This window comes from Mercenaria mercenaria, chromosome 5 (assembly GCF_021730395.1).
Source record: "Mercenaria mercenaria strain notata chromosome 5, MADL_Memer_1, whole genome shotgun sequence".
Lineage (NCBI taxonomy): Eukaryota > Metazoa > Mollusca > Bivalvia > Venerida > Veneridae > Mercenaria > Mercenaria mercenaria.
The window spans coordinates 16152444-16296622 of record NC_069365.1 but is presented as its reverse complement, the minus strand read 5'-3'; the positions used below and the strand labels follow the sequence as shown (position 1 = coordinate 16296622).

The following is a 144179-nucleotide window of genomic DNA, read 5'->3' as shown; positions in this document are numbered from 1 at the left end:
ATATCTAGGTCAAGTTCGAAACTGGGTCACGTGCCTTCAAAAACTAGGTCAGTAGGTCTAAAAATAGAAAAACCTTGTGACCTCTCTAGAGGCCATATATTCCATAAGATCTTCATGAAAATTGGTCAGAACGTTCACCTTGATGATATCAAGATCAGATTTGAAACTGGGTCATATGCGGTCAAAAACTAGGTCAGTAGGTCTAAAAATAGAAAAACCTTGTGACCTCTCTAGAGGCCAAATATTTCATGAGATTTTCATGAAAATTGGTCAGAATGTTCACCTTGATGATATCAAGGTCAAGTTCGAAAGTGGGTCACATGCCATCAAAAACTAGGTCAGTAGGTCAAATAATAGAAAAACCTTGTGACCCCTCTTGAGGCCATATTTTTCATGGGATCTGTATGAAAGTTGGTCTGAATGTTCATCTTGATGATATCTAGGTCAAGTTTGAAAGTGGGTCATGTTTCATCAAAAACTAGGTCAGTAGGTCAAATAATAGAAAAACCTTGTGACCTCTCTAAAGGCCATATTTTTCATGGGATCTGTATGAAAGTTTGTCTGAATGTTCATCTTGATGATTGATATCTAGGTCAAGTTCGAAACTGGGTCATGTGCAGTCAAAAACTAGGTCAGGTCTAAAAATAGAAAAACTTTGTGACCTCTCTAGAGGCCATACTTGTGAATGGATCTCCATAAAAAGTGGTCAGAATGTTCATTTTGATGATATCTAGGTCAAGTTTGAAACTGGGTCACGTGCCTTAAAAAACTAGGTCAGTAGGGCAAATAATAAAAAAACCTTGTGACCTTTCTAGAGGCCATACTTTTCATGGGATCTGTATGAAAGTTGGTCTGAATGTTCATCTTGATGATATCTAGGTCAAGTTTGAAACTGGGTCAACTGCGGTCAAAAACTATGTCAGTAGGTCTAAAATTATTAAAATCTTTTGACCTCTCTAGAGGCCATATTTTTCAATGGATCTTCATGAAAATTGATCTGAATGTTCACCTTGATGATATCTAGGTCACTTTCGAAACTGGGTCACGTGCGGTCAAAAACTAGGCCAGTAGGTATAAAAATAGAAAAACCTTGTGACCTCTCTAGAGGCCATATTTTTCATGAGATCTTCATGGAAATTAGTTAGAATGTTCACCTTGATGATATCTAGATAAAATTCAAAACAGGATCACGTACCTTCGACAACTAGGTCAATAGGTCAAATAATAGAAAAACCTTGTGACCTCTCTAGAGACCATATTTTTCAATGGATTTTCATGAAAATTGGTCCGAATTTTTACCTTGATAATATCTAGGTCAAGTTCAAAACTGGGTCACATGAGCTCAAAAACTAGGTCACTATGTCAAATAATAGAAAAAACGACGTCATACTCAAAACTGGGTCATGTGGGAAGAGGTGAGCGATTCAGGACCATCATGGTCCTCTTGTTATAATCACTACATGATAAGACTAAATATATAATATCTTATTCTTCCATCTCAAGCAGAGAAAATGTTTCTTGACTGTTTTACATAGTGTAATTTTACTTCCATATTCATTCACTTAAGTGTTTGTTATTTTCTGTCATCAGAGGCTGGTTGTAATAACAACATATATCTTCACGAATACCATTTTTATTGTTTTGAAATTGTTCTTTAAAATCATTAAATGCAGCAAAAACTGTTTTTGCCTCTTATTCTTATCAAGTTAAATCAAGGAATTTATCCCATTTCAGCTTTATAACAGAAACAAATCTTGAATTTCAATTATATTTGAAAAGCTAGTAAATCTATACATGTTGGGAAAGCTATTTTAAGTTGGTAAATATAAACAAGAGGGCCATGATGGCCCTGTATCGCTCACCTGGTAAAATGGTTGCTATGAAGATTTGCATTTAAGCTTGACCCCGGGGTCATGATTTGAACAAACTTGGTAGAGATCCACTAGGCAATGCTACACACCAAATATCTAAGCTCTAGGCCTTCTAGTTTATTTCTAGACATTTTTTGGAAGATTTTCCTATGTACAATCAAGTAACCCCAGGGGCGGGGCCAATTTGAAGCCTGGGGGTCATGATTTGAACAAATTTTGTAGAAGTCCTCTAGGCAATGCTACATGTCAAATATCTAAGCTCTAGGCCTTCTGGTTTATTTTAAGAAATTTTTTGAAGATTTTCCGATGTACAATTAAGTTACCGCTGGGGCGAGGTCAATTTTACCCCTGGGGTCATGATTTGAACAAAGTTTGTAGAAGTCTACTAGGCAATGTTACAAATCAAATATCTAAGATCTAGACCTTCTGGTTTATTTTCAGCAAATTTATTAAGGTTTCCCTATGTACAATCAAGTAACCCCTGGGGCTGGGTCAATTTGACCCTGGGAGTCATGATTTGAACAAATTTTGTAGAGGTCCACTAGGCAATGCTACATGTTAAATATCTAAGCTCTATGCCTTCTGGTTTATTTTTAGAAAAATTTTAAAGATTTTTCTATGTAAATTCAAGTGACCCCTGGGGCGGGGTCCTGACTTGAACAAATTTTGTAGAGGTCCACTAGGCAATGCTACATGTCAAATATCTAAGCTCTAGGCCTTCTGGTTTATTTTTTTTTTTAATTTGAAGATTTTCCTATAGAAATCTATGTAAAATCAAGCGACACCTTGGACGGGGTCAATTTTTACCCCGGAGTCATGATTTAAACTTTAGTAGAGGTCAACTAGGCAATGCTACATGTCTAAGCTCTAGGGCTTCTGGTTTCTGAGAACATGTTTGAAGATTTTTCTATGTAAAATCATATGAACCCTGGGGCGGGGTCAATTTTGACCCCGGGGCCATGATTTGAAAAAACTTGGTAGAGGTCCACTAGGGAATGCTTCACACCAAATATCTAAGCTCCAGGGCTTCTGGTTTTTGAGAAGAAGATTTTTAAAGTTTTTCCTTTTTGTTGCCATGGCAACCAGTTCTGCATGGAATTCAACAATTGAACAATTTTTGTAGAGCTTCACCGAAGGAACATTCCTGTGAAGTTTGGATGAAATTGGCCTAGCGGTTTATGAGGAGATGTCGTTTAAAGTAAAAGTTTACGGACGGACAACAGACGATGGATGACATAATTCTATACCTGCCGGACTCAGAGATACTGCAAAACCAAGTGTTCAAACCCTATCAGATTATGTCACCTCTGGTAAGACTGCAGTCCAAATTATTCTCATAAGTTGTTCCAGGAACACATGGAACAAAATGAAAAAAGGAAGAAAGAACAAGAGGGCCATGATGGCCCTATATTGCTCACCTGTTATCATTGCACTTGAGGACAAGAAGGTCCTCAGTAAAATATCAAAGTCCAAAGGACAGGAACAACAAAAGGAAGAAATTTAACCAAAAAGTAAAAAAAATTCTTACAAGGTATAGATATGTCAAAATACACCTAACAAGAGGGCCATGATGGCCCTATATCGCTCACCAGTTATCATTGCACTTGAGAACAAGAAGGTCCTCAGAAAAAATATCTAAGTCCAAAGGACAGGAACAACCAAGGGAAGAAATTTAACCAAAAAGAAAAAAAAATTCTTACAAGGTAAAGATATGTCAAAATACACCTAAAAATTGGAGGTACCATCCATGTTGTACCACAGAAAAGTGGTTCGGTTTTTCCCTATGGCCAATAATTAAATGGTTACTAAAAATAAGCTATTTATAGTAACGTAAAAAGGAAGTAATTAAAAAAAATATATTATTGTAAGCAAACAAAAGAAGGATCTGCCAAATAAATCTGTTGACATAAATGAAATTTCGGATCAGTATCTTCATTAGTTACGGAGATATAACCATTCTAATTTGAAATAAAGGGAGGTCCAACTAATGACAATAATGAAATTTCAAATAAGTCCTATAAGTACTTACTGATATAAATCCATTTTGATTACTATCAGGGGAGGTAATCAGATATAAAATAACTCTGGAACCTACGAATGGATCTGATTTGTCATGGAATCCAACATTTATTGTTGTTGAAGATATTTTGGAAGTTTGCATCAAATATAACCATAATGAAGTCTCTATATGGCTGAAAAAGCAAAAATAGCCAATTTTGGACCTTTAAGGGGCCATAACCCATGATAGAATCTGGCCAGTTCAAGAAAGGAACCATGATCTTGTGGTGATACAAGTTGTGTGCAAGTTTGATTAAAATCAAATCATAAATGAAGCTGCTATTGTGCAGACAAGGTCAAAATAGCTCATTCTGGCCCTATCAGGGGCCATAACTCTTGAACCCATAATGGAATCTGGCCAGTTCAAGAAAGGAACCAAGATCTTGTGGTGATACAAGTTGTGTGCAAGTTTGATTATATTCAAATCATAAAGGAAGCTGCTATTGTGCAGACAAGGTCAAAATAACTAAATTTGGCCCTTTCAGGGGCCATAACTTTGGAACCCATAATGAGATCTGGCCAGTTTCAAGAAAGGAACCAAGATCTTACAGTGATACAAGTTGTGTGCAAGTTTGGTAAAAATCAAATCATAAATAAAGCTGCTATTGTGCAGACAAGGTCAAAATCGCTAATTTTTGCCCTTTCAGGGGCCATAACTCTGGAACCGATAATGGGATCTGGCCAGTTCAAGAAAGGAACCAAGATCTTATGGTGATACAAGTTGTGTGCAAGTTTTGTTAAAATAAAATCATAAATGAAACCACTATCGTGCAGACAAGAAATTGTGGACGGACGACGGACGATCACAAAAGCTCATCCTGTCACTATGTGACAGGTGAGCTAAAAATTGGAGGTACCATCCATGTTGTACCACAGAAAAGTGGTCTCGGTTTTTCCCTACAGCCAATAATAAAAAAGTTACTAAAAACAAGAGGGCCATGATGGCCCTATATCGCTCACCTGTTATCATTGCACTTGAGGACAAGAAGGTCCTCAGAAAAAATATCTAAATCCAAAGGACAGGAACAACTTAGGGAAGAAATTTAACCAAAAAGAAAAAACAATTCTAACAAGGTATAGATATGTCAAAATACACCTAAAAATTGGAGGTACCATCCATGTTGTACCTCAGAAAAGTTTTTCCCTATGGCCAATAATAAAAAAGTTACTAAAATAAGCTATTTATAGTAACGTAAAAGGGAAGTAATTAAAAAAAATAAATATGGTAAGTGAACAAAAGAAGGATCTGCCAAATAAATCTGTTGGCATAAATGAAATTTCAGATCAGTATCTTCATTAGTTACGGAGATATACCCATTTTAATTTGAAATAAAGGGAGGTAATTTGACATAAAATCAGTCCATAGTTATCTACCCTGATTGTCTCAGTCCAACTAATAACAATAATGAAATTTCAAATAAGTCCTATAAGTACTTACTGATATAAATCCATTTTGATTACAATCAGGGGAGGTAATCAGATATAAAATAACTCTGGAACCTACGACTGGATCTGATTTGTCATGGAATCCAAGATCTATTGTTGTTGAAGATATTTTGGAAGTTTGTATCAAATAAAACCATAAATGAAGTCTCTATATAACTGCAAAAGCCAAAATAGCAGATTTTGGACCTTAAAGGGGCCATAACTCTGGAACCCATGATGGAATCTGGCCAGTTCAAGAAAGGAACCAAGATCTTGTGGTGGTACAAGTTGTGTGCAAGTTTGGTTAAAATCAAATCATAAATGAAGCTGCTATTGTACAGACAAGGTCAAAATAGCTAATTTTGGCCCTTTCAGGGGCCATAACTCTGGACCCCATTATGGGATCTGGCCGGTTCAAGAAAGGAACCGAGATCTTATGGTGACACAAGTTTGTGCAAGTTTGATTAGATTCAAATCATAAATAAAGCTACTATTGTGCAGACAAGGTCTAAATAGCTAATTTTGACCCTTTCAGGGGCCATCACTCTGGAACCCATAATGGAATCTGGCAGGTTCAAGAAAGGAACCAAGATCATATGGTGATACAAGTTGTGTGCAAGTCTGGTTAAAATAAAATCATAAATGAAGCTGCTATTGTGCAGACAAGGTCAAAATAGCTAATTCTGGCCCTTTCAGGGGACATAACTCTGGAACCCATAAAGGAATCTGACCAGTTCAAGAAAGGAACCAAGATCTTATGGTGATACAAGTTGTGTGCCAGTTTGGTAAAAATCAAATTATAAATAAATAAAGTTGCTATTGTGCAGACAAGGTCAAAATAGCTAATTTTGGCCCTTTCAGGGGCCATAACTCTGGAACCTGTAACGGGATCTGGCCAGTTCAAGAAAGGAACCGAGCTCTTATGGTGATACAAGTTGTGTGCAAGTTTGGTTAAAATAAAATCATAAATGAAACCACTATCGTGCAGACAAGAAATTGTTGACGGACGGACGGACGGACTGACGACGGACAATGGGTGATCACAAAAGCTCACCTTGTCACTATGTGACAGGTGAGCTAATAAGCTATTTATAGTAACGTAAAAGGGAAGTAATTAAAAAAATAAATATTGTAAGTGAACAAAAGAAGGATCTGCCAAATAAATCTGTTGATATAAATGAAATTTCAGATCAGTATCTTCATTAGTTATGGAGATATATCCATTTTAATTTGAAATAAAGGGAGGTAATTTGATATGTCAAAATACACCTAAAAATTGGAGGTACCATCCATGTTGTACCACAGAAAAGTGGTCTCGGTTTTTCCCTATGGCCAATAATAAAAAAGTTACTAAAAATAAGCTATTTATAGTAACGTAAAAAGGAAGTAATTAAAAAAAAAATATTATTGTAAGCAAACAAAAGAAGGATCTGCCAAATAAATCTGTTGACATAAATGAAATTTCGGATCAGTATCTTCATTAGTTACGGAGATACAACCATTCTAATTTGAAATAAAGGGAGGTAATTTGATATAAAATCAGTCCATAGTTATCTACCCTGATTGGCTCAGTCCAACTAATGACAATAATGAAATTTCAAATAAGTCCTGTAAGTACTTACTGATATAAATCCATTTTGATTACAATCAGGGGAGGTAATCAGATATAAAATAACTCTGGAACCTACGATTGGATCTGATTTGTCATGGAATCTAAGATTTATTGTTGCTGAAGATATTTTGGAAGTTTGTATCAAATAAAACCATAAATGAAGTCTCTATATGGCTGCAAAAGCCAAAATAAACAATTTTGGACCTTTAAGGGGCCATAACTCTGGAACCCATGATGGAATCTGGCCAGTTGAAGAAAGGAAGCAAGATCTTGTGGTGATACAAGTTGTGTGAAAGTTTGGTTAAAATCAAATCATAAATGAAGCAGCTATTGTGCAGACAAGGTCAAAATAGCTAATTTTGGCCCTTTCAGGGGCCATAACTCTGGAACCCATTGTGGGATCTGGCCGGATCAAGAAAGGAACCAAGATCTTATGGTGACACAAGTTTTGTGCAAGTTTGATTAAATTCAAATCATAAATGAAGCTGCTATTGTGCAGACAAGGTCAAAATAGCTAATTTTGGCCCTTTCAGGGGCCATCACTCCGGAACCCATAATAGAATCTCACCAGTTCAAGTAAGGAACCAAGATTTTATGGTGATACAAGTTGTGTGCAAGTTTGGTTAAATTCAAATCATAAATGAAGCTGCTATTGTGCAGACAAGGTCAAAATAGCTCATTCTGGCCCTTTAAGGGGCCATAACTCTGGAACCCATAATGGAATCTGGCCAGTTCAAGAAAGGAACCAAGATCTCGTGGTGATACAAGTTGTGTGCCAGTTTGGTAAAAATCAAATCATAAATAAAGCTGCTATTGTGCAGACAAGGTCAAAATAGCTAATTTTGGCCCTTTCAGGGGCCATAACTCTGGAACCCATAATGGGATCTGGCCAGTTCAAGAAAGGAACCGTGACCTTATGGTGATACAAGTTGTGTGCAAGTTTGGTTAAAATAAAATTATAAATGAAACAACTATCGTGCAGACAAGGAATTGTTGACGCACGGACGGACTGACGACGGACGAAGGGTGATCACAAAAGCTCACCTTGTCACTATGTGACAGGTGAGCTAAAAACAACAGCCAGACATGTGTAAAAAAAGCTTTATTTTTTTTAAGAAATATGTAGAGTATAAATATAATATGGTACCAATGAGATTCAAATATACAAAACAAAAAAAATCATGTCATATGTATATGAAATAAATTTTTATACAAATCAAATATAAAATGTCATGAAGGCATTTCATCTACCCTACAGCACCAGACATTAGGCATAGTTAACATAATAATAGCACATTTCACATAAAAAGCATATTAAATTTATCAGCATAACCAGGAAAATAAAGTTTGCTTTACAGAAATGAAATTCATTGTGCCTGAAAGATACTGGCATGAGTCAAAATGACCCCCCAAAAAATTGTTTATGCATACTGAAGAGCAGGCAGAATATGCAGTTTGAAGTCTATGTATAATATCTGATTAAAAGTCAAATAAAGAAATATTCAAAAATGTATATTGACCACCTCCGTAAGCCCTGGCATCTACCATCTATTGTCGACAATATAATAACTGGCTCTGAATTCCAAAACTACTGTAAGTGTACTTATATTAGCGCAAACGCCTTAAATTGAGTAGTTTCGACTTATTAGCGCGTACCTGTATTAGCGCAGTATCATCAGCGCTAAAATAGCCAATTGGTAGCTGAATAGTATTCGTAATAAAATCGACCAGGCAAATAAACATGCATAGGTCTACAGTAAGACATAAAATCTACATCCGTTTAGACCTGTTAATCTGTAAATTTGTACATGTATACAGTGCAGAAGGGTGATAATTGTTTGTTTTCAAATTTTCACTTGGTTTTCAAAGCAGTAAAATGTAATAGTGACACTCGTAATTAGCATGACCGGACAAACTGGCGATCTTCTCCGAAGGTGTTATATACCATGTTTACGGACAATGGCGAAGATAAAAAAACTGCATCTTAATTGACTTTTGTACTAATATTCAAACAGGTTAAATTATTCTATTCAAAACTTTCTGCAGAATAATAGTTAGGAATGCAGTTATTGTCACATTTACACAATAAATATATATTTCTCCGTGTTACGTTGCATTGTAATTACGGTATTTTCGATACTATAGATATCACTTTTTTAAAATTGCGCGAAACTTAGTACTCCGCTAATATTAATACACTTACAGTATATAATGGTAAGGTGTGTAGTAACCTATTAACATCAGTCTGCTCCATTGTTTCAATTTTGCTTTTTCGTCACTCCATCAATTCATTCATGATTTCTGCTTGAAGCTGACATGTGTTTTAAAACACATCAACACAGTGATTGATGATTTATCACAATTTAGGTAAACAACACTAAAGAGATTAAATTTCTGAAGTTTGAATGCTACAACAATCTGACAAGGTACATGATCTTAATAAAGTTAAAGAAACATGTAGCGTTTTTTTGGAGGTGATTAAATTTAGATTGCATTTTGGAATTTTGAACAGCAGGAAATTTTTTTTATATTTTTAAAAGAAGGAACATCCCCAACAGGATAGCACTAACTGCATTAATTCTATTATTATGCACAATGTTGCCTTTTCAAATGGCAGTAGTAACATTTTATATTTGTAAACATCAAACTACTAATATTTTCATTTTGTCAATGTAAAAACAGTCTTGGGTTAGCCTTCCTTGTTTTGAAAAGATCATAAAACAAGTATTTCGAAAATGACAAGAAAATACAACGAAAAATATAATGAAGACAAGAGGACCATGATGGTCCTGAATCGCTCACCTCTTCCAACATGACCCAGTTTTGAGTATGACGTCATTATTTGACATAGTGACCTAGTTTTTGAGCTCATGTGACCCAGTTTTGAACCTGACCTAGATATTATCAAGATAAAAATTCTGACCAATTTTCATGAAGATCCATTGAAAAATATGGTCTCTACAGAGGTCACAAGGTTTTTCTATCATTTGACCTACTGACCTAGTTTTCGAAGGTACATGACCCTGTTTTGAATTTTATCTAGATATCATCAAGGTGAACATTCTCACTAATTTTCATGAAGATCTCGTGAAAAATATGGCCTCTAGAGAGGTCACAAGGTTTTTCTATTTTTATACCTACTGGCCTAGTTTTTGACCGCACGTGACCCAGTTTCGAAAGTGACCTAGATATCATCAAGGTGAACATTCAGATCAATTTTCATGAAGATCCATTGAAAAATATGGCCTCTAGAGAGGTCAAAAGATTTTAATAATTTTAGACCTACTGACCTAGTTTTTGACCGCAGTTGACCCAGTTTCAAACTTGACCTAGATATCATCAAGATGAACATTCAGACCAACTTTCATACAGATCCCATGAAAAGTATGGCCTCTAGGGAGGTCACAAGATTTTTTTCTATTTGACCTACTGACCTAGTTTTTTAAGGCACGTGACCCAGTTTCAAACTTGACCTAGATATCATCAAGGTGAACATTCTGACCAATTTTAATGGAGATCCATTCACAAGTATGGCCTCTAGAGAGGTCACAAGGCTTTTCTATTTTTAGACCTGCTGACCTAGTTTTTGTCCGCACATGACCCTGTTTCGAACTTGACCTAGATAACATCAAGATGAACATTCAGACCAATTTTCATACAGATCCCATGAAAAATATGGCCTTTAGAGAGGTCACAAGGTTTTTCTATTATTTGACCTACTGACCTAGTTTTTGATGGCACGTGATCCACTTTCGAACTTGACCTAGATATCATCAAGAAGAACATTCAGACCAACTTTCATACAGATCCCATGAAAAATATGGCCTCTAGAGAGGTCACAAGGTTTTTCTATTATTTGAGCTACTGACCTAGTTTTTGAAGGCACGTGACCCACTTTCGAATTTGACCTAGATATCATCAAGGTGAACATTCTGACCAATTTTCATGAAGATCTCATGAAATATATGGCCTCTAGAGAGGTCACAAGGTTTTTCTATTTTTAGACCTACTGACCTAGTTTTTGACCGCACGTGACCCAGTTTCGAACTTGACCTAGATATCATCAAGATGAACATTCAGACCAACTTTCATACAGATCCCATGAAAAATGTGGCCTTTAGAGAGGTCACAAGGTTTTTCTATTATTTGACCTACTGACCTAGTTTTTGACGGCATGTGACCCAGTTTCGAACTTGACCTAGATATCATCAAGGTGAATGTTCTGACCAATTTTCATGAAGATCTTGTGAAATATATGGCCTCTAGAGAGGTCACAAGGTTTTTCTATTTTTAGACCTACTGACCTAGTTTTTGACGGCACGTGACCCAGTTTCGAACTTGACCTAGATATCATCAAGGTGAACATTCTGACCAATTTTCAGGAAGATCTTGTGAAATATATGGCCTCTAGAGAGGTCACAAGGCTTTTCTATTATTTGACCTACTGACCTAGTTTTTGAAAGCACGTGACCCAGTTTCGAACTTGACCTAGATATCATCAAGATGAACATTCTGACCAACTTTCATAAAGATCCGATGAAAAATGTGACCTCTAGAGTGGTCACAAGCAAAAGTTTACGGACGCACGCACGGACGGACGACTGACACCGCGCGATCACAAAAGCTCACCTTGTCACTTTGTGACAGGTGAGCTAAAAAACATCTGACTTTCAGGACAAAAATTCAGAAAATATTTAAGACAGAAATAACCCATTATACTGTATACAAATTCAGACAGGCCTCCTATAAGACTGGAATCAAACTCAACACTTAACAATATGATGCAAAAACAAAGTCTTCAAATCAACTAACGCTGTATACATTTTTATACACTGTAAAATAGATAATATTCATGGGGTGCTAATTTTAGTGGATTCTGTGGTTGCATTAACCCTACCCATGCTAAATTTCTATAACGTAACTTGTCCGTCTTTCAATTTGGATAGCACCATTGACCATTAAAAGAGGTGCTTACCAAAAGATACTAACTGAATGGTGAACAGTGCAGATCACGATCAGACTGCATGGATGTGCAGGCTGATCATGTTCTACACTAGTCACAAAGGTAGAATCAGTCATGTCCAGCATGATATGGGTTAACTTCCCGTTCCTTTTATCTTGGCGGAAATCCGTGAATTCATATCCCATCAACTTATCTTTATTAGGGAAAAGCAATGAATGATTTACAGTACATATGTTAAAACACTAGTTCATTTTTGCTTTGATTTAACTTTTGGTAAAAGAATTCAATTTGCTGACAATAATTCAAGAAAAAAGTAAAATCTTAAAATCATATGAGCATAGCATATAGAAAACATATGGCAAAGCAATGCATATAAAAGTTTACTGGCCATAGATAATATTGCAGATTGTTTACAGTATCTGAAGGTTTTCATCAATAACTTAAACAAGAGGACCATGATGGTCCTGAATCGCTCACCTCTTCCCACATGATCCAGTTTTGAGTATGACATCGTTTTTTCTATTATCTGACATAGTGACCTAGTTTTTGAGCTCATGTGACCCAGTTTTGAACTTGACCTAGATATTATCAAGATAAAATTCTGACCAATTTTCATGAAGATCATTGAAAAATATGTCTCTACAGAGTCACAAGGTTTTTCTATTATTGACCTATTGACCTAGTTTTTTAGGCACGTGACCAAGTTTCAAACTTGACCTAGATATCATCAAGGTGAACATTCTGACCAATTTTCATGAAGATCCATTCAAGGGTATGGCCTCTAGAGAGGTCACAAGGTTTTTCTATTTCAAGACCTACTGACCTAGTTTTTGATCGCAGTTGACCCAGTTTCAGATTTGTCCTAGATATCATCAAGATAAACATTCAGACAAATTTCATACAGATCCCATGAAAAATATGGCCTCTAGAGAGGTCACAACGTTTTTTCATTATTTGACCTACTGACCTACTTTTTGATGGCACTTGACCCACTTTCGAACTAGACCTAGATATCATCAAGATGAACATTCTGACCAATTTTTATGGAGATCCATTCATAAGTATGGCCTCTAGAGAGGTCACAAGGTTTTTCTATTTTTAGACCTACTGACCTAGTTTTTGACCGCACATGACCCTGTTTCGAACTTGACCTAGAAATCATCAAGATGAACATTCAGACCAACTTTCATGAAGATCCATTGAAAAATATGGCCTTTAGAGAGGTCACAAGGTTTTTCTATTATTTGACCTACTGACCTAGTTTTTGAAGGCACATGACCCACTTTCGAACTTGACCTAGATATCATCAAGATGAACATTCAGACCAACTTTCATACAGATCCATTGAAAAATATGGCCTTTAGAGAGGTCACAAGGTTTTTCTATTATTTGACCTACTGACCTAGTTTTTGAAGGCACGTGACCCAGTTTCGAACTTGACCTAGATATCATCAAGGTGAATATTCTGACCAATTTTCATGAAGATTTTATGAAATATATGGCCTCTAGAGAGGTCACAAGGTTTTTCTATTTTTAGACCTCCTGACCTAGTTTTTGAAGGCACATGACCCAGTTTCGAACTTGACCTAGATATCAAGGTGAATATTCTGACCAATTTTCATGAAGATTTTGTGAAATATATGGCCTCTAGAGAGGTCGCAAGGTTTTTCTATTTTTAGACCTACTGACCTAGTTTTTGACCGCACGTGACCCAGTTTCGAACTTGACCTAGATATCATCAAGGTGAACGTTCTGACCAATTTTCATGAAGATCCTCTGAAATATATGGCCTCTAGAAAGGTCACAAGGTTTTTCTATTATTTGACCTACTGACCTAGTTTTTGATGGCATGTGACCCAGTTTCGAACTTGACCTAGATATCATCAAGGTGAACATTCTGACCAATTTTCATGAAGATCTTGAGAAATATATGGCCTCTAGAGAGGTCACAAGGTTTTTCTATTTTTATACCTACTGACCTAGTTTTTGACGGCACGTGACCCAGTTTCGAACTTGACCTAGATATCATCAAGGTGAACATTCTGACCAACTTTCATAAAGATCCCATGAAAAATATGGCCTCTAGAGAGGTCACAAGGTTTTTCTATTATTTGACCTACTGACCTAGTTTTTGAAGGCACGTGACCCAGTTTCGAACTTGACCTAGATATCATCAAGGTGAACATTCTGACCAATTTTCATGAATATCTTTTGAAATATATGGCCTCTAGAGAGGTCACAAGGTTTTTCTATTTTTAGACCTACTGACCTAGATTTTGACCGCACTTGACCTAGATATCATCAAAGTGAACATTCTGACCAATTTTCATAAAGATCCCATGAAAAATGTGACCTCTAGAGTGGTCACAAGCAAAAGTTTACGCACGCACTGACGGACGGACGACGGACGCTGCGCGATCACAAAAGCTCACCTTGTCACTTTGTGACAGGTGAGCTAAAAAACGAGCACCCCTAATGGGCCAAAATATGTCCCTATGCAAATGAAGAGGTTTTTCTGGGTCAGGGCAGTAAAAACATATACCATATGCCATATCTGTCTATCAGAAGCCGTTTGTAAACAAGAAAATTACTTAAATGGCAGTTTCAATACAGGTATAAAAGAAACAAACAGGCTATGCTGAAGATGGAGATGAACTCATTTTAGTAGATGTGTTTCATTAACACTTTAGATTTTGAAAAATGAAATTTCTTCTACTTGATACAAACCACTATATAAAATTTGAACAAAACTTGTTTTTGATCTGTTGGGGTTTAATATCTGTTACACATCGCAAAAAGTTTTGATACATGTACACACAAGATGTAAGAATGAGAAAAAAAGACACCCTGTTTTTCAATAACTACTACTTTCATATTTTTTACATTTATAAAATCTGTATGCAACTTCAATATCACATTAACTTTTAATAAAAAATTTTAAAACTTTTTGAAAATGTTTTATATTCAAGAGCTTTATAGTGAAACTTCTAGACAGGAAGGTAAAAATGAGGTCACATTATACAGAGGTGTGGCTATGCAGATGAGTAATTTACAAAGTATTCTGTCTGACAGGAATGCAAATATCTGCCATGGATGAGAAGTTTTTGCTTTTTGGAGGTATCTTTAAGTACCCCCAAAAGACAATATATTACAAAACATTATCAAATATTATCATTTTAACAGTGGCACCTTTAACTCCTTTTCTTAACTGAAGTTCATGAAAAAATACAACTTCATTCTAAAGGATTTTACTCTGCAAACTCCATATTCATTATTCAACTACAAGAAAATTTACGAGACATTTATTAAACATATTTCTATAAAAAAATGCAAATAAATAAATGAAAGACATATATTGCGCATAAACAGCACTATAGATACAGCACTCTCTCAAATGACTGACATCTGTAACAAAAGAAATTGCTCAACGTGAAAATACAAAAAAAAAGAAATGAGTCTGTGACCTTGTCTTTTCTAAAAGCAATAAAACCCATATATAAAGACCATACTTTTGAGAACCATACAGTGGTCCTTACTAACAGGCGGTCTTGTAGTAAACAGTTTGGCATAAATAATGGTCTTACAGCAAATACAGTCTAACCTGTACTAAGCGGCCAGCAGAGGGAGTGACACAGGTGGCTGCATACGTACTGCAGGTGGCTGCATACATAAGACAGGTGGCTGCATACATCAGGTGGAAATAAGAACAAAATGTCAATTCTAAAATCAAGCAGACTTGCTGCTTCTAAGAAGTGGTTGCTTGATACAGTTGGCTGGAAAGACAGGTTCAACGGTATTTAATTAGGAAATTAAACAGTTGGTCTCTACTACCAAATAGTCTTTATCAAAGATTTGACTATATTAGTAAACTAACTTGTGACAGTTACTGGTACATGTATAAGTAAAACAAAAATTAAAGTCGGACTGATACTGATCTCATATTGATTTCACACTCAGATTTAAAATTTTGGAAATTTCATGAAGGTTTTGCAGCTAAGTTATTTTTAAAACAAGAGGACCATGATGGTCCTGAATCGCTCACCTGTCTCCACATGACCCAATTTTCATGAAGATCCATTGAAAAATATGGCTTCTAGAGAGGTCACAAGGTTTTTCTATTATCTGACCTAATGACCTAGTTTTTGAAGGCACATGACCCAGTTCTGATCTTGACCTAGATATTATCAAGGTGAACATTCTCACCAATTTTCATAAAGATCTCATGAAGAGTATGGCCTCTAGAGAGGTCACAAGGTTTTTCTATTTTTATACCTACTGACCTAATTTTGGCAACATGTGACCCACTTTCAAATTTTATCTAGATATCATCAAGGTGAACATTCAGACAAATTTTCATGAAGATCCATTGAAAAATATGGCCTCTAGAGTGGTCAAAAGGTTTTTCTATATTTAGACCTACTGACCTAGTTTTTGACCACAGTTGACCCAGTTTCGAACTTGACCTAGATAACATCAAGATGAATATTCAGACCAATTTCCATACAGATCCCATGAAAAATATGGCCTCTAGAGAGGTCACAAGGTTTTTTTATTATTTGACCTACTGACCTAGTTTTTGATGGCATGTGACCCAGTTTCGAACTTGACCTAGATGTCATCAAGGTGAACTTGACCTAGATGTCATCAAGGTGAACATTCTGACTAATTTTATTGAAGATCCATTGAAAAGTATGGTCTCTAGAGAGGTCACAAGATTTTTCTATTTTTAGACCTACTGACCTCGTTTTTGACTGCAGTTGACCCAGTTTCAAACCTGACCTAGATATCATCAAGATGAACATTCAGACCAACTTTCATACAGATCCCATGAAAAATATGGCCTCTAGAGAGGTCACAAGGTTTTTTTATTATTTGACCTACTGACCTACTTTTTGAAAACACGTGACCCACTTTCGAACTTGACCTAGATATAATCAAGGTGAACATTCTGACCAATTTTTATGAAGATCTATTCATAAGGATGGCCTCTACAGAGGTCATAAGGTTTTTCTATTTTTAGACCTACTGACCTAGTTTTTGACCGCACGTGACCCAGTTTCGAACTTGACCTAGATATCATCAAGATGAACATTCAGACTAACTTTCATACAGATCCCATGAAAAATATGGCCTTTAGAGAGGTCACAAGGTTTTTCTATTATTTGACCTACTGACCTAGTTTTTGAAGTCACGTGACCCAGTTTCGAACTTGACCTAGATATCATCAAGGTGAACATTTTGACCAATTTTCATGAAGATCTTGTGAAATATATGGCCTCTAGAGAGGTCACAAGGTTTTTCTATTTTTAGACCTACTGACCTAGTTTTTGACTGCACGTGACCCAGTTTCGAACTTGACCTAGATATCATCAAGCTGAACATTCTGACCAATTTTCATAAAGATCCCATGAAAAATGTGACCTCTAGAGTGGTCACAAGCAAAAGTTTACGCACGCACGGACGGACAAACGCACGGACGGACGACGGACGCTGCGTGATCACAAAAGCTCACCTTGTCACTTTGTGACAGGTGAGCTAAAAAACAAACTGATAAAAGCAAGATTTTGGAAGAAACTTTCTGGAAAATTTCCCATAGCTTACAGTAATTCAAACCTATAAGGTAAACTAGATTTATTAGAGCATTACTTAACATAACATATATAATAGAATATCAAATAAATGAACAAAGGCAGACAAGTTGCACAGAATTCAACAATTGCACAGAAGAAAAAACCTCACATAAAACATTTTTACATTAACAATAAAAGACATTATCAATGTATGAGTACTATTATATCTGATGGTAATTGTAAAATATTGTAGATATCAGCTCAACAAAAAACATAGTAAAACTCTTTTAAAGAACAATTGAGTGATTCTTTCATATTACTGAAATATAAATGTTTGAATATTGATGAAATTTCACACTGGTGGTAATCCTCCTAACTCAAGGCAACAAACAGAAACAAAGATAATCTGTAATCCTTGATTTTAGATCCAAAGCCAATGTGTTCAAGCTTCACTTTGAGTATAAAACAGCATACTGTATAAAGAACATTGATGAACATTTACAATGGTAAGTCCTTTGAAAACTAACAGCAGCAGGCACCACTTCAATTAACCCTGATCAAGACCTGATGGGTTCAAGCCTCACTCTGAGCGCTCAGAGGGCTGGGTTTGAAGTGATCAGCTGGATAAAGACCAGTTGTACCATCGGCTAACATTCCAACAAACCAGCCTGGTCGGTCACACTGAAAAATTGGTTTATATAAATTTGTTTAATGCTTAAACTAGTTCAAACTGTTCCTAAATATTTGTGGGAGACGAAGTTTTGTGGATTCCTTGATAGTGTCAAATCACAAAATTCTATTTTATATCTTTGAAATTTAAAGCTGTGTCAAGTCACAAAACTCTATTTTATGTCTGATATTTAAAGTTGTGTTAAGTCACAAAATTTTATTTCATATCTTTCACATTTAAAGTACTCAAATTCATGTCCCCATAAAACTGCAAGTATTACCTATGAAATTAAACAATTTTGCAGTCACTGTATCTGATAAGTAGATTCAGTCACTGCTTAGGCTAGGTTTAAACTCCTGATCTCCAACATAAACAGCCCTTGATACAATCTCTTTCAAACCACTAAAGAATGGCACATCTTAAACATGTATTAACTTTGCAATAATCTTTTCTAAAACACAGTAAATAAATACAATAATCTCTTTCAGGTAAGGAAACAAACCAATCAGAACTAGTCTCAGTTCAGACTTAAGTGAAGAAATGCGAAAACATATATGACCTATACAGTGAGTAAATGTTCCAAGAAGTTTACTAACTACTGGTAACACAAACACAAGCAAATGAACACTTCAACAATTTAAATAAAATATATGCCTACATCACTGAGTTCCTTGACAAATGTTCCCTCAGAGAACGTCAGCTCCCCGTCTATCTCCGCTGTATATCCTCTTACAGCTTGGTACAATGTCCTCTTAATTTCCTCTCTGAAATTTAATCACATCAAATTTTGGTAGAAATATCAGGTATGATATAATGAACCTGATAACTGGTCAAATTTAAACAGCTGTCTGTTACATTTAACATTGTTTTTCAACAATATTTCAGTTACTGTGCAATTATTTATATTCATGGGGGAATATTTTTGTGGATTTCACATTTGCATAAATTCACAAAATTTAATTCAAATGGACAAATTAAACTTCCAATTATTGTACAATGTATCTTTAAAATCTGAAATCCAAAGTCAGCCCCAAAAACTAAATATCCATTTTTGCAGAAACCACAAAACTTTAGGACCATGAAATTATATTTCACAATATGCTCAAATCAAATTCATTGCATATTGTCAGGTATCTATAAGCAACTTTGTGTAAAACTCTGACAGTCACTGGGGCCTCCATGGCCAAGTGATAAAGATTGCTGACTTCAAATCACTTGCCCCCCATCAATGTGGGTTCGAACCTCATGCTGAGCATTGAGTTCTTCAAGTGAGGAAACCATCCAGGTGGCTTACTGAAGGTTATGGTTCTACCCAGGTGTCTGCCCATGATGAAATAACCCACGGAGAGGAACCTGGGATTTTCCTCCACCATCAAAGCTGGAAAGTCACCATATCACCTATAACTGTGTCGATGAAACTTCAAACCCAACAAGGCAGTCTGAAGACAGCTAAATGGATGGTGAAAGGGTAAACCTTTGACCCTGAGCTGTGACCTTGACCTTGAACTAACATGGCTGACCCATGAAATATGCACATTGTCTTGAAGAGGTGATTATTTGACCCAAGTTTCATGAAAATCCTTCAAGGGGTTTAGAAGATACAGAGCTCAAACCTTTGACCTTGAGTTGTGACCTTGACCTTGAGCTGACATGGCTGACTCATGAGTTCTTGATGAGGAGATCACGAGACCAAAGTTTGATGAAAATCCTTGAAGGGTTTTAGGAGATACAGAGTGGACACAAAATTAAAGGCTCAAACCTTAGACACTAAGGTGTGACCTTGACCTTAAGCCTGCATGGCTGACTCATGAATTCTGCACATCATCTTGATGAGGTGATCACTTGACCCAGGTTTCATATGAATCCTTCAAGGGGATTAAGAGATACAGAGCGGACACAAAATGGAAGGCTCAAACCTTTGACCCTGAGTTGTGACCTTGACCTTGACCCAACATGGCTGACTCATACGTTCTGCACATCCTCCTGATGAGGTGATCATTTGACCCAAGTTTCATGAAAATCCTTCAAGGGGTTTAGGAGATACAAAGCAGCACAAAATGGAAGGCTCAAAATTTTGACCCTAAGTTGTGACCTTGACACTGATCGGGCATGGCTGACTCATGAGTTCTGCACATCATCTTGATGTGGTGATCACTTGACCCAAGTTTTATAAAATTCTTTCAATGGGTTTAGGAGATACAGAGCGGAGACAAAATTAAAGGCTCAAACCTTTGATCCTGAGTTGTGACCTTGACCTTAAGCCAACATGGCTGATTCATGAGTTCTGCACATCATCTTGATGAGGCGATCATTTGACCTAAGTTTCATGTAAATCCTTCAAGGGATTTAGGAGATACAGAGCGGACACAAAATGGAAGGCTCAAACCTTTGACCCTAAGTTGTGACCTTGACCTTGAGTCAGTATGGCTGACTCATGAGTTCTGCACATTGTCTTGATAAGATGATCATTTGACCAAAGTTTTATAAAATTCCTTCAAGGGGTTTAGGAATAACAGAGAGGACACAAAATGGAAGGCTCAAACCTTTGACCTTGAGCCGACATGGGTGACTCATGAGTTCTGCACATCGTCTTGATGAGGTGATCATTTGACCCAAGTTTCATGAAAATCCTTCAAGGGGTTTAGACGATATGGAGCAACATGAAAGTGTTACAGACAGACAGATGGAAGGACGGAGACCATTCCTATAACCCCAACCACTCATGGCGGGGGGATTAACAAAACTGACATTCATAGAATAAGAGCTTTCATTAAAAAGATTTCAAAGTCACTTGTATATATCAGACACTCAGCAAGTTAACCACTTTACCAAATGCACCTATTACCATTGTCCAATTTGTTTCAACAACTTGAAATAGGTACCATTCAGTGTATTCTACAAAGAACCTATTTAAAAACCTAATTTACTACCAAACCTGCAGGTGTCAAACTTTTTCACCCATTATTAAATGACCTTACAATATAATGCCTAAAACATTAAAAGAGTTCTGTCATGCCAAACACAAGTTTCTCTCAAAATAATACGGAATAGGAAAAATGCATTACATAATGGTAAAAACTGGTTTGCATACAATATACGGTAATATATATATGAAAAGATATATATACCCTTGATCAGCAGGTGGTGTCTTTGGTCCTGCTGGTCTGGCTGGTTTTGCCACTGGAATTCCCCTTTTTGGTTTGGTCCCTGGAGTAGTCTGGGAAACCCCATTAGGAGAGCCACTACCTGTTTCCATTGCTTTATGGATAACAGGAAGAAGACTTTTCCCATGCTTGGGTAGTTTACTATCCTGGCTTTTCTGTTTCTGGACCCTTGGTGGTTTAGACGGTCTGTCTGGTTTTGGACTGGTGCTATCAGATTCTGGATCATTCCCATCATCCATTACAGAATTTAAACCTGGCGATTCTGGCTGTTTGCTGGAACCAAGATTTTTATTATCTACAGGAGAGTCTTGGCCATTAAGAATCTTTTTTGGAGGTACCAGCCCTCTCTGTTTATTTTTTGGTGTTGATTTTGATGCAGGACTGTTGGTCACAGCAACTGGAATTCCAGCCGGTTTTGGCGCAGGGCTATTTGAACGATTTCTCATTTTAGTTGGAATGCCTGATTGTCCAGCTGGACTGTTAGAACGATTTCTTAGACTCTGCTTTTCTACAGAACCTAACTGCTTTGAAGGTGCTTTCCTCGTAGACCCTGGACTCTCTGGTTTTTGTCTGAGATTCACACTTGGTGACATTGGTCCATCATTGTCACTTTCAGATAACTTGCGATCACTAACAGTTTTATCACTTCTATCTAAACTTTTGTTTCTTATTCCTGGGCTGGGTATGTTAGACTTTCTCCCTCTCATTTTTGGTGATTGATTGGTTTTAGCACTACCTAGAGGTAATTTACTACCAGTAACAGATTTAGTTTTATCATCAACAATTTTGTTATCAGTATCACTTTCAGATTCACTAAGCCTTGTTCTAGTCTCGGGTGTGATTGGTGATGCTGTAGGTTTAATTTCAACATCATTTTTTCTGGATTTTCCAACCTGTGCTGGGGAATTTCCATCATTAGGTGGAGATTTTCCACTACTTACTACAGATTTGTCCTCCCCAGTTGGAGATTTTCCATGCACTGTGTCTTCAGCTGGCTCTTCCTTGCTTTTAATAATTGTTTTAGGTTTTGCCAGTTTTGGTAACCCTGACTTTGGCTTTGGGGCAACTGGAGGTTTTCCGAAACTGTCTGTTCTGGCTCTGTTTTCCAAGCTATCTGTCCTATGCCTATTTTCAACACTATCTGTCTTTGGTGTATTTTCAACACTTTCATTGTGTGGTCTTTTCTCCAGACTTTCAGTTCTCTGCCTGTTCTCAAAACCATCCATGTTTTGTTGGTTTTCCGTAACTTCACTCTGTGGCTTTTTCTCCACACTTTCAGTTCTTTGCCTCTGCTCTGCATTTTCACTTTTTGGTTTATTTCTTTGAACATGTTCATCATTACTATTAGTATTTTTTGTTGAATTACCAGTACAATAAGAACTGTCTGGATACTGGAATATATCAGAGTCTTCAACCTTTTTCTTTGGGCTTTCGTTTGGAGACAAAGGAATCTTTGAACTAGGGACAAGTTTTGAAGGTTTCTGTAGCTTTGAGGGCTTTTCAGGTGAACTGGCAGTTTTATCTGAATCTGCTTCAATACGAGTATCACTTGTTTTAGCAGAAACTGGTTTAGGAGGAGCTAAACGTGAGGCTTTCATTTTTGGCGTTACAGGTATCCCTGCTTTGGCTTTTGGTTGATTTTCTGCAGTATTATTTACTGACAAATCTTTTTGTTCATTAGTTGTTTCATTTGGTACATCATTAACTTTAGCTTCAATGCTTTTTATTTCTGTTTTTCTGTCATCATTAGGCATTGCTTCTTCATTAATTCCAAATTTACTTACTTTTTCATTGTTAACCTGAACATTTAGTGGTTTAGATTTATCATAATTGATCTGATCTTCTTTCTGCTGATGATTATTCGGTTTTCCACCCTGATGTAAAGTTTTATTCTCTTTCGGCTTTCCAAATGATGACACACCAAAGGATCCAAAACTTGACAGACTCTGGTATGGTGCCTCCTCCTCTGCCACCTGTTCATTTAAATCCTGACAAACAAAAGCGTCAAACTTCCTTTGAGGAGTCACATTGAAAAATGTATCTTCCTCCTCACTTGGAATCTGGTCCTCTAAAGGTTTAGGTTCAGTGAGTTTTGCCCTTATTGGTCCAAGTTTAGGGGCCATCGGCCGAGGTGGTGGCGGGGACCTTAATCTCATCACATCACCATTGACTAATCCCTTAGTAAGAGTATCTTTATTTGGCATTTGAACTTCAGTTTTTGGAACAGTCACTAATTTTGGTTTTATATATCTTTTTGGCACAGGTGGTTTGATTTTGTCTCTTTTTGGAGTAGAAACATCATTAGAATTATTGTCTGGTTGTCTAATCAACTCATATAATCCATCTGATGTTGGTCCATTCTGTTTAGTTTGATCACTATTGATATCATTTGGCACATGTTTTTCTGATATGTTTTTATTCACATCATTAATATGATCATTTTTGTCAATAATGTCATAAAGAGGATCATGATGATCAGGAGTATGTTTGGTGGGTGGTAATGGTGGGGCAACTTTTGGACGTGACAATTTAGGAAGTCTTGATCCTCCTGGAGTTGGTAACCTAGATTCAGGTTTTTTCTCTACATTAGGTTCATGACCATCTGTTACTTGAGATTCTGGTGATTTAGGAGTCTTTGGTGTTGGTGGAGCTGGCGCTTTTCTAACAGGTTTCAGTTTCGATTGGGATGCTGGTTTTACATCAGATTGTTGTTGGTTATTGGAAATGTTGTCAGGCAGAAGCTGAGTATCTTCACTTGGGACGGGACTCTGGGAAGGTGACCGGTTTGAACTGGCTGGTGAGGGTGAAGGACTTGCTGAAGGCTGGTCTATCATCTATAAAAAATTATTTAAAGGGTGTAACAAAAACAACATCTTTACTTAAACTGAGCATCATCCGACACTGCATACCTAAGAATAGATTTTAAAATATTTCACAGGTGTTTCATTAGATTTGAAATTTAAGATAAGAAAGAATTTTTCTGTCCTATGGTAAAATTGGTAGGTAGAAAATTGTGTATTTAAGAATAACTTTACAATACATTTTATATGTCCACCTAAATAAACCTTTTTAACAGTAGTCAAAATATATGTGTACTAGATAACTGTCAGTGAATATGATGTAAAACTAGTGTTTATTTTACCTCAACAAATGTTCCTGGGAACCAGCCAACAGTCTTATCTTTACAACCTAACCACCAACCATTCTCAAGCACCTGAAATATGTTAAATGTAAGATCAGTTAAGTACATGATTCTGAAAACCAACATCCTGAGCTAAAGAAAACTGCTAAACAAACAGGAAAAAAGGAATTTAAGGAAAAAGTTATCAATCATTCAATACTCAGCAAATCAGGCCCAATATTCATCTTAAACAACATGACATGAAGGTCATACACACATTGATTATAAACGTTCAAATGTAAATTACTCAATTGTCTTATATTCGACTTAGAACAGTGATAAATCACTATAAACAAGTGAATGAAGTATTGCCATGCAATACAAAGTCCCCTACTGGAAGGCACCTAATTTTCTCTACTGCAGTTTAACATAATGAACTGTATCTTCAATGATGATAAACAATATTGTACTTTATACAATATGTTTAAAAACAACACACTTGGATTAAAATGTGCATTAAAAAAAACCCCCAGTTGTTTTCATTTTTGAAAGGGTTTTTGCCGATTAAAAAACTAGGCTATCACAAAAGGTGATGTTGTACCCCCCGATGCACTGACACAGTACATTGAAATTTTGGGACGCACACAAGATGAAAAATTTGTGGCTGATGTTAAGCGTATGTATACGTATAGTAACAAAAAACAAAGCCCCTAACTATGCAGAATTTTTATCAAAAAGAATGAACATGCCCATGCACAACTGGGTTTGGTATGTCATTTGTGGAAGTTTCATTAAATTGTGTGAAGGGTTTGGAATCAGGCACGCCAAGTTGATATGCGACTGTTAAACTAGTATGTTAAAAAAAAACAAAGCCCTAACTTCAATTATTGTGTGAAAAAACCCTAACATCCCCCTTTGCACATACTTTTGTTATGTCACTTGGTGAATTTTCTTTAAATTGTGTAGTGGATGGGAGAGTGGTGCGTCAAGATTGTGTCATGTACGTATAGAAACAAAAAAAAAAAAGTCCCATAACTCTGCAATTTTTTTCTAAAAAAACCTACATGCCCATGCCCAACTACTGTTGTTACTGATCATTTGTGTGAAGTTTCATTCAATTGTGTAAAGGGGATGAGGAGAGATGGTGCGCAAAGATTGGGTCTTGTATTTAGTATAGTAAAAAAAAAACAAAGCCCAATAACTCTGCCAATTTTTTTTTCTAAAAAAACCCCTAACACCCCCATGCACAACTAGTTGGTATGATCACTTTTTGAATTTTCTTTTAAATTGGTAAGGGGATGAGGAGAGATGGTAGAAAAGATTGTGTCTATGTATTAGTATAGTAACAAAAAAAAAAGTCCCTAATACCCAAAATTTTTTTTCTAAAAACCAAACTGCCCCATCCCAAAAAACTATTTGGTATGATCCTTTGTGTGAAGTTTTCTTTAAATTGTGTCAAGGGGTGGGAGAGAGGTGCGCAATTGTGTTTTGTATATAGTATAGAACAAAAAAAAAAAGCCCCATAACTCTGAAATTTTTTTTTTCTAAAAAAAATAACTTTGCCCCTGCACAACTATGTTGGTTGCATTTGTGTAAAGTTTCATTAAATTCGTCAAGGGAAAAGGAGGATGGTGCGCACAAGTTTGGTCTACGGACGCGGAAGACGCCCGAGGCAGACGAAGGGGAAAAGGACAGACAAAACCCCCTGAAACCTTTAAAAGTTATTTTAGTCCCAAAAAAGGGAAATTAATCTTGAGAAAAAAAAAAAAAAAAAAAAAAAAAAAAACATCTATACAAAAAGTCCACGAAACCAAACCCAGGTAGGGAAGGTCAAAATACACCAAAAAATTGGATGTAACTGATGTTGTACACAGAAAGGGTCCCGATTTTTCTTACGGCGAAAAAAAAAAAGTTAAAATAAAACTATTTTTAGTAATAACAAGGGACAAAATTCTAAAAAAGGGTGCCTCATGGGGTGAACTTTTGGTCCAAGTTCATAAAAACCCCCCTCAATGAGAAGAAGAAATGCTCCGGACAAAGTCATTCTTGAATTGACCTTGACTTTTAAATTGCCTTTTGCCCTAGACTAGGGCCGGGTTCTTGCGCATGAAAATCCGTCTTATTTTGGTGAAACATTTGTGCCAAGTTACATCAAAATCCCTCTTGCATAAAGAAAAAATGCCCCAGCAAAGTTTTTCTTGTGTCTGCCCTTTGGGTTTAAGTGTGCCCTTTGACATTGACCGGGGCCCTGGGTTTTGGCTAAATGTTTTCCATCCAGGGGAATATTTGTGCCAATGAATCTAAACCCTTTTTTCGAGGAAAAAGTTTAGACTGGACAGGAAAAAAATCCTTCGCCTTTGATTCAAGTGTGCCCTTTGGGCCCTTTAAGCAGGGTTCGGGGTGTGCGCATGACATCATCTCTCTGGGGAAAATTTATGCAAGAAATTTTGAAACCCCCTTTGATGGATGACAGAGTTCTGGATCGGACGGGAAAAAAAAACCTTTTTGATTGACTCCAATTTGCCCTTTGCCTTTGAGAAAGGGGCCCGGGAGTGGCGACCGTGTCTATCATGGGGAAATTTGTGCCAAGTATATTAAAATCCTTAAGAATGTCAGAGATGGAGGACATAAAAAGGGCCCTTGTTATGTATTTTAACATTTGACTGCAAAGTGTGACCTTGACCTTGAGTGGGGGGTCTAAAAAGTTTTTTGCCGAACATGTTTATTAGAGGACATTTGTGCCAAGAAATATTAAAATCCCTTCAGGTGGCAGAGTTAGGACCGGACAGGAAAAAAAGCCCGGGCCCCCCCTTTGACCTCCAATTGTGCCTTCCCTTTAAGCTAGGGGTTAGGTTTTGCGCATGACACGTCGTTATCAGGGGGAACATTTGTGCCAAGTATATTTAAAACCCTTCAGGGATGGGGGAGTTTGGGACCGGACGGGAAAAAAAAGCCATTTTGACCTTTGCCCTCCAAACTGTGACCTGGCCCTTTTGGTAGGGGTGGGGTTTTGCGCATCCGGGCCCCCATCGGGGGGAAATTTGTGCCAAGTAATATTAAAATCCCTTCATGGATGGGGGAGTTAGGGCCCGGCCCGGAAAAAAGCCTGTTGACCTTTGACCCCCCAAATTGTGACCTTGACCTTTGACTAGGGGTTGGGTTTGCCAGGACACGTCGCTCATCATGGGGAACATTTGTGCCAAGAAAATTTTAAAACCCCTTCAGGATGCAGAGTTAGGGAAAAGGACACAAAATTTGCGGATGGACGGAGGGGAATGAGGGAAAAGCGCATTCCTTAGTCCCCGAAATGGTTTTAACCAGTAGGGGATTAAAACTTTGAATTTACTGTAACATGAAAGGAAAATCTGGAACACTGACATATTCTTAGACACTACAGACGAATAATAAAATTTAACACTAAATTATTCAACTGGAACAATAATGAGATCATCAATACTGAGCAATGTGAAGAAATCCCAAATAATGATACATGTACTGATAAAACTGTGAAGAAACCATTAATACTGATTCTTTACGAATGTCCATTATAGAAATATTTACTTGGAACACTGTGATGAGATCCCATCAAATAATTAACTAGAAAATGCTTTTGTAAAAAAGCGCATTTTCCCCCAAATGCAAGTCCTATAGCAAAAAGTCAATAGGGGTCAGGAGCGAAAGTCGAAGAAGCACTAAAGGGTTGGCTGCAATAGGGTTTCATCACTTGCATGCCCAGTCATCCACTAAATTTCAACACTCTTGGCCTAGTGGTTCTAAGCACTGTTCAGGCTCCTGTAACTTGACCTTTGATCAAGTGACCTCAAATAAATGGGGTCATCTACTCTGCATGTCCATATCCATTAAGTTTCAACATTGTAGGTCAAGGGGTTTCAAGTTTTTCCAATAAATGATTTTACATGAAAAGGCCACTTGACCTTGACCTTAATAGACGAACCCAAAATCAATAGGGATCAACTCTGCAGGGTAATCATCCTATGAAGTTTAACATTCTGGTCATTTGGTTCTCAAGTTAATTGATTGGAACTGGTTATCAATGTCGGCCCTTTGGCCCCTGGCCCTTTAACGGTGGACCCAAAAAATTAAAATCATTTACTCTGCATGAAAAATCATCCTATGAAGTTCAAACTTTTGGGGTCGAGAGGTTCTCAAGTTATGATGGAAATGGTTTTCCATGTTCAGGCCCTGTGCCTTGACCTTTAACAAAATGACCCTAAATCGTAGGGGTCATCACTCTGCATGCAATCATCAACTTTTGGGTCAATGGTTCTCAATTTACTGCCCGGGAAAATGGTTTTCTAGGGTTCAGGCCACTGTGCCCTTAAACCTTATGGAGGACCCAAAATCGATAGTGGGTATTATTTGCATGCAAATATCCTATGAAGTTCAACACCCTGGGGTAGTGGTTCTCTAGTTATTAAATCGGAAATGGTTTCCATGTTCAGGCCCCTATAAACCTTGACCTTTGATGGAGTGACCCCAAAATCAATAGGGTCATTATCTTCTTTGACCATCATCTATAAAGGGTTTCAACTTCTGGGTCAAGTGGTTCTCTAGTTATTGATCGAAATGGTTTTCAATGTTCAGGCCCCTGTGACCTTGACTTTGACGGAGTGCCCCTAAATCAATAGGGGTAAATTACTCTTCATGCAATCATCCTTTTAAAGTTTCAAATTCTGGGTCAGTGGTTCTTAAAATTTGATCGGAAATGGTTTAAAATGTTCGGCCGTGCCCTTTGACTTTGACGGGATGATCCAAAAATTAGGGGTCGTTACTCCAGCAGCCCTAGAACCTATGAAGTTTAAAGGTTCTAGGTCAAATGTTCTCTAGTTATTGTCGGAATGAAGTGTGACTAGGACGACGGAGGAAAAAAACATATGTTCCTGGGGAGAAAAAATACCTGGAACCACTATGAGACCACCTTTCAGAATTACAGAATATTTACCGGAAACTGTGATGGATCACATTACGAAATATTACTTGAACACGTGGTGAGATTCACCAGTCCCAAAATGTTGACTTGAAATGTAATGTAATCAAGATCAAGTTTTTAAACTGAACACTACGGCAAGAATCGTAGTACAAAATTGTACGACCTGACACTTTTGATGTCATCACCATTTCAAAATTATGGATTGCTATCTCATAAAACAAATTTTACTGGAACACTTGGTGACATCACGTACATAATGTTCACAAAAAACTGTTAATGTCATCACCGTATAAAGTATTACCCAGAAACTGTGGTGAGATCATTACAAAAACTGTTTGATGGAAACTGTGGGAGATAAAGTAGTCAGTAAAAACTGTTTGACTAAAACATTGTATCACCAGTACAAAATTATTTTACTGGACACTGTGATGTGATCACCAGTATCAATTCAAGGTCTCAGCTTTTCAGCAGAAAATTTGTTTTTACAGTTGTGTACAATACAACAAGATCCTGTGTTCATCCATGTTTGTGTTACCTCTAGTTGTTTGTGCTTGCGGATCAAGGCCCTAAGAGGCCTCCACTTTCTCAACCTTAAAATCATAACAAGTAATTAAGTATGATACAGCCATGAGCAGGAAACACCCTGTTTATTAAAATAAGGGAATCGTGTAAAATATTTTGTGGGAAAATTAATCAAAACAGAGGGTCATATGACCCTATATTGCTCCGTTAAATTTGACATCTTCAAGAAAAACATTCTGACATGTTTCATTAAAGATAGGGTCATAAATGTGGCTCTACAGTGTTAACAGGCTTTTCCTTTGAATTAAAGGGGTTTGACCTAGTTTTTGACCCACAGACCAAATTTCAAAACTTAGTCTAGGAATCATCAAGAAAACATTCTTACAAAGTTTAATAAAGATAGGGTCATAAATATGGCCAAGAGAGTGTTAACAAGCTTTTCCTCTGATTTGAGCAGATGACCTAGTTTTAAACCCCTACATGACCAGTTTCGAAACTTGGCTTAAAAAAATCATCAAGATAAACTTGCTGACAAGTTTCATGAAGATAGGGTATAATGGGGCCAAAGATTGTAACAAGCTTTCCTTTGATTTGTTTTGGGGTGACCTAGTTTTTGACCCCCTTTACTTAAGTTGGGGTAAGTGTGGTTAAAATCAAATGTAAAATGTCACTTCTATCTTGCTTACAAAGTAAAAATTTAAACTTTGGCTCTTTCAGGGGTCAATCAGGGGCCGTAATTCTGGAACCTATAACTGGATTTGACGGATTCATCATAGAAATCCAAGATCTATTGAATAGTTGTTAAAAATAATTTGCAAGTTTGTATCAAATCAAACTTAAAATGAAGTCTCTATATGGCTGCAAAAGCCAAAATAGCAAATTCTTTTAAAGGGGTCATAACTCTGGAACTCATGATGGGATCTAACGCACGAGATATTATGTCAAGTTTGATTAAAATGGATTGCAAAATGTGGTCTCTATCGTGTTCTCAAGCCAAAATAGCAAATTTTGGCTTTTTAAGGGGCCTTAACTCTGGAACCCATGACAGGATCTTGCCAGTTTTCAAAAGGAACTGCGATATTATGCCAATACAAGTTGTGTACAAGTTTTATTAAAATCGATTGGTCTCTATCATGTTAACAAGAAATTGTGGACGGACTGACGACAGATGAAGGCGATCACAAAAGCTCAACTTGTCACTAGAAACAGGCGAGCTAAAAAGAAAACAAGAGCATGTTCAATGGTAATCCCCCGCCGGGCATATTATAACTGAAGGCTAAAGTTCCTGGCAAGTTGTGTCTGAAAAGTATTAATTTTGGGGAAAGTTTTTAAAGGGAACCTTTTAGTTGTGGTCTGCATCAAGGGTTTAAAGTTAATCTTAAAAAAACCCACCCAAAAAAAAGGGCAAGCCCACACAAATCTTTATCAGGTAGAAATTGGTCAAATACACCTCAAAATTGGATTTAGCTGCTGTTGTACTACATGAAAGTGGTCTTGATTTTCCCTCGACAAGTAATGAAAAAGTTACATAAAAGCATTTATAGTAACAAAAAGGGAAGTAATTTAAGAAGGAACTGCGCATGGACACTTTTCTCATGATGGTGTTATAATTAAATTTGCCAAGTTATATCAAAATCCCTCTATTGCATGAAGAAGAAATGTCCGGACAGGTTTCATTCTTGTATCCTTTGACTCTAAGTGTGACTTGACCTTAGACCTAGGACCTGGTTCTTGCGCACTGACACTCCCCCTGTGGTGGAAACATTTGTGCCAAGATATATCAAAAACCTCATGCATGAAAGGGAAAGCTCCGGCAGATTGTTCTAAGAAATATGATTAAAGGGGATAACTCAAAAATAGGCTGTAGAGTTAATGTTTTTTGCCCCACTGCACTTCTCCAATGTTTCTATCAGTGATGAAGGTTGAAAAAATCCCTCCCGTACTTTTAGGGTTTATGCTTGGGACAAAATGTTTTTAAAAAAACTGTAAGGGGGAATAAATCAAAAAATAGGCAGCAGGTTATTGTTCTTTCACGCTGCAAATTCCCTTTCCCAAAGTGTTTACAGGTGTATGAAGTTGAAGAAAATCCCCCAAGACTTTGGGTTATGTCCGGACAAAATGTTTAGAAAAATGATAAAGGGAATAAATCAAAAATAGGGTTGGTTTATTGTTCTTTCACACTGATTCTTCCAATGGTTCTAATCAGTGTATGAAGTTGAAGAAAATCCCTCCCGTACTTTTAGGGTTATGTTCGGACAAAAAAGTTTTAAAAAAAATTTATTAAAGGAAATAAATCAAAAAATGGCAAGGTAGAGTTATGTTCTTTCACCTGCACTTCCTCCAATGTGTTCTATCAGTGTATGAAGTTTGAAGGGAAAATCCCTCCCGTTTCTTTTAGGGTTTGATCGGACAAAAAGTTTTAGAAATATGATAAAGGGGAATAACTAAAAAAATAGGCAAGGCAGAGTTATTGTTCTTGATGCGATTCCTTCCAAGTGTTCTATCAGTGTTAGAAGTTTTGAAGAAAAATCCCCCCAGTACTTTTGGAGTTTTTGCTCGGACAAATTTTTAAAAAAATATGACAAGAGGGCAAGATGCCCTTTGGTGCTCACCTAAGAAAACTCCTAACAGTGTTAAAACATGTTTGTCTAGTGATTCATGGAAACAAATATTTTTGACAATTTCATTAAGTTGGACCAAAAATTGGTCCCCTTGCGATAAAAAAGCATTTTCTTTATATGAACCTAGTTTGACCCTAGTGACCCTTGTTCAAAAATCGACTAGATTTTCAAGGCAATCATTCTGACCAAAATTCATGAAGATTTAACTGAAAAAACCAGCCTTATCACATACGAAGTTTTTTCTTTGATTTGCCAAGTGACCTAGTTTTGACTCAGATGACCATATTCAAAAAATTTGACCTAGATTTCATTAGGCAATCAACTGACCAAATTCATAAATATCAAATGAAAAAAAAGTCTCTATCTCAAACAAGATTTTCTTTAAATTTTACTAGGGAAACCCAGTTTTTGACTCAGATTAACCTATTTCAAAACGACCTAGTTTTCATCAAGGCAATCACTTTGACCAAATTTCATGAAGATCAATTTAAAATATCTCTATTGCAACACAATGTTTTCTTCGATTGACCTAAATACTAGTTTTTGATCCAGATGACCCATTTTCGAAATCAGCCTAGATTTTATCAAGGTAATCATTCTGGCTAAATTTTCATGAAGATCAGTTGGGAAAAAAAACAGCCCTATTGCATACACAAGGTTTTCTTTGAAATTTTACCTAGTTGGGCCTAGTTTTTGACCGAGATGACCCCTTTTCGAACTTGGTCTAAATTTCATCAAGGCAATCATCTGACCCCAAAATTCATGAAGATCAAAATTTAAAAATACAGCCTCTATCGCATACACAAGGTTTTTACGTGATATGACCTAGTGACCTAGTTTTTGAACCCAGATGACCCATTTTCGAACTCGGCCCTTGATTTTTTCAAATAATCATTCTGACCAAAATTCATGAAGATCAATTTAAAAATACCCCCTCTATGCATACACAGGTTTTTTCTTTGATTGACTAGTGACCTAGTTTTTGACCCAGATGACCCCTTTTCGAACTCGGCCTAGATTTCATCAAGGCAATCATTCTGACCAAAATTCATGAAGTCAATTGAAAAAAAAACGCCTCTATCGCATACACAGGGGTTTTTTTTTAATTTGACCTAGTGACCTAGTTTTGTCGAGATGACCCATTTTCGAACTCGGCCTAGATTTTATCAAGGTTATCATTCTGACCAAAATTCATGAAAAAAAATTTTTAAAAATACAGCCTCTACGCATAACAAGGTTTTTCTTTATTTGCCTAGTGACTAGTTTTTGACCCCAGATAACCCATTTCGAACTCGGCCTAGATTTATCAAGGTTTCATTCTGACCAATATTCATGAAGATTATTGAAAAACCTCTATGTACACAAGGTTTTCTTTTGATTTGACCTTTTTGACTAGTTTTTGACCGAGATGACCCATTTTCGAAACTCAGCTTAGATTTCATCAAGGTTTTCATTCTGCCAATATTCATGAGATTAAATGAAAAAATACAGCCTCTATCGCTACACAAGGTTTTTCTTGATTTGACCCAGGACTAGTTTTTGACCCCAATTTACCCATTTTCGAACTCGGGCCCGATTTCATCAAGGTTATCCTTTGACCAATATCATGAAGAAAATTGAAAAATACAGCCCTCTATCGCATACACAAGGTTTTTTTTGATTTGACTAGTTTACTAGTTTTGACCCGAGATGACCCATTTTCGAACTGGCCTAGATTTCATCAAGGGTTTTCATTCTGACCCAATATTTGAAGATTAATTGAAAAATACCACCTCTATCGCATACACAAGGTTTTTCTTTGATTTGACCTAGTGACCTAGTTTTTTTTTAACCGAGATGACCCATTTTCGAACTCAGCTTAATTTCATCAAGGTTATCTTCGGGCCAATATTCATGAAGATTAAATGAAAAATACAGCTCTATCGCTACACAAGGTTTTCTTTGATTTGACCTAGGACTAGTTTTGGGCCCGAGATGACCCCTTTCGAACTGGCCTAGATTCATCAAGGTTATCATTGACCAATATTCCATGAAAATTAATAAAAAACAGCCTCTATCCCCAACACAAACTAATGTTGACAGAGACGGAGACAGCGGGCGACGACAGACGAAAGGACGACGGACGCGGAATTGAGCGATCAGAAAAATCCCTGAGCATTGTCAGGTAGCTATTAAAGGGGATAACTCAAAAAATAGGCAGTAGAGTTATTGTTTTGCAAATGGCAAATTCCTCCAATGGGTTCTATCAGTGTATGAAGTTTGAAGAAAATCCCTCAGTACTTTTGGAGTTAGCTCCGGACCAAATACGTTGCGGACGGAAAGCACCAGCATGGACGGAGAGCATTTCTAATATCCCCTTGCCTTTGGTGGGGGGATTAATTAAAAAGAAAAAAAAAAGAGCTGTCTCCATAGGATGGGAAAAATGCCCCGATGGCACTTTGAATGAATGTTATGCCCATGTAGAGTTTAGGACCCTTTTAGCTATGGACCCGGGGTCATTGCGCCGGAAAAAAAGTCGTCTTACTGTGGTACACATTATGCCCAATAATTTTAAAATCCCATGCATGAATGACAAGATATGGACGGACACGCCCATCAATTTCACTATCATGAAAATATGACTTTAACGTTCAAGTGTGTCTGACCCTTTTAGTAGGACCTGGGTCTTGCACGGCACGTCGTCTTACTGTGTACCACTTTATGCCAAGTTATTTGAAAAATCCCCTCGATGACAAAAAATTTTGGACCGGACACGATGACTATCATGAAAAGACCTTTAAGTCTAAGTGTGACTTTACCTTGAGCTCCGGACCTGGGTTTGCGCGCGACACGTCGTCTTACTGTGGTAACACTCATGCAAGTATTTGAAAATCCCTCGGATGACAAAGATTGGACGGACAGAATGCACTATCATGAAAAAGACCTTAAAAGTCTAAGTGTGAACCCTTTACCTTGAGCTATGGACCGGGTCTTGTGGGGGACAGTGTCTTACTGTTGTACAATCATGCCCAAATTTTGAAAATCATCCAATGACAAAAAATATGGACAGACCGAAATTGCGGACAGCTGACAGACCGACAGACAGACAGTTCAAAAAATTATGCCCTCCTTTGGGGCATAACCACAGATACATTTCCATTATTTTAATCCACAATTCATATCCCCCCAAAAAAGCACTTTTGGAAAAGCCATGGAACTTTATGAAATGAAATGATTTGAAGACATTATTTAATCAACTTCTTACAATACCTTCTGAACGTATGTAGCTGGGACCCATCCTTCATATTTTGTGCTGTCATTAATCCCTCTCATCCAGCCTTTTTTATCAGTACATTCCTTACACAGAATTATGTCCCCTTTGTTTATAGTGAGTTCTGTGTCTACACGAGCAACAAATGGATACAAGGCAACATAGTGTGTATCCGTGTCTGAAATACATAGAAATCAATTATTCTGAAAGCTTCTAACATTATGTAATGTATAGATGTAAAAATGTCTCTTAAACCAACTTTTTCTTCATAAACTTGCAAACCAAAGGGGTTTTTACAGCAAAGAAACAACACCCCAAAATGGATCATGAAAATAATTGAGCCGTGGCATGGAAAACCAACTATGGGTCGTGCGACAGGATGGATCCAGACAGCCTGGCATCCCCGCAGTTGGTCAGGTCCATGGTTGCTTTTTAAGGCTATTGGAAATTTGGAGAAACTGTTAGAACGCATGGACTGACCAGGACTGGGGGATGCGCAGGTGGTTGGATCCATGCTGGTCGCATACCCACTATGTTGGTTTTCCCATGGCATGGCTCATATGAGTACATTTTTCATGTCTTACTAAATATGTGAATGAAAATTGTAACAGCTTTTTCATATTATGTTGATGTAATGTTTATTTTCAAAAACAAGAGATAACTAAAATGCAAAACTGTATTTACTCTACAAAACCTGATCCACTGCAAAACCGACATATTTTGTGTACTTCGTAATATGAGGAAATCTTTTGTTGTTAAATTAAAGCAGCAAAAAATGATTGTAAACCAGCTAATGTGAACACGCAATTGTGTTTTTGAAATGCAAAATCATGCCCCTGGGTGAATGACCAAAGATAGCATTTTTCGAAGAGAAGGTGAAGATCATATGACGGCCAATGTCATCTATATAATTATATAGGTCAGTTTGAAGGTCTTCCCACAAGGTTTACCGAGTGTGAGTATGAACTAAATTGGATAATTCATATGGGCTCTAGGACCAAAAATGATCTTTACTAAGGTTTTAAGTTTGAAGGTGAAGATCATAAGAAAGTCAAGATCATTTGTACATAGGTCAGTTTGTATGTCTTGCCATAAGAAGTGTTGAATGCGAGTATGAACAAAATCAAGCCATTAATGTACGCTGTAGGCAAAACGATAAAATCTGGTTTGTATGAACGGATGGACAAACTGACGGACAGTTCAATCACTATATGCCCAGTGGCATAAAAACAAAGGGGCAGTACTATAGGTAAGGAAATTCTTTAAATTACGTAAGCAAATTACCTGCTGAAGTATCTTTAAGAGGGGAGAGAACCTCTGATTTTGTAGGTGTTGTGCTGTTACTCCTGTCTGTTCCAGATTTCCTCTTATCCTAAAACAAAGTGTATCAAATTCTGCACAATTAGTCGCAATTAAAAGCTTGAGTGGAGAATTTAACACATGAAAAGGTGTTACCATTTTCAAAGGAAATGAGATCTCTTAACTCCCTGCTAACTGCACTTAAGAAAACAACATTAATAACATCATTTTCATAAAAACAGGATGTTACTTCTTCAATAATTTTCACACAGTGTCCTCAATCATTCCATTCTGTAAGAATTCCTTTGCAAGCACTGCATATTTACAATGACGTCTTTAAAAACGCCCCTACAAAACATTATACATCGTAACTCTTTAAACCATGTTAGAATTTATAATGATAATTTCACTCTCACAATTTACAAGAATCTGCAATGTCATCACACCTTTAACTTCCTGCTCTGTTTCTTTATCTGAAAAAATTGTAACAATTTCATAATTATCCTATTTTATTACACAAGAGCATACTTTCTCGAAACTCACCTATTTAGGAAATTAATTTGAATAAATTCTAACCCTTTTGAAGTTTAAATGAAGTTTAAATAATACCTTTGGTTGTATTTTGCAGTAAATAGGTTCAGCTTCTATTTCTTTTTCAGTTGGGGTAGATTTTCTGTGATTGGGTTCATTTACAATGTAAGATTGTCTGTGATTGGGTTCATTTACAATGTAAGATTGTCTTTGATTGGGTTCTTCTGACTTCTTCACCATGAAGGAAGTCACATGGGAGTCATCATGCATCTCAATCTCATTTTCAGTTTTGGGAAATGTCTTGAAAATCACAGTATATCTTAAACAAATAAAACTGCAAAATCATTGATTCTGTGGATATTGTGTTCGAGTCAATCCATGAACTAAATCCCAACAAAATAGCATATATCTTATGCATGTTGAATTCCTACAAACGACCAAAATGTGATCTTCAAAATTAAAATCAACAAATTCATATCCCCACTAGACATTTTGACAAAAAAAAAACCACGAAATTCAATACTCATGAAAATGAATGGACTTACAGAAATTAATGCAATAGGCAAATGTACATTTTGTTATTATGTATATGGCCATAACACAGATAACATGGGATGACTCGGACTCATTCTAGCAGAAAACCCACTTATGTGCATTTGGATATTTTTTGTCATTTCCATGGCAAGACTTCATTCAACTGTTTTGGTAAATTTTCGATTTTAGTATTTTAAATGAACGGTGAAGCAGGAAAGTGCATAGATACTGCATGAACTGGAATTGGAAAAGCTTTGTGAAGAAAATGACATGGAGACAAGGAAGCCCACATGACATTATATTTCATATCCTTATAGTAAAGAAGGGATTTTCCTTTCCCCTCTGAACACTACAAGGAAGAAGCATTGATGGCCTAATCGTCATTGAGTTTTCCCGATTGCTGAAACAATTGGTAGACAGTCTGAAGGATATGAGAGTTTTTTTGAAATTCGGTCAGTGTTTTGTGACAAGAAGATTTTTTAAAGTATCAAAATATATTTTATTGGTAAATGGTATCATGTATGAAAGTGACTATCCCTTTCTGAAGGCCTGCTTTCCACAACTGGAATAATTTTAACAAACTTGGTGAAGTGTCAATGAAGGAATATTTCTGTGATATCATTTAAAATAGAATTCATACAAACATTCTATTTTTATGTAAATCTGGCAGGCCATTAACCAAGTCTTTTTAAAATGATTTAACCTTGTGACCTAGTTTTTCACCTAAGCAACCAAGTTACAAATTTTTCCTACATTTTAAAACAACAAACATTCTGATCAAGATAAGATAAAAATGTGGCCTTTTAGTGTTAACTAGATCTTCCTATGATTTGACATAGTTTTTCACTTGCATAATCCAGTTTCAAAGCTGACCTAGTTTATGATGATCAAAAAGGAAATTGGACCTCCAGATTGTAAACAGTGTTTTTCTATTTGACCTATTAACCAAGTTTTAGACCTCAGATACCCCATTTTGGACAAAACCTTCCATAAAGACAAACATTCTGACAAAGTTTAAGAATATCAAGTAGGTAATGTGGCCTTTTCAGTGTTAACAAGGTTTTCCTATGATCTGACCTGGTGATCGAGTTGACCTCAGGTATTAAACTTCAGTTCCTAGAGACATATTCTGACAAAGTTTTGTAAAGACAAAGTAAAAAATGTGGCCTCTAGAGTGTTAACAAAGTTTTTCTATAATTTCACCCAGTGACCTAGTTTTTGACCTCAGGTATCCCAATCACTCTATAATTCATGGAGACATACATGATTTATGATAACGATACAAATGTTTTCTTTAGAGTGTAACAAAACTTTTCTATGATTTGACCTGAGTCTAGTTTAAAACTCAAAGGGAACCCAGTTTGATAGGTTTCAACAAGCTTTTTTTATGATTTGACTAGTGTCTAGTTTTTAAAAACCCCAGGTAACCAGTTGAATAGGGGCTAAAAAAGCCCTTTTTTATGATTTGACTAGTGTCCTAGTTTAAAACCTCAGGTTACCAGTTTGATAGAGGTGCTAACAAGGTTTTCTATGATTTGACCTAGTGTCCTAGTTTAAAACCTCAGGTAACCCAGTTTGAATAGAGTGCTAACAAGCTTTTTCTATGATTTGACCTAGTGTCCTAGTTTAAAACTAGGTAACCAGTTTCAAAATTGACCTAGATTCAATTTGAAACTGACATTCGACAAGTTTCATAAAGATTTAGAAGGAAAATGGGCCTAGGTGTAACGTTTCTATTAACGGGCCTAGTTTTCACACCAAGGACCTAACAAATCATACCAGATTTTATTGAAGGCAACATTCTGATCAAGCTTCACTAAGATTGTTTCAATAAAATTTGGCTAAAATTGTGACCTGTGGAGTGTTAACAGTTAAATTATTGACACCGAGCTAACAAACATGCTAAATTATGCCAAATTTATTGACAACTTTAAGTAATCTGAAAACTCGGCAATTGGGGTCTCGCCCCGAGGTGACAATTAGGAAAGTGGCGATTTTGGCTCTTCAGTTTTGGGGTCATAAAAATGCACTGTGTTGTTTCTATTTTGGGGCCAGGCTTTTGAGTGTGTCAAAAACGCAGAAAATTCTGACTTGTTGACACACTGGTAAGCATTATCTTTGGACAATAAACATAGGACATCAGTAAGCAACGTCTATGCACAATGAACAAAGTTATCTAAGTCAATGCCATCAGTAAGCATTTGTTTGTTTTGTGTTTAAAGCCATTTTTCAACAGTATTTCAGTTATGCAACAGCGGGCAGTTAACCTAACCAGTGTTCCTTGATTCTGTACCAGTACAAACTTGTTCTCCGCAAGTAACTGCCAACTTTTTCCCCCGCTGGAATCAGAGGTTGAGGACAAATGATATCAGACACAATGTCTTTCATCAAATCGTCACACTTAAGTGTAATTTAATGATGATGGTCTCCTTGTGGAAACTGTGAACAATAATTCCAACACAAATTTTGTCTGCATTTTATAACATGTCAATCAAACCATGATGCATTTAACTTTTTGTTCACTTGTATTGAGTATCAATAGAAATACACAAACAGTTTACTGCCTATCAAACAACTTTTGGAGTATTTCCAGTATAAAGAAGATTGAAGGAAATTCTGCAATGTGATACACAGTGGAATCTCTCAGCAGAAGACACAGTGGGGCATGGAAAGCTTCAGACTTGTGAGGTAGCTGGTATGAATCCCAGAGAGAGCCAAACATGACTGCAGTCTCCAAATCCTTACTATTGTATGTGTTCTTTTCAGAAATCCAGGAAGCAACCATCATGTGTTGTTAACACAACTGACATACATTAAACACAGCTCAGACTCCTTTATTCCTGTATATTCTAACAGACCTGACATTTGTTTTCTTTTTGTTTAATAAAATAATGTTTGCCATTCTAAAACTTTTCTAGTCCAAAACCCAATGCAAATTCTAAATATTCATCATATTTAATTGCTGCATTGGTAAGAGTAGCTCTTCTGTATGTTCAAGTTACAAACAAGTTTGTTATGAATTTCTCTAAAAATCATATAAAATGATAAAGCAAGAGTATTTTACCTGGCGGTGCAGCCTGTACATAGTTGCTAGGGAACCAGCCAGTCTGGTCCCCTACAGTTCCTCTCCACCAACCAGCAGCCTCCTTCCGGTGTACTCGCACTAGGTCACCCTGTTTCAGCTGTAAATGGGTACTCAGTTCTCCTTTGTAATCAAACACTGCCTCATACGTCGTACACCCTGAATTTAACAACATCTTCACTGTATTTTTCTCTCTTTTTTTGTAATTTTTCCAGTAAAATTTAGTCAGGATTACAAAATAAACTGAAATTATATTATACAAATTTTCCTAAGGCGCACAATTACCTGTTTATCCCACATTTATAAATAAGATATTTATCAAATAAATACCAAAAAAATAATCAGCATGATGAATTTAGCAACTGGATAAACTTTTCTTTCCGACATTATGTGTCTCATCTAAAGTGTTTAACATGTGTTCTCAATGTAAAGGTTCTGTGAGTAAAGAATCTTGTATGTTTATAAACTTATCACAGTTTGACCTTCGAAGTTGCAAACTGAAATGTTTGGAGTGAAAATGTGAAACAAAATATCACAGACATCATATGCAAAGGAATGGAGAAATGCAAACACTGATGTGAATAAGGTGCTCCAATGAACAACCACAGTAACTGATCTCATAAAGTGCTCCAGTAAAATTAAATATATCATTGTATGTGTAACAAGACTGAAAATACTTAAGCTCCTAGGTACCAGCCTCACACATAAGGCAGACATTCTACCGCCTTGCTTTAAAACTTTTCTACATAGCAAGGAAGTATAACAAAAGCTGCACGCAAAACTGTTTCAACTCTATCTTGATGGACAATTTTCCAATCTTGCTATGCATACTCTCATACACTGCCCTACCAAGCATGTCTCAAATTTATACTGTGTAATCACTGGAATAATTTTTGTGAATTTCATGGTTGCGTCAATCCTCCATATCAAACCATAGAAGACAAGGACATCTGTGAGCAAAATGTAAGGACAATGAACAAAGTGGTCTTAGTCAAGATATCAGTGAACAATGTCCATTGGCAATACAAGCGCAGTCACACACCGTGTTAGCATGTTTGTTACTTTAAGGCAATGTTTCTTAATATAATTATTCTTATCAGTCTGTAAAATCTCAATGTCTGATTAGACCACATGAATCATTCCTAAAAGTATCTAGAGATGGGCTCACGTTTATATATACATGTTAACATTAAATTTAACCTTAAAACCACAAATGCCTTTTTTCCGTGTGCTATTTCACATATAACTAATTCAATGTTAAAATCAACATCATGCGCTAGACATTCCATTTTTAAAATTGCCCCAATAAACATGCATTCCTCATACAAGCATACTTCATAACAGATGCTTTAAGTTGTTTCATCATGCAGTCACATGCTATTTCTGATATTCCCATGCAATATCTCAAAGATAAAGCAATATTTTCTGAGAAGAATGAGAAGTACTTATTCTATCCAAATATCTCCTGAAAATAAGTTTGTGCTTCTTCTGTTTATTGTTTGATAAAGTTTTCATCAATGATTTTGAAACAGGTAAAAATGCATTCAAAGGTTTAGTTCAAATCTGCAAGAAAAAAAAACCTTTTTAAAGCTTAAATAATTCTGAGAGTCTGAACTCTGAAAATGTTATAAAACAGAGACTGGAAATCTGTCTCATTCTCTACCATCCTACTGGTTTTTAGCTCAGTCTTAAAATCAACCAATGGCAAGATAGCACCCCAGAACTGGTCTCCTAACTAAAGTTTTATAAATTCAGACCCAGGCATATATCATTTGAGAACACAGATATCTAAGAATTAGAGAAGAACAGCATTTCCATCTTTCTGTTCCACAAATTCAAGGTTGAAAACTTCACTCAAGTGTAGAAATATTCAGTGAAGCCTTTGCTGCTAGACCTGCTATATAAACTTTATTGGTGCTGAGCTTTCTCTGAAGAATTCCAGAAAAATGACATGTACATGAAACTGAACTTTTCTATTCTATTTGGAAAATTGTACAGTATGCCTTAAACAATCCAAAGCATTTCTGCATGAAGTGTGCTGTTAATTTACAATTCATCGAAATGTTTAGTCTGAAATTTTAAGTGTGGATTTAGGAACACCAAATATTCAATGTGCCTTAACTTCGTTTGTTGTCAATTTATATTGCTGACATTTTGTTGAGTTCTCTGCAGTTGTAGATGGCCCATTCATGCCAATTTTCTGACATCAAGATATGTTCCAGAACAAAAACATGTGTTAGTCATTTGAACTGAAAACCAAGTCTAAATTTTACACTAAGAGATTTAGAAACTCTACATTTCCTTTTTTTTCTTTTCATTATTATACAAACACAGAATGTAATGAAACTTTATATAATGTCTGTGTCTTCCACAGCTATATACATCTATTAAAAATTCCACTGGTACAAGAGCTTGTAGAACACTAAATGCCCCCCTCCCCCTTGATGCATTCAGTAACTGCACAAGGAACAGAAATGATTTGGTCACTGTACACTGGACATTTGATGTACTGACCTCAATTCAATAATCATGGGTCATTTACCAGTCATAAGTGACCTCTGGTTCAAATAGGATCTTAGACCAAAGCATTCTCTAGTTATTTGTACTGTTCTGGGTCAATGTGACCTTGACCTTTGACCTACTGACCTAAAAATCAATAGGGGTCATCTGCTGGTCATAATCAACCTCCTATTAAGTTTCGTGATCCTAGGCCCAAGCATTCTCAAGTTATGGTATGGAAACCGTTTAACTGTTCCAGGTCATTGTGACCTTGACCTTTGACCTGCTGATTTCAAAATCGATTGGGGTCATCTGCTGGTCATGACCAACCTCCCTATTAGGCCCAAAAGTTTTTGAGTTATCATCCGAAAAACTGACTGGTCTAAGGACTGACCAACCGACAGACATCACCTTTCTTTCTACAAAGGGGCGCATAATGAATATAATAGAAGATTGAATATTTTGTGTTCTTAAACCCAAAGTTAAAGTCTCAGACTTAACATGAGGTGAATATGGCCCCAGTTATATTACCTTTGTCAGTATCGGATAAACCAGCACTTTTCTGGTCGTCATTTACCTCCTTATTCTTGTCTTTCTTTTTACCTTTTCTTTTCCTTACACCAGTGATTGTCTCCCCTCTCTGCCATTTTGCTACACAATATGAACAAAAAAGACACATGCAAAAAATACTAACTACAGGGATAACTAAAAGGAAGTATAAAAGAAATAAGGTGCATTAAAGGCAAATGGCATTGGATAAAAAATTTAAATTGAAAAGCAGTAATATTTTTTTCTTATTACTTTCATAACCCTAGGTTCTGTGTAGATTGAAAATAACTAATTAGTACAATAAAAAGTTACTATCAAAATTGCCCAGCTTGCTCTGTTGCGCTTTTCTTATATTGCAGCTTATTTTATGTTATTAATTTGAATTATTTGACATCAAAACCTATCTATTGTCAAGATTTACCTTAATAAAGACAGTAGCGCTAACTGTTTAACACATAATACAACTTATAAGAAATGTAATATATTCCTGGAAGGACTTATCCTACCCATATAATGGCTACCAGGCATTATAATGCTAGGTTAAATTTCGACTAATCAAAGATGTAAAACACATCGTGCTAACTGGAGTATCCAGCTAACGATATTCAACTGTATCTTAAATTATATTTTAAGTGTGTTCCTTTACTCTCATTATCTAGTATCACAAAAAAATGCTCTGTAATACGCAATACATTTGTTGTTACCATTTTGTTCTTAGCATACCACTCTTTTCAAAATACATCAAGGTGAATGCATACAAAAGAAAATGTTGTTATAGTTTGAAAAGAAAATCTTATCTCAATGCCATTTATCTCCTGACAAAGTTACAAAATACATAAAACATGCAAGAAAGAAACAACACCAAAAGGCTTACGTCATGATGCACAAATCCTGTACAGTCCAGAAAATTAATCAAACACTAAGCATGTATATTTACGTTTGTACTTTTGTACCGTTACAACATGCATCGTCCCAGTTTTATGATTCAGTTTCCAAAACGTGCACATGTAATAATTTATATCACAGCTGGAAGAATATTACTCAGCATTTGTCTTGTACTTCAAAACATATGCTGTTTTTGCAGTGTCTCTCTATTTACTCCTATTTTCAAAACAAGGGTACTTGAAACAAAATTTGAGCTGCGCCCTGAGAAAACCAACATAGTGCATTTGCGACCAGCATGGATCCAGACCAGCCTGCACATTCGTGCAGTCTGGTCAGGATCCATGGTGTTTGCTTTCAAAACCTATTGCAATTAGAGAAACCATTAGCGAACAGCATGGATCCTGACCAGACTGCGTACATGCGCAGGCTGGTCTGGATCCATGCTGGTCGCAAACGCACTATGTTGGTTTTCTCATGGTGCAGCTCAAATGTTTTGAATCATCAGCTACATACTGGACATACAGCTGCATTTCTCCTGATTAACAGCAGATTTTATGAGAATGAAAATAATTACAGAATGTCAGACCTTTAATCCCTTCTAATACTTCTGTTACACTATGTTGAGAGAGTATCGGCTATAGTGCAGAGGATAAGAAAAGTTATAAAACTGAATTTTGCGACCAGTCTAAGAATGTTGCTTTCTCATTGGTCAGTTTTAAGACTTTGTGCTCCATTCAACCAATCAGACTTTAAAGATTTTAGACTGCTCGCCAAACTGAGTTATATAACCTTAGACCCAGCTTAATGTGTAAACAACATTACAGTAAAAGCTTTTATGTATAGATACACCATACCAGAAACACTATATCATTGTCTCCAGAAATGGTGGAGGATGATCATTATAAGTGCCCCCACCAGCCCCCCCCCCCCCCCATTATTCTAGGCCGAGATTCCATCCACAGTAATAAGGGGTAAATGATTTGTCAGCAATATTAGTCCCTGAGTAACAGAGGGTGTATATCTATATATAAGAGTTTGGTACATGAGAGTTCTGTTATAGTATATATATATACATACTGATGTAAAAGGGAAAATTTTTATGTACCTACATTTTTATAGGTCAAATCAATCTTTTTTCTTAAAATTCCAGTCTGCAATGAACAGCCATTCCTCTCATGTACTAACACCCTTGTTAATCCCTCATTAGTTATACAGACAAGTCAATTACTAATCTAATGTACATTTTATAAGGAAAATACCTTTCTTAGGTGAAAGAGCAAAACTTGATAGTCAATTTTCTACAGGTAAATTGGTTAATTTATCATATGGTATGCACATAATGCAACATAATGCCAAAAAAATACACCAAAGTAAATATCAGTATTATAAAAGTATCAGTACTGTAAAATCATACCTTTTCACCAAGCTTTTTCTTAATTTGGTGAAAAGGGAAAATATTGACACTATATAGCCATATCGAGAAACATATCCGACCATTTTAAACAAGAATAACAGATATGGACTTATTTTTATGAATATAGACAATAGGTGAAATTCAACCTATAGTGAAAATAAATCCTCTGCGAAAAGTTCTGACTTTACAGTACACAGGAACATGCAAAGGGAAACCTAGATTCAAAATGAAAGAAAACAGTACACAATGCTTATTAAAAGGCTATTAACATATTCATAAATTATTATGATTATGACCAGGGTCTATACATGTATATACCTATATCATCTGGCAGAACTGCCTCCCCGCCATTTTGTTCAGGAACTGAACTTGGTGATGTCAGTGGAATATCTTGTCTGGCATTGTTTACCCATAAATCCTGGACACGATTCTTTGCTGGAGAACCCTGAAATCAAATAACGCAAACTAATGGTTACATATAAACATAAAATTTCCTGTTTAACTTTTATGTGCAACACATGTATATTTCTGCCTAATTTAGTATGTGTTACATATAATACTTGTCTTTTTAATTTAGTAAGTGTTAGCACATGCATTTGCCCATCTAAAGTATCTGCTATAAATGTGCTTGCCTTTCTCATGTTAAAATACACATCCTTTTATTACTTAGTACATGCAACACAGGTGCTTGCCTGACAGTATACGTAACAAAAACACTTGCCTGTCTAATTATATGTGTAACACATATATACTGGGACTACAGTAGTATGTGTCACAAATGCACTTGCCTGTAATCATATGTGTTACACATACATACTTGCCTTTCTAATCTATATAATATAAATCCCTTTACTGTTTGCACCACAAATTACAAGCTTTATAAATCCCTTGCTAAAATCAGAAGTAACATACAGAATGTTTCTTTATCACACAGTGATTGCCTTAAATTCAGAGATTTTCTTGCACACTTAGCACACCTTGAATGTTATTAATACATATTAAGTGAAAATAGCTAATAATTGAGATATTAAATGATCATTATATTTTGATAGATAAATCTACCTCAGAAAATCTTGGTAAGCTGGTTACCCTAGACAGCCTATAAACAAAATTAAGCTTTATCTAAAGGGTACTTTTGGGAGGAAATGTTTGTGTAATCTACATGGAACATCAGGCCAAAACCTGTTGCTGGTTAACTAAAGATAACTTTCAATTTCATGCTGATACAGGATAGAACCACATAGCTTTTCAGTCACCTGTAGGCATTTTATTATCACTCTCATACCTTTGTTAGTTTTTTTTTATATATATATTTCTTGTAAGGTATCTTCAAAACACAGATAACTAAAAACCAATCATTTTGCATATTTTTGAGTGCCAATAAGTACAGAAAAACTTATTCACTAGCTGTTTATAACTCATGAATCAAAGCTGAATCTGCCTTAGTGACCACCTGTTTTAATCAGCCACTTGCATTAAGCAGTCAGTTAGCTGACTTCCAAATCTACTTTCTGTTCTAATTTTAACTTGTCTTCAGCAGCCACCTGACTACAGCAGCCAGATTCTGTCACTCCCATGCCTGGCTGCTTAATACAGGTGGACAGTATGAACTCTCTTCAGGACACCTCAAAACAGCAAACACCACAGAATACTGAAGAAATGGACTGAATGTAACAAAGGAATGGGCAAGAAAATTGCCAAATAATCTATTGATCCTCAATTGAAATAAACCAAAATTGCCAGATATTTCCCAGACATTTCCTTCACTTCTAAGATTTCCTGGAAATAGCAGAACATTTATGGCTATTACTTGGTCTTAAAGCACAACTTTTTAAAACTTTCTCTGTCAACAGGAAACACAAGGAAAATGTATATTTTAATGTTCCTGTATTCTGTACAGTACTAAACTGTTCTCCAAAAGTATTGCCAACTGCTCCACATGAATCCAAGGTGGAGTAGGAATGATGCAATGTCTTCTATCAAATCATCATACAGAACATAAGACAAACCTGGGAATCAAATTCAAGACCCCTTGAACTGTAGTTTTGCATTCCCCCTATTCATCTAAGTGAGTGGGCACACTGTCCATTTCAAGAGAACACACAAAAGAAAATTCACTTTGACACAGGCAGGCACCTGAGTGGAGCAATTAAAGCTTCTGCAAGCCAGCAAGATGGCTTCCTGTGTCACAAGATTTCTACATCCAAAGCTCGCAGTGGTGACTAGCAAATGCTCTGATCAAGCAGACATCCTTGTCCAACCACCTCAAAATATAGATTCAGTACAACTTGCATTATGAGACCACCAAAGTTAAGAATAAAAATGGCCTCTAAACAAAACTGGTTTATTAATACGACAATTTTTTCTTTAAAATCATAAATGGGACCTAAAATAGTGGTCTCTTAAGGCAAGTAGTCTCTTAACAAACATGGTCTCTGAGCAAGTTTGACTGTATTAAACACACAAAGTGTTATTCCAGGAAATAGCAGATAATCTGGGCTTTAAAGACTCATAATGCCTTTGTTTATAATCTGCCTGCCATATTTTTTGTTATGGACATAAACTGTGTCTATTTCTTCTTAAATCCTACTTCTGATAATCGTTTTCTCAAGTACAGTGTATTTGACAAAGGATTGAAAACTGATTAACATAGCATGAAGCATTATTGAATCCATTGTTTATGATTACCTCCCTCTATTGCTCCAACTGTATAGGCTCAACTGGTGATTCTCTAACCATGAAATTATGCATAACATCTATTCTGATTGTTTTTAATTTTTTTTATATATAAAATTAAAAACCTTATGAAACTTTAAATATCATAGTAATGATTCAAGAATTGTAGTTTTGCTGATAACCATTCAATAAAGTGCATTCAAAATAAATTTCTTCTGCAAATATTTCAGCAATTTAGTCAGTCAGGACGTGACATTGAGACAGCCATCGAAATCAAATAACCTAATGAAGTGCAGGATGCAGCATGCATGATAATGGGGTTTCATGTATGGAGAAACACTGCACATTTCACAAGCAATCCCATTATCCTAAAATAATGACACGCTGTCTCCAAATATTTCACAACAGTTACTGCTGAGTCAGGAACAATCAAAATGGCTAGGACAACTTTATATTTAGAGTTACCAGAAGGAGAGAAATTCATTCATCTCAATTGTATTTACTAACAGTGTCCCTTACAACAATTTTGAAATGGAGTTGGGGCCTCTACTAGTGGAACAAGAGCTTGCTCGGCATGGAAGTATGGGGTCAAAATATTACCAGAGATTTCCAACAAAAGAAGAAAAATAGATAAGACAAACAATGTACAGGTCTGTATTTGTGGAAATGGATAAGTCTTGCACTATATGGCAATGTGTGACCATGATGGTGCTCAAAGTTTCAAAGCCAATTATCAAACAGTTTAGACAAAATATGGAATGGTATGCAAAACTTAACTAATTTCTATGTCAAACAAGAAGCTGCGTTCAATAAACGCTTGATACCCCCGGTGGCATCTTTGTTGATACAAAGCAACCTAAGTCCAAAATGAGGTCAAGGTCAAACTGAGGTCAGGTGATGTCTGAAGATGAGGAATGGTCACAGGTTACATCTGTATTAGTATCAATTCATTCTTGTAAGTGGTATTGATACTAGACGAAACGGTCCCATTTGGTTAACCAAGAGATGGCCCATATAAAGCAACCTAAGTCCAAAATGAGGTCAAGATCAAGGTCAAACTGAGGTCAGGTGATGTCTGAAGATGAGGAATGGTCACAGGTTACATCTGCATTAGTAGAAAGTAATTCTAGTAAGGGGTATTGATGCTAGACGAAACGGTCCCATTTGGTTAACCTCGTACGGACAGACGAATGAACGAACGGACGGACAGGACAATCACTATATGCATCCAGCATCAGTAGATGCCGGGGGCATAAAAAGGGCCATAACTGAGCTAAACTCCTTGTCCTAGTTATGCAGTCTTGCCTACATAAGTAAACTATGATGGTAAACAAGTGGTCGAAGTTTCAAAGCCATATGACAAACATGTTAGGCAAAATAGGGACTGGTATGAAAAAATTAACTAATTTCCAAGTCCAAAAAGGGCCATAACTCAGCAAAAACAGTTGACAGAGTTATGTAGTCTTGCTTACAGATAGAGATCATGATTATAAACAAGATTAGTGTTCAAAGTTTCATAGCCATATATCAAATACTTTTTACAAAACATGGACTTCTGAACCAATTTTCCATGTCCAAAAAGGACCATAATTCAGCCAAAATACTTGACAGAGTTATGTACTCTTGCTTACAGATAGAGATCATGATTATAAACAAGTGTTCAAAGTTTCATAGCCATATATCAAATACTTTTTACAAAACATGGACTTCTGAACCAACTTTCCATGTCCAAAAAGGACCATAATTCAGCCAAAATACTTGACAGAGTTATGTACTCTTGCCTACAGGTAGAGACTGAAATAATAAACAAGTGTTCCAAGTTTGAAGTTAATTCCTTTGATGTATACAAGATATTACCATTTCATAAAAACTTTTAAGCAACACCGACGCCGGGCGAGTAGTATAGCTCTCCATGTTCTTCAAATAGTCAAGCTAAAAACGTACCATGAAGGATCCAATCTTCATTAATGGCTTTATAAACAGTGTTATTCAACATCCATACCAGAGGCACAATGCTTACCTTGCCTTCAACTTTCCCATCTGTATACAGAAGGTTCATAGTATGCTTTTTTTGTTTTTGTTGGGTTTAGCATCACATTGACACAATTTAGGTAAACTTCAACTTTTCCAGCTTGTGATGGCAAAGGAAGACCCAAGGTCCCCTACAGCATTGTTTCAGGCACAGATAGGCACCTGGGTAGAACTGCTGGCCTCTATATGCCTGCTGGATTGCTTCCACACAAGAAGAATTCTGAATTCATATCTGTGAGAGGCAAGGGGTCCTAACCGCTTGCCCAGAGAGGCCCCCTTATTCACAGTACGAGGATAAAAGTCCACACAAGAGACTTAAAGCTTACCTTTGCCTTTGACTTTCTCCTCCTTATACAGATAATACACAGTATAAGCAATATGAGGATTCCTAATCCACACAGTGGAACTCCAATATAGATAATGTTGTCAGACAATCCACCTGTAAAATAAAATATGCCATCATAATATAAAGCTTTACCTGTATTACTCATTATCAATATAGTTCAAACATTCATTATATCCAAAAAAGCCAGGGATTTTCAAAACAAGAGGGCCATGATGGTCCTAGTTCTTTCACCTGACTTTCATAGACTATTTGAACAAGTTTGGAAGTGTAGAGCATGGAAAATAGCTGTGAAATTATTTTTGAATTTCAGCCAGCCTTTTTCTGACATGAAGACTTTTAAAGTATCCACTATGCAAACAGGAAACAGTGTACACATATTTAAACAAGAGCTGTCACTAATGGTGACAAATGCCCCAGCAGCACCTTGACCTTTGACCTGGTGACCCCAAAGTCAGTAGGGGTGGTGTACTCAATAAGTTCTATCAGCATGTGAAGTCTGAAGGTCCTGGGTGAAGTGGTTCGCATGTAAAGTGCCTTCATGCAAAAAGTTAACGTTGGCCCCTGTGACCTTGACCTTTGACCTGGTGATCCCAAAGTCAGCAGGGTTGGTGTACTCAATAAGTACTATCAGCATGTAAAGTCTGAAGGTCCTGGGTGAAGTGGTTTGCGAGTAAAGTGCCTTCATGCAAAAAGTTAAAGTTGGCCCCTGTGTCACCTTGACCTTTGACCTGGTGACCCCAAAGTCAGTAGGAGTGGTGTACTCAATAAGTACTATCAGCATGTGAAGTTTGAAGGTCCTGTGTGCAGTGGTTCGCGAGTAAAGTGCCTTCATGCAAAAAGTTAAAGTTGGCCCCTGTGACCTTGACCTTTGACCTGGTGACCCCAAAGTCAGTAGGGGTGGTGTACTCAATAAGTACTATCAGAATGTGAAGTTTGAAGGTCCTGGGTGCAGTGGTTCGCGAGTTAAGTGCCTTCATGCAAAAAGTTAACGTTGGCCCCTGTGACCTTGACCTTTGACCTGGTGACCCCAAAGTCAGAAGGGGTGGTGTACTCAATAAGTACTATCATCATGTGAAGTTTGATGGTCCTGGGTGCAGTGGTTCGCGAGTAAAGTGCCTTCATGCTAAAAAGTTAACATTGGCCCCTGTAACCTTGACCTTTGACCTGGTAAACCCAAAATCAGTAGGGGTGGTGTACTCAGTAAGAACTATCAGCGTGTGAAGTTTGAAGGTCCTGGGTGCAGTGGTTTGCGAGTAAAGTGCCTTCATGCAAAAAGTTAACATTGTGACGAACGAACGAACTAACTAACGAACGAACTAACGGACGGACAGTTGAAAACTAATATGCCTCCCTTCGGGGGCATAAAAAAGTGACTACCACTGTGGTGGAGAAATTTTCAACAAACTGGAACAACATGAAGAAACTTTACTTGGTACCAGTAGGGTCCTCAAAAAGGAACATGTATTTCTGTGATATTTAAAGAAGATTTCACAGAGAAAAAACATTTTCACCATGTTTTATGTAAATCAAGAAGATTATCAATCAATGTTCAATGATTTGACCTACTGACCTAGTTTTTCCCAAGTCACCAAGTTACAAGTTTATCAAACATTCTGACCAAGTATCATAAAGATCAGGTAGAAAATGTAGCATTCTGATGTTACCTTGGTAGATGTCTATGACATGATTTAGTGACCTAGGTTTTGACCTAGATATTCCAGTTTCAGACTTGCTGTAGACAAACATTCTGATAAAGATTTAGTAAGACAAAGATGATCAAGTAGAAAATGTGGCCTCTATAGTGTGTTAAACAGGATTTTTCTATTATTTGACCTAGTGACCCAGTTTAAGACTTCAGATAATCAAATTTTCAACTTGTCCTAGATAACATACAAACAAGTATTCTAGTATGATCAAGCAGAAAATGTGGCCTCTAGAGTGTTAACAAGGTTTTTGTACTATCTGACCAAGTGACCTAGTTTAAGATCTCCTATAACCTGACTAAGACTTCATAGCGACGTTCAGAAAAAAGTTCTATGAAGGCGAGATAGAAAATGTGGCATCCAGGGTGTTAATTACTTGATCTAGTGACCTAATTTTTGAAAGTAGATGGCCCAGTAATAAACATGTCCCGGATTGTATTGAGGGTAACATTCTGACCAAGTTTCATTAAGATTGTGCCAAACTTGTGAAGCCTGGAGTGTTGATGGCAGACGACAAACAACAGGAACAGAGCGATCACAATAGCTCATCTTGAGTGCTAACTGCTCAGGTGAGCTAAAAAGGACCAACTTATTTTCATATAATATCATATTTAAACAAGAAAACTGATCCATAAATTGTGAAGTGGTATTAAATTAATGGGAATTCATAGTTCCTACTAAGGATCACAAACAATTTAGGAGATGGAGCAACTGTCATGATACAGGAATCACTCATCTGAGAAACTAAACAAAGTATATCATGCAACATACGGATCACATTTAGCATATTTCTCTCCTCAAAGTTTACTTTTTTCGCATCCTTGATAACTTCCAGGGTCAAATTTAAATATTGTCGGTACAACAATTTGCGAAAGTCTGCTACAAATCCCATTTCTAATTTGATATTATTATCTAAATTCAACTTTTCCTTACTTTAATCATGTTGATTAAACATGGTATTAACTGCTGGGTAAATAGAGTAATGTTGTTTCATCTGTTACATTATTAAAGAATTTTGCTTTTTGGCTTAGTAATGACCTTGCAGCCCTGGCATCAGTCATGCATACATTCGTTTAACAAGAGAGCTGATAATACAAGCCAATGAATGGGACTTTTGAAAAGACAGCAAGGCAGGTCTTTTATTTCAAAGGTTATGTAACTTTAACCTGTTAATCAAATGAAATGGAGTGTTTAGCTTTAAGTCGGTCATAGATCACTTACTGACACGCTAACAAATTATGTTTTGCATCCACTACTCTATGAACTTAATTTCATTAGAATTTCAATAAATGATCTATAACATATACATATCAGTCTAATCTCACATTTTGTCCTTTATACTAGACTTGTTTTCTTCTTACAGTGTTAGATAATGCATTTTGTTTGACAAGGGTTCCAATAAAGCACACATGCTCATGAAATGCAAGCGAAAATTTCAAATTACAAATAGAGATATTATGAACTGTCATTTTTTACAAGGATTCTGAATCTTCAATTCAAGCAGTTTAACACACAGAAATCATTAATCTTTTGGTTTAGTATCTGACAATGTAACTGAAAAAGAAGCCACTGAAATGTGGTGATTCCACACAATTAAAGGTGAATTTTGGTAAACAAGAGGGCCATGAAGGCCCTGTATCGCTCACCTGACCTATTGACCAAGATCATCAAGATTAACATTCTGACAAAGTTTCATTAAGATATGATCATGTTGTCTCTAAAGAGTTAACTAGCTTTTCCTCTGATTTGACCCGGTGACCTAATTTTTGACCCCACATGACCCAGATTCGAATGTGACCTAAAGATCATCAAGATTAACATTCTGACTAAGTTTCATGAAGATAAAGTTTCAAATGTGACCTCTAGAGTGTTAACAAGCTTTTCCTTTGATTTGACCTAGTAACCTAGTTTTTGATCTCACCTGACCCAGATTAGAAGTTGACCTATAGATCATCAAGATTAACATTCTGACCAAGTTTCATTAAGATATGGTCATAAATGTGGCCTCTACAGTTTTAACTAGCTTTTCCTTTGATTTGACCTGGTAACCTAGTTTTTGATCCTACATGGCCCAGATTCGAACTGGACCTTGAGACCATCAAGATTAACATTCCGACCAAGATTCATGAAGATACAGTCATAAATGTGGCCTCTACAGTGTTAAGAAGCTTTTCCTTTGATTTGACCTGGTGACCTAGTTTTTCATCCCAGATGACCCAATATTGAACTCTTCCAAGATTTTATTGAGGGTAACATTCTGACCAAGTTTCAATAAGATTGGGCCAAAATTGTGACCTCTAGAGTGTTAACAAGCTTTCCCTTTGATTTGACCAAGTGACCTAGTGTTTGACCCCACAGAGGACCCAAAATCGAACTCGTCCAAGATTTAATTCTGAGTAACATTCTGACCAAGTTTCAATAAGATTGGGCCAAAACTGTGACCTCTAGAGTGTTAACAAGCTTTCCCTTTGATTTGACTTGGTGACCAAGTTTTTGACCCCAGATGACCCAATATTGAACTCGTCCAAGATTTAATTGAGAGTAACATTCTACTCCAGTTTCATTAAGATTGGACCAAAACTGTGACCTCTAGAGTGTTAACAAGCTTTTCCTTTTATTTGACCTGGTGACCTAGATTTTGACCTCAGATGACCCAATATCGAACTCGTCCAAGATTTTATTGAGGGTAACATTCTGGCCAAGTTTCATTAAGATTGGGCCAAAATTGTGACCTCTAGAGTGTTAACAGTCAAATTGTTGACGACGGACGGACGACAACGGACACAGGGCGATCATAAAAGCTCACCTTTGAGCACTTCTTGCTCAGGTGAGCTAAAAAGAACTGACGAAACAGCTTGCTGTCAGCTGATGTACCCATGGAGACACCCCAACTACTGACAATACCAAAGAAAATTTCTCTGAACTCAAATGTGAACTTTGACAAGACCCTGCTCTGTTTTCAAAAAATTTCAAAGCAATGATGTTCAGTGTTTTGTCATTCTCACAATGAAAGAAGTTGACAATGGGCATTGAATGCTTAAACTGAATTCTTCATAAAGATGGGCCTTGCATTTTTTTCTCCTGGATTCACAGTTTGGGTCCCCACTGCAACGCCCCCCCCCCCCCCCCCCCCCACCCCCCACAAAAAAAATTATTTGTATTTCTTGAATATTATTGTGTATTAACTTTTAACGCAAATGCCCTTGCCTGCAACCTTGGTATTTTAAGCGGAATATTTAGAATTATTTTAAGTTATACAGCTAAGACAGAAAACTTTCAGATGTTAAGGCAGGGGTTGGGAGCGGAATACTAAAACGTTTAACCTTCTTACCTCCAAGTATAGTAGAATCTGCAGAGGCTTCAGGAACCATGGGTTTACCCGTTGGTGGAAAAGGTACAGCTTCTGTTGTCTTCAGGGACATAGTATCTAAGCTCTGGGCAGCTGATGAGAATGTAGTGGGTGTGTTTGTGCTGTACACTGCCCCAGTCATGACAGTGGATGACTCAGAACTTGACGGTAATATATCCACAGTATCTGCCGAAGTCACTGGCGGCAACACAGAATCTGTAGGCTTAACACTACCAGCCAGAGTTTTCGTTACTCCTAAAACACTTTTATCGCCATTGGAATTTTTAGTTTCATCATCAGCTAGTACAGAAGACACTGTTTTATCTGACACTGTTGAAGACTTAGTAACATCAGTACTAACAGACTGACTGTCACTAGATTTTGTTGGAATAACAGACTGCGTATCTTGCACACTGTTTAAGGTATCACTAGCACTAATATCATTTACTGTACTACTGCTTGGCAACAATGACTGACTACTTTGTATATTCCCTGACTGTAATTGTGATTGTAAGGTTTGACCTTGAACTTCATCACTTGTAAAAGAAACTGGGTCAGTTGTTGCCATGGGAACCTGGTTGCCAGGAAGCATCTGTGTGGCATGTTGCATAGGAAACTGAGTGGAGTCAGTAAGAGGAACATCAGAACTAGTCTGCAGTGAAGTTTGACCTACTGCACTAGATGTTAAACTATCTTTTATAACACTGTCTGAAGATGTTGGCACAATACTCGTGGACTCCACGCTTCCTGATGACGAAGTGGCATCCATTGTCCCTGTTGCTGTTGCATCCGCCATTCTGCTGCTACCGTCTATTTTGTATCTGCATTAAATTGTAAACAATTAACAAAAATATTGATGTAAAACACTTGAACACAAAATATATTTGATCTTCGTCTTTAAACACAAACCTTTTGATCTTTAAACACAAATTATGAAATGTATTCCAATAATCTAACACAAAATATTTCACCTTGAAAAACAAATTATTTCATCAAAATTGATTATCACTAAACACAAAATATTTCACTTTTAAACACAAATTATTTCATCTTCAATCACGAAATATTTCAGCTGTTTCTTTAATGTTTTCTTATGACATTAAGTACACTTTAATTACACTATGCATCTCAGAAAACTGGCATTTTCGAAGTTCTGAAAAACACACAAATTGCCAATATTCCAAGCATTTCAAACCTCCCTGGTAGAGATAAATTCTGCGCTTGTTGACTTACAAGATACAGTAGCATTTGTATAAAGAATCCACTTTCTTCAAATATTTGCATATCTCTTGATTAAATTAGGTCCTCCTTGTTTATGCACATAAACAAACAATCTTGAGAGCTCTCTAATTTCAAATTAATTCCTACAGCCATAACAGGCCTTTACCGAAATAGCCTCTCATAATGATTATTGTCCACTTAATAAGTCAAGATTACCTCCCAAGAAACTCTTAACGCCCATATAGAACCATATAGTCTAGAGTATAAGCCCATAAATTTTTAACTAATGGAAGTATCTATTCCAATTTCACAAGGATCAATAAAAACTGATGCCAAAAATAATCAACACCAGTTCAAATCCGGTGTTTATTCCTATCATGTATATACAATATGACCACAATACACAAGTTATTTATAACCCTGAAAACATTTGAAGTCATTATTGCTCAATTGCACTTCACTATTTCCTGTGATCACTGCACATTCAATCTTATATCTCGCCCATGTTTCAAGCACTTTAGTCCACGCTGGGAATTTCGTGAATTACTATCAATACTCCAGCTGCACATTATAATGCACCATACGCATTTTCTCACATAAAAATACACATGTATGCATTACATCACATTCCAAGCCGACATATATTGTGGAAAAAAAAAATAAATGGAAATCCAGAAAATTATCCACGTTTTAATTTTCACAGTCATGCCGGGCAGATTATTAAAATTCTAGCTGTTTTAACGCACTTTTTTTCTTAAATCTCATTTTGATGAAAAACTGCACGTGTCTGTTCCCAGCTGTTTCCACGCAAAAAATAATCACATGTGCACATCTTCATTAACAGTTGGAATACTACATTCAAGATCCGACATTTCTTTGTCCCAAATCATTATATCTCTAAAAATCCAGAAGATTCTGTTGTTTTTTTTTCTTTGTCAAAATGACCCAATTTCTAACCCGACATTCTTTATCACATCACTTCACATTCAAGCTCTGCAACAAAAACTGTACTAGGGAAAAACATTTAATTAAAATCAATTTCATAAAAGTAACCATGGAAAAGATATTAATCTTCGCTTCTGCAATTCAATCCCAGGATGCAAATGAGAATTTCAAATGAAAAATGGCACCGTTAGATCTCAAATAAATTACTCATATTAGATCACTTTAATTCCTTTATGGCACAGCATAATAATTATAGAATGAAATCTTCAAAAGAAATTTAAAACCAAGAACACTTCAAGATGCCGTAAAAATCTTCAGTTTGCTCTGGTTTTATTATATTTCCCAAATACATTCACACAATTACTGAAATTGCACTATCTAATACGTTGATTATTAAAGTCACTTAATTTTACTAAGAAAAGTTCATATGTACATAAATCACTTAACATGAATGAAATAAGTCCAGAATTCACTATTATCATTGCAGAATAAAATATCTTACTTATCCTGTCCAATTCACTAACTTATTACGCCTTACCAACATAAGCGGTTTTCATAAGTATGATTTTTTTCATCATGGCGGGAAGTCACTACCAGAATCTATAAATGTGACAGCTGCCGATTATATTTCCACCACATGATGGTCTATCTAAGCTCAAAAGATCATATTTCATACATAGAGAAAATAACAACATTCCAGTCTGCAAGATGATTTTCTATCTATAGATGCTAAAGCTCTTGGAATCCAGTTTCAAAAAAATCAAGCTGAAAGCATAGAAATTGTCAGTATATAAACAATAACTGCTTGTTCTTCTCTTGGCTGCTGTCTATATTTTGCCAAATCTCTGTAAATTGGTCATGAAAAGCGTAAGATATTTGTAGAGAAGTTGCCAGTTACCAGCGAAGAACAAGTCAGTACTAGGTAGTGCAGAATCCAAGAACATTACTTAGGTTATTATAATAACATAATTTAAGTACTAGTGAAAAAAACATAATTATATCAAACAAAATAAAACATAGGATTGTCACTAAAACTTCAACAGGCAAATTAGTTTATATTGACAACTCGTCAATATATTGATAAATTTGTTATGGCAGAAAGAAGCAGATCAATTGATATTCAGACAAGATAAAACTTTTGCCCTTGAAATCTACACAACAAAACATCAGGAAGAATGATAACAGACCTACAAACAATCAAATTTTAAATGGATGTACAAAGTTTTCCAGTAATTGTAATCAATAAAGTAAAATGCCAATCACTGAAGGTCGCAGGGACGGAGCAAAACCCTCAGGTTCTCCTGGGTTTCCAGTGATCAAAGCATAGAAAGAAAATGGACGTGGACCTGATGAGTTGCATGAGTGAGCCAGTGTTCTCCAGCCATGTGACGTTTCGCTACAACTCCTTTATTCATAAAACATATATACTCATTATTAATATTTAAAAGCTCAGTATTAATAATAGATGATCATGCCTCCTGATGAATAGCATAATTTTTTGGGTTTTTTTCCTGTGAATTACTGAAATGTAAGATTGAATTATATCTTGTAATTTCCAGTGAAATAGAACAACTGAGTGCAAATATCGAAGCTACAAAACATGTAAAAAATTTTTAAAACAATTCAAAAGACATGAAATAAAAAAGACATTGATTTGTTTTATATTCAAGATAAAGAACACCAGATTTTACAATTCATTTAAGCGTATGCCACTCGTGAAAAGATTGCATATCATGTTCCAATTGTTCATGTATATTAATTCCATGGGAAATTTTTTTTATTGAAGAACAAGAGGTCTAAATGGGCCTAAGTTGCTCATCTGAAGGGGACCCTGACAATTTGACCTTGTTTCTGACCAAGTTTGGTGAATATCCTTTAAGCAGTTCATTAAAGTTTATTGAAAGTTTTTTCTATAGTTTGCTATGATGACCCAAAATGCCTAACCATCCGATAGCCTGATATTCCAAATATACCTTTGTTGCATTTTTGTTAAATGCATTTTGCCACTTATGTATGTAACGTTGTTAAGCGCGTTGACGCTATTTTTCACGCTTACGTTACGTCAGTTCCGCTATTTATGTATTACCTTGATGAAGCCTTTCGGGGAAACGTCAGTATATTAAAATTGTAATAGTTTTTCGTGTTTGGTGGTATTTTTCTACTATAACCATTAGAACAAACTTCATAATGAGTAGATGTTTACTCTTTTTTTTCTAGTTTAAGCTCTGGAGTCCCCTAATACCCCAGTGAACCCATCTGAAAAAAATTCTATTTTTCACTTTGCCAGTCCCTGAAACATGATGTACGTTTTAATAAATTTGATAGAGGTCCATGCCAGAATGTTATGTCACCAAGTTTGGAGTAATTCAGACCAGCAGTTTCAGAGGAGATGATATTTAAGTAAAAATATAGACGCAGGTCAACGGAAGACCAACTATCAATGTATACTAACTGATAGCCTGCGAAGCCGTTGATAATATTTGTGCTTTGTCAGAAGAAATCATACCTAATATCTATGCATTAAAGATCCCACTTAATTTGCACTAATTAGTGTTAATTGGCATTCATCGAGTTTCTGATATTATCAATGCCTGGGGAAATATGTCACTAACTGATTATAGATTTTCTATAAATAGCCTAATTAACATGTGATCATATTTGCGTTTGTTTGAAACGAAATTGAGAAAATGCTGCTGAAAATTATAACATCTTACAATTTGATAGCTATGATGCTCGTTTAAGATTATTCTGAAATATCTTAAAAGTTGTTACAACTTGCTGGAAAAGCTATGGGAGGTACAAACTGGTATTTGTCTATGGCCCGAAAATGTTCGGAAACCTTCATAAGTACAGGATTCCAATCCGTCTTTTCTATGAGAATTCAGTTTCTATTTTTAGCCATGGATTACTGCTTTCAGAAGTTATTGTTTTTTATCATACACACGCATATTTCGGGTGTAATGTAGGTGGCGCTGCGGCAGAAAAACGGGTTTCCCAAAGCTGTCAATTTGCAGGTAGAAAAAAAGTCATGAATTGTCAGACTGGATTCCTAGGCTGACTAACAGGTCACCCTGCTCAAAATGACAAAACATAGAGGCATGCCCTACAGCTTTGATAAAATATCTGCAGATTAATTAAACAGTTTCCTGGTAACTACCGGAATGTAAATTGCTGGTTCTTAAAACAATTAACACAAATTTACTTCTATGTCTGGATAATCTGGTGATTAGTTCTACCAGGTGTTTACACAGATACCTCCTGCAGCTGCAGCTATTCTGCCATTGTCCTCAGAGAACAATTTTGTTAAAAATTCCACTTCCAATTCATACTTGAATAGTTGATAAGCAACATTCTCTTGGCTATGTATAAGCATTCAAAACTGCAGGGAATTGTAAAAGCCTGCATATAAATAACATATCAATAAATGAACTGTTTGGTCGATATTAACCCTTACCCAGCTATATTTATATAGTGAACTTGTCAATCTTTTAATCCAGATAGTACCATTAACCGTAAAAGGGATGCTTACCAAAAGTATACTGATTGAATGGTGAACAGTCCAGATATTGATCAGACTGTATGATCTACACTGGTCGCAAAGACAGAATCAATTGTGTCCAGCATGATAAGGATTACCGTAAACTATAAATATTCCTTTACGGAACCACATCATATCAAATTCATCGCATCAAATGCATCACATCAAACTTAAGAGGGTTCAGAGATATTAGATATTTTGGATTAAATTCTCCATTGTCCAATGTGGAATTTATTCAGAATGTACTTCCTTGCAGCTCTCTCTTACACTCTTGCAACAAATGACAATAAAATCCCTTCCTGTAAACTGAATCATTTCTTAATTCATCTCCTTACTTTTCCAATTAATCCGACATGTTGGAATAAACTCCAAGGCTAATGTATCATATCATGTAAGGTATCCTCATCCATTAGGTCCAGTTCCATCAGTGTTAAACACCAGCAATAGAACTTGTCACACCATCATTGGGTTCTCACTGAAAATACACACACAGAAATTATTATAGCACAAGTTTAATAAGTACAAGGTTCCTGGATCTAAATATTCATATTTTATCGTAAAACTTTTAACTTCCACTCTTACTTTAGTGAAAGATAAAAGCCACAAATTGTCTAAAACTGTGTGGCTGACTTTATGCTTCAACCTTATAATGCAAGTTCCACACATAAAATATTGACATAAACACTAGTACGTTTATAAATATGTCATTCACATCTATTTTGTTACATTACGGAAACTTCATTCATAAAATATATCAAGTTATTTAAGTCCCATCCACACCCCCATTTGCTGCTTTTTACAGCTGAATAAAGGCTGTTTCCCCAAGCCAATAATGGCTATATTTCCCCCTAAAATGGTCATATTTTCCCTTAAAGAGATCATATATTCCCCTTGCAATTTAAAAAAAACTTCCTGTAATATACATAGCCATGAAAAGTTGCTTCAAATTTACAATCTGAGCAGCTGTTATCGACTGATAATTATGTCATGCTAACATCTCATCAGGTGCCAAATTCATAAGTACATTGGCATCAGTTCCTACAAATTGGTACTGTGCCTGTTATCATGAAATTCTAATGACTAGGTTTCAAATTTGGATGTCCCCTTTTTGATGTTTTTCTCACTACATTTTCCCCTACAGAAAGCCACAGGTTGTTTTGAAAAATAAAAAAAAATCTGTCCCCCACCCCTCGTCCCAACAACCCTCCTGGCATAGGTTAGATCCTTCGGACTACCTTCAATGATATTACACCAATCACCATAATGATACATGTAAACTCACATGTTTCAGTAATTACCATACCCCAATCATGAAAAATATTCTCTCAGGTCATTTCCATTAGCACTGAATCATCCAGAAAAAATCAGTTTCTCATGATGAAGAATTTCTCAGCGAAATATACACCAAAAAGGAATGTAATTAACATAAACAAAAATTCTATGAAGTCTTTTCCACCTTTAAGTTAATTCATCAAGTCAGTGTTTAATGATGGATATTTTCTGTTTTACATGTTGCACATGTGTTTCTTTCAGTCCTAGTCCTGCCTCGGCTGTTGTTTCAGTCTTGTGGTGGGATTACCTATGTCCAACACAGGTATACAGTGTCAACATTGGCAGCAAAAAACTACACTTTTAGTAAGTTTGTAAAACTTTTCCAAAATGGTAACTATGACAGATGAAATGAATTTAATAATATACGTTTTACTGATGGTATAATTGCACATTTTTGAGTTTGTTCATTCCTACATGCATAACTGGTATAAGAAATATTTAAGGCAAGGTTCATGTCTCTAGCACTCTTATCTTTCAATAACGGATCATGAGAGCCGATAAAAGCCAAATCCTCTTACATTTTCATTAGAAGTATTGACTACCACAAGTTTCCTCCTGAAAATGACCATCTTTCAGTAAGGCAACATAAAATACCTGGATAAATAAACAAGATGCTCTCAAGGTTTTTACCCTGTATCAGTATTCAGGTAACTAAAACAATAGCCATCTAACATATTGAATGGCTTGTTCACATGGTATTTCTGGCACCAGTGATGACAGATCACTGCCTGGATGACAGACACCAAATTTTACAGACAAATAATTTCCTCGGTGAAAATATTCAATTGTCTCCCTTATTGGTGTAGATATATTTCGATATCACACTGCAAACAAACAAATATCCTCTACGTTGCTAAAACTTTTAAAATGACATATCCGTGTGGATTTAAGTTGCTTCCTAAAAATCACAGGAATTTTTATTAACTATCTTACCTCATTATATATACTGTATGTATGCCTGTATTTAATAATCCATAAAAAATAAACAGTATAATAATGCACATTACATGTCTATTTACCTTACACTTTTTGCCATTTTGACCTAATTTGTTACATCTCTATATCCACAATGCAAATTAACAATCATTGTCATTACCTTTTCTCTTTAACATACAACCTATATACCAAAATTTCACCTATAATCTAGGCTTATTTGCATAATGTATTTTGTTTATAGCCAATTTATATGTGAAAAATGTACTCAACCATTGTAAAAATTTGCATGATAGGTTCATTATAATAATACATTAATAGTTAACTAGTATCCAGATGTCTAAGTAAAAGTACTTTTATTTTAGTTAATTAACTGTACACAAATATTCAAAATTTTTCTTTTATGTTTGTGTTAAAGTTATAATAAACAAGACTTTACTTTCACCATGATAACTTGATCATCATTTGAAGTGACATCTTTCTCTCTATATACCCTATAACAATATGCAAATAACTTATAATACTGTAAAGCCTATGATATCCGCAGGCAGGGAGAATTCATTTACAACTCGATTTGGCTCACAGAATATAGTGTACACTGCAAGGCACACAATAAATAATTTTCTAAGATAAATAGATGGTTATACTATATAATTAATGCTCAGCAATTATTTCCTGAAAAACTATCAAGCTTGGGCAACATCCCCATTTGCAATTTCATTTTTTTTTTTTGCATTTTTAAAATGTTCACTTTTGTTAATTTACTGACACTTCTGATGACATAAGTTATTTAGATACCTTGACCTTGCCAGTGCTAATATGACATGAACCATCTTATCTTATATTCAATATCTTACCACATCCAGTAATATCAGCTTCTGTGTCAAATATCTTACCATATATCCAATGTCATAAGTTTTTGACCTTGACCTTGTAGTCAATATATTGGCATATCCAAAGAAGTAAGTTTGTGACCTTGACTTTGTAGTCAATATATTGGCATACCCCATGACATAAAGTTGCAGTCAATATATTGTTATATCATGCAATACAAGATAAGAGTCCTTGACCTTAAAGTCAGTACCTAATGACCTTAAACTGAACACCTTGCCCAATCAAATGACAGTTAAAATCTTAACTCCAGACGAGCTGGCCTTTAAATATCTTGCCAGTTCCAGTGATGTCTTGGTCATATTTATGACACAGTTGAACTTATATATTAGTTATAACCTTTATTAGAATAATTAAACCTTTATCGATTTCTTGCCATTTACCAATCGCATTCAAGGCAAAAGATGGTTTCAATCAAAAACCATTAAATGCTGCCAATTCTAAGGTGTTTAGGATGGTAAAAAAATAAGCTAACAGTCTATTGTTGTAAAAATGAAGACTTGAAGTATGTAGAAAGTTTGGCAGCTTACTTGTTGTTATATTTGCTGTTTATACATCAATAAGTCTGAAAACATGATCTGTTTTCTGATAAACAAAACTGGTTTCCAATAAAATATTGGCAGATCGTATGAATCATCCAAAATGTTCTATAGTACAAACATATTACTGAGCAATTGTTATTGAACTTTTTGGTAGAAGATATTTTTGGTCACAAAAAAGCACTCTATAAAATATTTCAGCAGAGTCTAAATATCAAAACAATTATCGAAAACTTTTCTTTTTGGATTTTTGTTGGGTTTACCAGCACACCAACAAAATTAAACGTCAAAATGTTGTTTTTACAGCTTTTAATAGTGGAGGCACTTTGGTACAACCACCGAATTTCTGTCAGCCAGCTCGATCACTTCCTCACATTAAAGAATTCTACAAGGGTGGTTTCAAACCTATAGCGTTGTGGGGCAAGTGATTCAATTTTGTTAGCGACCTTATCCACTTATGACCATGAAGGCCCCTCTATCTATGATCGGAAGTACTAGAAAAAGACAAAGTTCATTCTTTTCATTTTACATATATCTTGGACAAAAATCTAACTGGCTCCAAAAGAATTAATCAATGGAATCAGATGATAAGAAAGAATAATTTGCTGAGAAAAAAAATCTTCTTGCTGTAAACAGATAATCTCATCTCCAAAATAGAAAGTTGAGTAAGTCCTTACAGCTGATGAAAGGCACTCTCTCTGTAGTAGGGCAGGCAACATGATTATCATCTAGATCAACTGATAATAACAGCAGAGCAGACAGAACTTTCAGTCTAAGAAAACTATAGACTAACTAACCCTACCAATATGGCTCAACAAAACAAATGTATTTTGTTGGGTTTAACGTAGCCCTGACACAATTATAAGTCATATGGCGACTTTCCATGCAGCTTTGATGGTGGAGGAAGATCCAAGGTGCCCACTATGCGTTATTTCATCACGAGCAGGCACCTGACCAGCTGGATGGCAACAAAACAAAAAGATTACAAAAACAATTTGGTATATGTACGTAATACTCCTTAAAACCATAGTATATATGTGATGAACATTATCAAGCTTGGCAACACTGAAGCCCCCATTTTTAGAACCTGGGAGTCAGTTCTGAGTTAGGAAGCAATCTAACTAAACGATACTCTGAAAGTTTCACAATTAAAGTCAAAATTAATTTCTTAAATCATTTTGGTGTCAAAAATGGCTGAAATTCATACATTGGAAAATACCCCACCAAAACAGTTTTTCACGATAAATTCAAAACTGATCAAGATATTTTAAGAAATTTAAAAGCATCATTCTTGACTACCCTTGGAGTTCTTTAGAATGATATATCCCTTACAGAAGCAAGCCTCTGTGGCGTACATGCTGCGTATTTGCTGTGTATATGCCGCGAACACAGTAGTACGCCAGAGGAGTACATTTTACATACACCGCATGCCGCGTACATGCCACGTACTATTTCGACGAGTACACAGCATGTACGCAGGAGGTCACTAGTACACTTCAAGTACGCAGCACAGACTCTGAAAATTTAAGGAGTACACTGCATGTACGCAGGAGGGACTTGTACAAGAAAATAGTACAATGCATGTACACCGCAGATACTTCGAAATTTATAACACTTATATTTAGTTGCATTAAAGTTGTTTCCCCTTGATGCAGTTATGCCATTTTCTTCAGATGTTTACCAAATTACATGCTACAAAAATTGATTTCATTGAAAAGTGGATGAAGAAAAGCATACTAATTTATTTGATAACATCAATCTACATTATTTTGGTAAGGGTAAATACTTATTGATTTATGTCACTTATCTTTTTTCTGTTTTTTTCTGTCCAAATGATCAGCATTTGCATAAGAAAGTTGGTGGGGTAAGGAATTTACATTATCACAGCAGTTTCGCCATAAGAGTACACAGCATGTACGCCGCAGGACTTGGGCCAGGAGTACACAGAATGTACGCCGCAGGAGTACACAGCATGTACGCCGCAGGAGTACACAGCATGTACGCCGCAGGGGTAGTACACCGCAGGCTCATTTGCATGTGAAAAGTGTATGTGCCGCGTACATGCTGCGTACTATTTCTTGCATACTAAATTCCTCCAGCGTACATCCTGTGTACTATGTAGTCCACAGCATGTACGCAGCAAGTAGTACGCGGCAGAGCTCATTTGCATGTCAAAAGTGTACTACAAACGTACTATCGGTGTATATGCGGTGTATATCCTGCGTACTATTTAAAGCCCTTGATTTCAGTACACATCATGTACGCATCATATACGCTGTATGTACACAGCAAGAGTACGCAGCAGGCCTTTTTCTTCTGTAAGGGATAATATCAATTTACTTTGTCTTGAATTTTTGAGAGAAATCATGGAAAAACCTTGTTTAATACCAAAAAACTGGATCATGACAAGGAGTAGATGCTTTTTGGTTACACAGACGCAAAGGGCATTTCCTTCAATAACTAACATTACTAATGAAACCTCTAACACAAAAATATTAATTATATATGAGCCACAATGAGCCAAGAGATTAGTGTTTCAAGTGGTCTAGAGTGTGTCTGACAAATTACTGGCTACCATTTTTCTCATGAACTACTATAATTTGTAACATTTGCTCCCAGCTGGAGAATTATCTTAACCAAATGATTATCATGTTGAACATATACTGGTTTAAATTAGCAGCTAATTTACCATGATTTTGTTTTCCTGGTCAGATGTCATGTTCTATCCATCAACAAAATGACCTGTATCTCCCTCATACCCAGCTCTCCCTATCAAATTTCCCAAATATCCTTGAAATCCAGGTGTTGTCTTTAATTCCTTGCAATTTCATTCACCTGTTGTCAAGCAACATGTACATGCAGCAGTCAGATACTTTGGCCTACATACATATTTGTATTTCCCATATATTCAATTCTACCTACTAATTTTCCCCTAATCTACTTAAAATTTGAAATGGAGTTGTATTACTCTCATAGTAATTCAATCCTCCCTATCAATGTCTCCTGATGTCCCTGAAATCCTTGGACTTTGAGACTAGTCTGTACCACTCTCATATTCAATTCTCCCAACTGAATTTCCCCTGATGTCCTTTGAATCCTTATGAGACTCCCTCATATTCAATTCTGCCTACCAAGTGTCCCCTAACGTCCTTGAAATCATGGAAATACAAGACTAAATGTCGATCCCGCTGTCATATTCAGCTCTCTCTATTAAATTTCCCCAGTTAAACATCATAATGTCCTTAAAAATGTCCTTGAATTTTTTTTAAATGCATTCTATTTTCCTACCTACTGTATCATAAATGAATCATTGAAATTATCAATTTAATGTCTGAGTTTTGTGAATTCTATGAAAGTAAACATAAATCAAACATATAATGGTTGATATCTTACATAAAATTTCAAGAAACAAGATACCAAACTTTGTTTAATGCTTGTCTGAATATAAACTTTTATCTAAGATTTTAAGTATGCATTCATCATCAGACAGATGGGTACAAAATAATAGAAACATTGAAGGTAATAGTCACATGGAAGTGATGAATGCTCCTTCCTCCTCCCACCCTACAAAATGGAGTGCCTTTGTCTGTTAGTGGGGTCAGGCTGTGACCTTGACCTTGTTGGAGTCAATTATTGCAAGCAACACACCTCATCAATCCAGTGTCCAACAAATCAATTGCCCGGAGCCCGTGGGCTACCAGAAATTTTCGTCGGGCTACCAAAAAAATCCTGACGTAAGCCCAGCGCCATAAATTTAAAGCTTCATTAGCCTGGTCATTGTATAATTTACAAAATCAACATCAAGTTGTTTACTCGATTATAGCTTGCAATAAACAACAACTGACCATGTGTAATGATTATCCGGTCATAACCGGTTCAAACTAGTTTAACCCTGCCCATTATGGATAATTTCAACAGTAGCTGCAGAAACAGTCTCCACCTTCTCGCCGATTTTTTGATCAACAAATTACGTCACGGCGAGTGCATACAGGTAACGAGAATCAATGAAGTGTTAATATTAATTGATAAAGAGGATAGATCATGTGTACTGCCAAAAACTCGCAAATGAATAAATTATCTGTAAGCGGCAAGCCGATTACCTAGCACGTGAAAAGTGCCCTGTAAGATTTCTTCATGCAAGCTTTAAATTAGGCCATTGTTGAGTATAATAAGTATATATCTAAGCAGTCTGATCCTACCGCTATTTCAACTTTTAACAGAAATTTTAATGAATTTCGATTGCAAAGATAAGTTTAGAATGTCCGTTCACGATTCTAATTACACCTGATGTCGTATGCAAATTTTCCATAATAATTCCTTCAAAAAAGCTATCAGTATTATTTTTTTACGATAAGTAACATCAAAATTTGAGGAACTATCTCTATTTTACCTGTGAGTCTAGTAAACTGAGCAAAAACCACTTTCACACAACATTCCAAAAGTGTACCAGTATCCGGATAGTATAGTTTGGATATATATTTTTTACAGGCTTGAATGGTTTGACAAAAATATAAAGTAATGTAAAAACCATTTGTAAGCTCTGTTACTGGTTTTCAGAAAATATCATATACCACTTTATTCTGTGATAATTAAGTACGCAATAATCATAAATGTAATGAATACATCTAGAAATGCAACTACTGCTACGGTAACTTTCCTGTTTAAAACAGCACCCTGCCCTTCCTGAGCTCTGAGAAATAACACTAAATTTAAAGAGAGTCAGTTGTGACCGAGGTACCAGTCAAAATTTCTGTGAATAAAGAGAATGAAATATTGACCATTATTTCAGTTTTCCAACATTCTTAACCAAAGGGGTCTGTAATAATATTTGGACAATATCAACATCAAAAAAACAACATTTATTGTCATTCATATATGTAGATTAATATGATAAGAATGTGTCTGCAGAACTGGAGACAAACACACAGATTTATTTTGATGTTTTTGAATTGATTAATCATACACTGTTTCAGACCCCTTTGATTCTGACACATCTCAGTAAGTTGGGTTCAGATAGAGCAAGTTCATACTTTCGGGGTTTAAATTTCTGGGCAACTGCAAAAAAATGCTGAGCTTCCAGAAAAATATTGTGGTAGCCCAGTGGACTACCAGCAAGATAATAAATTTGCCGGACACTGTCAATCTTATATTATAAATCTTACATGAAAGTTTCAGATGAATCCCTGGAATTGGTATCAAAGCTGAAGATGGGACACAAAATGTTTCGCTATCGGAACTTTCTAACGAACACAAGAGGTGAGAATATACAAAAATAATCTTTTGTGTCAAAAAGGTCAGAGTTTAAGCATAATACTGCACAATTATCATACAGTTCTGAATTTCTAATATTAAAGACTATGAGAATAAATAATTACCGTATTGAGTTAATTTTTTTGTGGCAACCAGACAGCAGAAATTGAAATCAAGGGTGGAGAAAGGGTGCTTTAAAGATGAACGCTTAATATGTACTGTCAATTTTTTCAAAAACTTAAAAATTACTTTCATTTTTTGGTAATTGTAAAATATAACATTCCATTAGTTCTAGGCAGACGGTTACAAATGACCATTGAACCCTACCCTATATTAGTGTTACTACAAAAATGTACATTTACTACTAAAATACATAATTATGTAAATTGTACTCTGAATTATATTCTACCTTGTGCACTCATGCACTCATACATCACTTGCATAATATTCCTACCTTTTTCTATAGCATTTAAGTCATACTTCCAGTGGAACTTTCAAAATGTGGAAGCATCAGAATCCACAACACATGTATGAAAATTGTAAACAAATCTGCACATTTAATGATCCATTGCTAAATCAACTAAACACACATACAAGATCACTTCTGCCTGTGAAGTCACTAATGAGGGGAGTACAGGAAATGAGATTTCAATGTGCATGAAACCTTTTTCATGAATGCATTTTTTTATCATGTGCAAAACAAATTCAGCCTGACAAAAAACTAAATCTGAATCAAACATTAACCACTCACAGTAGCTTTTCCTGAATTATATGAAACAAGAGAGCATCACTTAATGGTGCAAAATACGCCTGTTTGCCAATGAAATGGTCCAGGGCAGTCAAATAAGCATGTAGAAAAAATGAAAATGAAAAAATTACTAAGTGCAACGATCATAATTATCACAGATACAAATGTAATTAAGTTAGCTATGATATCATATATATATATATATATATATTGTGTGTGTGTTTGGGGGGAGGGGGAGGGAGGCTGAAATAATGGGAGAAAATTTCTGATGAAAAGTAAATTTTAAAGGAAAACTGCATGATTTTAAGAAAATTTTCTGATGGTAAAGTGCTTACTTTATACTGTGGTAACTTCAGCTAAAATGTTCAAACTCTGCGACAACTCCGACATCAAGGTCAAATCTGAACAAACATTATTTAATTTCAATGTAAAGTAATTTGTTGTCATAATGTAAGGAACAATATTAATATTGGTGCCTCTTTCTAGTTAACTTAAACTTTAATCAAAACTTTAATTAAAACAGTATGCTATCACAATAACCTAACAGAAGCACATTAGAAGGAAATAGGATTGTTGGAACATGCTTCAATTAAATTTATTTTTAATTGGTGTGTTAATAAAGACACAGCACGATCTTAGTACATTATTAGGTTAGATCTTAAGTTTTGGGTAATTTTGTTTAAATGTTGTGATGTTTAAGTTGGCAGTTTGAGCAGTGCTTAACAATTTCATGACCAATATCTTTACCAGTTCAACAATATAAACCTTTTGCATGACATTCATGACTGAAAGAAGGAAATTAAAAAGTTTCTTTCTATTTTCTCAAAAAAAATTAATTTCAACAACCTGGGGCTTGAGGATTGGCATATTGCTACAAGTGCCAGCTAAGGTTTGCCGCTGGCACCAGACCAGAAAGAAAATGCCACTGTACATGTGATACTCTACCTCTTAAGTATACTTGTAAGAACCTGATGGTCATGAATGGCCCATTTCAATTGCACATTTTCTTTCTGGTCTGGTGGCCAGTGGGTCTGGTCTAGCAGTATGCCAGTGTCTGACACTGAACCTGATCAAAATGTACTCTGAAATTTATTCAACTCAAAATCATAGTATAATAACTTTTCTTTTAATTCCTGTAACAAGCTGTTTCTTTCAGGGAAGTCTAATCATTTTAATGCCTGTCAATTAAGAACCATCTAGACTGATAGATGTAAATAGAAACACAAGTTTCTCCCTAGCAGCGGAGATTTATGTAAATATTTTGGCTGCTTGTCGATGCCAAAACTTCTTGTACATCTTGAAAGATTTTCTCCAAATCAAAATAGACATGTTATAGTGTGAATATGCTCATCTTTGGTTAGTTTTCTTGAATAGACTGCCCTTTAATTTGCAGTAATTCCCTCTGGTCATGATGAAAGCTTGAAGCTTACTGTGAAATCATTAATATTCGTGCGGGACTAATTTTCGTGGATTTCGTGTCAATCCACAAATTTAAACCCAATGAACAAGTAAAATTCCCTTTTCTATTTCAGTTTATGTTCAAAAGTTGAAATCAATGAACTGATATCCCCATGAAATTGCCGTTTTGACCAAAACCACGAAATTTCATGCCCACAAAATTAAATGATTTCACAGTATTTCAATCACTCTTGAGGCAGGCAGTGTTGGTGTCATATGAGAAGGTGTGGTCGAGACATCAGCAGGGCTTTAATTAACTACTTCTAAGTTGAGCAGCCAACATCTTCTCCACTAGACAACTGCTCCCTTGAGGAACAATGAAGTTATGGATGAACGCATTTTTTTCAACAGTGTTTAAATTTAATGTAACAGCAGAGAATCAGCCAATCTTCTGTACCGGTACAAAAAACACACAACTGCGGGCTTTCTGACTACCTCACAATTATACAACAACAACAAGGCAATCTGAAAGACAGCTAAATCCCCCGCCACTGCTATGGATAGTGAAAGGGTAAACCTTTGATTTTAGCTGTGACCTTGACCTTGAACTGACATGGCTGACTCATGAATTCTGCACAACGTCTTGATGAGGTGATCATTTGACCCAAGTTTTATGAAAATCCTTCAAGGGGTTTAGGAGATACAGAGCTGAAACCTTTGACCTTCAGTTGTGACCTTGACCTTGAGTTGACATGGCTGACTCATGAGTTCTTGATGAGGTGATCATTTGACCCAAGTTCGATGAAAATCCTTCAAGGGGTTTAGGAGATACAGAGTGGACACAAAATGGAAGGCTCAAACCTTCGACCCTTAGTTGTGACCTTGACCTTGAGCTGGCATGGTTGACTCATAATTTCTGCACATCGTTTTGATGAGGTAATCATTTGACCCAAGTTTTATAAAATTCCTTCAAGGGGTTTAGGAGATATAGAGCGGTCACGAAATGGAAGGCTCAAACCTTTGACCTTCAGTTGTGACCTTGACCTTGAGCCGACATGGCTGACTCATAGTTTTGCACATCGCCTTGATGAGGTGATCATTTGACCCAAGTTTGATGAAAATCCTTCAAGGGGTTTAGGAGATATAGAGCGGACACAAAATGGAAGGCTCAAACCTTTGACCCTAAGTTGTGACCTTGACCTTGAGCCGGCAGACTGACTCATGGGTTCTGCACATCGTCTTGATGAGGTGATCATTTGACCCAAGTTTTATAAAATTCCTTCAAGGGGTTTAGGAGATATAGAGCGGACACAAAATGGAAGGCTCAAACCTTTGACCTTGAGTTGTGACCTTGACCTTGAGCCGACAAGGCTGACTCATGGGTTCTGCACATCGTCTTGATGAGGTGATCATTTGACCCATGTTTCAAGAAAATCCTTCAAGGGGTTTAGGAGATATAGAGCGGACACAAAATGGAAGGCTCAAATCTTTGACCCTAAGTTGTGACCTTGACCTTGAGCCGGCATGGCTGACTCATGGGTTCTGCACATCGTCTTGATGAGGTGATCATTTGACCCAAGTTTTATAAAATTCCTTCAAGGGGTTTAGGAGATATAGAGCGGACACAAAATGGCAGGCTCAAACCTTTGACCTTGAGTTGTGACCTTGACCTTGAGCCGACAAGGCTGACTCATGGGTTCTGCACATCGTCTTGATGAGGTGATCATTTGACCCAAGTTTCATGAAAATCCTTCAAGGGGTTTAGGAGATATGGAGCGGACACAAAAGTGTTACGGACAGACGGACGGAAGGACAGAAGGACGGAGGGAGACCATTCCTATAATACCACTTGTGGCGGGGGATTAATAATCAAAAACAGCTAACGAAAACAAGAGCTGTCAGATGACAGCGTGCTCCACTATTCGAAAAATTGATTGAAGAATGAGGTCAAAATATTACCATAGATTTTCAGAAAAAAGAAAAAATTGATTAAACATAAAAATATTCCTGTACTTGTGAACTTTGATTTAATCAAATAGTCTTGCACTAAATGGCAATGTCTGACCATGATGGCAAATATGTTATGTTATATGTAAGGCAAAATATGGACTTCTATGAAAACTTTAGCAAATTTCCAAGTCCAAAAAGGGCCATAATTCAGTCAAAATAGTTGACAGAGTTATGTACTCTCGCCTACAGATGGACATATCATATTGATAAACCAGTGTTAAAAGTTTCAAAGCCACAGTTCAAATAGTTTTGACAGAACGCTGACTTGAAAGAAAACCTGAACAAATTTCAAAGTTCAAAAAGGGCCATAATTCAGCCAAAATAGTTGTCAGAGTTATGTACTCTTGCCTACAGATGGAAATCATGATGATAAACAAGTGTTAAAAGTTTAAAAGCCATATGTCAAATAATTTTGACAAAACATGGACATGTACGAAAACAGAACCAATTTCCAAATCCAAAAAGGGCCATAATTCAGCCAAAATAGATGACAGAGTTATGTACTCTTGTCTACTGATAGAGACTATTATAATGAACAAGATATAAAAGTTTCAAAGCCATATGTCAAACACATTACACAAAATATGAACTGGTACGAAAAATTTAACCAAGATTTCTAAGTCAAAAGGGGCCATAATTCAGCCAAAATCCTTGATGGAGTTATGTACTCTTGCCTATAACTGAATATGGTAATGGTTAACAAGTGTTGAAAGTTTCAAAGCTTTATCTCAAAAGACTTTGTCAAAATGTGGACTGGTACAAAAAATTTAACCAAGATTTCTAAGTCAAAAAGGGGCCATAATTCAGCCAAAATCCTAGATGGAGTTACGTACTCTTGCCTATAACTGGACATGGTGATGGTAAACAAGTGTTGAAAGTTTCAAAGCTTTATCTCAAAAGACTTTGTCAAAATATGAACTGGTACGAAAAACTTAACCAAGATTTCTAAGTCAAAAGGGGCCATAATTCAGTCAAAATGCTTGACAGAGTTATGTACTCTTGTCTACAACTGGACATGGTGATGGTAAACAAGTCTTGAAAGTTTCAAAGCTTTATCTCAAAAGACTCTGTCAAAAAGTGGACTGGTACGAAAAACTTAACCTGGGTGTGATGCCGACGCCGTGGTGAGTAGGATAGCTCTACTTATTCTTTGAATAGTCGAGCTAAAAATCACAAAAATCAACCATTTCGTACATTTTTTTCAAGATTCTGCATACTGGATTTATCCCCTCTTGCTATCTCCATGCCGAGTAGTATTATGTGTCATATACTAAAATGGTGACTAAAGCTAGCATCAGTACAACTTACCATCAAATTACACCTGGCATACTTGCATTAGTCAAAATAATTCGACGTTCAGATTCATTTGTGACGCGCAATCTAACGTCAAAACTTTGAAGGACCAAAATAACAGAGGATAAATCACAGTACACAGTCATGTCAAGTTACTGGTTTTATCGCTTGCGCGTATCGGCGTGTTGACACGGTAAAGTTTAATCATGTACAGTACATACATAGGTTTAAATCGCCGAAAATTTGTAATTTTGGATATTATTTGATAATTTTTACATAAATCAATGAGGAATTGAATCCCCTTTCGATGCATGTAAGTTTTATTTGAATCCATGGCCAATTTCGAGTGTTTGACGCAAGTGGGGATACAGTCAACACTGTATTAAGAAACCACCCAAGGGACTGCTAAAAAGTGGTCTCTAAATTGAATGGTCTCTTAATGAATTTCAGTCAGGTGAACAGTATTCTATTAATGTACTTTGCATTTAGACGATGTGGATGCCATGATGGCAAAAAACTGCATGTATGATTTCAAAATCTGTTTTAAGATCGCGAACAAAGTTAACTGCATTCAGTCAGGTGCAAAAAGTACTTGCCAAGTACACAGGTGAAGAAATGCCCGGCGGAAATTTGGTACCTGGTTGCTTTATAGATACTTTTGTAGAATATTTTACATGTTGGGACTACATTAATGTGGTCGCTAGTCGTTTAACTAAAAAAGTCGTTTAATGGAATGAATTTACATACTGAAAACATTCGGGAGGGATTCTGACCGGTTGTTTAATAAAAAATATCGCTTAATAGAGGTGGTCGCAAGTACGATGTCGACTGTATTGCCCATATGAAAAAAAATCTCAATATTTCCTAGGATCACGTCAAATTTGTTGGACTATACTTACATCAGAACAAAGACTTTTAGGTAACAAAATCAATTTCCCACCATAAATGAAAGTTCCATTATAATTTTGCAAATCATTAGCGAAAATTTGAAAGGATTCGCCAGAACTGCAACAAGAACTTGTTAAAACAAAAATGTTATTTTAAAGAAAATACTTCTCAACTTGAAAACAAAAAGACTGCTTCATAGCATCTGGATGGATCAAAAACCATTGGAAACTTCTATTTAGAATAATTCTAATGCTGGTAAGTACCCCCAGATGCTATTCTGATATAGGGGAATGTAAAATGTTGTGTTCATAACGTTTGACCTTTAAGTGTGACCTTGAGCTCAATCTTGGACATGAATTCTGCACTCTGAATGTCATCTTCAACTGATGCTAAGGCTTTTTTATGACAATCGTGCAGTGGTTCAAAAGAGAATGGACCTTGACCTTTGACCTAGTTGGTAATCTTGGTTGCACTCTGCATGTTGTCTGAATGAGCGTAACAAGTGAAGCTAGTTTCATGAAATTAGATAATATGGAGCTCAGACACAAAGATAAGCTAGTTGACCTTGGACTAGTGACCTGTGTTGTGTGCTCTCCCTGTTTGTCTTGATGAAGTAAGTAATTGAGGCTAGTTTTATTAAATCTTCCCTGCGACTTAGAAGATTTAGTGTGGACAAAAAGTTAAGCTATTTTGAGATTTTGACCTCAAAATATGGCCCTGATGTTGGATCTAGTGACCTTGGTTGGAAGCTCTGCACATCCTCTTGATGAGGTGAATAGCTGACACAAGTTTTATGAAGTAATGGTCACAAATTACAGATGAACAGACTGACCGGCAGTGGTGACTCCGACAGAGCCCCCATATACTTTGTATTTTGGGGGTATAACAATGCTAAATCTTCAAAATTTTAAGAAGAATCATGCTAAATGTTCTTCATAATATAACAAGAGGGTCATGATGACCCTGGATCGCTCACCTGAGTAATATGAGCCACAAGTTTCAAATAGCAAACTGATGCTGAAATATAAAGAAAGTAGGTCAGTAGGTCACATTCATCATCACTGAAAGTCAGTTTTAAGATCTGTGTGCTTAACTGTATATGTCATCAAAATTTCAAGGTTGTGTCTTAAAAACAAGAAAGTAGGCAGGTAGGTCAAGGTCACAGTCAGGTCAGGGGCGGCAAATTCAATTGTCCTTATTGCCCAGGTTGTCCCAAAGCTTGTACGAACAAGTGGAATTTGACCAGAATTTACTATATAACTATCATACGGATAAGTACAAAATAGCAATTGACAAAAACGGACAAGCAAGTCAAAATCAGATTTTGCCGCCCCTGCAGGTGACCCCTAATCACTTGGGGTCATCAGGTAATTATAATTAGACAGTCTAGGAACTATGATCTTATAATTTTTAAGTACTTTTTCCTACATAACTCATATAACAGTCCTTGAGCTCTGTTACAGGCAGGCAAGTCGAGAGGTAGGGATAATATCTAGACTAAGTAAATAATTTAGGTCTCAACATGCCTAAACCCATTTTATTAACAAACTTCTTTTTTGTTTATTTGGGAATAAATTCAACATGGTTTTTCAACAGTAGTTTTACTTATGTAACAGAAACAGTTACCAGTACATACTTGTTCTTTGCAAGTAACTCACAATTTAAGCTACAGTCACACATACGGATATGTACATGCGTTGAGGTACGGTATGGATAAGATTGGTCTGTGGGGGTGCGGACACGGATATTAAAGTATGGAGCAGTACGTCTTAGTACGGAAAAATGGTGAGAAACGGGGAACACAAAAATACAGGACGCGAATCAATACGGCAAGGTACGTTTCAGTACGGATAACTACGTTTTAGTACGTTTAACTACGGATGAATAAGTTTCAACCAAGTTGGACTAAAGTCACGCTCAAATGGCTACAGATCGCTCAAACTATTGTGCATGTTCAAAAGATGGAGAAACTTGCAAGTTTGGGATAAGTCTTGAATACCTTTTGACCAAGTGTTGGTACGGATTGATATGGATTACTACTTTGAGGTGCGGCTCAGGTACGGATCAATACGGATAACTATGTTTCTATCCGTGGCTAGATGTAGCTATCCACGCATATGTGTGACTAGGGTATTACCTACATGAATATGTGACGGGAGGATGAACAACTTTTCTATAAAATTGTTACAAAAAACACCCTGAGCCAAAGGGTCTTTTGTGCTCTGCCTAAAACAAACTTTAACATGTAGGATATAATAACCAGATAAAGCACTGAAGATTTCAAGAACTGAACAATGACATAGCCAAAACAGCTAAATATGCCGTATTTCCCACATGTACAACAGATTGAAGAGTGTTGATCTCCGAGATACTGCCAATATTTTGGGAGGGATGAGTCAGCATGTTTAACAAGTGCATAATAAACAATATGTCAGTACAGAGAAAGCAATATTAATTTTCCTTCTGTTGTTACTAAGGTTTTGATGAGAAAAATATATGGCTTCAGGTTAATAAATGTACCGGTAGTTAAATATCTGAAAGCTTCTGTAATTACCATCTTGTCAGCCCAAAAACAAGTGCAAATGTATACTACTTTTCCTTTTACATTTCAGGACTTTTTTCTGTAATATAAAATTAACAGGCCTCTTCCCCTTCATAAAATTTCTTTCAAATCATAGTTCTTACCCCTTAAATTGATTTTACGTCAGGATCTTTATTCCATTTTGCCCAAATACCGAGCCTTTGTTCCCCCCATTTACTCTCAGTGAAAAAAAAACTGCATTTTACAACTTGCCTATTTCCTACACTTGACTTTGTCATAAAGAAAAAGTGTTAAAGATCAACTATAATTAGCTATACTTATATTAAAATTGTATGTTTTCTTTTACCCAGACTTCAAACTGAAAACTCCTCTGTTAAATACAGTGACTGTGTACTTTTCCAGAAATGGAATACACTCCAATATAGAAGGTTACACAACTCATTATTAATGTTTTATAAAATAAGGACCCAGACAGTTGCAGTCGACCAATCTCATCTTATTCCAACTAGAAACCTAAATCACTTAATCCCCATGTCTCACACTCAGTACTTTTCTAACTCCTACTTCCCAAGGACCATCCGTCTCTGGAACTCCCTACCAACTTATGTTAAATCTAGCCCCAGTCTCGGTATCTTTAGAGAGAGGCTGGCAGTGGTCAGTATGTAATTCTACTGCCTCTGCCCCATTTTAACTGTAGCATACTGTCTTTTTTAGCTTTTATTATTTTAACATTGTAACATTTCTTTAACAACCGTTTCTCTGACAGCGCCGCCCAGTGATAGTCGGAAATCGACGGTTGGGTGAAAGATGTAGATGTAGACACCTATAACCCCATCAACCCAAACATTTCTTCAAACTCTTGTGAAGCAATTTATAACATGAATTTTAAGGAAATTAACATAAGTAAAACAAAAGAAAATTCATACCTCGTAATACTTTTATTCCAAATCCTTTGTGTGTAAACAAACAGGAACGCTACTGTAAATCACACAGTGTAACATGAAAATTTCATAATACACAGAGTAAAAAAAAATCCAACATGTGTAATAGTCATCAGTACCATGAATGATTAATCTCTCTAATATACACCCTGTCAATCATCTTCATGATACAGATCATCATCTGCTCATAGAAGCTTACACAGCTTAACTCTACTTGATGTATTTTTTTCACTGAACTATTTCCATCAAGTGAAAAGGTAACTGCAAAGTGTGCTTGTGAGAGCATTTGCATTTACTTGTAAACAAATGTTTCCTTCAAATCGAGACCGAAACTGCAAATACCTGCAAAGAAGTCCGAGTTGGTAAGATTTCCTATTCAAACAAAATCAGTTTGAGAAGAAGTTGATCTGTTCTGCATACTTTCTATTACCTCTTCTTTCTACTTATCTTTAAATCTTTTCTCTTCAGTTGAACTTCCCTGCTTTTTTAATCTCAAAAATCCTGTTCTAATGTACAATGAATCAGCTTGTAAACAGGGGCAAATATATTACCAGTAATAAGTCTGCATGAGAACTGTAGTGTAACCTCGGACAGGAAGTATCGTACTTGTACCATATACTAACACATGCTTCCTTGTTTATACCAAATTACAGTCAAACTGAGAGCCTACAAAGCTGTCAATGGTAACACTATGACTACTAAACCTGGGGTCGCGAAACTAAGACCCCTCTACACCAACTAAAACTACTAACACTGGGATAACAGTTCTGTGCATAGGTGCTTCACACCCAGTACCCTAAAGATTGAGGGAAGTTTCGGGAATCGGAGCTTCCTTTGTATCTTGCACTACCCTCTCACTAAAAGTTGCTCATAATGGGCTATCAGTGGTAACTATACACATAACCAACTGTTATATTGGCTATATTAGGACTGCTGGCACATTTTATGCATACGTATTTCAGGCATACGTATGTTTTGACAACACAGAAAATGACGTCATCGACCTTTAGCTTTTTCCAGAAGTAACGAAAATGAAAGTAAACACTGCTAAACATAACAGGAGCTGTCCGTTAGACAGCGCGCTCCACTATTCGGTGATTTGACAGTAAAATGAATATATGTCTCAATTAGAGACCTCAACTTTAAAAGAAAGATACACCAAGGGGCATAATTCTGTCAAGAACACAAATTAAAGTTATTAGGATTGTTACCACACATGCAGATGATGATGGTAAAGATATATTTTGAGTTTATAGTACCAAAGTTATGTCCAGAGAACGAAGTTTGTCAAAACATTTAAGTATGAATAGGACATAATTTGGTCAAAAAGACAAATCAGAGTTATGGGGTTTGTTACCACAAATGCAGATGATGATGATAAAGATACATTTTAAGTTTCAAGTCTTTACCTTATATTGTACTAAAGTTATAATCCAGAAAGCGAAGATTGCCAAGTATGAAATGGGCATTATTCTGTCAAAAATACAATTAGAGTTATGAGCACTGTAACCCCACATGCAGATGATGCTTATAAATAAATATTTTTAATTTCAAGTCATTACCTTTTGAAATACCTTTATAAATATGTCTATAAACAAAGCTTTCGAAAGAATTTAACATGAAAATAATTCCAAGTATAACAACTTTGTGACCTTGACCTTGGGTATAATGGGCCGAGCCCCTGCACATACTTTGTTTGTATGCTGGACAATGTTAATGTGAACTAACAGTAAGATATAAACAATAGTAACAAAGATATGACAGAAAAACAAAGGTTGCTGAAAAACTTTAACCTTAAAAATAACCGAAGTATAACACCTTGGTGACCTTGACCTTGAGTATAATGGACCCAGCCCCTGCACATACTATGCTTGTATGCTGGACAATGTTTATGTTAACTTACAGTAAGATATAAGCAATAGTAACAACAATATGACAGTAAAACAAAGGTTGCCGAAAAACTTTAACCTTAAAAATAACCAAAGTATAACACCTTGGTGACCTTGACCTTAAGTATAATGGGCCCAGCCCCTGCATATACTTTGTCTGTATGCTGGACAATTTTCATGAGAAGTTACAGTAAGATATAAGCAATAGTTACAAAGATATGACAGTAAAACAAAGGTTGCCGAAAAACTTTAATCAAGAAAGCTCACGCCAATGCCGGGACGAGTAGAGTACATGTAGCCCCCCTATTCTCCTAATAGAGGAGCTAAAAACGAAAGTCGCATTTGCATTGGTCAATGGTCAGGTGTCACGTGAAGGGGTCATCCCGTCTAAATGTATGTGGGTGGACTTTTTTTTTGGCTAATAGGGAGTAAATTTTCAGCACTTTCTAACGATTTGAAAGGTCCTTGGCTGTAGCATGACATGTTAGCTTTTCATCTACGAAAAAATAAAGACAAATCCCACAGGAATCCATAACAGAGCAAGGAAATATGGAGATTTTTGGATCTTCGTCAAATCATTCAAAAGGTCCTATTTGATGTTGTCTGAAAGTGTCTTTATATATGCCTCAGATGTAAGGTATTTCCATATTTGAGAGCTGCAAACCTAGACATTTCAGAAATATCTTCAAAATGAATTTCGTGTAATAAATGTTGATTCTACAGATGCTTGAAAGAGCCATCAGACACTAATATATTTTACAAAAGTGGAAATGATATAAGGCATGTGGCCATATACTGCAAGTAGTCTTCTGCAAGTGAGAAAACAAGAAGTGACAGTTTAGAGGTATGAATTGTAGGGGTGTAACGATACGCTAGTCTTACTATACAATATGTAGCTTGATACAGATGCAACGATACGGTACATATCGCGATACTCTTGGAAAGTACTTGAAATTTTGCTTTAAAGTTTAAGAAACTCTAATAAATGATACATGTATTTCTTTAGTTACTATCTTTAACAATGATTGTATGAAAAATATCATTCAATGTTTCTAGTTTTCACTGTATCGTTTCTGTATCGTGAAACAGGTCTATGATACGATACGCGTATCGCCAGACTAATGTATCATGATACAACGAATTTTATATATATTGTTACACCCTTAATGAATTGCATTTCGGTATGAATTTGGCTGTGTGCTGACCACATAAAGCAAATGACTATAATTCCATGCAATAATTTACACAATGAGGACAAGTGGCTGCTAATATATAAATGGTGACATCACCAATTTAACTATACTTTTTGTCAACTGTTAGCAAACCAAATATTTGTTATACCAAACAAAATATCAATCCACTGGCTTTGCCAAACCAACAAGCAGTAATTTATCATGCTTTCTGTTGGTGAGTAAAGGTAGTAATGGTAGTTTTTAACAGCATTTTTCATGTAACAATGTCCGTAAATCAAACTAAACATGTATATAATGATCCATAATTCTGCACCAGTACTGACTTGTTTATTGTGAGTAGCTTTTAATTGCAAATCATCTTAGAAAACATTCACTGATCGAACTTGTGAACATTCAATCCATAGTACATATAGTGTGCCCTACTCACCAAGTGAACTCAACAGATAGTATAAATAGCAGTAAGTTTAGGACAGCATGATATTTTTAAATGGTCTCTGTCATTCACAGCAATGGCCACTATGAAATGAAAGAAACCATGTCCCAATAATTATGTACCTACTGTGTAAGTTAGGTGAAAATCTGTTGAAAAATAAAAAGGTCAAAATTACCATAACTTGACAATTAAAGGGCTATAATTGAGAAATAATCTGTAAAAATTTAACTGAGAGGTGTCTTAATGATGATACAGGTATATAGCTATATAGAAATGACAATTAAAGGGCCATAACTCTAAAACTCATCAAGGAATTTAGACGATTTTGAAGAAAAACACAATGCTCTTCACAATTTTAAAACTACTGTGAAAGTTTAGTTGAAATCCATTGAAAATAAAAGTATACTTGAAATTTATTGCTGTTGAAAATAGATAAAGCCACAGTATTACGTGAATTTACAGAAGCATTCCAGCGTCAGTATCATCAGTATCGAGCGAGCAAGGTAATTCCTGCTGTGTATTGAAGCTTACTGAAATCTTCAACAGATGTCAAAAGAAAGGAAAAGCCACAAATTTCTAAGTGCTTGTGCAACTTTCCCACACTCCAGAAAAATCAGTTATTAACCATCATTATTAACAGTATTAACACACCATTGAAAAACACGAGCCTGCTTCAGAGACAACGGAATTTGATGCATGCCACATGTATAAGCACTTCAGAAAATGTAGTAACAGTATTGCATCGGGGAGGAACACTGCTACCTTGCAGCTATATGTTTTTACAGACATTTTTTAAAGCAAGGTAAATCTTCCGCACAGCTGTTGTAGAAATTCTAAACACTTCAAGAGATTTTTGGTTAATTCTGTTTGTCAAGGATGCTGACAGATAATAATGATCCCAATGTTATGATGTGAATCAGCAGTTGGAACAGAATTGTATTCAAATTTAACCCATTTCAGACATAAAAGATTCAAAACCCAATTCAGACAATGAATGCTCAAACCCAATTCAGACACTCAACTCAATTCAGATACTGATTTATATATATATATATATACAATGCAATAAGAAGAAATGTAATAATATCAATTACTGTGAAATCATAAATTTTCGTGGGAGACAAATTTTCGTGGATTTCGAGGTTGAGTCAATCCACGAAATTTAATCCCAACGAACAAGTAAAATTCCAATTCATTTTATGTTCGAAACTTAAAATCCACGAATTCATATCCCCACGAAATTGCTGTTTTGACCAAAACAACGAAATTTCATGCCCACGAAATTAAATGATTTCACAGTATATTATCCAACTTTCTCATTTACAAGTAAGAATACTTTCAAAACGTCTTTATGAGTAATATTACTATACTTCTCCAAGTCCATTATACTAATTTATTTCAGTCTGATTGACGAACAAGGTTCTACAACATGCTGAACAAGGTTCTACAACATGCTGAAAAAGTTCCTCGATCTTCATGTTCCATGCGACATGATCTATTAAAGAAATGGAAGATCTTCAACAACTTCAAATTACAAGTATGTGCCAGTACTTGGCCGACAGGCACATGTTCTACCCTCTAACCCTGTTTCTGTAGCAGTATGAACAAGTTCTCATACATTTCCTGTGTCATGGTTTTTGGCTGAAACAGCCATTTAGTGGGAACCCAAAGTTGTGCAAGAATAAATGACACTTCCATTGGTTTGTAAGCGTTTAATTTCTTGTATTGGCACAAAAATCAATTCTTAGAAATCAATAATGATTACATAATAATTTTATTCAATTTCGTTTCAGAGAATAAACTGCATAACAGATGCAAAAGATCAACTGAACAAATCATCCCTCCAGAGAAACAGAAAAATGCAACTGCCGTTTCTGATATGGAAACCAGGACATTTGATATGGAAATGCACACTTTCCATTTGACTGCGAACTTGCCAAAGAATGTGTTTCATGATAATCTTAAAGTTACAACAGTTTAAGAAGCTAAAAACTGCTTTAGGAAACTGCTTTGTTTATGACACAACTATTTAACAGTTAAGGCAGTATGACGTCTCTTCAAAGCTTTACAGATAAAAAAAACAGTAACCCAGCAGCAATTCTACATCATGGAGGAATGAAATGAGTATGTCCCTTGCGGAAAGCAGATATTATGCAACAAAGCAATATAATGCATGAAAATATTCTCAAACTGCATATTAAAACAGTTACATATTGTTTTGTCTAATTATTCTCTGATAAAATTTATCATCATTGTACAATCTGCCACTATAAATATTGCATAAAATGATATTTACAAACTCATTTTAAAGACGGTTTAAGCATCTAAGAGATAAACTTTTTAAAGGGCACCATTTGGAACAGACATAATAAAACTGACTCAAATGACTGCCTATACATTCTAATCGTGACCCGGCAGTCAAAAAAGAATCTGCTTCACTAAAACTTCTTGCCTTTCAATATTATACTATCATTGTATTCTTGTACAAGACTAGTGTATTCAGCTGCTGAATCTGTACCACATCTCTATCACCCTTACAAAAGTGTATTTTCTTAGGAAAACTTGTATCAATTCATTCTGCGAGCAGCATAGCTGCAGTTTTTACTGGAAACCATTTTAAAAACAGACTACAGTTTTATCACTGTGGTACAGACATTCCCAAAGAGGATTTATTTTTTCTGACCCATCTAAACAAGGACACCTCTGGAGAGCTCAAACCCGTACAAACTGAAGTGCCCAGTGGACAGAAAGTTAACAAATTATCTTCTCCAGAGCAACATCCTGTGATTTCAAGTTTTTCAAGTTTGCTGGTTGCAGGGTACAGGCATCCCTAGGGTTGATCATACAAACATCTCTAGTATCTTGTAAGCATCAACCAGAATCAATTAAACTACATAATTCTTTAAAGTTTCTAACCCTGACAGTGTTGTTCTGCTTTATATACAAAATAAGTGGTCAAGCCTGAATTGGTTTTTTCCCGATTTCATGGAAAGGGGCAATTCCGTGGCCATCGCTATTAATTACTAACTGAGGACATTGTTATTAATTACTAGGTGGAAAATTCAATGTGTAATTTTGAATGTGGGAGAACAGAACATTTATAATAAATAAGAAATTCAAGAAAATTTCTTATCAACTAAACTTACTGTCACTCAGTGTCAGATATTTTAAATTTTGTCCCATTATAACACCTGCTGAGTAACAATTTATGTACGAATCATAAAACTGCATAAATATTAATGTAATGAAATGTAAGATATTGCTTGCACAGGGCTGTATTTTGCATATTTTCTTGAATGGGAACCGTAATGGTATTTAACTAATTGTAACTTTCTTATATCAAAACCGATGCCCTTCTTTGTTCCATAGTAGCTACACAATTCTTTCAGGGAATATCAGTCTCCGAAAATCTGATATGCTAGAAAAATGTTGAAAAAATTTATGAAGTCAGTTGATTATGTCAAGTGCCTCTTAACATGTTTATCATGAAAGGGGTGCTATGCAGATCTGGTATAAAAATATTAATTTTATAAGCTCGATTTAGTGGTGTTTAGCCTTTAAGATAGAGTTCCAGAGCTGAAGTTCCATGCTGTCTACACATTTTCTACAAGTTCAAGGTCGTGATATTAATACAATACATGTGTGTTTCAGAGAAATTCCAATAAGAGTAATTTATTTATTTTATTTTTGACCCAGTAAATGCAAAAAATTATCTTTCCTGTGGTAACTGATACCTAGTCGGCAATAGCCTTACTTTGGCTTATCAGGATGACTTATTTCATGATCTGATATTTTATACTACAAGTTGTCATCCCTCTAAGCCTTACCCGTATCTACATTTTACTGTTAGGAAAACAGACATTAAGAAATCCAAAAAAGTCATAATATACCGGTCAGACTTACTTGCTTTAATGATTTAAACACTAATATTCATCATGTAGAAACTTCAAATGGGTTGAATTTAATCCACAATTTTAAGGAAGTGTCTAGTCGTCCAGTAACTGGACGCCTAGCCTGCGTTCTAGCCGTCCGGTTACCGGGGGGGGGGGGGGATTTCCTAGCCATCCGGTAATAGATTTCCTAATGAATAAGTAATGATACCTGTCATTTACTTTTAAAGATATCGATACTTATCTGCAATACAGTATTCATGCAATACCGAAATCAATGATAGCCGTGACATCTCTCATTAAAATCTGTTCATCTATTGGCGGGCAAAACAATGTTTTTGTGAGATCGGAATTTTTAAATTGTAACAACTTTTTCACAGGATTTTCAAAAATAAAACAATTTTAAAATACTTACAATTTTCGTATTTTAATATAGATTCAAATATATTTTTTTAAAATGAACAACTGTTTTAAATGACATTTAATATCAATAGCGGCAGTGCGATGTTCAAAACTTTTAGAAAAACAGTAGTTAAGCATTCATAATTAATCCATTTTATTTCGAAATAAAAGTCAAAATTAACGAATTAATGAATTCCATTCATCAATTTTTTTTTTACAAATCTGTGTTTTAAGATTAAAGTTTAGGCCGTTAGAAAAACATCACTTTTTACAAAATAACATGGACATTTGGCGATCAATGTTTTATCATTTCTAAAAATAGAATATCAATGGATTTGAATATAAACACAATTTCATTCGTTTTATCAACTGAAAAATCCGTAATCTATTCGAGTCGATGAAAATACTTTTGTATGACATTGTATTCACATGATATTTTGTTAACAGATAAGTATTGGTATCTTAAGAAAATAACAGTTAAAACTATATAAAATAATTACTTATTCATTAAGAAATCAATTAACGGAAGTCTAGAAAATCCCCCGAGGACGGCTAGAACGCAGGCTAGACGTCTGGTTACCGGATGGCTAGACACTTCCTAAGGGTTTTAAATAAGAGACTTAAACCTTCGAAAATATGATATGTGTGACAGGTGCGAGGCGATATCTACCCTGACACCAGTTTCAATAAACAGCAGACTGCCGACGACACTAAAGTGCAAAAACAAAACACAAAATATTCATTCATAAAATGTCAGCGAGGCAAGTTCATACTTTAATGTATTTAACATAAATTCATTAAATCAGAGATGTAATCATTACAAATACTTTGTACATGAACCAGAAAACATTCAACGGATTTCATTGCAGAAATATGCAGAATAAGTTTGGATGTGACGGGACAGTAACAGTCAAAAGTTATCTTGCTGTGGCGAAAAGTCCTATTATTTGGACTAGACTGCTGATAACACTATAAATTGCAGAAACAAAACACAAAAAATACATTCAAATGTCAGTGAGGCAAGTTTAAGCTTTAGTTTAATGTCAACATAAATTCATTGTCAGAGATGTAATCATTACAAATACTTTAATTGTACATGTGTTCTATACCGTAACTGGTCCTACACCTAGAACAACATAACATAACGTACAATGTAACATACATGTACCAGAAAATGTTCCCAGCGGATTCATCGGTGGCTGCAAATGTCATAAAATTAAAAAGCAGCCACTCAGCGACAGCTCTAGCTTTTCTTAAAACATAATCTTGTATTGATTGTATTGATCTTGTAGAATCTTCTTGAGTTCTGGTACTCGTCTTCTACGTCTAGTCTACCCATTTACTAGTACACTTCCGTGTAAAATGGTTGTAAAACAATAGAGTCATAATGATGGTTGATTAATACCCTCAAGTATTCTCATATTGTGATACCCTTAATTTCGTGATACCGAAAAATTTACATGTAGCTCGAACTGTTTTGTTTTCTGACGTCATAATCTAGAAGCCAACTTAAGAAACGTCAAGTCATCTTCTTCACCCAAAAAATACTCCATGTAGTACGTGAAATTGGAAGAAAACAGTTTTACTTCCCGTACTAACGTAAAATAGTTTAAACAGATTAATGCAATATGCATCTTACTGTTTCCATTAAATTATATATAATACATCGATGTTTCCTTAAAATGGCCTGTTGTAGCCGATTGTTTACATTTTCAGGCCTTTTTTAATGCTGATTTTAGGGCCGAAATTCGGCCCCATTCCCCAATCTAAAAAGTATACTTTTTTCCCCACCTTGGCCAAAAATTCCCCATGCAAAAAAAAATGAAATTAGTTTTGGTTTTCAGTCCTGATTTTAACAACTTTTCAGCAAATTTATTCCTCCAAACAATGATTTCGCGACGTAAATTTCCCCTCCAAAAGGGACCTGGTACCCTTCCCCGAATTTACAAAAAAAGGGCTGATTTTGTACAAGAAGGGTACAGCCTCGGAAGACTGGTTCAAATGCTTTAACTAATTTAATGAAATGGAGAGAAAAGACACTACCTTATATGGTTAAAGACTTTAAAAGTCTTTTGTTCAATGTAAAAAATCCTGAAGTATTGTTGTTGGTTACTAAGAAGGTCATGCTGATCTGTTTCAATCAAAGTATTTTATTTTCACAGGTAACGGTCATATTCATTGATAGATAGATTGTAAACTTCTTTGTAAAATTGCTGTTAGTTTATGGAAGCCCACCTCTAGCAAAACGATAATACAGACAGTATTCTCCAACTATTTTTGACAAAGCCAAGGAGAATGGTAATTTGTGTATGCAAATTAAATCATATCAGTATATTTGTGTCAAAAGTGATAGAAAACTAATAAATTTCGAATGTTACAACTTACAGGGTCTCTGTTAAACTTACAGGGTCTCTTTTATTGTAGTACCTTTCATTCCGTTTAATTCAATCATTTCGCAAAGGTAACGAAAACTGTTCTACCAGTCTAAATGGAAGTCAGTTCCGGATGATGTTTAAAAATGGCAGCGTCCATCAGTTTGCAACATAAAAGATGTTTGGAAACTGTTGGGATAAAATGAGGAAAGATTTTCACTTTTTATCTAAGTAAAATAGTTTGAGTTTATACAATTATTATTTAAAAAATTGCGCATTGTTTCCTTACCATAACAGAAACTGGTTACTTGAGGGTATATATTACTGGTATCAAATCCAGTATGCATACCACCATGTCTATCCAACCTGTACAGCGATATCCGAGTCAAAGGTAACTACGCTTACGAAATCCCTAGCATTTACATATAACTTACAATTTATTCTGTGTCCTTATGCAAATAGCAATAAAGCTACATGACAAATTAAGGAAAATACTTACATTTGTCCAGAAATTATTTGGGTTCCATTTGACAGTATTCAAGAGTAGCTTCCCTTGACACCGGTTATTTTTACAGTCGACGGAGAAGTGTGGACAGGGTCCAGACCACGACGGACCAATTTTTATTAAAGTATACATGAACCAATTGAATAATTTTAATTCATTGTTTTTATTTATTTACATAGTAAAAATGAACTCGTTAAAAATAAATGTTATTGTACAAATAGGGATAATAGGGCAGGACACGAAAATATACATCTATAGGCCTAGATATGTAAACAGACACTTCACCCCGATGACATTTCACCCCTATTTTGGATGACATTTCACCCCAAAATTCCATTTTTTTGGAAGTGACATTTCACCTCGTTTTCAGATTTTGATATATAATGTTACTTTTTGGCATGTTGAAAAATGCAGGAGTTCATCTATTAATAAAAATTAAGTATATATATTCTAATTTTTATTTTAATTCTATTTTCTAATCTCTTGTATTAAATATTTTTCAATCATATTATTTTATTTTCTTTCAGTCTCATTCATGTAGAAATTATACAACATAAAAGAGAAGCATGACAGATAAAATATACATGACCAATCATTAACTGAATTGAGAGACTTGTGCATTAAAAAATAAAAATAAAAAAAGCTACAAAACTAATTTACCTTTGTCAATTTCTGTAATTTGACCATGCATATCTATTTAGTTTATCAAATTCTAAAATGACATATATTCAGGCTAAAACGGTTTAAAAATCCCAAATATATTACTCAAAATCAATTTTATTAACACCTAATTGATTTAATCAACACCTTTACACTATACATGTACATAGCTGTGCATTAATTGAGCTGTATATTAAGGCTATATGCTAGTGTCAGGTGTCATAAACCCATGAGTCACCAGTTATAAGGTGTGAACATTAGAGAAAGGATTATCTTTTTCTAAGAACAATCAACATTTGCTGCAAATTTTATTATACAGATACGATTATGAATTTTATCAAGTAGAAAACATCTTACATTTGTTTATAGTCATTATAATAATACAATACAGTAAGGAAATAACACATTATTTCAATGTGCGACATCCAGACAGAGGAACAGCTAGTACTCGAGGTGGGGCCTCACAACTGCTTTTCTTCACATTTTTCTATTAAGTGTATGCTATAGAACTTAGTTTGACCGACCGGCCTTTGACATCCTGTATACTGTTTAGTTTCTCAGCATGAACTTTTCGGCCTGGGTGGTTCCTATACTCCCGCTTTCATAGCTTTGGGTATTGTTTAATCACCCCTTGGATATGGTGCCTGCTTTTTAATTTTGTCTTTTGGCAGTTCCTGTGATATGCAGGCTCCATAACCTCAGATCCCCTTTCTAAATTCCAGTTTGTTTAGTTCTGCTCATTGTTTTCTCGTTTAGGGCAAACCCATTATTTTAACTGGGGACCATACGCCGCTTTTCATGGAATTACACACTAGTGTAGCATTGAAGGTTCCATGTGCACCGCTGTATGAACACATCTGCGGATGTCTCTAAATTGTTTTTTGTACTTTTAGCATGTGTAAATGTTGAGTTCTGCTCAACCCGGGGCTAGAGGGCATGGACGGTAGCATGCATTTCCACTACCATCCATGAACAGGCTCAATCAAACCGAGCCTGCAACATTTTCTTTTTGTTGTGTTGAGCGACCTTTGGAGTTTCAACTTTTTCTGTTTTATTATTGTTATTATTTATTTATTTATTTATTTATTTATTTATTTATTTATTTATTTATTTATTTATTTATATAGATCACAACATTAGCACAAATTATATAGTAAAACAATGTAAAATAATTTAAACAAATAGAATAGATAAATAGACATTTAAATAAAAGAACAGATTTCTACTGCAGAGATTAAATTTGACATATTGCAAATTCAGCATCTTAAAAGCAAAATTGATAAATAATAACATAACTGCTTAAGAGCAATAAATAGGTCAAGGGCATATTTTCGTTTTTAGTTAGAAAACTTTAGGTAATATAAATATGATCTATGTTTACATGGATAACCCATTAAGCCCGAAACCTTATTTCCAATGGGGTCCAGTTTACTAGAAGGGAACAAGATGGAACAGGAGAAGTAACGGAAACTAATTTAGTAATTCATAAAACAAAAACTCTTAACAATAAAAGTCATACATAAGTAATAAGATTTATGTAAAAAATATGCTCTCTAGGTATAAGATGTTTAAATACTACAGACTAGCAACACTATCACATAAAGTTTATATTAACACAATTAAGTTAAAAAGCTAGTATCAATAGCCTCAAAATTACAAATATAAGAAACAACCTTCAGTTTGTGTTTTCCATTTGGTTGCAAGGTGTCTTTTAACAATTGCTCAAGTGTGGCAGAGGCGTTGCACAGTCTGAATGGCATTAACAACAATCCCTGTCTTGAAATAAAAGCCGTCTTTTCTTTATCTTCGTCCTCTACTTCTACCTGCCAGTACCCAGAACTCAGGTCCATGCAAGAAAACCACTGAGCTCCAGACATTTGATCTAGTGTGCCGTCTATTCTCTGTAAAGGATACGCATCCTTTATAGCTGCAGCTTTTAATTTTTAATAGTCTATGCAAAAACGTTAACTTCCATCTTGTTTCTGTACCATGACTATGGCACTGGCCCATGGACTAGATGACTTATGTATTATGCGCATATCATCTATTTGTCTATCGATTTCTGTCTTCTTGTGAACAGGAGCTCTGCGCAATCTTTGTTTAATAGGGTGAGCATAACCTGTTGGAATCTTATGCTTGACTATACCAGTTCGTCCTAAATCATTGGCATTTTCTGAGAATATTGACGAATATTTGATTAATAGTTTTGCAACATCCTTACATTGTTTGCGAGTCAAACCACTAACTGTTTTGTCATATTAATCTTTCATATGAGGTGCAGTTTTATTTGTTGTGTGTTTGTTAATTTGTTTTCATCAACACATGTAACTGGACTCAAGGTTGCAATATTAGTACCAGCATAAAAGACTTGCAGTTTGTCTGAAACATTCATTACTCTCAAAGGTATATTTTCTTTCGGATATAGCAATGATTTGGCAATAAATTCTTTTTCATTTTTCATTATGTTAGATGTTGGTTCAGCTATGAACAATTGTCTTAAGTTATGTACTTTGTTGGTATTCAATTTCCCCTGTATCACAGCCTCTGATCTTGCAGGTATGACTGCATTTTCTCTTACTATGACGCGATAGTGGCCTATATTTCCAACATGATTAAGGTTGAAATCTTTGCCTTGTATGGTCATTTTGTTACTAAACACATTAATAGGAGAGATCGCCGTGACGTTACGCATTAACATCTGTTTATCTGGTGGTGGGCTAAACAAATGTTTTTACATCGTTTATGTATAGGATCGGAATTTTTAATAACTTTTTCGTTAATTTATGGATTTTAAAAATTAAGTTTTGAAATGCTTATGATTTTCATATTTTCTTATTTAAATATATCTTTTTAAAATGAAAAACCATTTAAATGACATATGACTTAATAGTGGCATAACGATGCTCCAAAGTTTTAGAAAAAACACTGTAAGTCACAATTAATCCATTTTATTTCGAAATAATAATTAAAAGTAACCAATAAATTGCTTGTTTTATATCCTTTCCATTGATCAAAAAATTATTGACATCAATCATGTTTTAAGAAAGTTTTAGCCGTTAGAAAAACATCACTGTTTACAAAAAAGCATGGACGCTCGGCATCTGCCCACGCGACCTTTGTCTTATCAGTCCTAAAAAGAGAAAATACAACGGATTTGTATACAAACACGATCTCTTCTATAAATACGTTATTAGCCTTCATAAAACATTTTTTTTACTAGTTGCATTGTAAAGAATTATACTATGTGCATCTGTGACGAAGTTTGTAAAGCCATTTCCTTTTTATTGAACAATATTTACATCATTTTTGGGAATGCAGTTTTCAGACAAGTAATTGGTAACAAAACGCCCAGGGTTCGGTGGTAGGTTATCATTCTCATCTAATGTTGCTTCAGTTGACTGTATAATTTAGGGGAAACATCAGGATTCATTTTACTTGTTATTGTCACAACATCACCCACACTGATCCAGTCACTAAAGCAAACATCCTTAATAAGCAATTTGAATCAGTTTTCTCCCCACCTAAGCCCCTAAGCCTTAAACATTTGTGCTCCAAACTGTTAACATCCCCTTCCTCCCTAATGGACCAAATAAATGTAACTCCAGAGGGTGTTGACAAACTCCTTCTTGGCCTATCCCCACATAAAGCGTCAGAGCCAGATGAATTATCCCCCCGTGTTCTCAAGGAACTTCATCAAGAAATCGCCCCCGTCCTTTGCCACATCTTCAATTTATCCCTAAACACAGGCATTGTCCCTCAAGACTGGAAAAAGGCAACAGTTGCACCAATCTTTAAAAAGGTCTCAAATCAAAACCCAGCAACTATCGACCAATTTCTCTAACCTGTATTGCGTCCAAACTCCTTGAGCACATCGTGGTTTCAAATCTTATGTCCTTCTTTGACAAACACAATATTATCAGCCAGTTCCAGCATGGCTTTAGGTCGGGTCATAGTTGCGAAACTCAGCTTATTAATTTCACCCAGGAACTTTATAGCAATTTAGAACAAGGCCAACAAACTGACGTCATCGTAATGGATTTTTCTAAGGCATTTGACAAAGTCGACCATTTGAGGCTAATTTACAAGTTAGAATCCCTAGGTATTAGTCCCCAAATAACCAGTTGGGTCAAATCCTTCCTCTCTAATCGTACTCAGAAGGTCGCAGTTGAAGGTCACCTGTCCAGCGAACTTCCGGTCCTGTCTGGAGTTCCACAGGGGTCTGTCCTTGGGCCTTGCCTTTTCCCTGTATACATTAACGACCTGCCTGACTCAGTCAAATGTAAAACCCGTATGTTTGCAGACGACACCATCGTATACCTCACTGTCAAATCAAATAATGATAGCATAGCCCTTCAAGAAGATCTCCATAAATTAGAAACATGGGAAAGAGTCTGGCAAATGGAATTTAACCCCGACAAATGTGAAGTCCTTAGAGTAAGTAGGAAGAGAAATCCCTTTATATACCCATACAGGTTACACGATACAGAGTTAAAGTCCACCTCATCAGCTAAATACCTAGGAATAACTATCTCCAATGATTTGAACTGGTCACAACACATAGAAAACATAACTTCTAAGGCAACCTCTTCCCTTCGATTTATTCAGAGAAATGTCAAGACAGATAACATAAAGGTCAAAGAAGCTGCATACACCACCTATGTCGCCCACAGCTAGAGTACTGTTCAACTGTGTGGCATCCCTGGCAGAAAACCCTCGCCCATAAACTTGAACGAGTCCAAAGGTCAGCAGCTAGGTATGTTATGAATGATTACAACTATACAAGCAGTGTAACTGAAATGTTGAAATCCTTAGAATGGAAAACTCTCCAGTACCGTAGATTAAACTGTTCATTACTTTTGTTTTACAAAGTAAGGACCCAGACCGTTGCTATTGATCAAGGTTACTTGACCCCCATTAGAAATCTTAACTACTTGATCCCTTATTCCAGCACTCAATACTTTGCTTATTTCCCTAGAACCATCCGTCTCTGGAACTCCCTCCCCACATCAGTCAAAGCTAGCCCCAGCCTCAGTATCTTTACAGAGAGGCTGGCGGCGGTCACTATGTTATTCTTCCATTCTGTCCTATTTTAACTGTAGCATACTGTCCTTTTATCTTTTACTTTTAATACTGTAATATACTAAATTTCTTTAACAACTGTTTCTCTGACAGCGCCGACCAGTCATAATCGGAAATCGATTGTTGGTTGTACCGATGTAGATGTAGATGTAGATCTCGCTCTTATCAGGATTGAATTCCATGGGCCAGTTTTGTTCTTAATATTCAAGAGTACGCAGATCATTTTGTAAGGTTTTGTGGGTCTGATGGAGATTTGACTGTTAGATATACTATAGCGTCATATGCAAACAGTCTGATTTTGTATCTTAATAGATACACAAAATAAAACATTTAGACAATGAGAATGAAACGAACAAATAAAGTGTATTTCTTGTTTACATAATTGACTTTTCGTAATTATTGTTCTTTTTAAAAATGAAATTTTGGCATTAAACATCTTTAATTATCTCGTATAAAGCCTGTTGTCTTTAATCATACAAAACGTAGCTTTACCCCAAAATAAAATTCCGGTTTAGGATTTCGACGTGCTGATAGCCAAATTATGCAAACAAGATGTCAGCCTCCATGAGAACGTGTTTTTTGAGAAGGCCAACAGTAATTAAACAGTACTTTGGAACTGTCAGTGGTCATTATGCATTGACACGTGCTGCATGTCAAAGAGCTAGTATAATTACACCTGCCTCCTGGGGTAAGTTAATTGTTTTCAGTGTAGAACAGCCAAGTAGAGTGAATAACGTATGAATCTGTTTATCGCTTTATGACCTTGGTCAGCTATTTGGGTAAATTACGTGCTTCTGTTGCAACGAAATCTTTCTATAACAGCTTATTTTAATATTTTTGTCATACAATGCTTTAGGGTATAGCGGATTTTAGGGTATATAGAGAATAGATTGATAAATTTTATATTTAGACTTGAATTGTTGTATAAATTTTCATAACATTCTTTTTCTGGCATGCAAACAGACATTCTGACATACATTTTAAATATTTACTTGTTGTGTTATTTTTCATATGTCATCAAATGTAAAATAAAGCTATCCCCTATACTGGGTGCCTACCAGTCACCGGACAGGAATATATACCGGACAAACGTAATTACGACTTTATTTCGATTATATCACAGTTATCGGATAATCAGAAACATTCGGCATTTTGTTTTGACTGTCATATATCAGCATTGACCTGATAAGCACGTATTAACGCAACATATTGTACCAAATATCACATGTGTTTACAAAACTGATGTCCTCTGACCTTGGGGCATTGGAATGGCAGTGCGCATGCGCAATATTCGTTCCATTTAGGGGCACCAAGTGGGCCTCAAACAATTATAGCACAGAACTCCTCTGACCTTGGGGCATTGGAATGGCAGTGCGCATGCGCAATATTCGTTCCATTTAGGGGCACCAAGTGGGCCTCAAACAATTATAGCACAGAACTGCAAACAACAGTTTACTTTTTGATTCTTTCCTCACAGTTCGTTTATATCTTAGTAAAAATATTGTTTTTACAGAATGAATTAACGTCTGCATTTGCTTGGCCACGTGTTGAATACTGAAATAGAGGTGACTATTGACCAGAAAACACAATCGATTTATATAAATTTACCCCCACTTAGAGCCTCAATTGAATTAAAACATATTTATAGATTTTTTGGTTTTCCGAAAACAGCAAAGCTAAAATCGATTTGATTTTGTTTGCTCAGTTTGGTGGAACAAACTCCAAAATATTTTCTGCGGAAAGAAGTTCATTTAAAATTGTAACACGGGTAAAACACTGCTGTTGCGTAGTTCAACTCCGACTATAGTTTAATTCTTTGAATATGTATGAAAACATGGTTTTAGAAGGCGCAGAGAACAGAAGGACATAATCAACATTTTTTTTTTCGGTAAAAATATCATCAGGAAATAGTAATATCAGTCTCCCAAATATGTGTCCGGTGACTATTCTGCCATGTTGACGAATGAGGTGCATTTAATAACCCCTTTTAAGCCTCAAAATATTCAATGTTTTACGTCCGATTGTTTTAGCTTTTTAATTTTCAGATGACAAATGAGCTGAAGATTTGACGGGGCTAATTTCATATTTTAGTAATCATTTTTCATAAAATGGCAAAGGAAAAAACCCGATTTCTGTCCGTTGACTGGTCGGCACCCAGTAGACTGATTCTGTGTATATGTAAAAAACGTCAGTGAATGAAAAGCATTTAATAGAAATTTAAAAAGCTGAATGTTTTTGGAAAGAGAATACATTATTATTCTGATTTATAGTAAAGAAATCTTGGAAAGCTTCTTAAAATGTGGATTTTAAACTAATAATGGAAAAATTGACCAAAAGTATCCTGTACACCCTAAATCAGCTCATATGTAAACAATGGCATGGAGAGAAAAACACATGAATTTCTATGAAATGCTGAATGTTTTAAGAAGAATAGATGTTTTCTGCCTGATATACAGATAAAAAAACTAATATTTACATTTCTTTGAATTAGAATGCAGGAAAAGTTAGTTACCTATCCGCTATACCCTAAAGCACTGTATGAAAAATATTTTACTAGATTTACCTTTTTTTGTCTTGCTAGCCTTTTGTTTATGTGTCTTAAACATGTAGCAGTAGTCGTACAATCGAATTTTGGATAGATCTATCATTGGCATCATTGGTGTTGTAGCAATGTAAGACAGATACATATCTAATAATTCAGAGGTTACAAGTTGGATTTCCTTTCCTATTTGGCAGTATATGTAGTTATTTCTTACATTTCAGGACAGCGTGATAATTTTTGACAGTTGCAGTCCAAACAGTTATTATCCTCTACTAAATTGATTTGATTCAAACTTAAAACCTTAACACCCACATTACTACAGAGTACAAGGTCCAGGGTTCAGATCCTCAGTATGATAGAAACTGATAGTATTTTCAGATGATGCCTTAGACAGCTAGAAACTCAGTAGATCCATTTGATGCCTGGTCCTTCCTTGTTAGAGAGGGATAGAATACAGTGGTTGCTGGTATACATACCACTTCCATCAGCTTTTCTGTTTGGTTAACTGTTCTGCCATGTGGTGCTTGCCTACAGATCATATGACATCCAGAGATCCCTTACAGAAATGTTATATTTTAATTTCTGCAAACACTTGATTTGATCATGTTGCGATTACAACATAAATTTGTTGCAAACATTTTATGAAATAGATGCAGTGATTATTAGATGTTTGTATGGTGTTCATTTTTCAATGACAAATATTTTTTGTTGCAAACAGAGAGGTAGATATCCTGAAAATTTGTTGCAAATTTATCATGACAAAGATTTGCTGTAAATGAAATCTAGCAAACATACAAACAAGCTTGTTGCAAGCCTCTCTCATGCAAGTTACTGTGAGCATCTTGTAAACAATATAGCTGCAAACATTCTGCTGCGAACATCCTGTTAACAGGTTGTTGCAAACATCCCATGAACAAGCTTACCATGATTATCTTGCAATGCCCTTCCAGAAATTGCCCACAAGCAATGTGTTAAAAACTATTGAAATGAAATAAATGGGAAAAAAATATGAACATACAAGTTATAAATTCATATAAGTTGTCCCATTGAAGACAGTGACAAAAGTTTAGACTTCCAGATGTCACAGCCTTTTTCATATGACAGTGTATTGGGTTACTGTGGAAATGCAACACACTTGAACACAGTGCTGATGACTGTTGAAAAAATATTATGAAAATTTCTACAAATATCTCATCAAGTCATGTGGTTATGGGACGATCTGTGTTTGAAAAGAATTGAAACCACTGCCTTACCCTTGCATGATCATAAGAGGCAACTAATAGGGTCTTAACACTTGGTTTTGCTGTAACTCTGTTATTCCAGCAGGTATGCAAATTTTGATTCCATACCTCATGTTTTTATTTCAATGTAAATGAGATGTGGAACCAAAAGTTGTAGTCCTGTTTGGCGCCATATAACCTATACTGTGTTGGTGTGCCGTAAAACCCAAATAAATAAATAAATAAAATAAAATAAATGATAACCCAGATGCTAAAATTGAAAAAAAAAAAAACTCTGCATGCACAATTTTGACATTATCACAGTTGAATCAAAGCAGACAAAGTTCCACGTCTTTTTCTCCATTCAGCTCTGATAAAGATACCTTGAATAGTATTTGCCTTTTCTAATAAAAAAATAAAGATGTTTCCTATGTCTAAAACTTGCTTTCAGTACTTTTATAACTTTATATGTCAGGCAGACTCATTTCTGTTGTTGCTTACTTTGTCTATTTGTTAGTGTTTTTGATTAGCTTTTTTTTGCCTTTTGGAACTTCTTTACAAAATGTAGATTAAATTAAAGATTGGCAGTCAATAAAAAAAATGGACCAATCTGTTTTCGGTCATGTTCACTTCAACAAAGAACTTGCAGGCTATATCAATGTCAGCAATTTCTGTAGCATAATTGTAGCAGTTTTGCAATATATTTGATTTCATAGTACCAGTATCCTACAGTTATGGAAAAGAAAATTAATTTGAGCCGTGCCATGAGAAAACCAACATAGTGGCTTTGCGACCAGCATGGATCCAGACCAGCCTGCGCATCCACGAAGTCTGGTCAGGCTCCATGCTGTTCGCTTTTAAAGCCTATTGGAATTGGAGAAACTGTTAGCGAACAGCATGGATCCTGGCCAGACTGCGCAGATGCGCAGGCTGGTCTGGATCCATGCTGGTCGCATACCCACTATGTTGGTTTTCCCATGGCACGGCTCATTTATTGTATGTTTTTTCAGTGAAATACCGAAATATTAGAGTGAAATATATCTTGTATGTTCACTATATATTTTTCACTGGAAAGAAACTATAAAATAGGTAAATGGAGTCAAAACACTAAATTAAAAAAAGATTTGTTTGTTCTACTGTAAGATAAGATATCTTACATGAACACCATATCTTACATTTTCACTCACCATTATGCCACTCATGAAAATATTGCATCAGGTGCTCACTCGTGAAAGATATATTTAAATCTTACATTGAAACAAACAAATATCCTCTATCAATTTGTTCAGCTTCAGTCTTGGTCTCAGCATGAGATAGAATTGACAGTTTTAATACTGAATTTTATTTACCAAGTAGTGCTTTCAGTGAAGTATTGTAATATATCTGTGAAATAAACTATAAAGTTTATATTTTCACTGTTTCAAAGCAGTGAAAATATCAGTGACAACTTTATTTTTCACTGGTACAGAACTACACTTGAATGCGAAAGAATATGAATTATAGTAATCTGAAATTTTGCAATTGCCAAAGTATCTTTCAGTAAAGATGTAGATGTATATAGATAACACAAAGCTCCAAGTTAATAAAATGTGAAAGAAACTTGGAAACTTCTTAAGAACTATTTGACAATTTTTCAACATAGTTCCATGATATAACATCATGTACTTGATGTTGTGTGAGTAAAATTGCTATAATTTGGATAAACCCTTTGAAAATACCGGTACTGTTAGAGTCTGTTACGGTCACTTACACATAGCTGATACGTTTAAAGCCAATCTCTGACAACTGCATCAGAGAGTCAACACTTTGGCTCAGTGGTTAGAGCATTGGACTAGCACCCCAGTGACCATGGTTCAATTCCTGCCACAGACAGTTGGTATTTTTCGTCATAAAATGCTATGCTCTTTGATTTGTTACAGCTAAAAGTCGTAAGAATTCATGAAATAAAAAGAAATTTTGGCAGTTTTACATGTAAGATCAAAATATATTTCTCTAACTGAACAACATATATGCAATCGTTTCATTAGTGGTGTATACACTGAAACAAATAGAATCCTTTATTAATTGAAAAACAAATATTTTATCACAAGCTAATTCTTTTTGTAGACAACCTGACCAAGATCCCAATATACCAGTGTGGCTCTGTGTTACCATGGCAACAATCAAAAGGATTTCACACAAGTGTGTCATGTTGGTCTGCAGAAGAAAGTACAAATACAGAAAAGGAGGAGAAGGAGGAAGAAGATTTTCATACTATCATCAAAAATACAGAAAGATCTAAAGGTTATTCCATTGAAACTCTGATAGATTTTTGGGTTATTTAATCAAAAGATCTTATTGATGGGCCAAGGGTCACACTTTTTTTACAGGATTGTTCAAATATTAGAGGTGATATTGTTCCAGTATGATAGGTGATAATGGCTAACACGATCGAGACAACAACTTTGGTTTAAAAATTCAGGACACCTGTGTTTCACCAGCAGAGCATTGCACTGCCTAAGTCCTGCCAGAAACAAGTTCTCAAGACTGATTCTAAAAAGTTTATATGTTTAAAATTTATATGAAAGTAGAAAATGATACAAATCCATCATTTGGATCAGGTAAGTGTCCAGAAAGTTGTATAAAGAAATAAATAAAAGTTGCTAATAATTATTTGAATATATATTAAGATTTTATGTTTTGTTGTACATCAGGTCCATCTGACAAGCTCGAGTTTCAGGCAGAGACCAGAAAACTGTTGGACATTGTGGCGAGATCACTATACAGTGAGAAAGAGGTTTGCTGTCATTGTTGTTTATACTATATACTGCCTGGGACTAATTTATACAGATTGGCAAGACTGCAAAAGTCCCCCAAAATTAGTCCCAGCAAATGAATTAGATGCACGTTCATTTCGTCTTTGAAAGTTGAAACTAAAAACTCTATATTCCTGAAGAAAGAGCAGTGTTGGTCCAACACCATGAAATTTCATGTCCACTGAATTAACTGATTTCACTACATTGCTTTTAAAATGAAGTATATTTTGAACATCAAAATCCTTTCTTTTATAGAAAAGTAGCTTTAATTTATTCATATTTGCACGCTTCCATTTAAAATAATCTTAAGTACTGGGTCCAAGATTATGGAACTGAGTTTGGAGAACAGTCTTAGAATGTGTCATTGCCATTGGTTGATTTCAAATTTGTGTTTGGAAACAATCATTGGGATGCTTGAATTCGGAGACTGATTCCCAAACTCAGTTTTGTAACCTTGGGCCGTGATGACATATAGAGGCTGTTTTAAGTTTTGTAATTTCTGTTCATTACAAGAATTATTTCATTCAGCAAAAGTCACATCTTATTGAATAATTTAATGTTGATTTCAGGTATTTATACGAGAGTTGATTTCGAACTCAAGTGATGCACTGGAGAAGTTACGCTACAGGCAAATGGCGGAGGAGAATGTAGAAGACAGTCACCTCCCCCTGGAGATAGATATTGCTGGTGACGAACAGAAGAAAACTATTACTATCCAGGTATAAAATTATTTCTGAAATATTTTTGGTGTCATTTTTATGCCCCCGGCATCTACTGATGCGGGAGGCATATAGTGATTGTCCTGTCCGTTTGTCCGTCATTGAAGTCCGAGTTTATCAATATTTAATTGATGTTTATAATGCATTGTTTACTCGATGTTACTGAATCAATTAAAACATCGATCTTTCATTCAACATTAAGAAGGTTTTTCACACTTAAGGTTTTTAAATCATCACGTTTTCATAAATTGAAAACAAATTAATGGCCAATTACTTCTTTACTTTTGGATCAAATGATCATTGTTATTATAATGCATGTCAAAATAAACATGCGCCACAAATAGATGCACAAAAGAACATGTTGACAACTTGCCATGGATGTTTTTGGATTTACAGGTGACACTTTTAATCCGGCAAATATTTTGCTGTCCGGTTTTCGGAAGTCAATTTAAGTGTTAAAATATAAATGGTCCTTCAAAAATTGTCTGGTTTTCGGAATTCGGAAGTTCCGGTTTTCAAAAATTAAAAATATATAGAAATAAGAACAAGAAAAAACGGGACTTCAGGTTTTGTGCGGTTTTCAAAGGTTTCCGGTTTTCAGAAGGTCCGGTTTTCGAAAGTTCCACTGTATAAGCTGGTATCCTAGTATCCACTAATGGGAATGAATTGAAACTTCACACACTTGTCCACTGTCATGAGCCGATAAGCATTATGCAGGTTCAATAACACTGTTTTGCATTTTTACTAAATTATGCCCCTTTTTCGACTTTTGTATTCATTCAATTGACAAGGCTGTTAAAGCTAATATAGCTTTCTGTCCAATTCCTGAAATGTTGTATTGTAGATATTTCATGCTTTTCGGAATAAAAATATGTTTAAACTAAGGCTGTTGAATAGTCAAGCGTTGCTGTCCTCCGACAGCTCTTGTTCTGTTAGATTGCCAGTCTCCTTAAAATTTTCAGAACACTAACAGAGCCCTGTTTTCACTTTGCAAAGCAGTTACATGAAACTAATATCTGATACTTTTACATGTTGGGATAAAGCAGATAGAAAACAGGAGATCTTTCTTTTAACAGCTACCAAGATACCTGCGGGATGTTACAAAAATGTAAATCTGAACATTTGTATAAACCGATTTTGAATCACTTGTCCCTCGTCAGTGTTGGTTTGAGACCAGCATGTGTTCTCGTGTGAAAATGCCATGCAGCTGACGTCTAAAGGCAGGTGGTTCTACTTCCATCCACCATGAAAGAGTCACCATTAAAGACCTGGACTGGGTCATGTGACTAAAATAGTGATAAAATAGAAAGTTTTATAATATCAGTCTTTAAAGATGTGTTAATGATTTTTCATGCAACCAATAAAAAATATAATATTTTCATATTTTAGGATACAGGAATTGGTATGACACGTGAAGAAATGATAGAAAACCTTGGAACTATTGCACATTCCGGCTCAAAAGTATGTTTTATGATACTATATGCATGGTTATTATTAAACTGGGTACATTGAATTTTCTATACTTTGTAATGAAACTGACATGTTTCCTGGTGTGAATGTCATTTTGTAAGGAAGCAAGGCAGAAGTCCCTTGTTTATTTTATTCATTGTCATATTTCAACAGAATTCTACTAAATCATTATTATTCGGTGATTTCGTAATTGTGTCAAGCAATGTAATTAGGGCTTATAACCTGTGGTAATACATCTCCACATCTCCACAACTGAGCTGTGTAGTGAAAACCCATCTGTCAGATGTTTTAGCTTTGTTTCATACTCCCAATATAGTAACAGTTTATATGGATATCTTTTGAAAATATAATTTCATAGTTCAGTTTATGAACAATAGGATAAGAAAAGTACATCCAAACTGAATAAATGCATACTTACAGTGAGGTAAATAGGGTCATAGTAAGTCCATAATACATACTTTGTTATTGTGGTATTAAGAATGAAGATAAATGTACAGTAAATGAAATTACTGAAAAGTACATCATTATTTGCTATTGTCTTATCTAAATGGCCAACTTCCCACATAAAAGTTGAGCTAGGTCAAAATAATGTGTCATCATTTTGTTGCTCAGATGCCTTCAATAGATATGACAGTGCCTGGATAACAGTGAGTAATCGATAAAGAATAGATCTGTGTGTTCACTGTTACAAATGCATATATATTTTCCTGATTAGATATGCTTTCTATTTGCTACTCTTCTAACAGTTGGCTTATTAGTTGGTATCTAATATTTGATATTTAAATGATAATGGCATTTGCTTCAGTGAACTTTGACAATCTACGGAGGCCTCTGTGGTGGAGTGGTTAAGGTCGCAGACTTCAAATCACTTGCCCCTTACCGACATGTGTTTGAGCCTCGGTCGGGGCATTGAATTCTTTATGAGAAGAAGCCATCCAGCTGGCTCACAGAAAGTCGGTGGTTTTCTCAAGGTGCCCACCTGTGCTGAAATAATACATAGAGGGGCACCTGGGGGTCTTCCTCCACCATCAAAAGCTGGAAAGCCACCATGGGACATTATAGGTGTTGATGTGATGTTGAACCCAACAAAAACAAAAAAAAATGGCATTCTCCGCCATGGGTGTACATTCACTATCAATAACTGAAGACAAGTAATAAGGTTAAAACCAAACACATTCGATTATGACACATTTGCAATTGTTTAGTGTTAAAAACTATGGAATGCCGCATCAGACTTGAACATTAAACTATATGAAATATTCAGCCTGTGACAACTTGATTATTGACATTTCTTACCTAGCAAGAACATAGTTGCTGATGTATCTATATTTGCTTCCATTAGGGTTCTTCCAAAAAGGCCCTGATTGATCTTTTCTTATATCAGAATGAACAAAATGTGCCCTTCAGATTTGTATTTATAATTGGAAATCCACAATTTCATGTGGTTCTACCCAGGTACCCACCCATGATGAAATATTGCACACAGAGGCACCTTTGGTCTTTCTTCACCATAAAAGCTTGAAAGTCACCTATAATTGTGCTGGTGCGACGTTAAACACAACACAAACAAACAAATAAGACAGATTTATCTCCAATGACTTTGGTCAGACCCTTAAGTTAAATACCAACAAAAATAGATATTTTCCCATTGCAAGAGCAGTGTAGCAAAATAGGATATGCTGACTGCTAGCTGAAAGTCAAAAATTGAACAGTCAGCTTGCATTGTAGATTGTGCAACATAATGAACCTCACAAAAATGAAATGTTTATTTTCAGGCTTTCTTAGACACACTGAAGGACAGTTCGGATGCAAACAAGAATATTATTGGTCAGTTTGGTGTGGGTTTCTACTCGTCATTCATGGTAGGACATCAGGTTGATGTGTACAGCAAATCATACAAGCCTGGATCTAAGGCATTCAAATGGTCCTCAGATGGGTAGGTCACACAATGTTAATACATAACTCATCCAGTCCTAAACTTGTTAAAGTACAGCGAAACACAGCCAGCTCAAACATCAATGGCTTGTGCACCAGGGGTGACTGGACCAACTCTTGTGCTGCCAGCTTTTCTCCTGATAATTTAAACCTATGATAACTTGAGCAGTTTGCTCATTCCAATGTTTGGTGTTTTACTCTTCTCATTAAAAGCACTTAAAACATCAGGCACACTATAGAAGTGAGTGTTGTATGATTGAAATGAAGATTGAACTCTCGTCTGTACACTGAAGAAAAATTTGGTTTGTTTTGTCCCCACCAGAAAATGCATGGAGCATTTTGGCATATTTTAGAAAACTTTCTACAGTTGTTTTAGGAAGATTGCAGATCTACAAATCTTCAATGCGTATCTTCTTTGTGGCGATTTGATGAAAGATGTGTCTGAAGTAATTCTGTCCCTAAACGTCTAATTCATGTGGAGAAAATGGCATTTACTTATGAAAACAGGTCAGTACTGGTACAGAATCCAGGAACACTGGTTAACCTGCCATTTTATAACTGAAATACTGTTGAAAAATTACACTAAACCAAAACAAACAGACAAACAAGCAGTTGTTCTAAATAAAAACTAAAAACAGTGATTCACTGAGTTCTCGGCAGTCTTTAACCTTTAGCCTGCTGATAGCATGTGTTTCTGCCTTTGCGACCAGTGCAGACCAAAATCATGGTCTGCACTGTTCGCTGTTCAGTCATCAAATTTTCAATGAACTCCCCTTTGAATAATAAATGGTACTGCCCAAATTGAATGATGGACCAGTCCATTTTAGAAATTTAGCAGGGTAAAGGTTAAGATATGCAAACAAGGTTCCTGCTGCTTTAGTCACACACAAAAATCATTGCCAAATAGAGACATAACTTTTATGATTGCGTAAGTTTGAGAAAGCTTATTTTGGTTCCCTGTTTCAGCACTGGTACCTATGAGCTAGCAGAGGCAGAGGGGGTACAGAGAGGAACCAAGATTGTCATACATTTGAAGCCAGAGAGTCATGAATTCTGTGTGGAGAGCTACATCAAAGGTAGGCTTGTTTAATCTTCCTGTATTACTCAATGGCAGAAAATACGAATCTAATGTGTTACAGTAGATTTGGCAGTTTTGGCATTATTTTTATTTCACATTTTGTTAGAAAACAGAAATATTTGTGTTGTGAAGAATTTGTGCTTCATGTTGTTTGTTCTTGTAAAGTGTTTCCTAATATTTCACAAAGTTTTGAATTACTGTGAAATCATTTAATTTCGTCGGCACGAAATTTCGTGGTTTGACAAAAACGGCTGTTTCGTGGGGACGTAAATTCGTGGATTTTCAATTTTTGAAAGAAAAAAAAATAAAAAAAATAATTATTTCCACATGAATAAATCTACTAGTACTTCTGTCCTAACATGTGAAACCTACATGTGTCAAACAGCGCTACCATGGTTACCGAATTTGCAATCGACGCCGCGGGAGATTAGCGAGTGATCATGTGCCGATTAACGACTGCGTTATCTATAATCATACGACCCCTAATTTGCAAAACTTTTTAAAACTGTGAAATATTCAATGAGAAAAGTCGGCGCCAATTAAAAAGTGTCAAAACCGTAGCACCTTGCACGATTAGCATTCATGATCGAAACAAATATAAAGTTGATCATTTGATCGTGTTTAAAACAAGAACTACTTATTGTACTGCAAACTAAAACACACTATTATACATTTAAATAGTGCTAGTATAACCATAATAATTCTTATATAAGCTATTATAAACTGGTCCGACTTTTTTTTCAAAATGAATGGCGCGTCTGCATCTAAAACTACAAGAAGTTGAACTTGTGCATGTGTTATTTCCTGCCGAGAAACGTGTAATGTGAATTAGGAATTAATGCATCGGATACGAATCTTACAATTAATTTGTAATATTTAATAGTTCCAAAGTCGTAGTATTTTACTACATGTCAGTAAAAATAAAGGCTAGTGTATAAACATTGCATAGTGGGACCGAAAAAAATCATATAACAGCCGTATTATAGTGCAGGTGGCACGTGACGCTACGTCAAACTTCTATACTTAGTATCTACTTTCACTTTGACAAACTTGTCATAAGCAAACCACGGGTACATTTGTAAATGAAATAGTCGGTTTTGTTCCCACGCATACTTACGTTTATCGTTGATGGAGTCTCCATAAACTACACGAAAGCTGCAGGTCAGTACAGGCCGCATGCATACAACTACGGATCAGGTCGAACGGCTATGGTGTCTTGTTTGGCGACTTTGCGTGCAATTAAAAATCGTGGGCATAATTTGTTCGTTGGGACTTAAATTCGTGGTTGAGCTCAACCACGAAATCCACAAAAATTAATCCCCCACGAATAATAATGATTTCACAGTAGCTTGTTTAGCAGGCCCACTTAGCTCAATAGGGAGAGCGCAGATCTATGGATCTCAGGGTTGTGAGTTTGATCCCCGGGCATGGCATATGTTCTCCGTGATGATATGATAAAAGACATCAGTCGTCCTCCATCTCTGATTCATACATGTGTGGAAGTTGGCAGTTACTTGCGGACAACAGGTTTGTACTGGTACAGAATCAAGGAACACTGGTTAGGTTAACTGCCTGCTGTTACTTAACTGAAATACTGTTGAAAAATGGCATTAACCCAAAAACAAACAAACAGATCTTCACTGTACAAAAAACATGTGTTTGTGAATATTAGGGAATATATAATCATTATGAATAGTACCTAATTTATAGTATTTTGAAAAATAAAAAATGATGAAGAAGATAATACAGTATATCAAATAGAAATACAGTGCAGCTTTTCTTTAATGAACACCACTGGGAAGACTGAAATCTGTTTGGTGTACAGAGCTTATTGCTCTTGTTTGTTCATAATTTTGTCCAAGCCACCATGGCAAGGAGGTTAAGGTTGCTGGCTTCAAATCACTTGCCTCTGACCACTTATAAAAGAAAATAGAAAGTTGCCATAGAATTTAGATGGGTTTTTTTTGTTTGGTTTTAAGTTGCAGCTTCACAGTTTACATTATATGGGTCTTTCCTGTCTTTATTGGGGGAAGAAAACACGAGGTGCTCAAGCACAGGGAAGAAATATTTAAAGACACCATATGACTTCGGATGAGTAATTTAACCCAGTAAAACCAAAAACATGAAAACTACATTTTGATTATTTTAAAACATTGATTGATTGAATGTTTTTTATTCTCTAATATAGATGTGATCACAAAATACAGTAACTTTGTTGGTGTTTCTATCTTTCTGAATGGCAAGAAAGTCAATGTAGTGCAGGTATTGTATATTTTTACGGTATATTTTTTTATCCTAACCATCCATAGAACAGCAAATGATAGTGCTGGTATATGTTTTTTCCCCTAACCCTTCATAGAACACAGCACAGGCAGTGCTGGTCCTCTATTTGGTTGGAACTACTTCCACACTTCGAGAAAGAAATTCAAATGAAACTGTATATAAACTTTATAGTCAGAGTTATCCTGCTATTGAAAAGTTTTAAGGTCCATATTTTATTCGACCATGTGGTATTGTAGGGTTTTTGACATTTTCAGTGATAACTGAAGAGTAAATTGATACTGTGATAACTGAAGAGTAAACTGATACTGAACTATTAATCAGTATTGTCTCTCAGACGATAATTCTTTACCCATAAAACCGGCATGTCTGCCTTTCCACAAATAGAAATGAAGTTTTAACTTACAGAGGTACAATTGAGTCTTTCTTTAGAATGATATCTAACATCAGGTTATGACATATAACTTAATGTTATGACATAGCAATACAGTCTGTAAATGTTTTACGTTTTGTTTCTCTCAAGGCACTATGGACTCTTGACCCTAGGGAAGTCACGGAAGAGATGCATGAAGAGTTTTACAGACTGATCGCTAATACTTACGATAGGCCCAGATACAGTCTCCACTATAAAACAGATGCTCCACTCAATATACGGGCCATTTTCTATGTACCTCAATATAAACCATGTAAGTATTTTACGTTCTAATACTGTTATGTCAGGTACTTTTATGTGACTTTGTAAACATTACTGTAATAACGCAAGGTTTAATGTTCATGTTAATTGTCAGTTTTTCCACAAAAGTAATACTGATATCATGCCCTTAGAATATAACCTGCTTCATGCTCAGAGGAGCTTATCAGCCTTATTCTGCAGCAGATCGACAAGACAGCTATCATGTTAAATAACATTTTTGACTTAAGGTAATGGACCAGTCCTGTAATGACATTTGGACATTTCCCTGCTATTATGTATCCTCCATGAATGATATCAGCATCCTTTGGCCATAAACAGAAAATTATTTTTCATAACAACTGGAGAAAGGCAAAATAGCAAACGGAGTATATTTAACTGAACAGAAGTTGCTGGTTGTCATTAAGGGACTGCTACTTTTACCCTTACCCTGCTATATTTCTAAAAATGGACTGGTCCATCATTCAATTTGGGCAGCATCATTTGTTATTCAAAGGGGTGGTCACTGAAAATTTATTGACTGAATAGCAAACAGTGCAGACCATGATCAGCCTGCAAGGATGTGACCTTTCAAATCTATGTAAATCATTTCTGTTTGTTTTTAGCATTGTTTGACATGAGCCGGGAGACAGAGGTCAGTCTACAATTATACAGTCGGAAAGTTATGATTATGTCCAAGTCAAATACGATATTACCTAAATGGCTTAGATTCATGAAAGGTAATTTTCAATAACATTCTTGCCTTCATTTTTTCCTGGTGTATTTTAGGATTAAAACCTTTACTTCTGATGTGTCCTGAAATGATTGTTATACAGATTGAAGCTGCCTCCCTGGTAGAGAGAGGTTAAGGTATCTTGTTGTGAATCTCATGTTACTGGTAGGAACAGTCCTTCCTGGGTTAAATGTAGGGGAGTTGGCCATCGTGCTTGAGGAATGTTGCGAGTTTTTAAAACCATGATAAGAGGTATGTCGAACTAGATTAAGGCAAACGTCCAGTCTCTCTCTCTTTCTCTTTTTGGGACACTAAGAATAATTACTGCATAGCTTTGGTAAAAAAATTGAGCTAAAGAAAAGCTTCAAACAGCTATTCTCAAGCTGAAAGACAGTGTATCCTTACCTCATAGTTGTTAAGGGTCAAGGTCACAGCATATCTGTGACTGAAAATTACATTCCCAGTTACCTCTAACAGGTCATCATGGAGGGTAATGTGTTGTACAGATCACTCTTGTTGTATATCATAATGGAATTGCATTAACCTAGGTTGTCTGGGTAGGAAATCGCCTGTTTCTTGTGTACATAGTCATAGTGGGGAAAGTATACACGTTTCCAATCACATACCAGGGATAGATATTATTGTCTTTAAAAAGGGAAAAACCCTCTCTAAAATAGTGTACACATAAGTGACATCTCTATAGAACTATTCATATTATTACATCAAAAATTATATACATTATGCTGGGAAATACCTAAATCTATTTGTCACTGCAATCTATTTTTAATGTGTCAGGCAAGAAAAATGATCTTACATTTCTGCTGACAGTTATACAGTCTGAAAGGGGATGTCATCTCAATCCTCAGGACAGCATGGATAAATACTCTAACTTTTGTTCTTTCATTTCACGATGTCCCTTGGTTTGGGAAAACACCTGTCTTGCATAGGAAGGGATGTAAGATCCTGATAATTTTTGATTACAGGAGTTGTGGATAGTGAGGATATCCCACTGAATTTAAGCAGAGAATTGTTACAAGACAGTGGACTTATCAGGTATATTCTGGTTTCAATGTTTCTAAACATAATACATGTACCGAAACCAGCACATAAACTGAATGCTGTAGATTGGGTCATTTTTGTGTCACTTTTATTATCAGATATGATAGACAACAGCCATATTCACATTTTGAAGAATTTACAATGACTTTTTCTGTTAGAGATAATGCTGCTTAATATTTGTGAATGTTTAGTTTGGTTCTCAGTTGTTGATGAGAATAAAGGAATAAAACCTTCACATTTATTACCCAAACGGCAGTAGTATATACTTAAGAAATGAAATTTTTTTTGAAACTACAGAATAGGATCGGGAAGTTCATGAATCATCTTAAGTAACGTTCTCCCTGACTACACATGGACATCATCAAAACAGCAGCAGTTGTAACATGGCGTAATTTTTTGTCAGTTAAAGAAAGAAGGAACATTAGTGATGTCCGTTATGAGTCAAATAGCTGCATGATGCCACTACTCTTATGAGAAAAGTTCAGGATAATTTTCATCATCATGTTTAAATAAGAATGTACCTTCTTGTGATCTATTGTCTGATTTAGCATGGTTCATCCTACCCTCAAGGTTCAATTCCTGTGCATCTGACCGCTGAAATCAAATGATTAACTGTGTGTGAAGGCCTTGATTATTTTGTAATTGTCGGTCAGTTGTTAATGGTAAGAAATCCAGAAACATTGGGGCATTAACAGTCTACTATATAAAAGTGGAGGTTGTATATAGATATATTCAACCGAGTTTAAAGAGGCCAATGATATCCCGCTTTTGACCACAGTACTTTGCTAGGAACCTAGTTCTCTATTCCGAAATTAGAAGGCACCCATAGATACTTTTTAAATTGATATGACTGTGCATGTAATTTATCAGATGCAGCTTCCTGTTCACATTTTCTCTCTTCAAGTGCAATAAGGCATCATTGGCTTAAAGTCTCAATGGGATGAGCAAAATACTTGAGTTATCCATCGTTTTAAGTGTTCCAAAAATAGAAAAAAAAAACAATCAAGGACCACATTAAGTCACTCAAGTCAGCCCTGGTACTTGTGCCACTGATGCTCAAGCGAGTGATGTTTCACTGTTAATACAAGAAAACAGATGTACTTAGTATATTTGCAACAATGTTCTCATACTGTGCATTACAGAAAGCTGAACCAGGTGCTTACAAATCGTCTGATAAAGTTTTTCCAAGATAAGGCTAAGAAAGACCCTGTGGAGTATCACGCTTTCTATGAGGACTATGGCTTATTCTTCAGAGAGGGTATAGTTACCTCCCCTGAACAGGATACTAGAGTAAGTATTTTTGCACATGATCTCTGTAATACAGTTGTGAGTTCAGTTGTAATAGTTCAGAAAAGTGACATAAAAGTTTTCCAAGCTGTTTGTAAGTACTAAGACAAATAAGTAGTTATCCCAAGGTAGTAACAAAATGCTTTTACAAAGGTTATGTTACCTGTATCATTATATACATGTGCACTCAGTGAAATGTTTCTCATGGTAGTTACATGTGGTGTTCTTTTTAGCTCACCTGAACACGAAGAGCTCAAGATGAGCTGTTGTGATCATGCTGTGTTCATAATTCATCTTGCGTGTGAGGGTGCGTCAGTTGTCAACAATCTCTTTAAACAAGATCTGGTCCAAAACCACTGAATGGATTTTGATGAACTTTGGCCCTGATGTTCCTTGAATGGTCTTCTACCAAAGTTATTCAAACGGTTCCGCTTGATTGCACATAGGGGCCGCCAGAGATGAAAATAGTAAAATCTTCAAACGACATCTCCTCCTAAACCGCCGGTCTGATTTTGAAATAATATCACAGAAATGGTCTTTATGTAATCTTCTACCAAGATCATTCAAATTACTCGGATACGTCAAAAAAAAATGGCAGCCAGGTGTCACTTTTCCATATATATATATATATATATATATATATATATATATATATATATATATATTGGAAACATAAAAATCTTCCTGTGTGAAACTGCTGGCCTGATTTTAAAATGATTTCACACAAATGCAGGTCCTTGTGTGCTCTTCTACCAGGATTCTTTGAATTATTTTGATTTGTCAAAATAAAACTGCGGCCGCCAGAGGGCTTAGGTCACTTTTCCCTATATATAAAATTTCATGTATGAAACTGCTGGCCAGATTTTAAAGTAGTTCCATGCATATGGTCTTTGAGAGACCTGGTACAAAGGTCGTTCAGATTATTTTGATTCGTCAAAAAACATGCCCACTAGAGAGCGTGGTCACTTTTCGCTATATGTATATAGTGGAAACTTTGGTAAAGTGTACTTGTGGGGAACAAGTTGTTACTGTTACAGAATCAGGGAACATTGATTAGGTTAACTTTATACCATTGCATAACTGAAATACTGATGTAAAATAGAATCTGTAAGATCAAACAAACACATATATCTTCTTTCTTGTTATGGCAGGAAGGCATCGCAAAGCTTCTTAGGTTTGAGTCGTCCAAACTTCCAGCAGGGGAGAAAACCAGTATTGAAGATTATTGCAGCAGAATGAAGGCAGGAAAAAGAAATATATTCTACTTGTCAGCTCCAAGGTATGGTAGTATTTCACAGTATATTTCAGTTAAATTGTGATTTAAATGTGGTGGCTACAAGTCTTGCAGATATTTTGGACGAGGTGTGAACTGGATGCAAACTGAGTCAGATATCTGCACCGATTTCATGTTTTTATCAATGTTGCAAATTGGCTGTGATAGTTTGACAGATGCTGCTGAGTGGGAAGTCATTTCACCTTCACTTCTGCTTTATATGTTTGTGTCAAAGTTTCTGGTTACTTGTGGAGAAGAATTAAGTTCTAGTATAGAATTTATAAGCACTGGTTTGGTTTTAAAACAGAGTTGAATAGCTGAAACACTTGAAAAACAGTGTTCAACCCTGTCATACAAATACATCAATGAGAATGTGCACCACAACTAAGAAAACAGACTTTTTGAAAAGTAGATGAATATTATGAAAATTTTATTTGTATAATCATTTGTTTTATGTTGCCTTTGTGGCCAAGTAGATAGGGTTGCTGCCTTCAAATCACTTGCCCCTCATCACTGTGGGCTCGAAAACATGCTTGGTCTGAGGAAGCAATCCATCTGGTTTATGAAAGTTCGGTACCTAGGTGCCTGCCCATGCCAAAAAATGTGCCAAAAAGGGGTACTTTGAGTCTTCCTCCAGCATAAAAAGCTGGAAAGATGCAGTATAATCTAAATTGTGTCATTGTAACTGTCACCCAGGCCCTCCGTGGCCGAGTGGTTAAGGTCGCTGACTTCAAATCACTTGCCTCTCACAGATGTGGGTTCGAGCCTCACTTGGGGTGTTGAATTCTTCATGTGAGGAAGCCATCCAGCTGGCTTACGGAAGGTCAGTGGTTCTGCCCAGGTGCCTGCCCATAATGAAATAATGCATGGAGGGATACCTTGGGTCTTCCTTCGCCATCAAAGCTGGAAAGTCGCCATATGACCTGTAATTGTGTCGGTGCGACGTTAAACCCAACAAATGTAACTCTCACCCAGCAAAAATGAAACAAAATACTTAATTTTGAATGTCTGCTATTAAGCACTTTCATGCTGTTTTGATGTTAAACCTAACCAACTGATCATCTATCAGAGATGTGAGTGTATTTTGCAGATTGGCTTTGTTAGATCGATTGTTTATGAACTTTTGTAACAACCAATATTTCTTTTTCAGTCGAGAAATTGCTGAAGGATCTCCATACCTGGAAGCATTGCGGAAGAAAGATGCTGAAGTTCTGTTTTTGTATGAACCATACGATGAATTGGTACTGATGAATCTCGGACAGTTTGAGAAGAAAACTTTGAAATCTATAGAGAATGAATTAGTGGAAGACAAGGAAGACAACACCAACACTGTTGATGAAAAAGGTAAAATGTCTAAGCTGAATAGAAAAAGCTGTGTTTTCACCTAGTTATGAGTCCTTGATACCTTGATTTGTATCAGATAATATGTGTTTCAAAACTGTGTTATAAAAACTTTCTCTCAAATGGTCTTTGTACCCCCCGACAACAAAGTTGTAATGGGGGGTATACTGGTTTCAGGTTGTCTGTCTGTCTGTCCGTAGATGCAATCTTGTGCGCACCATCTCTCCTTATCCCCTTGACAGAATTTAATGAAACTTCACACAAGTGATCAGTACCAACAGTAGTTGTGCATGGGGCATGTTAGGTTCTTTTAGAAAAAAAATTTGCAGAGTTATGGGGCTTTGTTTTTTTGTTACTATACTATATACATAGACACAATCTTGTGCGCACCATCTCTCCTCATCCCCTTGACACAATTTAATGAAACTTCACACAAGTGATCAGTAACAAGAGTAGTTGTGCATGGGGCATGTTAGGTTCTTTTAGAAAAAAAATTTGCAGAGTTATGGGACTTTGTTTTTTTGTTACTATACTATATACATAGACACAATCTTGTGCGCACCATCTCTCCTCATCCCCTTGACACAATTTAATGAAACTTCACACAAGTGATCAGTAACAACAGTAGTTGTGCATGGGGCATGTTAGGTTCTTTCAGTGACAAAAATTGCAGAGATATGGGACTTTGTTGCTTGTTAACATACTATGTACATACAGTCTGCATATGCAATCTTGTGCGTGCCTAATCTACCAAACCCTTGCACACAATTTAATGAAACTTCACACAAGTGATCAGTACCAACCCTAGTTGTGCATGGTCATGTTACATTCTTTTAGATAAATATTCTGCATAGTTATGGGACTTTGTTTTTTGTTACTATACTGTATACATACAGTCTATATACATACTGTCCACATAATTATGCAATCTTGTGTGCGTCAAATTGCAATGTACTGTGTCAGTGCATGCGGGGGGTACATTCATCACCTTTAGTGCTAGCTCTAGTTTGTCATTGATCCCTGCTTTGTGTGTTGAAGTTTGTCAGCTACTTGTGGAAAATGTCAGTTTATCAGTTCAGAGATGACAAATTTGATCCACAAACAACTGCAAAGGCAATAATTTTTGTGACATGCTTTACAAAGTATAACACATTTAATGTCATTTTTCCTTTAATTCAGTTTGATGTGGGGAATTATTAATGATATGCTTTCAGCATTGTGATACTAGTTCTGTAATTGAAAAAAAAAACAAAAAAAAGCACTGAAAACATTTTCTTGTAATTTTTTTACTAAACCTGTAATATCTGTAATATCTTTGTTTAATTTATACCACTAATGTAGCTTATACACGTTTTATGTTTACAGATGAGAACAGTTTAAAGCAGGAGGAAGCTGAGACATTGATGAATTGGTTAAAGTCAACACTTACAAACAGAGTGCAGGAGGTCAAGGTTTGTATCTTACTGTTTCCTTTATAGTGGCATACCACCAGGCATGCCTCGCCTCGGTAGCCTAGTGGTAGAGTGTCCGCTTCGAGCGCGAGAGGTCGTGGGTTCGATCCACGGCTGCGTCATACCAAAGACGTAAAAAATGGTACTAGCAGCTTCCTCGCTTGGCGCTCAGCATTAAGGGGATAGTGCTAGGACTGGTCAGCCTGGTGTCAGTATAGTGTGACTGGGTGGGGTATCATGCCACATGTCTATGGCATAATACTCCAGAGAGGTAGCACTATAAAGTTGGGCATTGTGCTCACTGCTACAAGTAGACACTGTTGTTTATATGACTGAAAAATTGTTGAAAAAGACGTTAAACCCGAACATACAGACACACTTGGTCAAGGGTAGATATCTTTGGGCTCAGTTACCCCAAAGGTCATGGTCATAGGGGGTCAGATTTTATAACATTAGAAGGTTAAAGCTCTGTTTGACAATTACCTCTTAATTACTGCTTGTTGCATTATCAGACTCTGCAAGGGGACTTTTTTTAGCAATAGTCTAGACAGTTTTCGCTTAGCACAACCCAAATTTCAAGGTCACTGAGGAAAACTTACCCATTCAACTCAAATTATTTTTGTTGCTCTTTCTCTTACCACTTTCTTATGTTACTCCATATTGTTTCTAAGTGACACATTTCCCATCATAACACATCCTCCAAAAAAATACAAAAAATAATTGATTCTTTGTAAGTATGGTAATTGTACAGCTGAAGTTGTCGTATGGGTTTGAGCCTCACTCGGGGCATTGAATTCTTCATGTGAGGAAGCCATCCAGCTGGCTTACGGAAGGTCGGTAGTTCTACCCAGGTGCCCGCTGTTAATGAAATAATGTATGGAGGGGCACTTGGGGTCTTCCTCCACCATATGACCTATAATTATGTTGGTGTGACGTTAAACCCAACAAAATAAATAAATAAACAAAGTTGTCATATTTTATTATACACCCATCTCTGAAAGAGCGGGGCGTATTATGTGAACACCCGTGGCGGGCGGGAGGCATCCAAAAGCATGTCCACTCTCTAAGTCAAACATATTTCATCCCATCTTCACCAAACTTGCTGACAATGTTTGTGGGCATAATATCTTGGCCAAGTTCGATAACCAGCCAAATCACGTCAGGCACTCTTAAATTATGACCTTTGAATTACTTGAAAAACTGCAAATTTAGCCTTGTCCGCTCTCTAAGTCTAACAGTTTTCATCCGATTCACCAAACTTGCTGATAATGTTTGTGGGCATAATAGCTTGGCCAAGTTTGATTACCAGCAAATTCGCCCCAGGCACTCTTGCATTATGGCCCTTGAATTACTTGACATCTGCGAATTCAGCCTTGTCTGCCCGCCTAAGTCGAACAGTGTTCATCCGATCTTCACCAAACTTGGTGACAATGTTTGTGGGCATAATATCTCAGCCAGGTTCGATAACCAGCCAAATCGCCCCAGGTACTCAAGGATTATGGCCCTTCAATTAGGCCAAATTCGATGACGGGCACATTCTGTATAACTAACACAGTAGAGAGATTTCTATCTGTTATATGGACAAGTGTTTCTATAATAAGTTGGAAAAAGAAAAATTTCAAACATGTATATTTTCATTTATTTCAGATCACCAAAAGATTATCTAGTCACCCATGTGTAATTACTGTTAAGGAAATGGGTGCTGCCAGACATTTTCTACGTACAACGATTGCTGATCAGTCACCAGAAGAAAGATTCCGAATCCTTCAACCAACACTTGAGATTAACCCTAGGTGAGAGCTGATGTAGTTTGTTCAGGATTTGGTAAATGATTGAAAACTTGTAGCTCTAATTTATGTAGTTAAATTTCAGCCAACCAAACCCATTTTGCTTTCATCTAATTAACAGGTATGATTACTTACATATGCAGATAACTTTTGTAACAGTCAAGCAAACATGCAGTTAAAAAAAGACACAAATTAAGTTGTAAAATGTATAGAGAAACTGCATAATCTGTTAGTAAGACAAAAGTTTTAGGTGAAAGAGATATTTAGGTGTTCAAAAATACAATTTTTTTTGACTTTTATCCTCTGACATTTTCATTTCTTTTGAAAATCATGATACTTGGGCGGTATCCATAAAAATTTTAAGTCTAAAAGTTATATTTTTAAGTGCTGAATTCTCATTTAGCTCTCTCAATGGAAAATTGGAATAGGTTTTAAAGGAACTTAACACAAGTGTTTGGTCTGCAGGTGCAGGCAACTCGGCAAAACTTCATCATCACAAGTTTTTTGAAAAGATATGGCAAATTATATATTTGCTGCTTTAATGTAAGTCTTAATCTTTAATCTGCTGGCAGCAAGTGATTTTGCTTTTGCGACCAGTGTAGACCAAGATCTGCACTGTCCATTTTTCAGTTACCAGTAGTGAATTTTCATTGAACACCCCTTTGAATGATATGTGGTGCTGCCCAAATTGAATGATGGACCGGTCCATTTTAGAAATTCAGCAGGGTAAAGGGTAAGGTACAGTAAGACATTGATCACTCAGATTTGCAAGGGGTGAACAAAATGCTTGAAGTGTCCAAGGTTTCGAGTAATCAAATCAAAGAAAATACAGGGAACCAGTCGGGGACTATATGAATTGCTCATATGATCCCAGTTGCTCAAGCAAATGGTGTTTTGAGGTTTATATATAAAGATATACATTGTAGAATGAAGATCGAGTAGAATGTTGCACCTGCCCTAAGAGGCGAATAGGTCTCTGTGTAAGCCCATTTAAGATTTTGTCTTGCATATAATTAAACATTTTTCCAGGTTGAAACCAATGTATTTTTGTATTTTCAGTCACTCTTTGATCAAACAGCTGAACAAATTGCAGTCCAGTGACCCATATTTGGCTAAACTTTTAGCGGAACAGGTATGTACTTTACAGGACTATATGGGAATTTCTTCATAACCTATAGTATTACTGTGAAACTTCTGAATACCAGACCCTCAAAAAAATTAAAACTTCTGGAAATCAGATGACTTTCTTGGTCTCAGTTTTCCGCCTTCTATTTTCTATATAGACTGTACTTCTGATTTCCGGAAATTTCAAATTCTGAACACTGGATGATAGATTTGAAAAATTGGACTTGTTTCAGTACAGTTTAAATTCCAAAAACAGCTACACACTAACAAGTAGACATTTGTTCAAATGCAAATCCGTGCCTCCAGGAAAATTTCTTTTACGATTCCACTGTTTATCAATTAGCAGTGACCAATTGTTTTGACATGCATTAGAAACACAACCCATCAATCAAGAGATCCAATTACTGCAGAAGATCATGTAGATGAGATAATAATCTTTCATTAACCCTTACCATGCTAAATTTCTATAATGGACTGGTCCATCTTCCAATTTGGGCAGTACCATTTATCATTTGAAGGGGTGTTTTACTAAAAATTTACTGACTGAATAGCGAACAGTGCAGACCATGATCAGACTGCACGGATCACTTGCCGCCAGCAAGCTAAGGGTTAAAGAAATGATTAGAGGTTTAAATTTTGATGTTGAGATGAAACATTTTCATGGTGGCCAGACTGATCTCATGTTTTCTCAGTGTTGGTGTGTAATGTGTGAGGTCATCTGTCTTCTTGTTTTAACTATTTAGTATTAACAGACAAAGCAAAAAAGTCATTTTACAATGAAACAATTAATGAAAATAAGGCGAATCCTAATAAACTATGGGACAATCTTAAGGATCTGTCCGGTCAGTCAGTGAAACATCAAACAAATTTCATAAATGATGATAATGGGAACCCAGTCCAAAATCCTGAAGAAACAGCCAATATATTCAACAATTACTTTGTAAACGTATTCAAAAGTGCACATGAAATATCAGAACACATGTCAGACCAGCAAAGGTCAAAACTACAGTCTTTTGTCCAGTCACACATTACACAATCACAAAAATTCTCTATTCCACCTATTTCAGAAGAATTTTACTGAAACAATTAAAATCATTAGATACAAGTAAATCAACACATCTGGATGATCTTGGACCAAAATTTCTAAAAATAAGTGCTAATGTAATTACCAAACCATTCACAAAAATATTCAATATCAGCATTGAAAATTCAGTATTTCCAGCCCTAAATAAGACAGCTAAATTGACACCGATTTTCAAGAAAGGCTAAAAAAAAACAGCCAGAAACAACTCAAGACTAATATCTATTCTTCCTGCACTGTCAAAAATATTAGAGAGTCACGTTTCACTTTCCATTAGATCATACATCGAAGAAAATAATTTAATTCATACAAATCAGTCAGGATTTCGCAACTACCACTCGTGTGAAACAGCACTAATCTCCATTACAGAAAAATGGATCAAGGCAATAGACACAGGACAAGCTGTGGGCACAATTTTCCTTGATCTAAGCAAAGCGTTTGACCTTGTCAATCACTCATTGCTGCTCGATAAATTGTCAGCGTATCAATTTGACTGCAATTCGATCAAGTGGCTTCAGTCATATCTTAGAGACCGCCAACAAAAAATATGTGTGTCTGGAAAGTACTCTGATTCAATGGAGATAACCTCAGGAGTTCCACAAGGCTCATTTCTAGGTCCCCTCCTGTTATGTATATTAATGACCTTCCTTTATATATACAACATTCAGAAACAGGTATGTTTGCTGATGACAAAACCATCAAAACAACAGACACTGATGTAAAAGTAATATGCCAAAACCTACAGTCTACTTAGACACAATTCACAATTGGTGCTCACAAAATGCCATGCTTCTCAACATTCAAAAGACAAAATTGATGTTCATAACTGCAAATAATTACAAGCAAAATACAATTCAACAATCATCCCAAGAGCTTAAAATAAATAATGAAGTTATTGCTTACTCCAAATGTGAAAAACTACTGGGTGTAAATGTTGACGGTAACCTAAACTAGAAGCACATGTTCATAGCACACTAAAGAAGTGTAATTCAAAACTCTACCTTCTCATGCGTATAAAACGTTACCTCAGTATCAGTGTTCGTAAAATGTTCTACAATGCGTATATATTGCTGCACATAGACTACTGCTGTACAATTTGGGGAAATTGCAGTCTTGAGTTCCAAAATCTTCTCATCAAGTTTCAAAAGCGAGCAGCCAGAATAATTCTAGACAAAGATTTTGACACTCCATCCAAATTGCTGTTCAAAGAACTTAAGTGGATGACATTACCAGAAAGACTGGAATTTAAAAAAGCCATAATTGTCTATAAATCTCAAAATGAACAGTCACTAAGTTACATCCAACATCTTTTCACAAAATCCAGCTGCTCTCATGCATTCACACTCAGATCTCGCTCAGATGACCTCTTACACATTCCAAAGCCAAATATAGAATTCTTTAGAAAATCGCTGTCATACTCTGGCCCGCATATATGGAACTCCATTCCTCTACAGATATGGCAGTCTTCTTCCATACAGTCATTTAAACACGCTTACTTACAGTGGAGGTTCTCTGGTGAACACTGGTAGCTGTTATCATTCATGTACATATAATTCTAGTCATGTTAAATCTACGTCTTTGTTGTTTTAATGCTGAACTTTAATGTTAATTAGTTTTATGTCATTACTATCATGTTGTAAATAACCACATATTTCAAGAGGCTCACAGGGAAGACTGGTCTTGCCCAACTGTGTCGCCTGTATAAATAAAGTCGTTATTATTATTATTATTATTATTATTATTATTATTATTGTCTATAACACACACCTGTATATCTCAATAGGAAGAGCTGAGACATATGAATAGTAAGAGTTTGAGCAAAAGATGAGGGATATGCCATCTGTGAAGATTTGATAAAAGATACTGTGTCTGAAATCATTCGTCATACACTTCTGATTCATGTAGAAAAGTTTAGAGTTACTTCAGGATTTGCACAGTCTGTTCTGAAAAAGTCCCAAAAATGTGAAAATAAAATCTAGAAAGTACCTTGCCCATAATTCATTACTGACTCTTAAATATACTTTAAAAATCGTTAAAAAGCCAAAAAATATCTTAAAGCTTTGCATTTGTTGTTAAATGCATGAAAAAAGACAAAAAATTAAGTGGTGAATCTGATAACTATATATGTGGGAGAAATATGTTATTCATAATAGGGGTTGAATATGTTTGCACTGATTCCTAGCTTTGTTGAAGTTTGCATCCAGCTTGTATGTTTTCTGGTAAACAATTTCCATTTGTCCTTGGCATGCGAAAAATGCTTGAAATGAGTGTGTTTTCAGTATAAAAAAAACAACAGGTCATTAAGTAAGCTGAGCAAAAGTGGTTGAGCAAAGTGTTAGATAAATATAAAGAAGAATGCAAATTAAGAGTTTGATGTGTGAAACTGGAGTTAAATATCAAGTCCGTAAAAGTAAGAAAAAAGTCCTGAAATTTTATTATGGTGTGTGTGTGTGTATGAAACCTGTACTTTGTAGAGAACATACAGAATCCAGGAACACTGGTTTGTTTAACTGGAGGCTGTTTCATTACTGCTGAAAATACATAGTTAAATCTAAAACAAGTGAAGTCTTAACTGACTATGGTATTTGAGGGGTTCCAAAAACATGGCTGCAGAAGTGCTTTATAAAGGCTCAAAATGGATTTGAAATTGATCTTAGAGAGGATTGGAAAAAACTTGATCAAAGAGCTACAACTTTTGCATCTTGAAAAGCGTTGCAGAATGATGTTTTCACTGTCAGTGATCTCGAATCAAAATTTTATTACAATGGAGAACACTGAACATAAATTTTATGTTTGTATTTTGTTCAGATGTAAGTTGAGCACCTCTCATAATCACAGCATTTACTGGAGGTACGTAGATCTGTTACAGATATTGTTAGAGGTGTAGTTGGATTAGAGACTGAAGTATGGGTCTGTGGTCAAGTGGTTAATGTCGCTGACTTGGAATCGCTTGACTCTTGTTACTTTGGGTTCAAAACCTTGCATAGAATTGAAATTCCTGCATATAAGGAAGCCAACAAGATGGCTCAAGGTTGTGGTTCTAACCAATAGTCTACCTGAAATAATGCTACAATGGTCCCCCAGGGTCTTTCTCTACCATCAAAGCTTAGATAGGACTTGTAATTATGAACTGGGATGTTAAGCCCTACAAAACAAGAGACTGCTGTATTAAAGTGTGGCACTATGCACATCTTACTGCACATAGTGTGTTTTGGTGAATGTTTTATAAAAGGAATTTTCGATTGCTGTGCATTTAAATTTGTTAAATTAACGGTAATGCCGCTTAGTATTTGAAGTTGATGCTTTAGAAATAAAGAAATCAGACTTATAAGATAATAATTCTTTTCTTAAATCATACGCAGTGATCTCCCTTACCTATGGTAGAAATTTCTAAAGTTGAAGGAAAGCAACTCCTGCGTGCAGTTTGACTTTTCTTAAAAAGACTGCCCCAGTCAAAATAAGAAAAGTCATATTTGGAAAGTTATTATTTTGTACTGGTAAAAGGAAGAGTTTGGTATATTGGGTGAAAAGCTATAATTTCCTCCATCCTTTTTACATACACATCTATTTTAGCTGGATTTTTACTTGAAAATGCGCATAAGTCCACTTTAAAGAAGGCTGTGTCATCGCCTTGCTTTATGGATAGAGAAAGTTCATAAGATAAAACAGAACAAATGTAAATAATTCCAAAAAGAAGTAATTTGTTCATTTATTGATCCTGTCACTACATGCTGCTTGCGTATTTTTTATTGCATCTTATCACGATTTATCCAGAGGTTACAAATCCAAATCTGGGTGAATAGGAGAATCGACTGCAATCTCCATGCATTTCATAGTCCTTAACCTGTAGCTAACTGGTTTGAACTCTCAGGAAGTGAAACATGTTTGTGGTCTCTGCCATTTCATTGTAGGGTTACTGGTATGATACCGGGGAAGCTCTCATCTTATTTAGTTAGCATCTGTTGTAAGAATGATGTAAAATAACTATGGGGATAAGTTTTAACTACAAATCAAATGGGGGCCTCCATGGCTGATTGGTAAAGTCTCTGATTTCGAATCACTTGCCCCTCACCGATGCAGGTATGAAACTTCATTTGGGATGTAGAATTCTTCATGTTAGGAAGCCATCCAGCTAGTTTGTGGGAGGTCGGTGATTCTACTGAGGTGCTTTCCCATGCATGAAACAATTCGAGGAGAGGCAACTGGTGTCTCCTTCCACAGTCAAAAACTGGAAAAGTTGCTTTATGACTTACAATTTCTTTGTGTAATATTAAACCCAACAACAAACAAAAGAATGAAACATCTTTTATATAGACCATTATGTAGGAAAGCCACAAAGTACCCTTTACTTGCAGGTGAACTTTGTTCATTGGTTTTAGGTATACTGCTGATGTTTTTATTGTATAAGAAATGTATGGTTGTCTCATTAATCATAATTTAAAAGTATTTTTGAGAATATGGCATTTTTGTGTCTCTTTTTAGTGGCAAGGAACTTATTTGCTCAAAACCATTGACAAAACATGAAATAAAGAAAAGTGTGTTTGTTAACCAGGTTTTCAACGAAAACCAAAACCTGAGTTACTAGATTGGGGTAGATGTCGGTCGGGTGGGCGGGCGGCGGCGTCAAACTGGTGTTTCCGGTCAATAACTTTTGTTTCGGTAAAGATATTTGAATAAAACTTGGTATGTATGTAGCTTATATCAAGACAAAGGCTGGGATTGATTTTGGGTTTCTGGGGTCAAGGTCAAGGTCACTGTTACTTAAAATAGAAAAAGGGTTTCCGGTCAATAACTTGTTTCGGTAAAGATATTTGAATAAAACTTGGTATGTATGTAGCTTATATCAAGACAAAGGCTGGGATTGATTTTGGTGTCATGCGCAAGAACCAGGTCCCTAGGTCTAAGGTCAAGGTCACACTTAGAGGTCAAAGGATACAAGAATGAAAACTTTGTCCGGAGCATATCTTCTTCATGCATAGAGGGATTTTGATGTAACTTGGCACAATTATACACCATCACGAGACGAAGTGTCTTGCGCAGTTCCCTTCTTTAGAATTACTTCCCTTTGTTGTTACTATAAATAGCTTATATTGTAACTTTTTCATTACTAGACATAGGGAAAAATCGAGACCACTTTTCTGTAGTACAACATGCATGTTACATCCAATTTTGAGGGGTATTTTGACCATTTTTTGTAATTTTTTTTTTTTTTTTTTTTTTTTTTTTAAGATTAACTTCCCTTAGTTGTTACTATAAATAACTTATATTGTAACTTTTTTATAATTGACCGTAGGGAAAAACCAAGACCACTTTTCTGTGGTACTACATAGTTGTTACTTTCTAATTTTAGGTGTATTTTAAGGTATCTCTACCTGGTAAGGAGTTTTTTTGTGGACTTAGAAAAACAAAAGAATTACAATGATTACTAAACAACCACAAAATTAAAATTACATCTGCAAATACAGGTGCTAGAGTAAAGAAATTTGCTGTGGCGGGCATATATTGTGACATTCTGGCACTCTTGTTTATTCTTATGAAAACTGTTGAAAACCTGGTTTCGTGGCATTGCCGCGTTTCTTGTTTTACATGTGACATCAAAATATCTTTCACTTTCACCCAATCTGACTGAAGTACATCTCCTATTACGCTACGCTTAGGATCTGAACACGAGCTATTGATAGCCTCGTTCTGACGACCCTTCCGCTAGCCAATCAAAAGCTAACTTACAACATTCTGCAAGCTTAAAAAAGCCTTGGTTTTTGATATCTACAGTTCTTAAGTCGAAAGATGTCAGATAGCCGGTTAGCTCAGTCGGTAGGTCACTTGCTTTGTAAGCGAGGTGTCCCCGAGTTCGAGCCCTTGACTGACTGCAAATTTTTCTTAGTCTTTGACATTAGAACAAGTCGTCTGATTGGTTCAAATAAAAATAGATTTGCGAAAATAAAAATAGCAATATTGGAAATCCAATATATACAGAAGACGAATGTGAATGGGTCATTCTCAGATCTTCGTTTAGAAGATCAAATACTTTAGTCAGATTGACTTTCACCAGATCTTACATTTTCATCTGTTCACTCAGTGAAAGATATTCAATCTTGCCTTAAAACTATGTACAGTAGAAGGCCACATTGAAACAACATTTAAACACATCCTAAATGTTTGCATAAGAGTTCCAATTCTTTTTTTTAATTATTTCATTTTTTTTTGTCGAGCCAGTAAGAGAGCAAAGACATAGTTGTCCAAATGGCTGTTCGGTATATGTGCGTGCGTCTGTGCATGCGTCCGTCTTGATTTCTTCGTCCGGACCATAAGTTTGTCATTGATTGTGGGATTTTAAAATAACTTGGCACAATTGTTCGCCACCATGAAACGGCGTGTCGCACGCAAAACCCGTGTCAGTATCTTAAAGGTCAAGGTCTCACATGGAGTTTAAAGGTCAAATATGGCTATAATTGACCTTGTCCGGACAATAACTTCGACATTGAATGTGAGATTATAAAATAACATAGCACAATTGTTAACCACTATGCGTGCATCACCCGTGTCAATATCTTAAAGGTCAAGGTCACACTTGGAGTTTAAAGGTCAAATATGGTTATAATTGACCTTGTCTGGACAATAACTTTGTCATTGATTGTGGGATTTTAAAATAACTTGGCACAGTTGTTCACAACCATGAGACGGCGTGTCGTGCACAAAACCCTTGTCAATATCTTAAAAGTTAAGGTCACACTTGGAGTTCAAAGGTCAAATATGGCTATAATTGACCTTGTCCGGACAATAACTTCTTCATTGTGGGATTATAAAATAACCTGGCACAGTTGTTTACCACCTTGAGACGGCATGTCGCGCACAACACCCGTTGTCAATATCTTAAAGGTTAAGGTCACACTTGGAGTTTAAAGGTCAAATATAGTTATAATTGACCTTGTCAGGACAATAACTTCCTCATTGAATGTGGGATTATAAAAAAACCTGGCACTATTGTTTCATTTGGCACAAGTGTTTGTCTCAGTGACACAGAGTTTTGTGTGCAACTCCCAGTCCTTTTGACAGCTGGTGGGCTGGACATGTTGCTCTTGGGCATCTAGTGTTGCAAATAGAATTTCCATCAATACTATAAAACAATTGGGTTTTTAGGACCATTTCATACTTATATTGTTTCACCTCTGTGAAAGTCAGCTGACCTTGTTTGATATATTGTTATCAGTTAGTACTCTCCTGATATGAAGGTGACTTTGGTAATGATTTTCATAATTTAATTTATCTATACTGCTCTACATTACATGCTTACACAGTAGGTGCTCGGCCAGAAAAATGAGTTGTGTAAGAACAGATTTGGTTTGAGACAGAATCTGGAGTTTGATCCCCTGCTCCTCCTTACACATTGTATGAAATAAAACATGAACTGTGGTTACATGTTTAAAGTTCCATAAGGCTTTTAATTTTATGTTTAAAACAGGTTAAGCAGCTTATCTATTAGAGAATATGCATAATTAAATAGATAGAAAATTACTACATATGTTATATTTATTAATGTATGAATAGTGCTTGTACAGAAACTCAGAACTTTAGCTTGCCTGCTTAGCTCAAAGAAGGAACAAAAATTGAGACTTCCAATCAAGTCCAAAGGCAATGTTAAGATAGAAGACAATGTCTTTGATTTTCAGTGTCTTTCTCATCAGATTGTTGTTAGAAAGTTGTCAATTTACTTTGCAGGGAAAAATGATAGTGGTTTAAAAGGGAAAAAAATATTTTAATAACCAGCTGCTTTGTGAAACGATTAGTATAAGCTCTGTAGATATTTTAGCATCCTCATTTAAAAGTGATTAAAACCAGTTACTGGTGGTACCCGGTTTACGCTGGATCAACTGAGGCAATTTTAGACACACTGCAGTTTATTATGCAAAATCGTCCAGCATTTTAAACTGTAAATTGGGTGATTTTCACACAGGTTTTATTTTCATTGATATTCACAAATAATGAACTCTGTGAATTCAAAATATTCATTAATATTAATCTAAACCATGCTTTTAAATATGGTAAGCCATATAGTTGTAGGTAACTGTACTAGATATTTCGAAATAATTCATCCATAGATAAACAAGTTGTCTGTATTATCAGCCTACCAACATGTTGTAGCTCAGTCTACCGGATAACTTTATCACTAAGATTTTAAACAATTTAAACTTGAAATCCTGGGTTAGACTGATCTACATTCTCATCTGACACAATTATATATGTAACATGAAAGTTTGGGCTTTTTGCGCAGTATGGATGAGCAAGCATGTTTCAGAACTAATGTGAATTTTTTCAAACAATTTTTTCTTTTAATTTTTGGGTCGTGCTGTCTTTAAAGACACCAACAATATTTGAGCCGTGCCATGAGAAAACCAACATAGTACATTTGCAACCAGCATGGATCCAGACCAGTCTGCGCATCCGTGCAGTCTGGTCAGGATCCATGCTTGCTGTTCGCTAATGTTTACTCTAATTGCAATAGGGTTTGAAAGCGAACAGCATGGATCCTGACCAGACTGCGTGGATATGCAGGCTGGTCAGGATCCATGCTGGTCGCAAATGCACTATGTTGGATTTCTCATGGCGTGGCTCATTTAGAGTTTTTGAAGTAAGATTCAGATTTAGGAAAATACCTCTATAATTTTATTCATATTCTGCTTGAAAATATGCATGGTGAATATTAATTTCCATGTATTTCTTATTCAAGTTTCAAACATTATGTAACTGGTAGGCTTTCTTTCTGAACTCGTATCCTAAATGTATACATGTAATGTCAGAATGCAGAACACGAAGTGGGTGCAGTAGTCACAGTTGTAATGGTTGCTGGTTACAGATAGTGTTTGAGTAAACTCTGACTAGCCTTTCATTGCCGTCTTTGATTTCTGTAAACAAATACCTTGTGTTCTCTGGCAAATGTTGTTTTATTCTAAGTTGACTATTCAAAATACATGTAACTTGCTAGTAAAACTTGCCTTTTAAAATACCATAGATCAGGTAATTTTTGCATCGTCTTGAATAAACTTTTTAGTCAGTTTCTATTTAAATCTTACAAGACCAAAATTAAATGCAGCTTAGTTATTGAAGGTTACGGCTTAATTTTATAGCTTTTAAACAAACATTTAAAATACCGTGTGATATTATAATGGAGTGATACTACCTAGAGACTGATTTGTTTCAGCCAAGACACCAGTTAGTGTGCGGAGATAGTAACTATAGATTTCTCCTTGTATCTCTGGTATTGACTAGAGTTTGAAGGTCACAAGGAAGTCTTCTCTTACATTTGTAAGTGGTTAGTCAATGAAACAAAACATTATGGTCAGTGAAATCACAGTGGTTAGAAAAGTTAAATAAGAGTAAATGGAGAAGACATTAAATGAGCCGCGCCATGAGAAAACCAACATAGTGGCTTTGCGACCAGCATGGATCCAGACCAGCCTGCGCATCCGCGCAGTCTGGTCAGGATCCATGCTGTTCGCTTTCAAAGCCTATTGCAATTAGAGAAACTGTTAGCGAACAGCATGGATCCTGACCAGACTGCGCGGATGCGCAGGCTGGTGTGGATCCATGCTGGTCGCAAAGCCACTATGTTGGTTTTCCCATTGCATGGCTCAAATGTACTTGAATTAAGAATGACAAAGGGTGAAGAGGAAATTGTTAAGTGGTATAAGTGTCAGTTGTGTCACTGTTGAGAGTTAGGTTGTATGAATGAACTTATTTTAAGGGGGAGGAGAGAGGGGGTGGGGTAGGGGTTTAAGAGCAGATAACTTCTGACATTACCTTCTTAAAAAATATAGATTAAACCTAATATGAATTTAAATGACAAACTATAATATAGACACTTTTGTTAGCAAAGGGCAAGAAAGGGAAAGTTAGCGTAAATGAAATAACATGTAAAGCGGCTTAAGCGAGGTGAAACTAATATCATATCAAGTTCATTTTATGAAACAGATCCCAAGTTTTTATGCTTATAATATGTGAATGTTGCATTAACTCACTTACTACTGGTTTGACATAAATAGTGTAGTCAGTAGAATGTAAAATGTATTGTAAGGGGTGTGACCCTTACGTTGCAAGAATATGTTTAATTTTGCATTATATTGCTTGTTCTAATATATGGTAGTCTAACAAGTTTTATTGTATTTTCAGTTGTATGACAACGCCATGGTAACAGCAGGATTACTGGACGACCCACGATCAATGGTGTCAAGGTTGAACCAGCTTCTTGAGAAAGCTCTGGAAAAAGTATGATAACACGCAGGAGACATTGATAATACAAACTTTACAGTGTGAAAAAATATGTGTGATATAAAATGTAATATCATAACTTTATGATGTGTATATGTGGGATGTATGTCTCACTCTGAAGGTAGAATGTCCGAAAATTGCCTTCGGGATGTACCGAAATTTTAATAAGGCTTATGATTTTTTACACATGAAAATAGGACAAGACTTCTGAACTACATTATGTTCCAGAAGCTTTTCTTGTGTACTGGAATAGTAAATAGTGGAAGGAGAATAAAACATAGTTATATACTTAAGGCTAGTTGCTTTATAAACATTGCAGATTGAAAATCACAAGTACCAAAATGGTACAGTTAAGTCCCTTATATTTTTAGGAAGTCTTTAATTTAGAATATTTATTGATAAATGTTTCCTGTCATGTATCATCTTAAGTGCAGGTATAGTGTTTTATAAAACAAAATGTCTTGTTATCTCAAATTGAGAAATTTCATATTCATAAATTACCCAGCTGTGGTGGCCTCATTGATAAGGTGCCTGTCCTGCAGTCAGGAGGTCAAAGGTTCAAGTCTCATCAGAGTTTGATCTTGTTAATGGAAGAGTGACAGGTTGGTGAGCCACGTAGATACTGCTTACTACCTAGCCTTAGTAAATAGGAATTAGAAGAAATTGATGTGAAGTGTCTGTATGACAGGTGTCTCATAAGCCAACATGGTTGGCTGTTCAGTAAGGGCAGTTCTAAAAGTAATAAACACTTTTTTTTTTTTACTTTAATGTTGTAAAATAGTATTGGCTATATCAGATATTTCATAATACTCATTTTAACTGTTCATTGATCATTATTCAGAGCGAAGGACTCAAAAAAATAAAGTGTAAATCCTCATGTTAGCTTCCAGTTGGGCATGTACACATACAAATGTTATGGTATACTACTTAAAAGATCATAATTGTTTAGTATTTGCATGATGTAGATTTGTATGAAAAAGTAAGTAAAATGTCTGTTTGTTGCATACTGTATATTATTAATAATACATTGTATGTTATTAAATATTACATACATGTTTTCATTAATCTCCATGTTCTTACAGTAAGACCAGAGACTTCACTTAATTTCCATTTTGGGGTGTATATTTGATAGGATGTGTTTAACTTCTTTTAAATCTGTTATTGTGTTAAAACTGTTTATAATTTTGAGATATTTTCAATTGATAAAGTCTTAGGGAAAACAAATTTATATCATTTATAAGACTTAGTGTAGATTTGTATGTAATAAAAAGATGCCTAAACTAATGCATCTAGAAATACACATCTGCTTTGTTCACAGAAGTAATATGAGCCGCACCATGAGAAAACCAACATAGTGGCTTTACGACCAGCATGGATCCAGACCAGCCTGCGCATCCACGCAGTCTGGTCAGGATCCATGCTGTTCGCCAACAGTTTCTCTAATTGCAATAGGCTTTGAAAGCGAACAGCATGGATCCTGACCAGACTGCGTGGATGCGCAGGCTGGTCTGGATCCATGCTGGTCGTAAAGCCACTATGTTGGTTTTCTCATGGCACGGATCATATGTTTTAACACTGCAGAACTTGTGCATATTTTTCTAAACAAATCTTCAGTGGTGTTCTTACATACTGATACATGTAGAATTATTGCAAAAAAAATCTGCAACTGAGAATATATCTATGTGATTGTTTCATAACTAAACATAGGAGCTAGGGACTGGCCCATTTTTAGCTCACCTGTCACAAAGTGACAAGGTGAGCTTTTGTGATCGCGCAGCGTCCGTCGTCCGTCCGTCCGTCCGTGCGTGCGTGCGTAAACTTTTGCTTGTGACCACTCTAGAGGTCACGTTTTTCATGGGATCTTTGTGAAAATTGGTCAGAATGTTCCCCTTGATGATATCTAGGTCAAGTTCGAAACTGGGTCACGTGGGGTCAAAAACTAGGTCATTAGGTCTAAAAATAGAAAAACCTTGTGACCTCTCTAGAGGCCATATTTTTCATGAGATCTTCATGAATATTGGTGAGAATGTTCACCTTGATGATATCTAGGTCAAGTTCGAAACTGGGTCATGTGGGGTCAAAAACTAGGTCAGTAGGTCTAAAAATAGAAAAACCTTGTGACCTCTCTAGAGGCCATATTTCTCAATGGATCTTCATGAAAATTGGTCAGAATGTTCACCTTGATGATATCTAGGTCAGGTTCGAAACTGGGTCACATGCGGTCAAAAACTAGGTCAGTAGGTCTAAAAATAGAAAAACCTTGTGACCTCTCTAGAGGCCATATTTTTCAATGGATCTTCATGAAAATTGGTCAGAATGTTAACCTTGTTGATATCTAGGTCAAGTTCGAAACTGGGTCACGTGGGATTAAAAACTAGGTCAGTAGATCTAAAAATGGAAAAACCTTGTGACCTCTCTAGAGGCCATATTTTTCATGAGATCTTCATGAATTTTGGTCAGAATGTTCACCTTGATGATATCTAGGTCAAGTTCGAAACTGGGTCACGTGGGATCAAAAACTAGGTCAGTAGGTCTAAAAATAGAAAAACCTTGTGACCTCTCTAGAGGCCATATTTCTCAATGGATCTTCATGAAAATTGGTGAGAATGTTCAGCTTGATGATATCTAGGTCAGGTTCGAAATTGGGTCATGTGCGGTCAAAAACTAGGTCAGTAGGTCGAAAAATAGAAAAACCTTGTGACCTCTCTAGAGGCCATATTTTTCACGGGATCTTCATGAAAATTGGTGAGAATGTTCACCTTGATGATATCTAGGTCAAGTTTATAAGTGGGTCATGTGCCTTCAAAAACTAGGTCATTAGGTCAAATAATAGAAAAACCTTGTGACCTCTCTAGAGGCCATATTTTTCAATGAATCTTCATGAAAATTGGTCAGAATTTTTTATCTTGATGATATCTAGGTCACATGTGCTCAAAAACTAGGTCACTATGTCAAATAATAGAAATAACGACGTCATACTCAGTTCAACACTGGGTCATATGGGGATAGGTGAGCGATTCAGGACCATCATGGTCCTCTTGTTGACATATGCTTGTCTACCCCAATATTTGACTGCAAAATATTGACTTTTATAGAAAAAAGTTAAATAAAGGTAAAAAGACCAATCATTCTACTTTTAAACAGAATAGAAATAGAACTATACATTTTTGATAAAGTATTTTTTTGAAGTATAATTAGAAAAATGGAAAATGCTTTTTTCTCATTGGCCAAAGTTTTCAGGACAGCTCTTGAAGGTTACTGACCACCACTCAAAACTTTGAAATTGCTCCTATGCCTATGAACTGTTAAAGTTTGTTGACTCGTGACTAGTTGGATATGTTACGATGGATAGCAAAATAATTTTTCTCAAATTCTGATTCTCAGCTCATCAAGATGGAAAGGAACCTTAGTTCTGTATTTCTGTCTCTTGGATGACATGATGTTTTGTTGTCTAAAGTTATATTCCTTTTCTACTGAATGTCTAAAATAACTTCTTGGGAATAAAGGCTTATTTTTTTGTCTACCAAATAACTCATAAGCCAACCAGAAAAAATTAGAGAAGTGCTGACAAGTTTGGAGCATTGTTTTAAATAACTTGATCATATACCAATAAATACATGTAGTTAATTTTCATCAGTTTGTTCAAAATCTACCTCAGCAAACAGAATCTGAATTTCACTCTTTTTTTTATGCCCCCCTTTGAAAAAGGAGGGGTATATTGTTTTGCAGATGTCGGTCGGTAGGTCGGTCGGTCGGTCGGTCGGAATGTAGACCTATCCGTTTCCGGATGATAACTCAAGAACGCTTGGGCCTAGGATCATGAAAGTTGATAGGGAGGTTGGTCATCACCAGTAGATGACCCCTATTGATTTTGAGGTCTGTATATCAAAGGTCAAGGTCACAGTGACCCTGAATAGTAAAACGGTTTCCGGATGATAACTCAAGAAGACTTGGGCCTAGGATCATGAAAGTTGATAGGGAGGTTGGTAATGACCAGCAGATGACCCCTATTGATTTTGAGGTCAGTATGTTAAAGGTCAAGGTCACAGTGACCCTGAACAGTAAAACGGTTTCCGGATGATAACTCAAGAACACTTGGGCCTAGGATCATGAAAGTTGATAGGGAGGTTGGTAATGACCAGCAGATGAACCCTATTGATTTTGAGGTCAGTATGTTAAAGGTCAAGGTCACAGTGACCCTGAACAGTAAAACAGTTTCCGGATGATAACTCAAGAACGCTTAGGCCTAGGGTCACAAAAATTGATAGGGAGGTTGGTCATCACCAGCAGGTGACCCCTAATGATTTTGAGGTCAGTATGTCAAAGGTCAAGGTCACAGTGACCAGGAACAATAAAATGGTTTCCAGGCAATAACTCAAGAACGCTTGGGTCTAGTGTCAGGAAAATTGATAGTTAGGATGGCCATGACCAGCAGATGACCCCTATTGATTTTGAGGTCATTAGGTCAAAGGTCAAGGTCACATTGGCCAGGAACAGTTAAATGGTTTCTGATCTTCTTGTCCAAAACCATAGGGCATAGGGCTTTGATATTTGGTATGTAGTAAAATCTAGTGGTCCTCTACCAAGATTGTTCAGGTTATTTTCCTGGGGTCAAATATGGCCCCACCCCTAGGGTCACATGGTTTATATAGACTTATATAGGAAAAAACTTTGAAAAACCTCTTGTCCAAAACCACAGGGCCTAGGGCTTTGATATTTTGTATATGACATCATCTAGTGATCCTCTACTAAGATTATTCAAATTATTTCCCTAGGGTCAAATATGGCTCCGCCCTGGGGGTCACATGGTTTACATATACTTATATAGGGAAAAACTTGAAAATCTTCTTGTCCAAACCGTCTATGGCTTTGGTATTTTGTAATGTAGCATCATTTAGTGGTTCTCTACCAAGTTTGTTCAAGTTATCCCTCTCGGGTCAAATATGGCCCTGCCTCAGAGGTCAAATGGTTCATATAGACTTATATAGGGAAAAACTTAGAATCTTCATGTCCATAACTTACATCATTCAAATTTGGACCACATGGACCACATGTATAGTTTTGAGAGGCAAGATGAACCTTGACATGAGTTGACCTTGATCTTGACCTAGTGACCTACTTTCACATTTTTGTACCTACAGCCTTCAAATTTGGACCACATGCATAGGTTTGTGTACTGAAAAAAACTTTGACCTTGTTATTGACCTAGTGACCTACTTCCACATTTTTGAAGGTACAGGTTTCAAATTTGGACCACATGCATAGTTTTTTGTTCCAAAATAAAATTTGACCTTGATTTTGACCTAGTGACCTACTTTCACATTTCTCAAGCTAAAGCCTTCAAATTTGAACCACAAGGGTACTTTTGTGTACTGAAATGAACTTTGATCTTGAGATTGACCTAGTGACCTACTTTCACATTTCTGAAGGTACATACTTCAAATTTGGACCACTTGCATAGTTTTGTGTTCTGAAATAAAATTTGACCTTGATTTTGACCTAGTGACCTCCTTTCACATTTCTCAAGCTACAGCCTTCAAATTTGAACCACATGCATAGTTTTGTGTACCGAAATGAACTTTGATCTTAAGATTGACCTAGTAACCTACTTTCACATTTTTGAAGGTACAGGCTTCAAATTTGGACTGCTTGCATATTTTTGTGTTCTGAATTGAAATTTTACATTAATTTTTATCTATTACCTACTTTCACATTTCTCAAGCTACAGCCTCCAAATTTGAAGCATATGCATAGTTCTGTTTACCAAAATGAACTTTACCTTGAAATTGAGCTAGTGACCTGCTTTCACATTTCTCAAGCCACCGCTTTCAAATTTGGACCACATACACATTGTTTTGTACCTAAATGAAATTTGACATTGAGTCTTGAAATTTGGAACATTCAAAAATGGCTCAGCGGCTGGCGCATAGATCAATCTGTAATCTCTTGTTAGGTTAATAGGTTAAAGGTCAAGGTCAGATTAAACCAGAATGGTAGTACTTTTGTTTACAGTGAGCATATAATTTCTGTTCCTTGTGCAATTACTAAATGCATCAAGGGGGGCATTTCGTGTTCGACGAGCTCTTGTTTAATTCTTAATTTTTGAAGGAAAAAAAATGTCCTTGCTTGTTACAAGGCTACCACATAGCAATTATAATTTGATTTTGTAAACATTTCTCCCATATAGGGGTTATTTGGCGTGTGGTGTGTAGTTTCTTACTGCCACGAAGGATTCCTTGCCACCAATGTTAACATTGTAACAAATCTAGAACACAATATTGATTATGCTGGTTCAAGGTCATGTTGCACAGCGAAGATAAAAGTCATAATAGCCTGTTAACTCTGTATTGTTTTACTGCTGGTAGGATTTTCAAACTTAACAAGAATGAGATGACATTCAGTCATACTGGGTTGTTGTTGCTTAGGAGATCAAAGGTCAAATAGGGAATATTTGACATCCATTTTGTATCTTGTCTGTCTTCCAACACATCTGTGTCTACTGCGGCTAGGTATTATCCATCAATTCACCCTTCCATTTATGTTTAGCAAATCAAGACCAGTGATTGAGATGTTGTGAAGAATGCATCTTTGGGTCATGTTGGTTCAAGGTCAATGTTGCAAGGTGGAATCAAAGGTCAGACAGGAATTATTTTGTTTACACTATCTTTTTACCCCTTGGAAATTTTTTTTAACAATTACAATAATAAGATAAGACAAGTCTTTGGAATGCATTTTTCTATGTTGTGTCAAGGCCAAACAATGAGATCAAAGGTCAAACAGGGATTATTTCAGGTCCACTGTGTATCTTTTTATCCAGTGAAATTTAGTTGAGCATTTTAACTTGTTCACCTTCCAACACATTTATGCAACTACAACCGGACTGGTATTAACTCTTAATTCACCCTTCCATGTAAATGAAGCCTTTTTGGGTGACACACTTTTTCAAAATCAACCTGTAGTTTGTAAGGGATATGGCCAGCAATTGGTTACTGTTTTTATTTGTGTTAGATGAATGTATGAATATAATTTACTAGAAGTCTTTATAATTGTTACTAATAATTCCAGAAAAAAAAGTATCTATTAATTGAGTGTGTTATTAAGGATTCATTCTGACAGTGTAGATTAGTATGTGCTCATTGATAATAAAAAAAGAAACATTTCTATCTTGTGTTACAATTTCTGTCCTCTGACTCAGTAGGGGAAATTCTAGTGGTGATTGGAATTAATGTACCTTTTCTTTGCAGGTTCAAGCCTTGCTTGGATCAGAATGCTTATTTTTGTTTGTTTGTTTTGGATTTAATGCCATTTTTAAAGAACATGGGCCTCACCCATGGATCAAACTCACAACCCCGCTATCTGTAGATCTGCACTTTTCCTAAGTGTGTGGGTTTCAGAATGCTTGGAATAAATGTAGGCGGACCATTAAGCTTGTGGAACTAGTTGGGTTTTACTCAGCGAACTGATTTTGAATTAGCATCTCTACATCTAAAACCTTCCACCACTAAATTTCCTTGTGGCAGTCTCTGCTGTGGTGGCTTAAGTCCTTTGTTCAGACCAGTCAAACCGTCTGAAAGCAGGACATAGGAAAGGCTTATTTTTTCAAAGTTCATTTACAATCCCTTGGGTGAATTTTGATTTTTGGTATTTATACTTCATAGAGCAATGGTTTATGAAGTATAAAATCTCAGACTGAAACCCAGAAATTGTTTTCTACAAAAAGAGTAACTTCCACAGCTGAACATGCAGAAATTAAAATATACAACAAATTAAGGGCCATTACTCTAGTGAGAAGCGCTGAACCATAGTATTCAAATGATACACACAAGTAGGCTTGGCACTGATCACCCCTGTAAAGTTTGGTGAATTTCTACCAGTGGTGTAGAAGTAGCATAAATATCACAGAATCTGACAAATCCAGGATCATCATAAACACACTAACACCTTATTGAAACCAGAACTTCCCAGTGGTATGCATAACTACGCTTCACATTGATCACTAGTGAGGACTGGTGAAATTCAGCTAAATGGAATGTGGCAAGTAGTGTACACACTTTAAAGTAAGGCCATAACCATACTGAAAATCACTGGGAACAGGCTGGTGATATGTATAACTAGGCTTGACACTGTACAGTTTTTATTGAAATCTGATGTAAAAGAAGTTCTAAAGTATAATACATTTTGAAAAATTAAGGGACATAACTCAGCCAAATCACTTAATCAGAAAAGGCAAAGGATATGCACAGCTAAGCTTTGCAATGTTCGCTTTATATTTGGTGTAATTCCTAATGGTGGGGGTTGGAGAGGTAAAGTACAACAAGTCAAGGGCCTTAACTCGACTGTAAATCACAGAATCAAACATGCTGACAATATGAAAAACAAGACGGTCATGATGACCCTGTATCCCTCACCTGTTAAACTTGGCCATAGTATCATCAAGATAAACATTCTGACCAAGTTTCATGAATAAAGGGTCACTAATGTGGCCTCAAGAGTATTAACAAGCTTTTCCTTTGATTCTGACCAAGTTTCATGAATACAGGGTCACTAATGTGGCCTCAAGTGTTTACAAACTTTTCTGTTCATTTGACCAGGTGACCTAGTTTTTGACCCCATATGACCCAATTTTTAAAATAAAAATTCTGACCCAAGTTTCGTGAAGATATGGTCATAAAAGTGGCCTCTAAACATTCTGACCAAGTTTCATGAAGATAGGGTCTTAAATGTGGCCTCAAGAGTGTTAACAAGCTTTTCCTTTGTTATGACCTAGTGACCTAGTTTTTGACACCATATGACCCAGTTTTAGATATGACTGGATCTGATGGATTCATCATGGAATCTAAGATCTATGGTTGTTAAAGATACTTTGCAAGTTTGTATCAAATCAAACCATGAATGAAGTCTCTATATGGCTGCAAAAGTCAAAATAGCAAATTTTGGCCCTTTAAGGGGCCATAACTCTGGAATCCATGATGGAATCATGCCAGTTTTCAAAAGGAAAAGAGATATTATGTCAATATAAGTTGTGTGCAAGTTTGATTAAAATCAATTGCAAAATGTGGTCTCTATCATGTTCACAAGCCAAAGTAGCAAATTTTGGCCCATTAAGGGGCTACAACTCTGGGACCCTTGATGGGATCTGGCCAGTTTTCGAAAGGAACCAAGATATTATGCCAATACAAGTTGTGTGCAAGTGATTAAAATCAATTGCAAAATGTGGTCTCTATCGTGTTCACAAGAAATTGTGAACGGACGGACGAAGGGCGACCACAAAAGCTCACCTTGCTATTACGTGACAGGTGAGCTAACAAGGTTTGGCACTGATCCTGTGTGTTTTTGTAGAAAAAATTGCCAAATGATACACAAGAGTTAGCCAAAATATCATAAAATTTTAATAATCTGGGGTCATAATTCCACCAAAAATCAGTGAACCTGCACATCCCAACTAAATGCAGAACTAGGTCTGGCAATGATCATTTTTGAAGTTTGGTGTAAATCCATCCTGTGGGGTCAAATTTTGTACCATACTGACAGAATAAATCTCCCACCAGGTGGGAGACATACTTACTGCAAGAGACGACAACACAACACCTTGCATGATCCTTAACCTGTTCAAAAGTACTGAAGACGTTCAGTCAGCTTACAGATTAATTAGTGGTCCCTCTAATGTGCTCTTTGCTGAAAATTCTGTCTGGCATTTTCAATGAAATTTGTAAGTGCACATGATAATGCTTGTGTACTATGCAAGTTGATGACTGATAGAACCATATGGAATGATATTTAGGTAGATATTACACAATGCCTGCTGAATGTTACAATTTACTCACTGACACTCCCATTGTGCTTACTGGTATAGTAATCATGCATGATGCTTGTTGACAATGATACTATGCTTGCTGACAATGATTCCATGCGTGCTGGAAGTTACAACTTCTTTGCTGCTTAGACCCTGATGTCTGTATCATAATTTCATTTGGCAAAATGACAGTGCCGTGTACCGTATTGGAATATTTCAACATGCCGGGACTGTATATAAGCAACATTGCACAGTTACAATGCTCACAGAAGAAAATACACGATGTGACCACACAATATGAAAGATGCAATCAGCCACTAAGCAAGTTGAAAGTAAGCATAATGCAAAGTGCAACATTGCACGTCACATTTTGATACCAGGGGGCGCAAGTTTGTAGTTTTCAAGAAAGGTAACAAGAATATCCGGCCTATAACGGATTTTAATTAGCTCTTGGCTAAGTGTCAAAACTCAAAACAGTCATCACTGACTCAAGTTCATATTCTACATGTTCAAAATGACAGTTTGACACATTATTAGCAATCTGCAAAATTCTGTCCTTAACAGCCAGTTTAATTTGTGAAATCTCAGGAATTTCAAACTGTAAGTCTTCCATTTATATAACACGCCACTTGTAAATAAACGCAACATTAAAAATAAGCAAATTCGATGAATTGGTATCCCCCGCC

The 144179-nt window shown here is 36.0% G+C and overlaps 4 protein-coding genes across 12 annotated transcripts; 1 reads left to right on the top strand and 3 right to left on the bottom strand.

Moving 5' to 3' along the window:
* Nucleotides 1–16578: 16578 nt before the first annotated feature.
* LOC128556893 (titin-like) lies at nt 16579–24598 on the bottom strand. The gene is made up of 4 exons (XM_053542789.1): nt 24476–24598; nt 21298–24167; nt 18828–18933; nt 16579–18180 (listed from the first exon to the last, which is right to left on the bottom strand). Exons 1-4 carry the CDS (start codon nt 24581–24583, stop codon nt 18073–18075), a joined length of 3192 nt encoding a protein of 1063 aa, XP_053398764.1. The 5' UTR covers nt 24584–24598; the 3' UTR covers nt 16579–18072.
* Nucleotides 24599–29971: 5373 nt separating this feature from the next.
* Nucleotides 29972–40947, bottom strand: LOC128557259 (intersectin-2-like). The gene is made up of 5 exons (XM_053544448.1): nt 40724–40947; nt 37707–37947; nt 37083–37170; nt 35798–35976; nt 29972–29995 (listed from the first exon to the last, which is right to left on the bottom strand). The coding sequence occupies exons 1-5, from the start codon at nt 40945–40947 to the stop codon at nt 29972–29974; spliced, it is 756 nt and encodes a 251-aa protein (XP_053400423.1).
* Nucleotides 40948–41179: 232 nt separating this feature from the next.
* Nucleotides 41180–91917, bottom strand: LOC128556892 (E3 ubiquitin-protein ligase SH3RF1-like). Of its 8 annotated transcripts, none has more exons than XM_053542781.1 (7): nt 91844–91917; nt 62736–62875; nt 56679–57517; nt 51625–51737; nt 46910–47036; nt 44275–44394; nt 41180–41403 (listed from the first exon to the last, which is right to left on the bottom strand). In XM_053542781.1, the coding sequence occupies exons 3-7, from the start codon at nt 57490–57492 to the stop codon at nt 41195–41197; spliced, it is 1383 nt and encodes a 460-aa protein (XP_053398756.1). In that variant the 5' UTR covers nt 57493–57517; nt 62736–62875; nt 91844–91917; the 3' UTR covers nt 41180–41194. The 8 variants fall into 8 exon arrangements, with proteins under 8 accessions (XP_053398756.1, XP_053398757.1, XP_053398755.1 ...); XM_053542782.1 differs by lacking the exon at nt 91844–91917 and adding an exon at nt 81508–81704; XM_053542780.1 differs by lacking the exon at nt 91844–91917 and adding an exon at nt 81151–81452.
* Nucleotides 91918–98105: 6188 nt separating this feature from the next.
* LOC128556891 (heat shock protein 75 kDa, mitochondrial-like) lies at nt 98106–140863 on the top strand. 2 transcript variants are annotated; one of them, XR_008370884.1, is made up of 19 exons: nt 98106–98276; nt 103457–103633; nt 104044–104126; nt 104715–104864; nt 106254–106325; nt 108110–108270; nt 109236–109345; nt 111536–111609; nt 112151–112313; nt 112924–113037; nt 114014–114083; nt 115232–115379; nt 116528–116655; nt 117800–117993; nt 119356–119441; nt 121089–121234; nt 122288–122360; nt 133602–136590; nt 136621–140863. XR_008370884.1 is itself a non-coding variant. In XM_053542779.1 (18 exons), the coding sequence occupies exons 1-18, from the start codon at nt 98141–98143 to the stop codon at nt 133701–133703; spliced, it is 2187 nt and encodes a 728-aa protein (XP_053398754.1). In that variant the 5' UTR covers nt 98106–98140; the 3' UTR covers nt 133704–140863. The 2 variants fall into 2 exon arrangements, 1 of the variants encoding a protein (XP_053398754.1); XM_053542779.1 differs by having other exon boundaries at nt 133602–140863.
* The last annotated feature ends 3316 nt before the right edge of the window (nt 140864–144179 follow it).

What these genes read in the sequence shown, in the direction of transcription:
- LOC128557259 (XM_053544448.1), bottom strand. Translation starts at nt 40,947, where the DNA reads ATGGTTGCTTCCTGGATTTCTGAAAAGAACACATACAATAGTAAGGAT. An exon ending in CAAAAGTTGTTTGATAGGCA is followed by an intron (nt 37,948 to 40,723) that starts GTAAACTGTTTG and finishes TATTTGTTTAAG; the next exon opens with ATATACTGTGATTTTCAAGA. An exon ending in TCTTAAAGATACTTCAGCAG is followed by an intron (nt 35,977 to 37,082) that starts GTAATTTGCTTA and finishes TATGTATTTCAG; the next exon opens with ACACGGATACACACTATGTT.
- LOC128556893 (XM_053542789.1), bottom strand. Translation starts at nt 24,583, where the DNA reads ATGTACTTAACTGATCTTACATTTAACATATTTCAGGTGCTTGAGAAT. An exon ending in TCCCAGGAACATTTGTTGAG is followed by an intron (nt 24,168 to 24,475) that starts GTAAAATAAACA and finishes AATTTTTTATAG; the next exon opens with ATGATAGACCAGCCTTCAGC. An exon ending in ACACCACCTGCTGATCAAGG is followed by an intron (nt 18,934 to 21,297) that starts GTATATATATCT and finishes ATTAAATTTCAG; the next exon opens with AGAGGAAATTAAGAGGACAT.
- LOC128556892 (XM_053542781.1), bottom strand. Translation starts at nt 57,492, where the DNA reads ATGGCGGATGCAACAGCAACAGGGACAATGGATGCCACTTCGTCATCA. An exon ending in AGATTCTACTATACTTGGAG is followed by an intron (nt 51,738 to 56,678) that starts GTAAGAAGGTTA and finishes TTTATTTTACAG; the next exon opens with GTGGATTGTCTGACAACATT. An exon ending in GGAGAAAGTCAAAGGCAAAG is followed by an intron (nt 47,037 to 51,624) that starts GTAAGCTTTAAG and finishes ATTTGATTTCAG; the next exon opens with GGTTCTCCAGCAAAGAATCG.
- LOC128556891 (XM_053542779.1), top strand. Translation starts at nt 98,141, where the DNA reads ATGTCAGCCTCCATGAGAACGTGTTTTTTGAGAAGGCCAACAGTAATT. An exon ending in AGAAAACTATTACTATCCAG is followed by an intron (nt 104,865 to 106,253) that starts GTATAAAATTAT and finishes TTCATATTTTAG; the next exon opens with GATACAGGAATTGGTATGAC. An exon ending in TGTACCTCAATATAAACCAT is followed by an intron (nt 112,314 to 112,923) that starts GTAAGTATTTTA and finishes GTTTGTTTTTAG; the next exon opens with CATTGTTTGACATGAGCCGG.